This window comes from Amphiura filiformis, chromosome 6 (assembly GCF_039555335.1).
Source record: "Amphiura filiformis chromosome 6, Afil_fr2py, whole genome shotgun sequence".
In the NCBI taxonomy this organism is placed as follows: domain Eukaryota; kingdom Metazoa; phylum Echinodermata; class Ophiuroidea; order Amphilepidida; family Amphiuridae; genus Amphiura; species Amphiura filiformis.
Window position 1 is genome coordinate 12055078 of NC_092633.1, and position 144179 is coordinate 12199256.

General features: G+C 37.5%; 3 protein-coding genes across 4 annotated transcripts in view; 1 reads left to right on the forward strand and 2 right to left on the reverse strand.

The window, feature by feature from the left end:
* Positions 1-908: 908 nt before the first annotated feature.
* Positions 909-119232, reverse strand: LOC140154977 (presequence protease, mitochondrial-like). Of its 2 annotated transcripts, XM_072177639.1 has the most exons (27): positions 119139-119232; positions 112537-112666; positions 110682-110788; positions 62063-62214; positions 55188-55302; positions 54021-54117; positions 52906-53066; positions 52252-52378; positions 51796-51884; positions 51271-51399; positions 50213-50326; positions 47963-48059; positions 44731-44847; positions 43070-43226; positions 41790-41906; positions 41091-41220; positions 40090-40210; positions 38164-38240; positions 37198-37363; positions 36543-36643; positions 35848-35962; positions 35247-35359; positions 34182-34235; positions 32727-32798; positions 25261-25375; positions 6862-6995; positions 910-5592 (listed from the first exon to the last, which is right to left on the reverse strand). In XM_072177639.1, exons 1-27 carry the CDS (start codon positions 119192-119194, stop codon positions 5484-5486), a joined length of 3072 nt encoding a protein of 1023 aa, XP_072033740.1. In that variant the 5' UTR covers positions 119195-119232; the 3' UTR covers positions 910-5483. The 2 variants fall into 2 exon arrangements, with proteins under 2 accessions (XP_072033741.1, XP_072033740.1); XM_072177640.1 differs by lacking the exons at positions 110682-110788; positions 112537-112666; positions 119139-119232 and adding an exon at positions 77533-77664 and having other exon boundaries at positions 909-5592.
* Positions 18459-19871, forward strand: LOC140154077 (uncharacterized). Its single transcript, XM_072176688.1, has one exon. The coding sequence runs from the start codon at positions 18459-18461 to the stop codon at positions 19869-19871; it is 1413 nt and encodes a 470-aa protein (XP_072032789.1).
* A 13666-nt stretch (positions 119233-132898) lies between the features above and the next one.
* The window catches only part of LOC140154978 (aqualysin-1-like), a 13414-nt gene continuing 2133 nt past the window's right edge, over positions 132899-144179 (reverse strand). Inside the window, exons 2-8 of the mRNA XM_072177641.1 lie at positions 142670-142820; positions 141626-141766; positions 140682-140811; positions 138858-138964; positions 135993-136134; positions 135236-135420; positions 132899-133622 (exon numbers count right to left, since the gene is read on the reverse strand). Coding sequence (XP_072033742.1) covers positions 133302-133622; positions 135236-135420; positions 135993-136134; positions 138858-138964; positions 140682-140811; positions 141626-141766; positions 142670-142789 — 1146 coding nt within the window. The 5' untranslated portion in view covers positions 142790-142820 and the 3' untranslated portion in view covers positions 132899-133301. The remainder of the gene's footprint in view (positions 133623-135235; positions 135421-135992; positions 136135-138857; positions 138965-140681; positions 140812-141625; positions 141767-142669; positions 142821-144179) is intronic.

Below are 144179 nucleotides of genomic sequence, written 5' to 3' on the forward strand. Positions count from 1 at the left end.
TTTGACTCAGATGCACAAGCCCAAGCCTGGGCACAAGAAGTACATGTCATGATGTGGCTGGTGGAAATGCTCACACCAGTCAGTCACATTGCAATGTAGTTCTTCATGTGTGCAGCTTGTAGAGGAGTGTATTTGGATGGGGAATAATCAAAATGATTAATAAAAGCTATAATAATGATATTTTAACATGATAACTTGAAATTCACCACAAAAAGAGAGTATCTCAAATGTTTTCCCAGTTTGCTGGGTTTTTTTTTCTGTATTGATCAGTCATTGTGTGAATGAGACATGTAGCATACATGTAGAGGTGTGTGCACAGGCTCTTACATGATGGACAATGATGGACAATGGACTTTTCCACCATGCCAAGTTTGAAGCATGTAAAAAAAAGGTGGATCCTTTAGCCAGATCGACAGGCAATCATACATGTACATTGTACACACATACATTATATTTATATTTTAAGTTATTATAAAGATGCTGAGAGATAGTAAGCCCACTTTGTAAAATATAAGAATCACAATACACTGAGATGTGTGGAAGAAAACGTGCAGGTATTATTAGAAATATTAAGGTATAATTTATTTTTTCGAGTCATTTTTAAAAAGTCGATTCAGCCACAGTGACTTCGAGTCACAAGCCTCGAGTCATCGAGTCGAGTCATTAAATTTCGAGTCGAGTCGAGTCATCGATTCATCAACCCTCGAGTCGAGTCGAGTCGTCGAGTCACCTTGCCTCGAGTCGAGTCATCGAGTCACCAAAACTCGAGTCGAGTCGAGTCGAGTCGAGTCGAGTCATTTCGAGTCGAGTCACTACAAGTCTGCCAATTAGCAAAAATAACATATAATATTAAAATTATGAGCTAACTCATACTCAAGATATTGAATGCTTAGACTTGTGCCAAGTCTTTCAATTTTGTGTGTACAATTGTAAGAAACCATGCAAAATTGCATTTTTTTGGACCATTTTCCCTCCAATTGCAAAAATATTAAAATTTGAATTTTATTGCCAGTTAGGACTAACTAAAGGATTAGGATTTAGCTATGTTTCATTTGGCAAAACAGGATATTTTTTTAATCCAAAAAAATTAGTTATGTATTTTTCTGGAATGGGGAGTAGACACTGCATTATTCATGTCAGGAGAGACCAATCTTAATTCTGTTATTGCCAGTTAGGACTAACTAAAGGATTAGGATTTAGCTATGTTTCATTTGGCAAAACAGGATATTTTTTTAATCCAAAAAAATTAGTTATGTATTTTTCTGGAATGGGGAGTAGACACTGCATTATTCATATCAGGAGAGACCAATCTTAATTCTTCATCCCTGGGCATAAAGAATTCTGCACAAATTCAATATGGGAAGTGATCTCACATACAGATGTACCCTTTCAGTTTTCTTCAAATTTTATTGATATTTCTGAAAAAATAATTCAAGAGTATTTCCCTGATTTATCAAACATTTGTAAGTGACTTTAGAAAATTGATCTTAAAGTCTTTAAAGTGTTAATCACTATCTGTAGCATCAACTTCTTGCATTTGTATTTCAACCATGCTTTCTGACTTTGACATTCTCACTTGTGCAAGAATTAATGTATGCAAGCACTATACCTTCATGTTCTAAACTGGCCTCAAAAAGAAACTTATAATTTTTCACAAGGTCATATCTTAAAATCCTGTTCATCAACATGAACCAAAATTACACACATGTTTTTTTCAATACTCTACTCTAAACACATGTCAGTAACCAACCAGTTATCCAACTGACACAACAGCAAAATGCACTGATATGGAACAGCTTCCTGGACCAAATTCACAGTCCAATAATTGGCACCCAGCAAAAGAAATCTGTGAGAATGAGTACAAGATCCGTACACATGTGATAATTCCCAAAGAGTATGGTGGAATAGTGTGGAACAAGACATGTTTCTTGATGAAAGTGTGTGAAAAGAAAAAAGAAGCACCGTTTCATCATCTGTGCCAGGATCTTGTATGCATACTCACAGATTTTTTGTGCTGGGTGCCAAATGTTGGGCTGTGAAAGTGGTCCAGGAAACTGTTCCGTGTCGGTGCTTTTTGCTGTTGTGTCAGTTGGACAACTGCTTGGTTACTGACATGTGTATTGAGTAGACTATTGAAGTAATCCTGGGTGTAATTTTGGTTCATTTTGATTGACAGGATTTTAAGATATGACCTTGTGATTCACAAGTTGTGAATAATTAGAAGTTTCTTTTTGAGCTCAGCTTATGTCAGATTTGTCTTTCTAAAGCTGAATATACACTAGATCATTGAATTTGTTGATTTTGATCATGGCGATTGCCATAACAGATGACAATTAAAATGTTCAAAAAGCCATAAAATTTTTAGAACAGCCATTGCTGTCAATAACAATTTTCAATTAATTCATCTCTGTTAATAATCAAGAAAAGTTAATCATTATTAGTAAAATAATAGATCTTGGTAGGAAATAATTGGTTGATGCATTCACATGACAAGCAGGAGTTGAGATTTTTTGAACTCGCAAAATAAACATTGTTTTTGCAAAAGTGATGGCCTGACTGTCACTTTGAAAAAAGACGTAAACACAGAGCATAGTTGAGAATTGCTTTTTTGCAAAGGCGTTTAAGTATAAATTCATCTTAAGACTGCTTTCACATCTGTCATTTACAAAGTTTATCAGCATGTCTATGTTTGATCCAAAAATGTCAAAACCAGAATTTTGACAAATGCTGTATATAGCTCAGCAATTCTATGGTTGTCCCTTTTTAAAGACAAATCATTTATAGAGAAACATTGCATTCTTGGTTCTGTTTAATAAGTTGAGGTATAAAGCAAACAAACAAGATTCTCCAAGTTGATGACTCTTAATTGTTAAGATGGCTGTACCAATCAGTGATGTAGGATAAGTCCTCAACTCCAGACTTTAGTCCTTTTTTTTTTTGAGGACTCAGACCTGTAGGAATCAGTCTCCAAATTGGGCAGCTGGGACTTGGTTCATATATTATTATATATGTCAATTATTTCTTTGGAGCTCAAATTATTCTTCAAATATCAGCCATGCTAAAGTTTGTTCGGTTTATATAAGGCAGAAAAAATAAGACTCATACCACTGTATATTGATATAGAATGGCATGCACGCATTTGGGCGCAATGCTAACGCTAGTTGTGCATTGCGTAATTTTCGTGACTGGCGCACGCTTATATGAATTTATGCGAATGTGAGTTGGGACTTTATTGATGCGCGCAGTAACAAAAGCCGAATAATTTCCGCCTTTTATAAACTTTAGTGCTAACGTAGCAAGTGGCTAATATACACATATATTATTGACAGTAGATTAACAATATTATTACCAAAAGAGGCTAATGTTTTTCATTAAAACTTCTGGTGAAGCAAATTTAAGACCTACAATTTCCAACTCTAAGGTTGACTAAATACTGAACAAAATTTGCGCTTGGACTTGACAGTCAAGGATTCGGATTTGGACTTGGGTACCAACAGTGTTCTAAATCGGTAAGTAAAATAAACCTCTGGTATTTTACCAGGTAATTTTCGGTAAAATACTGTTGTTTACTGTTAAATTCAGTAAAATGACAGACACCAAAGGAAAAGATATTTTTGAAATGTCTAAAAACATTATGCATTTTAAGACATTTTTTACTTTTGTCTGTTTTTCTGGGAATACATATTATACTGAGGTTCATCGCTACTAGGTCTCAAAAACATGAGTGGTTTGCCCAAGTAAAGTTATTTATATTAGACACTTCACTTGGAAAACCACTTTCATCTTTCACACAATGCTGAACTACTTGGAATACATATTATACCAAATGATATAAATTGCTACTAGTATTCGGAATATCTTAATATCCTTGTGTTTTAATCAAAATTAATAGTTTGCATTGCAATGTGGGAGGCCAATTGTTCTGAAAAACAAACAAAGGTCTTAAAAACACGATTCATGGTTAGAAAATCAAAAGATTTCCTTCAGGAAAAGATCTTTCAATGTAGTACTTTTATCACCATGTTATTACAACAAGAGCATTTAAGTGCATTTTACATAAAACACAGGTAACACCAAAAAAAGTATTATGAAAAACCTCAGAGGTTAAAAATGATGCAACAAATCGGGCAAGTTTAGAGTTGTGCAAAAATAATATAACATTTGGTAATGACATGCATGATACCAGATGTATAATTATTTTTAAAATGCTTATTCTCAAACAGATGCTTTGAATAATAGGCTACATGTACAGCCTGCTGGCTCTGCAAAAGCAAAAAGTTCTTTTGGTCTGCAAGTAAAAATGTTCAAAAGTTCTTGTACAAGGTATTACAATGCACATCCTACAATTAGCATATCAAATTGCAATTTATCCTAATCATAACTCCAGCTACAAAATCCAGCACTTTGGCCCTTTCGAAAGATACATTTATATTTTTTTGCATGAATCAATGATAACTTGACGCAAGTAGGGTACACTTTCAGGAATATTTCTAGGAGAATTAAGAAAGTGTGTTTGAAGACATAATATTGCCACACTCATCTGTCAATCTAATTTGAATATTTGCATAACTAATTAGTAAACATATTACTATCCAAATGTGTAAATTAGCATAATTGTAACACTAAATACATCCTAAAAGATAAATAGGAATACTTAAATTGCTTTCAACAATTTATTGGCAAACAAATAATAAATTTTGTATCAAATTAGCTTTCGTGATCCACAGCCTCATCCCCCCACTTTTCTCAAAAAAAGTTGAGATTTTTATACCACTGGATACCTCTGGCTACATAATGTTTATGTACCAAATATCTCTTGCAGATTAATTTGTTTAGCAAAAATATCGCCAAATTTGAATTTTGTTCTGGTATACCAGAACAAAATTATAACATGTGCCAGGTGCCTATGGAGCAGTATAATACACATAATCGTGCTTAACTCGCCAACGCAAAATCGGAATCAGCTGAAATTTTGGGATTACTTTTTTTACTGAAAAATATCATAAAAAGAGGATGCTAGGATCACGAAATACTCCTTTAACCATTGATAACTTGAAAATTATAATAATTATCAGTACAAGTAAAATTGCAACATAAAATTAAACTCTGTACTATTAACTGACAATAAAGGGAAAGAGTGATATACATGTAGCTGTTAAATATGTCAACAATCAATCAGAACACAAGATATTGTAACACATGAAAGAATAACATAAAGTGAATTTTGTACAATTATGAAATTTGAGAATTTAAGTCTAGAAACACTTATTTTACCTATTTTTCAGTAAGTAAAATAAAATTTGGTGAATTACCAGGTAATTACCAATGTAAAATACCGGTAATTTACCAATTTAGAACACTGGGTACCAAGGACTCGGGTCTGACGTGTGAACTTGATGGTTTTATGTGTGGATTTCTGATTCATGACATGATTTCTAGTAGGCGCTTTTAAACACTAGTGGTGTAGATTTGATATTAGCTCATCACATGGCTTCCTTGTGGATTTTCCAGCCTCCTGCTTTGTCTTGACTCATTGTGTTTTCTGGTCCAAGAAATGCTTCTGCTGTAACCTGTGCATTTGGAGTAAGGTACCTGTGAATGTAGAAATCAAGATAATCAGAAGTCAATCGTTATTCAGTATACTTGTAATGTACAATGTAATTACATTTCAATATTTCCATAGTTATTCAGTATACTTGTAATGTACAATGTAATTACATTTCAATATTTCCATAGTTATTCAGTATACTTGTAATGTACAATGTAATTACATTTCAATATTTCCATAGTTATTCAGTATACTTGTAATGTACAATGTAATTACATTTCAATATTTCCATAGTTATTCAGTATACTTGTAATGTACAATGTAATTACATTTCAATATTTCCATAGTTATTCAGTATACTTGTAATGTACAATGTAATTACATTTCAATATTTCCATAGTTATTCAGTATACTTGTAATGTACAATGTAATTACATTTCAATATTTTCATAGTTATTCAGTATACTTGTAATGTACAATGTAATTACATTTCGATATTTCCATAGTTATTCAGTATACTTGTAATGTACAATGTCATTACATTTCAATATTTCCATAATTTCAATTAAATATGATACCTATGTGTTAATGTGACTCTCAGTTTATTTTTATCCGATCATCATAAAAAAACCATACTAATAAGCATTCTTAAACACTTGGGAATGTTCATATTTCTCAATGAAGATATTTCTTAAGCAACTGTTTGAATTTAGTTGTTCCAAAGAAATATGCATTGAACTTTGAAGGGGTGATGGCAGCGGCAGTAGTAGTAAAGTGCCATGGAGAGGTTCATAGCAAACTTTGAGTTGACTTTGCTATGAACCTATCCATGGCAAAAACTGAACTATATGGATCCTATGATCCCTGATGCCAAAATGATGAATGCAGTTAATGTTCGGGAAGCACGGTGGCCCAATGGTTAGGGCGCGAGCTTCATAATCGAAAGGTGTGGTATTCAAGCCCCACCACGGCCAGCGTGTTGCATCCTTGAGCTAAATTAACATTAAGATTGTTGCAGACTTGGTGAAGTGGAAATGATTCTGATATATCCTAATGGCAGCGGAATAATTGTTGAAGTGTGCTGATAACAGGTCATGCCTAGCTGAAGTGCACATTAAATCACCAACATTTTAGTTTGATAGAATTCTCAGAGAGGATCATGAATTTTTCCACACTGAATTAAGTGAAACTATTTCAGATGCTCATTAGTACATATGGATAAATATAATATATAATGTTAAAAACTGAACTTTGACCAAAATTGAGGGAGTTATGAAATCACAGAGCCCCTTTATAGGCCTATCAATACACACCTTTGTGCTACATCAATAAGGCTTTGTTTATTGGCTGCAAACAGCCCTTCTCTCTGTTGTTGCCTCATATCATCTGATATTCCTGAGAGGAAGAATGTCATAGCCTTGTCTGAAGGTGCTACTGGTCCATCAACCTGCAAAACAAAAATACATTCGAGTAATATATTTGAGATTGTACACCATGCTGGACAATGCTATCTGGTTACGTGGAAACCAAAGTCCCATCAGGTTAAAAAATGGCAGGCTGCTGGTGAATCTAGGAAAGCAATTTCAACTCTTTTGTTTAAAATTTTTCCAAATAAGGTATTTTGAAAGATTACTACCAAATAGTCAGGTTCAATGTTATGATCTCAAATTATTTTTTTCTGAAATGAAAATGTAACATTCTGAGTTACTATAATCACATTATTACATGGCTATCACAAATGTTGCATTCTCTATTTGGCTGTTATACCTGTTTTGTGTTATTTTTGTGACAATATATTTGACCTACTTATATTTGTGAACAATCCACAATTGTTAACAATGACCCATACATGACTTTTGGTGCCAAAGTCATGAGAACCTCAGTGGAACTCTCACCCAAGGTTCACTCCATTGAAATTGCATCAAAGTCCATCACATTTTTAGGAAACAGTATTTTGAGAAATTTTGGAAAAGGATACGATATGATATGTTTAGTTTAGTTGGAAGAAGACTATCTATCTTGTCCCTGTTTATAAAAAGGGGGACCGCTCAAATGTTGCCAATTACAGGCCCATCGCTCTGACTAGTATTGTCTGTAAAATGCTTGAAAGCATCGTGGCTGACAACCTTCGTGTCCATCTAGGTAACAACAATCTCTTATCATTAAGTCAACATGGCTTTAAGCCTGGTTTATCATGCTGTACACTATTACTTGATAAAACAAATGAACTCTTGGAATTAATGGACAGTAAATCTACTCAAGTTGACCTCATTTCTCTAGACTACAGCAAAGCATTTGACTGTATATCACATAACATTCTAATTTCTAAACTTGAAAAAACTTATGGTATCAGAGGTCAACTGCTTGCCTGGATCAGTTCCTTTGTCTTAGGTCGTGTTCAGAGGGTTACTTTTAGAGGGCAGAGTGCTGATTGGGTCTCGGTCCTTTCTGGAATTCCTCAGGGCTCTGTTCTTGGCCCCCTGCTCTTCACCATTTATGCCAATGATCTAGGCCAGCACTTGACCTCTGGTATCGGGCAATCATTTGCTGATGATACATTTCTTTATCGTGCTATTTACAATGCTAATGATGTAAGGGATTTACAAATGGATCTTGACAAGCTTTCAGTATGGTCGTCTCATAATTCACTTCAATTGAATCCTACCAAATGTAAATTTATATCTATCACTCGTAAACGTACTTCATATCCATCAGTGTATAGTATTAACAACATCAATCTTGATCAGGTAAATAATCTTCCCCTCTAGATCTTGGGTGTCATCATCTCAGATAAGCTTAATTGGGATGCTCATGTTAAGGATGTTATAGCAAGAAGCAACAAACTTCTTGGTTTTATTCGCCATGTGGCGGGGAATCTCCCCAGAGGTTCTCCTCCAATTATATTGGACCATGGTCTTGCCCATCCTCGATTATTGCTCCCCTGTCTGGATGCCCCACACAAAGCGTCTCAAAAATGCTCTTGAACGCGTTCAAAGGACAGCAACCAGGTACAATGTTAGTTTGGACGCGTCTTGACCTCAGTTATTTGTCCCAAAGACGTGAATACATGTCCATTTCACTTGTTTCCAAATGCCTCCTCAATGTTGACTGCTGCAATGCTATGCCTGCTTTAAATAAAATCCGTCCAAATAGTAGGCATCCCGATCACCTTATTTTTCACCATCTCAAAGCCAAAACTGATGCTTTTCTTTATCATTCCATCCAACGCTTCCCCAAAAATGGTCTGACCTCCCCCGTCACATCACTGATATTTATTTGTGCAATAGCTTTAACTGCTTCAAATCCCACTTGAGAGACTACTTTCAGTCCATTCAAGAAATTTAATCCTTGGTGCCATCTATGTTTTGTTGTGGTGATAGGGTGGGAGGGGCGGGCATTATCTCATTATGTTGTGGTGTGTTTTTTCCTGCTTGGCTAAGTGCAATATATTGTGTCTCTTGTATCTTGGGGCTTCATGCTTCTAGTTTTAACATATAGTGCTGTTTTGAAAAAATGTTTGTACTTTTAATGTGTTAATAATCTTTGTAATTTTTATGTGTATTTATAGTGCAATACTTTGCTTATTTTCATGACCAGCTTGCAAGGGTGGGGTCCACTCATCTTTTAGATGTCAGTGCTTTATTTGCCACTTTTGTTGGGCCCTGGCAGCCCTTGCTTGCTGGCCTAATTTTGCTGTATATTTTTGTTGAAATGCCTAATGAATAATAATAATAATAATAATAATAATAATATCATGTACCCTCGGAAATCAACTTCTAATCGATGTCTTCAGATCATATGAAATGCATGGAAATGATAAGCTTGTTAAAAAATACAAAAATTGTCCCTAGGGGTAAACAGGGGTCAAATTTCATACAACAGGGTTCAAATTTCAAAATTGCTCTGGGTATAACAATTCAGGTAAGGTATAATTTGACCTATTTGCAACATACTGTTCTTGAGTTATAAGTAGAAAGGTTAAAATTGGTCAAAAGTGCAAACTTTTCATAAATTTGACTTCATTTTACATGACGAACAATTTAAGACCATTTTCATTGAAATCCCACCCACCCCCAATTTTGTCCTTTCTGCTTATAACTCTAGAATGGAGTTTTTCTGAATCGTTATGAACAGAGAAATACTTTGGTGTGGTTTTTGACAACATCTAAGTAATTTTGAAATTTGAACCTTGTTGACCCCTAGGGACATTTTTTGAATTTTGTAACATAGCTTATCATGTTCTACTTATTTTTTTTGATCTACAAATGTCAATTAGAAGTTGATTTCTAAGGGTGCACAATAGCCACTTCTTCCAACTAACCTAAAATGCCCTGTTACCTTTGACCTACAAGACCACTGACAAAATACCTGTTGATCATCCCCGCCCGCTTCCTTTATTAGGGATTCTGGAATTATTTCAAGCATAATCAATCAATTTTGGAAATCCTGCCTCTTATTTCAGGCGCACCACTGCTCAGCAGTGTAAACCTATCTATATCACCATTTCACAACATTACATGAACACAACTAATCTACTACCATATACTGTACACACAACTACTAACTGGCCTGGGACCTAGGGAGGGTGCAGGTAACAAGCCCGGGGATGATCCCTCTACTCTTTTCGATAAAGCCTGCAACTTTTTACGTGCTCAGGTTTGAACCGTCTGACACACAGAACCACCATTTTACGTGACCCTTCGAACCACAAGACGCCGGGAACCAGGGTTCCCGTTAAGGTTTTAAAAATGTGCGTCCGTAATGACGCAAGTTTGCTGACGAGGTTGCAAAAACTTGCGTCCAGACAGATTTGTGTGCGTCCATCTGAAATTCACGATTATGACGATACACACGTACCCCGGGTCTACACCTCATCAAATGTTGATTGTTAAAAACAAATGAAAGTGCATTTTCGCCGTGATATTCCATCTCCATTCGCTATGGTAATTTTTCTCATTTCTGTGTCAGTTTCGGACCGAAACGTGGGCAAAAACAGGTGCAAAAACATGAGCAAAGTCTGTCAATCTGGAACAAATTTTCGTTCGAATTTTACTTCCGCATTTCTTTTTTTAAATTAATGCGTTGTTGATGCTACAAAGCTAAAACTAGCGTGCTGTCACAAATAATACGAAAAAGGGTTATCATTTTATCATTTGAATTTTGTCTTTAAAATTGCTTTTATTCATCGTAACAATAATACTAATAAAGGAAACCTAGATTATTTATGAGAAAATAAACTTAAAATATTAAAAATTGAATATTGTCAGGTTGTGATAAATAATTAAATAAACATTAACCGCACGTTAGCGGCACATGTTCAGTTGCAAACAAATCAATCAGGACTTCCCCAGGCCATCAAACGGCGATCGTTCGGAAAGCATGCAAAAAGTGCACGATTTTCTGACGTTGCATTTACAAATATTGCAGAATTTACTTCAATTCTTAGCAGGTGGGTTAAAATTTTGGGGCTTTTATTATCATAAAAATATAAAAGAATAAAAATTTCTTATTTTTATCATCAATTAATGATAAAATTTTGAAGTTTTGCCTGCGTCCACATGCATGTGACATGGACGCAAAATACTTGATTAGCCATGTGAACTTGCGTCCAAATTTGTAAAATACGCGTCTGGACGCAATGACGCACACTAACGGGAAGCCTGCCGGGAACCCACTGTGTATACCTGCACGAGGAGAAATATCACAATTATATTCTACTAGATTGAAAGGGAGATTGTGAAATTTCTGACCTATTGGAACTATTTAGAGTGAGCAACAAGGACCGGGTAGCATGGGGTTTCGAACCACGGACCCCTCGCTCAACTCTCCCTATTGGTCCAGCGCCTTAGACCACTAGGCCACCTCGCCCCCGATAATGTTTTTGTAAAAATGTTTCAAAAGTTAATATATTGACATTAGATTTGCGTCTGTCAAATGAGCACTTTAAAGTTTGTTTTGTTTTAATGAACCACTCCAGAACCATGAAATAAGAAGATTTCACATTGATTATGCATTGTAAAAAAAATAAAATTAACAAATAAAAAGGCCCTCCTCCTTCCCTTTTTGAAAAAAAAGATCTGGACAATCAACTGGCTTTTTTTTTTAAATGGCCCAATATAGCTTAGTTGTGGAAGCCTTAAACTTTGGGAAATGCTTGGGGGCAATTTTAGAAACCTTAATCATACTTTTTACATTCATGGGCCTGTGACTCAAAAAATCAGGTGACATAAAAATAAAGGGGCATTATGATGGTCGTCAATAACAATGGATATTGTGCAATATGAGAAACTATACAGGTTGAATGGCATTTCCATGTGAATCATTATTGACAAGTTCAGATGCAAAATTTGATAATCATAGGCTGCCTTATGTAATAATTTGTATCAATATTGCCACCTTATGTTAAGTGATTTGTAAGCGATACCTACCATGAATATGAAGGTGGATTAATTAAGGTGGACTTTATAATAGTTTATAATAGCTCATTTAAATTGGACTATTCCAGTTCAAATTCATACACACCGTATTGAACAAATGGCCTTAATCTTTCACACAGGGTGTAGAATTCAAATGGGGTTATCTGAATGGATGAGGATGACTCCATTTGAAATTTACATCCCCTGTGTGGGAGATTAAGATGATGTCTATCATAGGGGTGTATGGATTTCTAATGGAACGCTTGCCCATTAATACACTTAGATACAGAATAACACATTAACAAAAAGGCAGCCCATGGTATATTTTGTATAATTAGTACCTGAACATATCACTTCACTTGTGCATCCATGTGACGAACTGAAAAGAATGGTTGGGGAATTCCAGGTCATATCTATTTATTTCACTATTCACAATTATTGTTATATGTGGGTTGTGGGTGCAAGCTGTGAATGATTACACGGGCGATGAACCTTGACAATTTTCACCTGATTTGATGCCAAATCATAATTGTCTTGACATTAAAAGTACACCACACAAACATATTGGGGTTCAAAAGGAAAAGACATTCTTGCAACTGAGCCATAGTTTGATTTGATGACTTGCCTGGTAGCATATCATAAGTGTAACCTGGCATTGATTTGACATCTAGCTGTACATTGAATTTCGTTATGTACACTATTATATGACAGCACGTTGATTTTTTATAGTATCTTCTTGAATCTTTATTTGTGATCGTGAGATATCAACTTGACCATTTAAAGGTAAGGCCACCTTAATTAAATCCAGTCTCAAAGCTTGTGAGATATTGAAAAACTAATGCGGAATGCTGCTTTAAAAAAAATATTATTATTATTATTATTTTCTTTGTTTGTGTCAGTACAGTTTTGGGACAAGCATTTTGTGCAAAAATTATCGAATGTCTGTGGCGAATGTTGGAATAACAGACAAATAAAGTCACTGCTACAAAATAATTCTTCTCTGTGTTGAAAACTTCAAAACTTGTTGAAAACTTGAAATCAGATTTTTGAGTTTTGAGTTTTAATATCGCCTTTTTGTTTAAAAAAAAACATAAACAAATTAAATTCTTGACTTTCAAAGAGGACTGCGCACACAATTTTACCACCCGCGCGTGACAGTTTTGAGACTCGGGATTTAATTAAGATGGCCTAATAAAAAAGTAAAAAAGTGTGATTTTTGTGTGACTAATATTTGTGTTACAACATACAATTTCAAATTTGCACTTGTTTATTAAAATTGGGCAATAAAACCAGAGATCCCTTGTTTTATAACAAAAACTCTAATTTAAATGTAATTAAAGCACTTCAGGCTTAGTCTTTCATATGGTATTTCAGTACACCATTGGACATTACAATCATGCAAAAAGTAGAAATTCAAGAAAAATTGAGGGCATCACTGTGGAGCAAATCACACAATTATAGCTTTAATTTCAATCAGCCAATTTGGTTGTGTTTGTAGGACCAATAGACAACAATTTTGATCAATTACAACATTAAATCCCTTATAGAGCTTCACCACCCGATATAAAATTGCTCCGATTTTGATCAAGAAAAGTTTTTGACTAGTGATGAATTTACAATTTAAATATATAGTTTGCAATACCAGAAATGTTGCAATACCTAGGTAACACAGCAAAACAGGTCAATACCCATTTAGTTTGATTATGATCTATTTTGCTGTAGGTAACAAAATGTCATACATAGTACATACATCTTTTTAAGACTGCCAAAATAATGTGAGACTAATTTCATCAAAATTGTGCAGAGGCTTTTCATTAATAACTACAGACTGATAAGTTGTAGACAGGTAAAGGTTCAAACTGTATATTTTTTTCTGATTCCTTATGACTAGTAGAGCAATACCAGGGGGCTGACACTCACCTCATTTGCATGGCAAAATTACCCGTCTCCTCTGCAGCCAATTTGTTTTCGCTCCATCGAAATCAAGCTGGTCACGGAGGAGACTACCTTCCTTTGTGTTTGTTCATTTGTGTATGGAGAGCCCTTCTTGGAGTCCGTTTGGACTTAGGCTACGCTCTCAGCTAGAGTCCGACGCTGTATTGTACTAGAAACACCTTCTCTTTGAATTCGCTAGAGCAAGGAAAATAAAAACTGGTTTCATTACTATCTGTTTTTGAGCTTTTTTGCATGTCTGCGACCATGGTGTTACCACAACTGTCTTTGCGTCATTAACATGTGCTGGAGTCTAGCACATGTCAACCAAAGTCCCGGATTTTGCCGTCAACATGACATCGATCTGATCACATGCGGACACATGATGCGATCGGTGAGAAACGGCCACTGATGAGAATTTAATTTTCTCATTCTTCTTTTGGATGACAAAATAATAATGTTTATTTTGAGCTCAGCGGGGCTTAGCAATTCTCACCAGTTTTAATAAGACAATAATGATTGACACACACACCAGGAAGTTTCTCATCCAAAAGAATGAGACAATTTAAATTCTCACCATTTTGGCCGTTTCTCATCAAAATGTCCGCTTTCTCATCCAAAACTTCCTGTAGCAGGTCAGTTTATTAAGTTAGCTTAGGCCTATTGATCCTAAATTTGCTGGTAGGGTAAAACCTCGTTTTAGGGGTGTTTAAAAAGTCATGCGTTTAGGCCTACACTATCATACTTGAGTGCCCCCCCACCCCGGTGAAATTTGGGACTCATTTGGTCACCGTCCTAAGCGCCCTTGCCCACACGAGTCGCCCAGGAGTAGGCCCTACCCGGCATTATTAATTATTAGTGGTTAGCCCCTAAATACAGTCGCAGATCGTGGTTGTCAATTATCGTTACTTGTGTCCATGGATATGACCCTATGTATAAGTAGTCTTCATAGAATTCACACAGTCTATGCCATGTCATTTACGGATACAAAGAGGATAATAATGTTGAGGGCGCCCACAAAATCTTACACCGTCTTACACAATGTTCCAAGGCAAAGTTCAGTTTAATATTTACTCATCTATCGTACAAGTACAGTCGTTTTATTATGTTATGATGTTGTCTGGATGGGTGGACAGTTGTCACACTGTGGAAAAACAACAACCGGGAATCCGCATTCATTTACAAATAGCATTAAATTAGTATCACATAGTGGCCTCCGTGCAGTGGAAAACCTTAATTCTTTCATCAAAAAGAAATGAAAATGACCAAAAACCGGATCCACCTGTACGCCTATAAAATGGGCACAGAAATTTGTCTCAAATATGAATGAATTTTAAGAAACATACGGGATATGATGAACCAATGACCTGACGCCATGATAGCAGGATCTATTAGTTGTTTTATATACAATGCATATACCGTGTTGTCATAATACCAATATTTGGCATAATATATAACGACTAATATTTAGTATTGTAAATATGCAGTTCATATGCACAAACGAACACTGATCTTTATGATATTCAGGTTGTTGTACATCTCATATAACATGTCATATAGGAGGTCATATGTGTTGACCTTCTCCTATTGTATTTGTTCATCTGTGTATGGAGAGGATTAGCGCCATTAAACGCCATTAAAACTCCATCAGTATTAGGGCGTAGTTCAGTGAACTCACCAGATTGCTATTCCAAGTACTTTGATAAATACAGATAATATGTATTGATGGGTCGAGCGATTGCATTGAGAACCTAATACATTATTCATAACAGTTACGTAATCAATCGATAGTGCGGACACTTTTCATTTGCAAACCACCAAAATTAAGTGATCTTTTAGCGTTGGAAAAGAAACCACGTGAATAGAGTGCCCTCTCAAGAATATCAACTCTCTGGCAATACTTTGGAATTGGTCAAACAAAATGCGAGGAATTTATAATTTTGACCCCTGTATGAATTTTTTGATTGAGTTAATTGTTTTGTTTGTTTTTGTTTGCTTTTGATTCTTTACCTTTATGTCTCTGATCCCTCAATCACCCATGCAACCATCAATCATTCAGTACAAAACAATGATTGATTCATTGAAATGAATTTTGACATGAATGCCAGTTTGTTGTAAGTTGCACTCTAAATCTTTGCAACTGTTTCAGCCTACCATTTGAACATGAATATACTAAAATCTATATACGATGCATTTAGGGGAAGGGTAAAGACCACTTTTTACATCAAAGCCAACTTTCACGCAAAACCAGGTCTACATTAATTAATCCAAATGCCTAGATGCCATTAATTATCGCTGCCCACCCAGTAAATTATTTTCCCTAATTTGAGGCCAAAATAAATTAAATTGCCCACCCAGTATATTATCCTTATTTACCTCTCTGTTTTGAAGCTGATTTTTATTACACATGTTAGTCTTAAACCACCCTAGTTTAATACTAAATTCTCTTGATTCATGTATACTTCTTGTTTTGTGTCCATGACAGCTTTCAGATGGAGGTAGTCATATCATATCACTGCCTTGTTTTGTTTTTGATTGGGATGATCTGCATGGAAGTCACAATATCTGAGGTAACCCATGATACTATCAGATGTCAACAGCAGGACTTCATTCTCAGGCAGAATGATACAATTACAATACAAGCTTATAAAAATGAAACTTGTAACTTTTCTGTATCCTCATCAAATCACCAAGGAATTATGGTGAATATTCTACATTTGTCCGCATGGTCTATTTATGACTACTTCACTCTACAGTCAGAAGGAAATGAATGCTTCAATCAATCTTTTGGCTGGATTGGATCTCCTGGGGAGCCATGCATGATAGTTCTTAATTGTAGCACCATTTATATCAACATGAGAGCTTCTTATATAGTGGAAATACAGGAGAGTAGTTTGCTTTCAACATCAAATGGACATGTATTGCCTGATCCAGCTGATCTCCATGAATCCCAAAATATTAAGTTCTATCAGTGTAAGAATGTCCAGATCTTTGATGACATTTTCCACATTCCACATAATCCATTTCCATATTTGGACTTAGAAGACCTCAATCCATCTTTGAAGATAACTTTAACAGGTGATAAATACTTTAGTGGAACCCCACACCTTCCTCCACCAGACTGATGTTATCATTTTGTTGCTGAGCCAGAATAAAATTAGCAACATTGAACCAGATATTTTTCATGGTTTACGAAACATTCATACACTGGATTTGTCCTTTAACCAAATCTCAAGTATAGAAGTAGGCTCATTCTCCAATTTGTATACATTAAAACGGTTACTCTTGAATGTTAATAAGTTAACTTTTATTTCACAGAATTGGTTAACTGGTTTAGTCAATGTACAAGTACTGTATTTAGGTAGTAACACTTTCAATGAAGTAGAATCAGGCATATTTGCTGACATGGAAAGTTTACAAATCTTGTCAATAACTGATTCTAATTTATCCCTGATGCAAAAACTCCCAGGTAAGCTGCTTTTGATTGACCTGTCTTCAAACATTTTTGCAAATTTCCCTACAGATCTTCCACAGAATTTGACTCATATATCATTTGATAATAATCAACTTTCTTTCCTGAACCACACAATATTTGAAAATACTTCCCCAATGGTATCACTAGTCCTATCAAACAATAAAATAGTGTCTATTCCAAATGATCCGTTCAGTCATCTTTATCATTTGAAAAGCTTAAATTTACATTCTAACACACTCAACGATATACATATAGACCTTTTAAATAATTTAACTAAGTTGGAAACATTAGATATAAGTAATAACAACATTGATTCTTTGCAATTACATGCATTCAAAGATCTATATTCATTGAAAGAGCTTGTTCTAACTAACAACAAACTGAAGATGATTCAAATTGACCCTTTCTATGGGTTGTCAAAATTACAGCTATTATATCTGAGTAGCAACAACATTGAATCATTACCTTCAGGCATTTTCAAAGATATGCCAAAATTGCAAAAGCTTTGGCTGAATAACAACAAATTGAAGATAATTCAAATTGACCTTTTCTATGGGTTGTCGAAATTACAGATATTATACCTGAGTAACAACAACATTAAATCATTACCATCAGGTGTATTCCGAGATTATTAGTTATTAGGTGAAGCGGAGGTATGGTACGGAAATTATCGTGCTGAAGTGTCATACTGGGTGAAGCCGAAGGCTGAACCCAGTATGACACTGAGCGCACGATAATTTCCCGCACTATACCGACGCTGAACCTAATAACTAATTTATCATACCACTAAGTCATTCTAAATATTGACATAATTACGTTTTTAAACATTTTAATTCCTGCTAAATAGGAAAAATATTACAAAAATAGATGACTGTTCCGCAGATTACAGGTTATGCGTGCATTTTACGCTACCGGTTTACGCTGTGATTCGCCTTTATACGCTGTACCTCGCCGTACACGCCAGATCGGCCTTGCGAAATACGCCTCACTGACTAGATATAAACCGTAAAATACGCACTCACTGACTAGATACGAAAATATATCAGGTTAGCGGTGTTCTTTGATGTTTACCTTAGTGGTATGATAAATGCAATTATTAGAAGGGCTTGCATTGACTAACAACAAACTGAAGACAATTCAAATTGACCTTTTCTATGGGTTGTCAAAGTTAGAAGGATTAGATATAAGTAACAATAGTATTGAATCATTACCATCAGGTGTATTCAGAGATCTTCATCTACTACAAAGGCTTGGGCTATACCAAAATAAACTAAGTGTGATACAAACTGAACTTTTCTATGGGTTAACAAAGTTACAGGTATTAGGTCTGCGCAACAATACCATTAAATCATTACCAATGGGTGTATTCAGAGATCTGCAGTTACTGAAAGAGCTTGATCTAAATAACAACAAACTGAAGATAATTAAAATTGACCAATTCTATGGGTTGTCGAAGTTACAGATATTATATCTGAGCAACAATGACATTGAATCATTACCATCAGGTGTTTTCCAAGATGTGCCAATATTGCAAGAGCTTCGGTTGAATAACAATAAACTGAAGATGATTCAAATTGACCATTTCCATGGGTTGACAAAGTTAGAGATATTAACTTTGGGTTACAATAACATTGAATCATTACCATCACATGTATTCAGAGATCTGCAATTATTGCAAGAGGTTGGGCTGAATAACAACCAATTTAAGAGGATTGAAATGGACCTTTTCCATTGGTTGACAAAGTTAGAGATATTAACTTTGGCTTACAATATCATTGAATCGTTACCATCACATGTATTCAGAGATCTGCAATTATTGCAAGGTCTTGCATTGAATAACAACCAACTTAAAGGGACTGAAATTGACCTTTTCTATGGGTTGACAGAGTTAAAGACATTATATCTGACAAATAATAGTATTGAATCATTACTATCAGGTGTATTCAAAGATCTTCAATTATTGCAAGAGCTTGATATAAGTTGCAACAAACTAAAGATAATTCAACTTGACCTTTTTTACAATTTGACAAAGTTGCAAATATTAGATCTCAGTAACAATAGCATTAAATCATTACCATCAGGTGCATTCAGAGATCTTCACCTATTGCAAGAGCTTTGGCTGTTTGACAACAAACTCAAGATGATTCAAATTGACCTTTTTTATGGGTTGACAAAGTTAGAAGCATTAGATCTGAGTAACAATAGTATTGAATCATTACCATCTGGTGTATTTCAAGATCAACAATCCTTGCAATGGCTTGTTCTCGGTGACAACAACTTGAAAAAGATTCAAATTGACCTTTTTTATGGGTTGACACAGTTAGAAACATTGGATCTAAGTAACAATAGTATTGAAGCATTACCATCAGGTCACACATTGGACAATATATCACATCTAATCTTCAATTATAATACGCTTAACACATTCACTCCTTCTCTGTTTAAAGACCTCACACACTTAAGAGAACTACCGGGTGTCCCAAAAAAAGGTTACATGTAGATTTTTGAAAACAATATATGTTAATGTTAACAAATTTGAAATTTCTTTTTATGACATAATCTATGTACCCTCTACTAGTATCCCCGTGAATGTCATGTTCACAACTGACGTAGTTATCCCGCATTCCACCCATGATTCCTGAGCAAGCTGTTTACGTGACATAATGCAACACGAGGTTCATTACTACCGTCACAACCCCAAGCGCATTTGGAGGGCATTTGAGTAGGCCCAGCTATAGCATGGCAGATTGCAGTATTTTATTCTGATGAACAGAGAATCAAACTTCAAGAGTTCAGTCAGAAATGTACAATGATTTTGCACAGCATAACACAGCAGAGCAGCGATTTAAGATTATTAGAAGTTTCACTATCATAACTATGTTGATGACATGGAGATGACAGAGCGTGCAAAAACGCCGTCACCAAAAACACGTTTTTCTCTAATGACCACCTTCCTTTATTTGTTATCAACAAGAGCCAGAAGCCAGAAGCGCTTAAACTGATTTATTTTGAGTGTACAATATTTAACTTGTCAATATGTTTCTTTTGTGCAATAAATTCAACCATTAACAAATAAGGGGAAAATAAAGGTATCAAAGAAAAAAGGAAAACAACTCGTGCTTGTGTTCAACTTTCGATGTGCGATATTTTGATGGTTATAGCCACTCTTGACACCCCTGCCATCTCGCACGCATAAGTTAAGTTACTTTTAGGATACATAGTTGAAACTTTGCACACAAGTGCAAGAAGGATGCGTAAAGAATATCTGAAAATTTGACATTGTTTTGTTGTACCATTACAAAATGCGGTTCATTTTCTACATGTAACCTTTTTATGGGACACCTTGTATATCTTAGTATCAACAGGTTGACTGAAATACCAGAAGATCTCTTCCACCAATCTCATAGAATGCCATTAGAACTATTATCACTTTATGCAAACCAAATTAACAAACTTTATCCATATCAGTTTGTAAATTTGCCTGATTTGAAAGTTCTGGACCTTCAAGATAATAAATTGAATCAAATCCACAGTAGATCCCTGTTTGGTTTGACCAAACTTAAACATCTAGCCCTCGATTATAATGATTTAACAAGGGTAACTAAATCCTCTTTCACAGGAATGACTCTGCAGAATGGCTATCTTAGTGTGGACAACCCTGCCACATGTTGCTTTCTTGAACCATCAAATCAGTCTCAATGTGTTCCAAGAAATGAAAAAACTCCTTACTTGACATGTAAGCAACTTCTTCCCTCTACTGGAGTTAAGTTCTGTATGTGGATTTTTGGCTTTTGTGCTTTGCTTGCAAACACATTAGTTTTTATTTGGGGTTGTCAAACAATAATGTCTAAATCAGCAGATCAAAAAGAAGTGAAGCAAATTGTTTTTATCACAAATTTAGCTGTGGCAGACTTACTTATGGGTCTGTATTTGTTAGTAATTGCATCGGTTGATCAATATTATAATGAGTACTTTCCTACATTTGCTACACTATGGAGAAACAGTATGCTTTCCAAAGTAACTGGATTTCTATCAGTCTTATCAAGTGAAGCATCCCTTCTTTTTTTAACCATTATAGCTGTGGATAGACTTTGGGCATTTAGACAAATCTTTATAACACACAAGCTTTTTGGCAAAAAGACACAAGTATTGCTGGCAACATTTGCTTGGGTTACTGCTCTTGTATTAAGCATAGTACCTGCAATTTTCAATGATGATAAATTATATCAATTTTCTGATGTATGCATTGGGTTACCATTAGTAAGAAGTAAAATATACAGAAGAGAGTACGACAGCATTACCATACATTACAACTTCAATAGACAAGATGATCATTTGCATTTGCAAACATTTACACAAACTGGTTCACAAATAGGAAACTATTTTTCAATTGGTCTCTTTCTTGGGTTTAATTTCCTGTTATGTTTAATGATCGCAATATGTTACATAATCTTATTCATATACATCTGGAAATCAGGATTTGCTTTGCTTACAACTGATATCAAAATGGCTCTAAAGATGGGTGCTATCGCATTGACTGACCTCACATGTTGGTTTCCTATTGTCCTCTTGGGTATTCTAGCACAGACAGGAGTTGCGGAACTCCCCTCTGAATGGATCCCCTGGATTACAGCATTTGCTTTACCGATCAACTCTGTACTCAATCCATTTTTGTATGCTACTATAGATCGTGTGTCAAACCATTACGTACATCGAATACACCGAAATATTCACAATGAAATGGAGACAATATTGTAGACTTGTACATTTCATTTCATTTTATCAATTCCTTTCCTGCTGCCCTTTATAAGGTTAAATACCACTAATTATGTATTACACAGGTTTCAATGGGAAAGGGGCTAATTTCAGGTGGAATTTTCTCATATTCAGAACTCTCAAAGTTAAATGCAACTAATATCAAGTGAAACTATATGATTTAGATGCCAAATGATCAAAAACTCAACATAGGTTGACTTGAGAATTTTCTCGTTTTAACGCACTGAACCGTAAACACCTTAAAATGGCAGTGCGTCCTGAAAGCTGAAACTTACAATATGATAGGGCGAATATTTACTAAAAACTGAAGCAGTGCGTATGAATTTTGGTACTTTTACAAGAAAAATGTCATATAATGAGAGAAAATATACCATTTTGAAGCATAAAACCCTAAAAAGTACTTTTTTGGCTATATAACTTTATCAATTTCAGCGATTTTAATACAGTCTTTTCAAATGCCATGCAAATAAATAGTTACTCCTTGTATTTCCTTGTATCACCCAGGCCATTAGTGGTATGTAACCTATACCTGCCCTTAAGAATCCGTATCGGATAGCAACAGTATTTATTGTGGGACATGAGAGCACACCAGACACACCAAATTGCATTCTGCAAAATATTTTGCAAAAATATCCTGATGATATCAAACAATTTTCATTTTTTGAAGGAAAAGCTGACTATGATTTGAATATTTTGACCTTTTGCATTGAAGATATACATTTTTCCCAAAAAGACCTACAAATGTTAGGTCTTCTTGGTGTGTCTGATGTGCTCCCAGGTTCTATAAAAAATACTGTGCAAACATTGCTATCCAATTCCTTAGGGAACAAACCAAAAGATCGATGACATCCTATAAACGTAACTAGTTTCGTTTCTCAGCCAACCCCTCCCTCCCTACCAGAAACGTAATAATGAAATGTTGAAAATTTTGACATAATAATAATAAAGACACATTCTTCTGACCGATGTTTTTGTACAAACGTAATCAAGTATTTTTACCCCCTCCCCCTTAAACGAAACTTTCGTTTATAGGACGTCATCGATCTTTTGGTTTGTTCCCTTAAATATTGCTATATTTTATTACAATGTACATTCAACCTAAAAGTTTTGTAAATATAAAGAATGAAATTACTGACAATTTGCGTATCAGATGTAAATCCTTGAAAAAATCAGACCCACTATTTAATTATTAACTTATAATGTGCTACATGTATATATGTCCATAATGCATTGTAAATGAACTATTTCAGACTCTTTTTGAAATTCACACTCCCTGCGTTGAAGATTAAGATAATGTCTTCCATAGGGGGTGTATGGATTTCAAAACGAATGGCCAAACTCTTGATGTGATAAGGTTACTCAGCAATTAAGCCAATTATGCTTCTTGAGAATTATTTGCCACAGCTCAGAAAATTATCTTTAGTCACCTCTCAAGCAGGGGTAGCACGAGCACAAAAAATCAAGGGGTCCAATTTAATTTTTCTGGACCCTTTGGTACCTGCAAAACCAACATTTATGGGGTCCGGTGAGAATTTAAGGAGTCCATCTGTCCGAAATTCTAAACTTCTGAACTTGTCAAATATTCCAGTAAAATAATTAGTGTTGTTGGCCTTTGGTGATTCAAAAGATTTACTGATCTTTTTATTTTTTTATTTTTAATTGATGATTTATGCCTCCGTGCATCGTGAAATTAAGGAGTCCATATAGTTTTTATCGGACCCTTTGGTCACTTTCAACTTGAGATTTAAGGAGTCTAAAATGGGTAAAATCAAAAAATAAGGAGTCCCTGGACGCGCAAATTCCTTAAATGCGACCCCTGCTCTCAAGGCACTACAGCCCATGATGTTTTCTGTAGACATTACATAACAATGAGACCTATCACCAACACAATCAAGATTTAGTTTTGAGCTGATTTTCTAAGATATTAGATCTTAGAAGCAAAATCATGTATCACAATTGCCCATATAACACCATGGGGGATAAGGCTATCACTTCTTTGTTCTTACATCAAAAGGAAACATTCCTTAGGTGTAAAGTTTACTGGGGTTATAAGAAAAAATTGAGCTTTCTTTAGATGCCAAAATGGGAGGGGGGTTTAAGTAGGGGATGAAGTTGGGTCACCGACACTTACCGTGGCTGTGTACGCTAAGCGTTGTTTCTTTTGAGGAATTGAGCTTTATTGATACGTATGTAATGTTTTTCCTGAACCATGAAATGGTATCAGCCTATATGAGTGTATCTTACTTCCTTACTTCCTTTAGATATCTCGAAATGCCAAGAAGGTGTGACCCTCTGAGTGGTGTCAAATGATAGACAAAAAAGTAAAAAATATAATTAAAATAATTTCCCAAACAGGGGTGACACTCCTCAAAAGACATGAGTCAATAATTGTGGGTTCTTTTTATATATCTTGAACTGCCAAGAAAGTATGACCCCCCTGAGTGGTGTCAAATCAAAGAGAAAAAAGTACAGAATATAAAAAAAATTTCCCCACCAGGGGTGACACTTTGTTATAAGACTTAGGTCAATATTCCTTCTTTGGGTCCTCTTCACATATGCAAAGAAGGTATGAACCCCCGCGTGACAAATGGTATAACACAATATACTGCCGAAGTACCGTGGTTCAGCTTTGGTGTGGTAACCGCTCTAGTTTATAAACACAAGCAAAGAAAATCCAGATTTGTAAACACCAACTGCATATAATTTGCCTATTTAAAAGGAAAGAATCTCTTTGTTGAATTAGTGGGGTACACTTGAGCAACAATGCCTCGTGTAGCTTAGTTGTGCAATAACACACAGATACGCTACAAGTTGAATGTCTCCATTGATGTAACTTCTACTCATATGTGTCCATGAGTAATGTGTTCATGAGTAAAGATGAATAATAGGTCTATATGGATTTTGATGCAATTTCAGCTGAGTTATCCTTGGGTAAGTTTTCCCTCAGAGGCCATCAGAACTGGCATAGGTAACAATCTAGTCAAATATCTTTATACATTGGTTTTGGTAAATTACCAAAATACATCACATCAAAACATTCTGATAGTAACATTTCCCTGGTATGCAACAAAATGTACATTATGTGTACAAATACAATATTTATGATCACTTACTGCTGAAAATATGGATAGTTTGGCCTCATCAATGTCTTGTTGTGTGTAGTCTCCTTTGATTGCCCACTCAACAGAATGACTGAATGATTCCAAGGTATTGATGGAATTGGGATCCCTGAAAAATAACATGAAAGTATATTCATAAGCATTTTATTTTATGTACAAGTCAAAAGGAAACTTGTGTGAAAATCACTTATTGTGTATAAATTCAGCTTAAGGGGTCTCATAGCGACCATTTCCAGGTTAGCCCCTGTTTGTGTTGAAAAGTACCCATGACCTACATCAACTATCATGTGTGAGAAATGCCATGGGTCAGTACATGTTATATATGCTATTTGGAATTAAGGTTGGTCTGAATCATGGCTTGTTTTAAAAATGCCGAATTCCAGTTTTTAAAAATTCTATATTCATTAGTCTGTGTACTTAAAATTTGAACTGAAAAATTTTGGCTTTTAAAATTTTTAACAAACTTCTATCAATTTTTAATTATGATGTTTCACCCTTTTCCATCTGAAATCGTCCACATGGTCAATGGGGGGAAATCTTGCTAATCTTGTTGCCAACGAGCGCATATTTTTGCCTCGCGCCCGACGCAAAAAACGCAGCAAGCCGCATGCGTTTCCCAGCGCGATTCACCCTGACAGTGTATCTCGCGCGGTGCTGCCAACAAAACATGATCGAAAACATGGCCGGCCGGGAATTTCATACGGCTTAACAAACAATTATTCCTCTTTTTTATGGAAAATATTCCTTGGATTTTCGGAAAACGTGCATGGAAGGTGTATCTTAATTATGACTACAAGCTGCGCAAATTGCAGGAATCAAGATGATCTCATTTGAAAACATGGGTTGTTTGATTGCTGTCTACTGCCACTTTTGATACAAAACGGCGATTTAAAACGTGTTCATTTTCGTGCATGTTTTCAATTTTTCGTTCAAGCTAACAGATTCATTATAGAATCCTCTTAGAGCCGTTTTTTCATTTTTTTAAATTTCCGTCAAAAAACAAAAATATACACCAGTATTGCCTAAATTAGCCTGAAACTGTCAAATTTCAACCATTTGTATCAAATATCTATAATAAATTACTGAGTTTTTCGAATTGGTAAGGCTAAAACTTCTACGTTTTTACATTATTTCGAAAACGGATTTTTGCGCTATGTAGAGTAAAGTTGTCCGCACCCCAATAAAACGTCAAATTTTGTTTTTGTTTACGTTAAGGGTGTCAAATTATGTTAATTAGTTTCAAAGGTACTGGTAGCGCACTGCATGCTCAAACTTTTCACGCCAACACAATACACTAATGTTGACATAGCCTGAAATAGCCTGAAATTGGCCTTCTGTTTTGGCATTGGTGTGAAGATACTATGCCTGTAGTCTGGATGGTCATTGAATTACCTATTATACAATCACACAGTATTATATAATACCAGGGACTGTGTATGAACACCTAATTAGTCACACATCAATAAAGTCAACATTTACTCAAAAGGATGAAATGTCCTTTTTGGAAGATTGTCAACATCTCATAATGTCCTTTTTGTAGGTCAAGATTGCCATCATGAACATCTCATACCTATAAGGGATGCACCATTTGATACTCGGGGGGTAGGAAGTAATAAAAAATCAATTTTGGATTTATAAAAAATCCAAAATTTATTTAAAGAAAGAAAGGAAGTTGGGGTCGGGGAAAGAAATTTTTAAGTATGCCTGTAGTCTCAACTATTACATGACACAGTAGAAGCAACTATTACATGACACAGTAGAAACTCAATTAACATCTATTGTTTATTCAACTAATTTGTCAGCATTAGCATGTATTCTGTGTTCAACCATGGAAAAAGTAGTTATCTACTATTTCCATGGTTCAACAGAGTCTGTTTTTATGGAACAGTAGAGTGTTTGTTTATTGAATTAGTTTGTAAGCAATTATAATTATTGTGCTAATTATAACATGGTCCAATTGCCTATTTGCCTTTCAAACCACTGAATTTTATTTACCATGAATAGGCCTACTCTGCTCTTTGTGGTAATGCTATGTTATCAGCATTGTATTATCATAACTTTATATGAAACAGAGTGTAAGGAAATGTGAATAAAATTGTTTCATCTGCACAGTGGTGCAGCCAGGACTTTGTCAGGGGGGGGGGGAATTGTCACAAATGGGCTAAAAAGTAAAAAGTACAACAAATTTATCCAAAATGGGCTAACAAATAAAAAGTACAACAAGTAGGTGCATACAAATCTTAAATATCAGGTCAGCCAGCATACCACAGGGGGCCAAGAGGGAAGTGAATAAAAGTATCTGCTCAGTGATGTAGCCAGGACTTTTGCAGGGGGAAGCAAGGTTCATTTCAAGGTGGGGAGGGGCAAGCTTGGATGACAATGGTAAAAAGTGGGCTAAAAGGTACAACAAAAATTGTTCAAAATGGGCTAAAAAGTACTGTAAATGCATAAAAATCTTAAATATCAGGGCGGCCAGCATTAAACAGGGGCAAGACTTCTCACAGTGGATATGATATGGTGGCAAGAAGACGGTTCATGATCTATTGCAATTTCAAGCCATTGATTTACATGGAAAGGATACTAAATATTATATTTCTAAAAGATAATCTCCTCTCATACCATTAATCACATTAAATAAAACATTTACATGTACACAAAATATACAAAATTTACAAACCGCGAAAGACTCTGACCGCGAAAGACGGGTGATCGCTAGTTTCTAAAAGATGGTAAAAATTTTAAAAAAATACAAAAACGGATCCTAGATTTTCATACCTAGTTTTTAAAAATCAATCAGAATTAAATTTGTACTAAATAAATAATTAGTTACGGTTAACATAAATTTTGATGATTTTCTCCAAAATTGAGCATTTTTAAATTAATCTGATGTCACCACTGGATTCGTAAGGTAATTTCAGGCTGTTTGTCAGATAGGCAAAAACATGTTTTGAAAAAGTCCCAATATGCACCCCTAAATATCATTCAATATATCTACAACTTGGCCAATCAGCTGACAGGAAGTCCCCCTCTGTTAAAGCTGAGTTTATTCTTTCAACTACCCATAATTTTTCGTCCACAGCTAGCTAAAGTGAAATCTACAGGTTATTTGTATAAAAGAGTGATTTTACTGTAAATTTTCTCCAAATTCCAAGATATATTAGGTGAGTAAACTTTTTGTAAACTATACTATATATATTTATCTAATTACATGTGCAATTTCATAAAATTTCATTACTATTTAGGGGTGCATATTGGATGATGAAATTTAGACCCTCTTTAATCGGATTCAGAATTATGCAGTACCATGCACAATGTACTCTGCAATGACCATGGTAATATCTTAATATTGCACATGAAATTGGTTCAATATTATTATTATAATATACAAAACTTGACTCATCCAATATAACTTGGAATTTAGAGAAAATTTGCAGTAAAATCAAATTTTGATGCAGATATACTGTAGATTTCACTTCAGCTAACGGTCATTAACAGTCACATAGTTCATATGTCTAACACTCAATGAGAAACTGAGCGCATGGATGAGTCTCATGTGTAAAAAATGTATCACCAAATTTTGACAACTTGTTCTTTAATCTTATTCATTTTGCTACTTCTTAAACATGTGTCTCCAGAGTGTAGACTAATTTTATATACCGGTAGTTTGCTGGTCAAGCTTACGGTATTTTATTGATTGTGTAACTTGTATATTATTTAATGTTTTAGTATATTAAGGTGTGTATAATGAGTTTTATCATATGCTTATTTTTCATGTGTACTATTTTGTTCAGCATGTAGGCCCTAGTTGATTTTGTATTAGTGTATGTAGTTTTAAGATTCTGTGCAGCGCCTTGAGGCTGTTTTTACATCATAGGGCGCTTTATAAATCCCATGTATTATTATTATTATTATTATTTCAGTAAACAAACATGTAATTAAGTTGATCTGTAGTGACGCATTTTTATGCAAGGTTTCCGAATTTTGCACTTTTTTGGACTGATAATTTTTGGGCCTTGGATGCAAAATTCGGAAACCTCCCACAAAAAAATCATCACTACAAATGCAACTTTATTACATGTTTTGTGACTTAAATAACAAGTTGTCAAAATTTGGTGATACATTTTATTGGTCAAATTTGTTCATAATTTTTCTTTCATGACTGCCATCTAACATTTGTACAAAGAAATATAGAACAAAAAGGCAATTTCATAAGACCAGATCTCCGAATGCATTTATGAAAATGTATTTGTATAAATCATGTAATCCATTTTCGAGGATTACTGAAAAGGTGTTTTTTGAAAATACTGAATTTGAAACTGGAAATTATTCAATGTTGTGCCATTTTTCCTTGGTGTCCATAATCTGTCCAAACTGCCTATTCAAAACACGCATATAAAATTGGCTATTACTTCAGAACCATTTATCCTATTGAGGTTATTCAAAGACTGAAATGCTCCATTTAATGAGCTCTTTAATATAAGGTATGATTCTACAATACAGGAGAAACTTAAAATTTTCATGGTCATCCCTACTAATACACAAGTGTTTGAGAGGAGATATAGATACAAATGAGGTTTATTAATGTACTTCATGTATAGTACTTTCAACAATACAATGTCCCTCTGAAACAAAGATGGCCAAATGGTAAGAGATTGGATGGTACAAGATAAAATGGCAAGTCGTGATGCAATTGGGTTTTACCAGATGGCTGTAAGACAATGTTGAATGTTGTTGGATATAAATGTCAAATTGGTAAAGCACATTCCTATTGCTATTTTATAAATAATGAATGAATGTCTTTATTTTACTTGAAATTAGTTCTGTGCATTATGCATAGCATTTTAGCTACACATAAGTCGGTATATATAATATTATAGTCAATCAAAACAGCTGAAATAGTGCTCGTAGTGCATGTAATAAAATACACAAACCACATAATGTTATTACAGCATGATTTTATTACTCTGGAGTTCCACACCCCAAAGATGATCATTAGAAAAAATTGCTGCTGAATTCTGAACTGCAAGAAGAACTCCAAAACAAATTACTCAGCATGGAAAGTGCACATGCTTTCGCTAAAAGCAACAACACACAGGTTTATTATATATGAGGAGTTTGGCTGCAAATGCAGATAAACAGAATTTTCAAACTTTTTGAGTTAAGGCCAACCGTCACGACATTGGCCCTATAACGGACTATTCTGTTTAAAATCCACACACCCACTGTGGAAGATTTCACAGCCATCTAAATTCCTGTTGTACTTTCCAGCTGAACGTTTTTACATTTTTGTATTAAATTCAAGCTGAAATTGATTAAATCCATTTTTATTCAAATCATGAAATGTCAAAAATGTGACTTGTTCCTGGTCTTGTCAGAGCAGGTCACAAATTAGCCTAAAATTGGACAAAATTCCAAAATCTTCCACACCTTTATCACTCATTATGGATGAAATTGGTTGGATCTAGAATCATTCAATTTTTTTAATTTGGTTGCAATTCAAAAATCCTTCACAAGGGGGTAGGGGTTTCAAACAGAATAGCCTAATGCTTGCTTTAAACTGACATCCTGTTTTAAGAATTCCACAGTAAATTATTGTTAACTATGGTCAAAAGTAGTGCATATATTAACTTGTCAGTTTCTTGAAATTTGACCAGTTATCTTTGCCTTGATCTCAATTGATATTTATATTGGTTTTGCATCTCAACTCGGTATTTTCTGTTGTGCCAGATATTTACATGTATTTTGTAAGCAAAGTGCAAGACCATTGTAAGTGCAGTGGAATGTAATAGCTGCCTTGTGTAAAGCACCTATTATTTGCAGCACCACCCCCATTGTTAATGGTTAATGGTCTGTATTACTTTTCCTGATGGCCTCTAAGCTAACCCAAGATATTGCCTTTACATGTAGTTAGCATTCTTCATGTGTTACTGATCCAAAGTAAGTACATTTTATTGCAAATGGCAGCTATTACATTCTACTTCACTTACTAAAGTCTAGCACTCCACCCACGATGTTGTCTTTGTGAGATTATTTATAAATGTTTGTGAAGTCTAGACAGTCAATTGAAAGTTACAGGTAGAAACAAGACTATCGTATTTGACCTAAATATTTCCCCTCCCCTATAATAAGCGCCTCCTTGGGACAACTGTCTAAGAGCCCCTATTTCAATATTCCTGTACAACTTAATTCCAAAATAAAATAACCATCTAAATTTTCCAGCTAAGATATTGATGATTTTGCCTTCAGATGCACTGTATTGTTATTGATTATGTGTGTCAATTCACAATGTTGACTTGTATTTCATCATTTTAATATAAAGCGCCCCCATAATTAACTGACTTAAGCTCAAAGAGCACCAATTAGGTTGAATATGGTCCATCTATCACTTTATTCTAGGATATCTGGTAGAGGTCATTCAGCAAATGGCTCTTTTCAGAGCCACCAAAAACTTTATATTAGCAGATAGGCGAGATCTGCTAGTTCTCTGTAGACAAGGGGCAGTCTTCAGCAAACGGCTCTTTTCAGAGCCACCAAAACCTTTATATTAGCAGATAGGCGAGATCTGCTAGTTCTCTGTAGACAAGGGGCAGTCTTCAGTGAATGGCTCTTTTCAGAGCCACCAAAACCTTTATATTAGCAGATAGGCGAGATCTCCTTGTTCTCTGTTGACAAGGGCAGTCTTCAGTGAACGACTCTTTTCAGAGTCATAAGTAGACAAGGGGCGGTCTACATGTCTCATTCTTAGGTACTTTGTCCTGAAGAAGTCAGAGCTACTCCTGACGAAAGCTTGACAGTTCTAAACTTGTCAGATGGCGAACCGCTAAAAACCCACTAATTGTTATGAATTCCCGTCGTAAAAGCCTATCCCACAACAAGTTTTTAAAGTATATGATTTATAGAATGAAATTTTGCAAAACTTTCAAAGTGTTATTTTTCAGTAACATTTATAGGTTAATAAATGCGTTATCACTTGTCGGGAGTGAAATTGTACAAAATAATGCATGAGCCCCAAGGGGAAGTGCATTAGACGATCAACATCTCAGTACAAGTGATATGCATTTATTAATCTATTTCATACAAGAGGAAAAAAAATGATTTTTGCTATCTTATAACAAAATTGACACTAAAAATGTTGGAAAATACAAGCAAATATAAATACATCAACCCACAAGAAAAATGAATGTGTCCAAAAGCACTGCGCATAGTATGCGGAGGGCGCGCCCGTGCTTATATCCATAATGCATGCTTTGCATTTTCTAACATTTCCTCCGATTGGTTCTCGCTATCTAAGTGTGTATAGCTAATGAAAATAAATTTTTGGCTGCTTCGGCCAATAATACCAAGTCAACCCTTAAGGTCAGCCTTCCAGGAACTTTTTCCTCCTTGAAAGTACATCCTCTATGAATGCTGTAATTACTACCTGCATCATATTAAGTGTGATATGGTTTGATATTACTCACCTATATGAATAGAATTTAAATACACCATCTGTGCCCATACTAGCTCCACTTCCATATGCACCACCTTTCTCCCTATATATGAAGGTAAACAAAGATAAGAATGATTAAATATTAGTGGTGCTAAGGTTATTAAAATTAATTAATTAAAAATGTTGCCTCTTGAACTACATGCATATTATATTGTTATTTTTTATATTTAGGAGCAATTTTACATGACCTTAATCAGCCGCTCACACAGGGAATGTGAATTTCAAATGGGGTTACCTGAATGGGTGGGTCCATTTGAAATCTACACCCCCTGTGTGAGAGATTAAGGTCACATATTCTATCGAAGGTGCATGATTTCACCTGGAACTGTCCAAACAGAGTGCTGGATTCAAATTCCTTGTTTGTTTGTTTGTTTTATTTCTTCTTTTGCCTGGGTTACTCATTCAGTGGATGTTTTAAGGTATCCTCTGTTCTTCCATGTATAAAATATACATTAAAATACATCAAAATAATGAAACAAAATAGTTAAATACATAGGATACATAAATATATAAGCATACACAATCATGAATTTAAAATGGGGAAACTAACCCATATTTTACATATTATAAAATACATATTATAAAATACATAACCAACACAGCACATCAAATTTAACTACAAATTGTTTTTATCAAATATAAAATTAAGAATTCAGAATTTTTTCAAGAAAGATACTTAAGATTTCAGATTTCCATTATACTTGCCAAAATACAGCATAAAAGACATGTTTTGGAAACTAAATAATTTACATAGTTTAAGATTTATGACACAATAGAATTTACATAACAAGAAAATTCATCATTTAGTATTTGAATTAAATAAACATATTTCTCAAATTATAAAACAATCAAAGATTTTTAACACACTAAAAATTGATACAGTAAGAAATTTCATCAGCATTTCAATTATATATACACATTTGAAATTCCTTCCTCAAGGGTGCTCTTGGAAGAACAGTGGGTGTAACAAAGTGGGCGATACATCACAACTCTCTCAGGACATCTGCAACCAAACAGGCTTGACTTGCCACACATAATATACCATTATTTTGTACATGAAATATAACAGAACGAGACATGTGAAAAATTGCCTATTACTTGCAGATCTCTATCTGTCAATTTTTAAAAGTGATTGCCCATGAATTTTAAATGCAGCAGAATATTAAAGCAAATTAGTTGAGGGTAAAAATTAAGGATTTTAAATACAAACAATATTCAAGTCTAATTTTAGAAGCAAGAGGAAAACCGAAAAAAAAAAAAAAAGGCTGTGAGGACAAGCATGGATCGGCAACCAAACTCATATGTGGCAGCGCAGGGAATTGAACCCAGGCCGCAGCAGTGAAAAACAATTGAGAAGACCACTACCACTACACTACCCCGTTCTCCCAATAATGCCCAGACTGGAATATTGAGAAGATGTACATACCTGATTTCCCTATGTAAAAACTTTGCTGACATCAAACGAGCAAGGATTCTCAACCTGTAAAAGAAATGGAAGTCTCTATTTAGTTTTTAATTTTAGCAGTTGTAGACCATTCCTATAATTGGCACTTTCCTGCAGTTGATGGGGGTGAACATTGATATCACATTGATATTTCAAGTGATATCGATTAAAATAATTGAAACTGTGGCAGCCCATTCCTCACCGGTGTATTGGTAAGAGATTTGATTTGAAATACAGCAGTCCCTGGTTTGCTTCCCAGGCCTATATCCTATATATCTAATATAGAGAAAACGGAAGTCCGAGAATAGGCATGGAACAATCCGTTTATATCAAGCTACTGACTCCTAAAAGTAACCAACTAGTGACATATCAACATATATAATGTAGCATTTGATTCTCTTAACACTGTTCGCATTTGCACGGATCTACCATCTTGCTACGAAAATGAGGTTCTCCCTGCAAACACATGCGCAAAAAGTGCATTTTTATTTCTCACGCTTTTCTAGCAATGCGCCGGGTGCTTTTGCAAAGCGTCATGCAGTAATTAAAGCATGCGTGTGACCGGCGATGCACACACACACCACTCACTTTGCGGTAGAACCTCGCTTTGAGATGACCGTGCAAAGGGACAATACAATTATTAATAATGGTTCAGAAGACTGACAATTTTATAAGGTTATCTCAGCAATTAGTTGGTATCATGCCTTCACTTTTTTTAGACTTTAAGAATGTGTCCTATGATTGACAAAAGATATCCATGGGCGTATCCGGAACTGGGAGCCTCAGACTGCATGACTGCTATACACCACAAAAGGCTGGTTTTGCATAAACTTTCAAATATTTTTGTATAAACACCTGCTGGGCACTTCCTGAAACAGGCCTGGATGTGCCACTGTTATCTTTTAAAAAGTGATGATTTCCACATTTCATTTAAAGTGACACATTTTTTTTAATCGTTACAACCATGCACTGAGCATAATCAAAAGGTTAAAAAATATCCAGCCTCATTCACCCCTCAGAAGTAACATTTGTATCTTGGTTTCTTACGTTGGGAAATCTGGATGTGTATATGGCACAGCTTGAATACCTCTGCTCATATAATTGACAGGGAATGGAAGCTCATAGTGATTCCTCTCTTGGGATGGTACAAAACCACATGCCTGAAAGCAAATTGGAAACAAAGTATTTCACTGATAATGGTTGAGTCTGACACATCAAAATTCAACAGAAGATCCAAATAATTTGTAGATTAATTGCCATAAAAAGTCATAAACTATACATTCTTAACATCTCAAGAGTATCTAACGTTACATTGGATGAGGCAGGCTTTTCAGTAAATATCAAAATTGATGGGTATCAATCAATTTGATATACAGCCTGTATTAAACACAATGATTCCCATGCTAAACTTCCTACATCCCTGTGTGTGGTACAAATGAATAGCTATGGGTCTCCTTTATCTCTGTACAAAATATTTTTCTAAACTGCTGTATCACATGATCAGGAGTGTAAATGTTTAAATCAACATGTATTACTTGACATCAAAGATGTTAATCAAGAAAACTTGATCTAAATTCTGACTCATGAACAATGTTGACATCAGTTAAAATATAACTTTTGAAACTACCATTATTGAAAATTGGCTTACCTGCTTGACAAACATTGCTTCATTATTTCCAGCTTGGCCTGGTAATGTTTCTAGAAATGATTCAAGTTCTGATAAGGCAGAACTCATAAATTCTGGACTGGAATTTATTGCACACCTGTTAAAAAAAACACACAAAAGTTTACAGAAACAAATTAAAAAATTTGACTTGCCTAGTTAGTCACATTGGGTATTCCAGTTGAAATCCTGTGAAAGTCATGACCTTAATCTAAATGATGGCTATCCCATGCAAATGTTATAAGTGTTATAACAAAACCACCATGAAATCACTATTAAACAACTCTTCCTATATCTTTGTACAGGAGCCAACTGTTGTTAGTCAGTGATGAATCCACACTTGTACAGTAGTGTATACACGAACGCAATATAACGGAAGCTCGCATATGCATTATACACATTACACATAAAATTCTTCATGCCTGGAACATGTGTGCGTATGTTGAATTGATTATTTTTGAGGAAGCGACTTAACATTGACATTTCATTATGTGGTTTTATTCTTTTAAATACTCATCTTTAGCTTGTTTTCCTTGTTGAAAGGGATGCAATCATGTTTCACCGTTGTTCAGAGCTGCCCTCACACAGTAAACCATCATGTGGATCCATGTTAAACGGTGATGAACAACGGTGAAACATGATTAAACCCCTGAATATAAAAACTGCATGGTTTGTGTTACCTCATATTTTCTTTATTAAGAAGATGGCTTGCCACTTGTTTAAGCTTTGTCATGGTTTCCATCATATCCTCACATTCAGCAATGCCTTTCATGAAAGTGACCTGATAAAAAAGAATTCAAAATGTAGTAATGTGACAAATTAAAGGGAGTATATCAATTTATAATGAAAGATGCAGGCACTTGTATTACAAGAGAGAGGTTAAAGCAATAGAGAGCTCAATGGATTAGATATGACAAAAGAGATGTCAATGAACCGACACTACCAGATTCCTATGACAGCCGCCTGCAAAGGTACACCGTTGCCTCTGTACTTGGCTGGTACTGAGCAGTACCAGGGGAGTACTAGTGCAGTACCAGTACTGCAGTACCACTGCACTGTGTCATTAATTTGAGTCTTTATAGAGGTCACACTTCCCCATACACCTGCCTCCCTAGCTAGGCAAGACATTTTAAACAGTTCCTTATTGAACTATTCCATTTGATATCCACACACTCCCCAGTGGAAGATTTAGCTAGTCTTCTGCAGAGGGAGTATGAGTTACGAATAGAATAGACTTCCATTTGAAATACTCACTCCAGTTGTGGAAGATTTAGCTAAAGCAATTATACAGGGAGAGTATGGGTTTCAAAATAATTAACCCTTTAACATTTTTACCTGTGTCATACCACCCATGAGTTGCTTGAGTCTAGCCACAGGAGTTAGTGAACTACTGGCACCCTTCATGGCGTAGGCATGTCCACTGTTAGCCAATGACATGGCAAGATCTGATGCGCTCATACGCACTAATGTTGACAGACGATCATTGTCACTCATTGTGGGTCTACAACAAAACAAAAACAACAAAATTGATATTTAATCATTTAAACTTATGATCTCAATACAAAATGAAGACCTTTGTACTAGAGCCCAAAACTTTAACATACACTCTTGGTAACTTGTATCGGCCCCAATCTTGAGTTACCAGACTCCTGATGAAGGTCAAATTTGTGCCTGAAAATTTGAGGTTCATTTTGATTTTGTGTTGAGATCATTGGTCATGGTCAAGATTGAAGACATTAACCCTTACCGGAGGCTTTTTGGCAAAGACGAAGGAAAGAAGGAAGAAAGAAAGAAAATGAAGAGAAAAGCACTGCCCACAAAATTGATCACTATTTAAGTAAATGAAGGCATATAGCACAGCCTTCACCATAATCTCAAAATGTCAAACTAAATTGGTTTAATTTGTTGTGGCAGGGTAAAGTACTGTCAATTTATGGCATTATAATAAGAAACAGGAAAAATTAAGGAAAATAACATACCATATACCATGAGCTTAATTGTCATAGGACACAAATGGCCTTTTCTGGTGCCTTCCTCTTTACCTGTTATTTTCACCCAATGATTATTTAAACAAACAACTTATATTTAAAGACCAGTTGATATCCAATATGAGATATATGTGACCCGTTCTGACAAATTCTGACGGAACTGGGCACCTACAAACACGTTACTGGTTACAGAGTTTTTGCCTCCCTCAAACAAAAGCATCAAAAACATGGGTCCTTCTCAAATTCTTTGATTCATGACCAATCAAAATATCAGATTGAATTTACATAAGTAATGAGTCACATATATACTTACCTGTTGAATATTTCTGTCCAAAGTGAAAACATTTCAGGTAGATTCCTATCCAGACTGGAAGAAGACAAAGTCACACCCTGCAAGTAAACCACACACAAGGAATCAATTGAGACATTAAAGCAAACTTATCAGGTAGATTCCTATCCAGACTGGAAGAAGACAAAGTCACACCCTGAAAGTAAACCACACACAAGGAATCAATTGAGACATTAAAGCAAACTTATCAGGTAGATTCCTATCCAGACTGGAAGAAGACAAAGTCACACCCTGAAAGTAAACCAAACACAAGGAATCAAGTAGTCATTCAACAAACTTATCAGTTTCTGCATGTGACCCGTTCTGACAAAACCAGGAACAAGTCGCATTTTTAACATTTCATTATTTGAATAAAAATGTAAGCACTAGACAATGTTTTAAAATGATACAAAAGTTATATACATAGCATCAATACCTTTAAAGATAGGGATAAATTTTGTAAATGATACCTTGATATTTTTGTCAAATTTCTATTCTGAGTAATGGGATAATTAGTTTCCTGCCTTACACAGGATTGAATAGGGATTGTCATAGTTTAATATTTAAGTATTGATTAAATAAACTTTGTTTTAATAAGTACTTTCAAGGATTTGAAAGTCCACTTAGTCCCACAGTCAAATACCCTGAAATTAAGAATTCTACAATTTGATTATCTTTATGGGAATATCATCTTTAAAGGCCTATAACTCAAAAACATGCCTGGCGACTTGTTCCGGGTTTTGTTGGAGCTGGTCACATATTCAACCAGTTGCTATGATTAGCTGAATTGTTGATTTCCTGAAGCAAGAAACTCAAGTAGACCATCCCTTACCCAGGACTTGAAGCATTTGACCTTCAAACTGCAATGCGATAGGATATTGAGAACTTTTGTGGTTCAGAAAGCCACTCAAAATAAGCAAGTAAGCAAGCTATGATTCACAATTTGCCTGCTAGCGAGTATATCTTGTAAGTATGTGTGTAAATATTCACATATTCCTCATTGTGTGCTCTACATGCATGTCAAAAGTTGCTTAAACAAATTGCACTATATTTACGTTATTATAACATGCTTAAATGCGATGGCTGAACCCTTCCCTTACATCCCAATTTTCCTCTATTACACCATTCAACAATCTGCATGTTTCTACTGGGAAACGGTTGGCGGGTAATGTGGTTTAGTTTAGAGTGGTACCGGTTAATGTGGAAACAGATCGGTTCAGAGTGATGCGGTGTGGACACCCTGCAACCGTGATCCACCTCATGAGGTATTTCTGTCAGTGGAAACACAACGGTTAACGGTTGCTGGGTGTTGAACTTCTTTAATGTACATTTTATGTATCACTTTGTGACCTTAAAAGCAGCGTGGGGTCAGGAAAATATTTTCATTACTTCCGGTACACACCACAACCCTTATTTTAAGCATCAGTAGAAACGTGCTGGTTGTTGCCTGAATCAGATTGTGGGTTACCAGGTAATACCGGGTAAAAATACAGAGTGCTCAGTGTAAACACGCAGAATGAGTAATATTGCAGGATTCATCGTTGATCAGGGGAACAGGGGTCTCATATACTTTTTTCTTTAAAGTGTCGCAACACTTTTGACAACTTGTATATGGCATCACCTGTATGGCATCGCCCAGTATGGCATCTGACTAGGTTGTTTTCTTTGGTTGATGATGCAGAAAGGTCAACAAAAGCACTCCCGGTCAAAATAGTGTAGATATTTCAATAACAACAAAAAAATCAACATCATTCTATGACCTCATCCTGCCAATCATATGATAACATTATCAGAAAGGACTGTCCTGATTGTAGACAAGATAGTATCACAGCATCACCACATGCTGAATATGCTACTTGATCTAGCAAAAACATTCAAGGTGAGCGAAAAATAAACTCTTACTGTACTGACCTGTTCATAAGACATGACATCACTATGATACTGAACTAAGTGTGTTCCCATACCCAATCCACCAGTCTTGAGTTCTTCTCTCTGGGCCAACTCTTGGAAACTCATATCCCCAGCACCTAGTCTGTAAATTAAAAACACAATAAGGATTAAAAACATACCAGTGCTTTGTTTTCATTTTTCTTTGTTACAAATATTTGATGGACTTATTCAGTTTAAATAAAATTGAAAATTCATTTGACTTTACTCTGCATGAGCACATTTTTTAATTCAAGGTTTTCGTAGTTACTTTCACAATAAAAGCCCACAAAAATATTGATGACCCAAAATAATATTATACCGTTGTTTGATTCTGTAATTAAGTCAATCACAAACCTATTCATAGCTGTCACAAAATAATTAAGTAGCTCCAAAACATCTCATTGGTTTATTTATTTATTTTTTATTTGGTAGAATTGACAACAGTACAAGAACAATTATGGAATGTGATCTCGAGCACAGCATGTGGTCTACCAATTTATTGAATAGGAATAATGTTGTGGTAATTAGTGTTTTTGTTGATAAATATTTTGTCCGTAAGTAAATATTTTGTTTTGATGATATTGTGCACATGAATGTTGAATATTCAATAAATCTGCTATGCACAAATTTCTATTGAAATTGCTGCCACAGATACTATTCTAATTCAAAATGACTAAGACTTGAAAAGCGAAGTCAACGCCAGGGTCACAGATAAGGCTGGAGGCTACACTCAAATTGATACGCATTGGTCACAAAAGCAGAAATATAGGAGAAAAAACAATAAAAAACATAAGAAAATAGACATATAAAAGGTTCATAACTTTGCCACCAAGTATTTAAGAGACCTGGGGATTCAACATCAGTATTAATTGTGTGTACTGAGCAAGTTAGGAATGGTACAAACTCAATCTTCAAAATTCTGTCAATATTTATGAAAAGTTACTTCTGCTAGACTCTCTTTGACACTACTTATGCTTCCCTACCTTGTGATAACCCCACAAAATAGTGGGACATATGGTAGTAATTCATCTGGCAAGGTTTTCATAGATGATAACCCTCTGAAATAGGTGATACCATTGGTAGGCTGCTGACAGCATTGCACTTGTACACCACCTATGAAAGCAAGATTCATGCATAACTCTGTGTTATACTGCCAACTGTAAATCAATGCAACAATCCGAAATTCTATCTCTTTTCATCTTGAGCAATTAGTAAAAAACTTATGAAGATTTCACACCTTCAAATAGTATTATATGCTCATCCAGACGATGGTAAAAATCATCAAAATTCAGATTTTGGTACCTTTGTCATTGTCATAAATATGTAAACATAGCCTGCTAGTGGTTCAGTCGAAAGCTGTGTATTTTAAAAGACAAAAAATAAGGAATTTACATGAATCTGTAATTTAGATACTGACAGTATCTGAATTAGCTACATGGATTCGAAAGGGGCTTCAACTTCGTTAATACTGTTGTTTTCTTTGTTTTTTGCCAAATTTTTCATTTCAAAAATACCAATTGACAATTTGAATGATTTATCTTCTCAAAGTTCATTTTTTGCTTATATGTGTTCATATCAGATTTTGTACAGGTGACCTTAGCTTGTTTGCTCACAACATTAGGTTGGATACACAGTTTACCCATTCCTGTGAATATTTGCAAAAGGCTTAAGGTTACACTCACCTATATTAGTGAGGTCAAAATGAGTTCTGACAAGCTGAGGACTGATATCACTCACTCTGAGTGTTGGCAAACTAGACAAATCTTCTTCCTTGTTCTGCTCCTCTGCTAATGCAAGTCCTAAAAGTAAAATACAAACAAATAAGCATACTTAATAAACTGGTTTATGTTATGCAAAATATCTGAAAGAAAAAGATGTAAAAGCATGCAAGTTTTTAGAAAATTAACATTTGAGCCTAATTTTATTAATCAAAGGAACACATAAATTTGTTAGCATTGTTGCAAATTTTCAACAAAAATTATTAACACGCAAAGATTTTGTTGGGTGAACAAAAAATATTAACACACAGATTTTGTTGGGTGAACAAAAAATATTAACACACAAAGATTTTGTTGGATGAACAAGGATAAACAATGTGAGGGTTAACACTCCTCATATAGTGTTTTCATTTTTGAGCAAACCTCTGGGATAGTGTTATGATATCTCTAAAATTATTATAAATAAAAACATACATTTGCATCCCATATGTTTTGTGTTACAATCAGGGACAAAAAAATAACAACCGGGACACACACATTATTTGTCCACATAACCGGGGACATTTTGAGCACACACGTTATACTTCTTGCTATCCAAATGGGTACTGATCCCAGTTTTTGTTGCAATTTCAACTTTACTATGGGTGCAGATATAGTGTCTACCCTAGTCCATGTGGTACATGTTAGATGTCCCCTCTTGTCTGTTATAGATCAGAAAATGTCCCTAATTGGCAGTTTTACCAGCCAAGACATAAAAATACAAATAAAATCTGTTTCACATTAAGTTTCTTTCATGCAAAGCCTTTTGGTTACAGGCCAATAGTCCAAAGGGTCCTTAGTCCAAAAACTAAAACCCAAATAAGGGTCATTATAAACTATAATCTTTTCCATAACCTTCATCCTAACCCTAACCTACAACCTAAGCCTTAATTCCTAACCCTAAACATAACCCTTACCCTATTCCTAAACATAACCCTGACCCTAATCCTAAAACTGACCCCAACCCTCACCTAACCCTATCCCGAATCCCAGCCTAAAATGCCCTAAACCCTAGGCCTAACTTCAACCCTTTTTGGACTATAGTCTGTATATCTTCCTCCAGTCAGTAATTTAGATATTGTTTTTATTGTATCTCTAAATCTAATGATGAGAAGTGTATAAAAGTATACATTAACAGTTTCAATTTCATTTTCATTTACTGAATCAAGGAAGGCTGGACAAATGGCATGTTCCCATAATTTTACCTGTTTGGAACACCTTCTCTTTGTCTTGGGTAGATAACCTGGCAACCATCTCAGATAGTTTCTGCTGTTCAGCCTCTTCTGTCTGTTTCTTGAAATCCTCCTTAGGAGTCATTACTAAAACCATCTTGTGACTATTCTCTTTAAAGTACTGTCTCACCTGACAGAGACAATAAGAAGCAAATATTCTCATTATTATGACACAACATATATTTTCTGTTGTGAATTTTGAACAATTCCTACCAAAAACAAAGGTTATTTACTCACATTTTAGTGATGTTTCACCACTACGCTAGTGGCTTCATCAGACTGGCAACTCATCACATCAGACTGTTTCCTTTTATTGGTAACAGGAAGCACCATAGAGGGCGTGATGAGTTGGTCAAAGATGTTGTTGAGTGCGTAGACCCCCTCGTCCTTATTTACTCATCACACCCTCTATGGTGCTTCCTGTTACCCATAAAAGGAAACAGTCTGATGTGATGAGTTGCCAGTCTGATGAAGCCACTAGCGTAGTGGTGAAACATCACTAAAATGTGAGTAAATCACCTTCGTTTTTAGTAGGAATTGGTCAAAATCAACAAAATTCAGTAGAAATCAACATTCCTAATACATTTATTCAAAGATACATTTTCTATATTAACCCTATCAAAATAGAGATTTTGGCACCTGTGGAAAGCTGATATTTTTCTTTTAAACCAAAGATATGTTTCTTTTGTTCCCTGTGGTGGTATACCACCCATACTGTTCTATTTTGCTTCCAATATCCAATCTACTAGAGCAATTCAACTCAAAACATGGAATCAGATTGTTTTGATGATATGCCTCAATTAGGCAAAAACAAATTGTTGCATTACCTTGCCCTAAAATGGGGCCCAAGCCTAGACTTTTTGCCTTATGTAAGGTACGAAAACATCATTAAAAAACAACCTAGACCACCCACCTAGAAATTAATAATTGATTGCAATTCATTGTCAATGCTTTGACGGACGTAATTTTCCGGGAATTTCTTACTTAAAGTATAATTGAAATCATATTTGAATTCACAATTTTCATGGAAATAGAGTAACAATAACAGCTGTCACAATTTTTCACTGATAAAACAAGAAGTGGCTTTAAATATTAACTTGAATCATATTCAAACAGTATAAAAAAACAAGCGTGGTGATTATGCAGATATAAACCCACAAGTATCGGCAGTTTTTAGGAATTTCCTGCCACTATGCCCAGGATACACCATGTAAACCATTTACCAACAATCAGGGACTTGCAGCTGAGAAGCACACACCCTTGCATACCACAATAAACCATTGTAACCAGGATCAGATCCATGAGCCCTGATTTCTTGTATGGGTAACTGACACAATCAGGTAGTTTAGTTCCTTGCACAGGGGAATTACAAGATAGCCAATTCATTTATGAGAACAAACAGACTGCGCTGGGCTCAAACTCACACCATCAAACATAATCATCCAATATAATGCCTTACCAATTGAGCTATAAACTTGACTGCTTAACACCAGTCACCAGGTAAGCAGGTGCGCTCAGTCTCAAATGATGACATTTCCTTATCCAAGTAACATATTCATGTTGGTAAAACATTGCTTATATTTTAACACAATAATCCCACAATGTGCATATCTTTGAACCTCTGTAACATTTACCTTTTCTTGTAAGAATTTAGGGTTGTCTTTCAAAGACTGCTTGAATTGGTTGACATGTTTATTGACTTGAAGACATGTGACTGGATCTGCATCATGGTTCCAGCTGGACATCAGGCTCTGTTATCGATCAAAATATACATCACAATTTGTTTTTATATTATTTTTTATGTCAAGGTTAATCTAGGCATTAGCAGCAGGAATCTACTTGGGTAACCCTGGGGGGTTGGTGCAAATATAGCTATTAACCTCCGCTTGAAGCTTTGTAAATTCTGATTTGAAGCTACATTGTACACAGGCCCGTAACCAGGATTTAATAAGCCAGTTCGCAATTCCAGAACAGAGTGCAATGTGGGTAATATCCATGAAAAAAAATTGGAGATAAACATGGCGATTCGTGCAATGTTATTTCAACGGGAGTGAACTTCGCACTTTAAAAAAAATGCAACCTACTTGTATTTTTCACATTCTTTGGTCCAGATGTCTTCTCAATACTTGCATATACTAGCAAAGTATTGATTGTGATTGTTTAAAATGGGTAATATTGTAACAGACACAAAAAATCACGGGGGATTCCATTTGAGTCACAGTTCATTCACACGGCCGTCAATGGGGGAGATTGGTTTTGTTTATCTCTCATCGAAGAACTGTCACATGACCACAATGCGCACTCCAGTTGAGGAAGATAGAGGTAAAGCCAACAACAGGAGGAGTATAGGTTTCAAAATAATTAACCCTAGTGAATTCTATTTGAAAAGTATCTGTCGGTCAGCATAAGATTACTTGCGATCAGTGGATTGTTTCATCCCATTGGTTATTTTTGCTAGGATTCCGCTGTTCCATCTTGCACCCTCAGACACAAAGTGGACACTTACTGTTGCATTCAATGGGGGAAATCACAAAACATTTCATAGAGTAAATACCTCTTTTTGAAACAATTCCAAAAGTTTGATTCATTATCAGGATAATAAACTCCCAATAATTACAAAAGTAAAGGCAAATTGGTATTTTCTATGCTGAGAAAATTGACTGGAACTAAAGGCTCTGTACTATAACCAATAGAGATTTTGCAAGGGTGTCCTTTGACAAACATGAGAAATGGGCAAGTGTAATAAATGGAACAACCCCGACCAAAAGAATACTCCCACTGTGGAAGAATTTTCTTAAATCTTCCACAGGGGTATGGCAGATTTTGAATGGATTATTCTTTAACAGCTTTTAGCTTGATAAGTAAAGCTCAAGGAATCCCAAAATGCACTGTCCTTTCTTTGTCCTTTCAGGGCCAAGCCAAGTACATCACTAAAAACATTCATACACTGTAGCATGTCTAGCACAATCATGATGCCAGAGATAATAGAAGAATGATGCACTGTTACTCATGATTCACCAGCGGCAGCGAAATTACATCATCATCATCATCGTCATCATCATTATTGTTATTATTGTGAGCATGGTGGGATAGACCACAAACATACTGTGCTTAATCATGCAAGCTCAAATAATATATTCAACAACTTTGTTGCAAACAAATTTGACACTGTGAAATTTAATACTTGAAATGGACTGCATTACGTTTTTCTCACTGTACACCTCCTTTAAGAGAATGAATATAGTAATTGTCAGGAGTGTTGCAAATAACGTAAGGTGTACCCTCCAACACCCTGTGCACTGAGGCTAATTAAGGTCATCAATATCTTTGACGTCATGAGTAGTTTAATAATGTGGCTATAAATATAATATTGTCTATTTTAGTCTAATTAACAATGTTGAGTCTAATTAACATGATTAGTACCCTGTTTATTATTGCAAGCATGTGTCTGCAAGGGGGGGATAATGACAGTATAACTCATTAACAATATACATATTATAGTCATATAATGTTTTCCAAGGTTCCTTTGACAGCTTAACCACGTATATGTGCGCGACGTCAAGCGTGTGCATTGGACATTGTGCAAAATAATACGCGCTGGACAGCTAGCAGTACGCTTAATTTGTAAAAAGAAATCTGAATATTACTTTACATTTGTGGTTTTATAGGTTGGAATCCATACAATGTACAATTAAGATATCATATGGTGATTTAACATGGATGTTTTTTTCAATCCTGTGCATGAAATATGAACAAGTGCCTCCACAAATATTAATGCCTTGTCTTTTAAAATATTTAGGGGTGCTAAAATCACACTCATCAAGACATTTAGGAGTGCTACTATAGGAGTGCTGCAAAATGCACTCCTCAACACATTAAGGAGTGCTTACTGAATGTGGATTGAATTGCACTGCCACTACCGGGGATAGCAACGTAGTATAATTAGTTGTTGGTGATTACTTTCTAAAGCTAGTCTGGCTGCCAGTGGGTATGGCATTGTTTTGGTGTCCATAGTTTTGTTTTTGATGGATATTGCTTCTTAAGACCACCAACCTCAAAAATAAGTTTAAGGGACCTCTGTCAGCATTGAGCATTTTGAGATATGGTGGGTCAAAGTTCATACAAAGGTCACAATTCAAACTGCTCAAAGGCTGTTGAAAAGTTCTCCAAATTATTCCTCTTGTCATGGTGATTTTTTATTTTTTAGGAGTGTGATTAATCACACTCCTTGGGTCATTTAAGGAGTGCAGAGGAGTGCAATCACACTCACATTCCTCAAAAGATAAGGCCTGAACATTCAGTCCACTTGATTGTAGTTTGAAACGTTTCTGGAATAGGACAAATATGGAGGAATTGTGATTGTGCATGCAGTGACAGTGCACAGGGTTCGATTTACTTTAAAATTTGCATTGTTTCTCTGCTACACCAGGGAAATTGAACGCTTACAGCAGGGGTCTTGTGAACTAATCAACAATGCACTCACTAATTTTAGTGCATTTGACAAAGTACTTTGCTAAAGTACTTTGCTAAAGTACTTTGATAAAGTACTTTGATAAAGTACTTTGATAAAGTACTTTGATAAAATACTTTGATAAAGTACTTTTGTACGAAATGTCAGGATATAATTTTATGTCATGATTAAAACATTTGAACATCAGGATATCATTCAATCTATTTTATACACTTACCATTTTGCCTTTCATTATCAGCTTTCTACAGAAAAGCCTCTTAACTTTAATTAATGAAGAGGCATACGTGTGAAAACACATGTAGTCTCTTGGTTGTTCTGTATTTCTTAGTAATTGAATTCATTGAAGATCAGGTAAACTCTTTGAAAGCTAACATGTCAGATTGGAAATGACTCACCGATATGATTCCTAACCCAAACATTGTAGTTTGATGTTTTTGGCTCAGCTCTATCATATGTAGGATAGCTTCTATTCTCTCAGACTCAAATCCAGTCCTAAAAAAAAACCAATAATACAAACTGGACATTAATATATTTAATTGGTACATTACAGCTTAATTTTAATTTCTATATCTGTTTTCATGCTACATACCTCTACATCTGACATGGTGTACACTTTTTCAAATACCATGTTTCTATAACTCTCTCCACGCAGGTGTCGACTGCGGACGACAAGTTTCAAATTTTATTTGAATTTTTCAAAAATTTCAGAATTGTAAATTTTCATGACCATATTTGAAATCAGCATGAAAAATGCATTAAAATGAGTACAAACAATTAAGCCTAGTATTGGCCGGGGCACTCAATTTTTTTTGGGTAGGGTGTGCCACCGTCAGTTTCGAACTTGAGGTCTAAGGAACTGATCGGCAGGTCAAAAGGGGGGGTCTAGGGAACTGATCGGCCAGTCAAAAAGGGGGTCTTGGGAACTGTTTGACCGGCCAAAAGGGGGATCTTGGGAACTGATCAGCCGCCAAAATCTGAAAAATCTCGGCAACTAAACCATGCATGCCAAACCAGGCCATTACCAGGGTTCAATTTTGTTGCGTTTTTGCCACAGATTTTTGAAGGAATCAATTTCACTTTGAATTGTGCATTAAATTATTAAATCAGGAAAACCATTAATGCAAAATAGGTCTGTTTTGGCATATTACGATGAAAATCTCAGCAAAGCAAAACAGCATTCGAATCAAATTACTAGACCCTGCAGACCTACAATCTATGCTATTAGCCTACTGATAATTATAGCAGCAGCTAGCAGCATTACATAAAAGTCCACCATAAAAACAAACCCACAAAAATATTTTTTTAGTGCCGAAAAGAAAAACATTGACTACATTGAACTGCATGAGATGATTGAGTGAAGTGTGCAGAATTTGACACCATTCCACTAGACCAGTAGATCGTAAATTACCTTTTAATTCACTGTTATGGCCAGCTGCAAGGATGTGCACACAATTATTTGAGGTACTTTTCCTCATATTTGGCAATTTTATTCCCAAAAGAGATCTCAAAATCATTTATATCTAGCAAAATGTTCATCAGCTGAAGGCATCGGCATCGCGGCAGGCACTCGACAGTGCAGTGCTGTTTAACAACAAACCAGTGTTGCCACAAAAGGAGCCCAAAAGTTCACCTTACTCCTAATACAATGTGTTTCAATGGGGAAGAAATTTATGGAAAATTCCCTTTGAAGTTTTTGAGCTCGCAAAAGTAGCTTTTGGGCTTGAAATAGTAGGACAGACAACACGCCTGTCAAGATGCCAATGAGAGCGGAAATCGATGATCTGAGGGTCTATGGAACGGCTAGAAAATTTTCGGGGCTTCAGAGCGGGCAATCAATGAATTCAGAGGGTCTAAGGAACGGCTAGCGGCTCTGAAAAAGGGGTCGTCGCCGCTGCACATACCCGTATAGCTGGGAAATGTGAGTGCCCCCAGAGTATTGGTTCAGTGGTTTTAAGATGGCTCTTGATATTTTGAGAACATTTTTCAAAACTTGGTCTTTTTATGTTGAAGCTTATGACTATACATAGAGCATTAAACACTTCATCCCTAAACAAGATATATTTGTTAACACACCTGTCCTTCACCTGCTTTGAAGATATTTATTTCATTCTTATTTAACCTGGAATGACCTTTCAATGCACTAGCATTGTTCTCCCGAAGTGCCCATACATGTATGTGGGGGTGTGTGAGGGTGGTGTTTAATACTGAGAATACACACTGCTGTGATAAAATTGTGGTTTCAAATGTGTCAAGTACAATATTGTAATTTTGATTGTGTCAGAAATATTTGATGTGTTTTTAGATTGTAATTTTTCATGCAATTCAGACTATGAGATAAATAAACATTTTTCGTGACATAAACAAGGACCTACCTGCAATGGGGGAGGGGGCACTTTCCTTGCTTTTTTACATCTGTAATTGGACTGTAAATAACTTATAAAAGCTTTTGACACTGTATCCGCTTCCCCATATTTCACAATGTTCTTGAGACTGGACTATTTTAACCATAATCTGAAGAATAGCTGTATTCATTTACATCATCTCCTTTCTAAAATATATACTTTCAAAGACATGTCTTGTTAATTCAAAAATCTGGCAAAAATATCAACAACGATAAAACTCACACCAAATTATGCACAACTTACTGAATGACTTCATCAAATGTCTGTTCTATGAGCTGTTTGACTTTATCCAAATCCTCTTTTTTGATTCCTTGAAGACCGATGGAAAAGCTTGCATCCTTGGTGCTTCCATTGTATCTATATTGTAAAAAAATACAAAGTAAAAATTTGTAAACAGTCCTGGCAAGTTGGAATCTGGCTTTCATGGTTCATGAAAAAAAAATTCTACTAAAAAAGAAGAAAAGTAAATTTGATGAAGGTACAAGCCTCAGCGTGCCGCCATTTTAAAACAATACAGTCACGCATTATGTAATGTGCAACTAGCGTAAGTGATGTGCCCAACTGCTTGCACGCCATTTTATATCAATACACAATATTATGAGTCTTATTTTTTTCACCAATAAGCCAAACAACCAAACAAACTATTATATCCAGCATTTATCAGTAAATGCCTAAAATGGAATGACAAACTTAATGGCTTCTTTCAGCTTGGCAATTACAAATGTTTGTGTATAGTGCTTTTAAAGTGCATATAATAGCCACAAGACATTAGGCATTAAATTTAAAATCCCTGCTCCCCCTGTGGAAGATTTAGCTAAAGTCTTTCCCAGATGGATTGTAAGTTTCAAATAGAATAGACAGTTGGGTAAATTTGAAATCCATTTGAAATACACCAGTTGTGAAAGATATTGAGATGTGATCAAGCAAAATGAGCCGGATGTTAGGAATATCGATTTTGAGATATAGCCAATAGCATTCAACTTCTTTTATATTTTATTGTTCAGAACAACACTAAATGGCCAAGATCTAAGAATGGCTCATGTAAACACTAGAAAACTGATTGTTGATTTTGATCAACATCAGCATGTAGCTTGATCACATCACATAAACAAAAAGCCATATATAGTGTCATCAGTATGGGTTTCAGTCCCTATTCTATTTGAATACTATACTCCCTCAGTGAAAGACTTTTCTTACATTTTCCACAAAGGTACAACAGATTTCAAATGACATAACCTAGAACAAGCATGCACTTTAAATCTGATCTAGTTTGTGAGTGTTGCTTCACTTTATGAACTTACCCTGTGTAAGCAGAATAATCACTGCCTATATTGGCTGTTATAAGACTCTTGTAAAACGGAGCAGGTGGACCGTGTACCAGTAGTGATGATATGAAACTCATCAAAAAAGACTCATATTGGTCTGTTATACTGCAAAACAGAGACATCAATGTGAGAACTTTTAATGCTTAAATACATATCTACCCAGTGGGATAAAATAACATTTATTTCCCTTCTTTCAAGTGATAAAAAACCCATATATTTATATATTGCACTTACAGAAAATCACTAACCACTATCATGGACCAAGACTTTATTAATCACCATTCAGGGAGAACCCTAATCAAACTACATTTATAATAACCATCGCAGCCAGCATTACCTTCACAAGTGCATCAGCATGACGTCAAATGACAACATCTCAGGTCTACTCGCAATGGCTTATGGGATTTATCAAAAAGGTCAGCTACATGGACTGCTATTTTGATAATTTCAAGTGGTTAATGGTCAAAATATTTGACCATGTTTTAGAGTTAGCATACTTACGTTCCAAGCAAGTAATTGACACTGATAGTAGTTTGTTTCTCTGGGTCTGCAGCCATGGGATCTGGTGCACAATGTACATGGAACTCTCTCTAAAATATCAGGAGTAGAAATAAAGAAATTTTATCAAACATCATAAAATTTCAACAGCGAAATCCAACATGGCGTAACTCTCAACTTGAGATGAGACAGACAGATAAAACATCAGGGACTTTGCCATGGACTTTGCAGGAGATAAGCATTAAATAGCTCTTCTGAAGCCTTCAAGGAGAGCTGTTTAGAGCATTAACAAAAGAATGTAACGATAGAATGGTCTACTAAGGAGAGCTAAAAATCACTCTCCTATATCAGATTTAAGGAGAGCTGTAGAGGGTGATTGCTCTTGCTCTCCTCAAAAGGCAGTCCCTGAAACACACTGGCTAGGCATCACTAAATTAAGTCATGAAAATCATTACTTACTGGTTCATCCCACCTGGTTTCATTTGGCACTTCTGTTTTTGGTTCAATTTTGTCAAATTTCTGCAACACCAATTTGTCTATAAGTTCTAGGTTCCTTTCCATGGGTAAATTACCATATGAGTAAAACCTGATGAACATACATATATACAGAACAGGGTTAGAATGTGGCACTTGAGTTGTTAATATGCCAGGCAAGTTGTTACACATCTATTACTACTCTTACCAGAAAAATACAGCATTCATTTTTTGGAATTATAAGAATATTATCCTGTTTTAACAAATGAAACACAGCTCAATCCTAATCCTTTAATTAGTTGGAACTAACTGTCAATAAAAGTCAAATGCTTATATTTAGAATATTTAGGGGGAAAAGGGGCACAAAAATTTAATTCTGCATGGTTTCTTACAATTACAGAATCAATTGCAAAATTTGATGTTACACAAGTGTATCCATTCAGAATTTTGGCCCTGTTTTTTGCCCTTATGTCAAAAAATGGCTAAATATCCAGCATCTTTCAGCGCACATGTGTTTGAGCAAACGCTAGAAGTTTGAGGCTGCGCCCAATGAAATGCACACTGACGTCACTGCCACATCAGGGTGAAAAATGTTATAGTTTAATTTGTTTCAGTCAGCTGTACACTTTGTTATCATACCTTGCATTGCTGGGATGATAGTGTGTAGCATGAAACTCTCTCAGTTGTTGCCAGGTTAAGTCTGGGATATTCAATGGTTCTCCTCCACTATTGTGTGAGTATGTATTGCTTGGCATTAGCTTATTTTGTAGGTGAATACCAAACAGTTGCTCTGGACTGGTCTGTAAATGGAGACACATGGGAAAATTGATTTAGGCATTTGGAATATAGACACCTAACATTAATGGCCTGTTCTTTTTGAAATCTGCTATAATCTTGTAGAAGATTTAATAAAAGTTTTCCACAGAGGGAGTAAGTTTTCAAATGGAATTAGCTAGAGTTCATTATTTTGAAACCAATCCCCTGTGTAATGGCTTTAACTATGTCTTTCACAACTAGGTTGAGTATTTCAAATGGAAGTTACCCAATTGTGTATTCTATTTGAAACTTGTACTCCCTCTGTGGAAGGCTTTAGCTAAATCTTTCACAGGGGGAGAGTAGATTTCAAATGAAATAGCCAAATGTCTTACTCCACTTTCATGACCTACTCTATGATGTGTTTAACCCATGATACTCTGATCAGCTCGTAATAAGCGGAACTCATAACATTGTGGATTGATATCGTCGTCGTCGTCGTGGTGGTCCTATGGGTCATGACTGATGACCCTTTGTGACCCTGTTGATGATGGTATTCCAGCAGCTTCTGTCTTGAGCCAGACGGTGGGCTGCGACGAGAGAAAGGCCTGTTAATTGTTTAATTCCATCAGTCCATCTAAGCTTCTGTCTACCTCTTCTACAACTGCCTTCTATGTGACCTTGCATAATTATCTTCTCAATGCTGTCACCATCTCTTCTAGAAATGTGGCCAAAATACGCCAGTTTAAAACGATCTATTTTTTGGCACATGGAAGCATGGTCTCCAATTTGGTTTCTTACAAATTCGTTGGTCTTATGTTCTTTCCACGATATTGATATAGAATGGCGTATATCGGATATAGGATTGATATAGGATTGATATAGAATGATGTATATCGGATCAGCTATTGGCTGATATTATAGAATCAATATCACTTCAGCCTTACTTACCAATATTATTATTGCCGATACTGAATCAATATCACTTCAGCCTTACTTACCAATGCTCCTTTCATTTCATTGAAGACAACTCCTTTGAAGATAATCGGCGAGTTGCAGTCTTGATTGTTTTCATGTTCTAAACGCCAACCTTCTTGCCTATGTTAAAAAAGGAATAGCAAAGTATTACATGATGGCCAAAAATCATGAATGGGGGGTATGAAAAAGATGATAAAAGCATGTGATTTTTCTAATTTTGAACATGTAACAAATTTTACCCCCAATTCTTGTAGCATGGCCATATAGAAATAGATATTTTCAAATTAACATTGGAAGCTCAGGAAACCAGGTCACATGCAACAGGTACTTACAGCAAAATAAAGGGATGTAAATGGGCAAGATATCCATTTCCTGAAAATCCATCTGGTCCTTGGACAGATGGCTGAGGGTTTGCGCCCAGTATTGGACATTTAGGGGATTTTTCCTGGGGATAGCCTGTAGGGTATCACTCCCTCCTAAAAAAAGCTTTTTTGGCTCTTTTTCCAATTTTTATGCTGAATTATGATCATGCAATTCCAGGAATGCAACAAAAAAATACATTTCCAGATTATTTATATTTATTGACAAAATTTCCAGAATTCCAGTAAATTCTAGATGATTTACATCCCTGATAATAAAGTGCACACAAGCATGTTTATGTTATTGCACACACATTTGGTATGATAAAAGACCATCTCAAAACAGGTATTAATGCTTAGATCATCATTACAGACATTTTGCAACAGATTGAGAAAATATTTGAATTTGTTTTACTAAAATGAAAAGGAATTTGCAATTTTTGTAATCACTAGAAACATAAATTTCCATTATTTACTACATCCACTACCCCTACAACTTAGAAAAACGGCTGATTATGATCAGGGGATGTCAGACATTTTGAGAGTTTCAATTTTGATTAATATCATCTCAATTTTAGATAAATGAATTTTTTATGAATTTTTGGTCAAATTGAAAAGGTGATGCGGGCGGGGGACGGGAAAATTAAGTATCAATTTTCATTAGCCTAATGTTGATTGTAATGGTTACTTTTTATGCAGACTTACAAAATTTATTAGCCCCTTATAATATTACATGTGCTAAGATAGGTAGGATATTCTACATAAAATAATGTGTCAAAATAAAAAACAAAATGGATTGAAAGAACTTAACACTGCTTGTAAAATTCTTACCTAAAATCCAATTCTCTGAGTCTGGGAAAGAATGCAGCATCTAGGTACACAGACAGGAGATTCTCAAAGTCTTGCGGATTCATTGTTGAGAATGGGTACATTGTGTAATCACTGGCTGTAAACAAATGACAAAGACAAAGATCAAGTATAGGCTTCATATAAATAATATCAAATGGAATATTTGCTGTAGAAGTAGTGATGTAACAGGATTAATTACCATAACAATGGGTTTAGACTATTTGTGACTGTACGCCATGAATGAGCCATAAAGTCGGCAAATTGTATTCTTTCTGAGTTACAGTGTAAAATGTGCATGAAGGTCGTATTCATAGGTACCTCAAGTTGGTGCTACATGTATCTCATTTTGATAGTGCCAGTCAAACACCTTTTAAACCAATCAATAATCGTTGAAGAGGATAATAAGCTTCTGCCTATGTCTACAGAATTCTTAAATAGCTCTATTCTTTGTTTGCTATGGCTAAATCCTGTTCAAGTGGTGGGTTACATTTACAAAGCATTGTATTTTGTCTAGGTATGTAAACTATAACCAACAATTAACAATGAGAGGACATTCCTGAACCTCATTGACTTGGGGATGATTTGAAATGACCGCCAATTATGACTGTTTGATATTTATTACCAGCAATGTGGAAAAAGAGACACATGTACAACCAAAATAAGGTACCATTTTGTTGCAGGGGCAAAGTTCAACAAACCATAACCCCACTTCTGGATATCGTTTGAAGTCAAATGATATACTAATTTGCTTATGATATATATTTTCTAAATACAAAATAAAACAAAATTGACCGGGGACCAACTTTACAGCTGGTTTGTGGTGGACGGCCACATCTTTTAATGAACTGCCCTGCACTAGACGTTAAGGTGTTCACTCATAGATATAGATAATAACTACATGACGGGCACCCCTTTGATTTGGACGAGCTAGCTGGAGGAATGGCGCCTATATGCATTTTTATATGGAAAATATTATGACACAAAACTTTTTAATAGGAATTGTTTGGCATGTCTGCATGCAGTTACAAGTTCATTTCGCTTGTTTAAAGTTGACATAATGGTTTGCATATTATGAAATACTTTTCCCAAAGACATAGGTTGCACCTATTGAGGCGGGGTTATATGCTGTGGCACGTTTCAAAGTTTTCCAAGTGATAGAGCAATTAACATTGTTCTCTTTCATAAATTATGAAATTACTAGGCAGTTACCTGTATTTCGCGGTTATTGGCTTTTGCAGATCTCAAAATCAGGGTGTGTCCTTTGGCTGGGATTCACAGCTAAGCTTAATTGCAGCTTTTGCAATTTGACCTGAATTTCGCCCTCAATTTGAAATTTGACCCAACCTTTGACCATGGATGACCTAACGAACGCAAACCCGAGCTTCCTTGGCCAAAGTTATACCCACCCACCAAGTTTGAACTCCATATGAGCAATTTGACATTTTTACCTTTTTTGACCTATGACCTCTTAACCGTAGGTCTGACAAAAAGGTCACAGTGGAAACTTTTGTTTGTTAGTCCAAGGTCCACCCACCCACCAAGTTTGAGCTCCATATGGGCAATTAAAATTTTTTCCTTTGTTGACCTATGACATCTTAACCGTAGGTCTGACGAAAAGGTCACAGTGAAAACTTTTGTTTGTTAGTCCAAGGTCCACCCCCCCACCCACCAAATTTGAGCTCCACAGGGGTAATTTGAAATTATTACCTTTGTTGACCTATGACCTCTTAACCGTAGGTCTGACAAAAAGGTCACGATAGAAACTTTTATTTGTTAGTCCAAGGTCAACACACCCACCAAGTTTGAGCTCCATAGGAGCAATTTGAAATTTTTACCTTACGTTATGAAATTATGTTATGAAATTGTGAAATTTTCTTACATAAATTATGTTAGGTAAAAGGAAAGGAGAGCATTATGTGTTTGCATGGACTTATACAGTCCACTTTTCTTTGTTGAATTACCATTTACTTGCTTGTATGCTGTTTTATATTGTTTGCATTTTGGTAATTCAAATAAATATTATTACTGTTTTATGGTGCTTCCCCATGATATATTCTGATCAATTGTTTTGGCGGTGTCTGAAAACCGGAGGGGTAATGATGCATGGCACAAGCTAAACTGCCTTGGTTCCTCTGTATTGTACATACAGGCTGAGTCAAAAAGAAGTAAACTCATGTTTGAGGGGCTGTAACTAGAGATCTGTAAAGAATCTGCTAAAAATGAAAACATCATCAAAAAGAGCAAATTCTACAGGTTTAAATGAAAAAAGAATTGCTGCAATGGCTCTCAGCAAACTCAAGTTATACTCATTTGAATACAACCACCCAATTTTGTAGCTGCACACGGTTTCATTTCACAAGTACATATTGTATTAATGGGTAAGGCGCGATATTTAAATGCAAATAAAGTTACGAGGCAGGTGTGGTTTCGATAAATAATTCCTACATGTTAAAGGGTTCTTTTAAATTTGAATTTTGCCTATATTATAATGAAATGGACCAAATGACAACATGGCACCACAATTTACGCATGCGGAGCGCACGTTTCTGTCGATCGAAATATCATGAAACTCAGCGTCTTTTTGTCTCCAATTTCCCACAGCTAATCGGATAAGGAGCAGTATATAAGAATGTGAAGTTGTGAACAAGCTCAATGTGCATGGGCCACTAAGGAACAAACAACCGGAAGCTTCAGGCAGATCACAAACTGCTAGATCACAAGTGAACATTGATAGAGACATGTGTTACAGCAAGATCCTGAGATCAGCTCAAGACGGCAAGACGCAATCCTTTACCCAACATTCCCAATCAAGTTTCTGCCGGATCCTTCAGATTGGTATCTCTACAAACTACGGTACCGTCATGGACTTCATCCTGGGGACGCTGTTTGTAATTAATTAAAAAGCAAAAGTTATCAATTCAACAATACTTTGTTGATTCGAAATTGAAGTGGATGAAAATCAATCAGCCGTGTGCAGCTATAAAAATGGGTGGTAATATTCAAATGAGTATAACTTTAGTTTGCTGTAAGCAATTGCAACAATTCCTTTTTTTATTTAGATGTCTAACATTTGCTCTTTCCAATGATATTTTAATTTTTAGTAGATTCCTTACAGATCTCTAGTTATAGCCCCTCAAACATGAGTTTACTTCTTTTTGACTCAGCCTGTACATGTAGATTATCAAAGAACATATATGACCAGCTCAAACAAAACCCGGAACAAGTCGCCAGGCATGTTTTTGAGTTATAGGCCTTTAAAGATGACATTCCCATAAAAAATACTAGTATAATAGAACATGATGTTTTTCATTCAATGTACTTGATAAGTAGATTTTGTTGAATATGAGTTTGTTTCTGGGAAAACGGTGTACCCGAAGTTGAATTTGACTGTGTTCAGGGGAGGCTAATGCAGCATGTTATCTTCTTGCATTATATATTTTGATAAGTAGATTTCATTGAATATGAGTTTGCTTCTGGGAAAACAGTGTACCGGTAGTTGAATTTGACTGTGTTCATGGGAGGCTAATGCAGCATATTATATCTTCTTGCATTATATATTTTGATAAGTAGATTTCATTGAATATGAGTTTGTTTCTGGGAAAACAGTGTACCGGTAGTTGAATTTGACTGTGTTCAGGGGAGGCTAATGCAACATGTTATCTTCTTGCATTATATATTTTGATAAGTAGATTTCATTGAATATGAGTTTGTTTCTGGGAAAACGGTGTACCCGAAGTTGAATTTGACTGTGTTCAGGGGAGGCTAATGCAGCATATTATCTTCTTGCATTATATATTTTTGGCACACTTTGAGCTTTTTGCTTTATAATACTTGGTGCTCACATTTAATTTTGTTGAGTATCCATTGAATTCATGTAGGTCAGTTCCATTTATTTTGTATTTATTTTTATACCAAATCTTAAGATTCTTGTCATCTGTTTGCATGGTTTGGTGAAAAGCATCGATTTTGGGAAGAGAGAAATTAATAGTTTCAATGCGAACGGCACAGATTACAATCTGCGATTAATGCGTAATTATAGCGCGCGAAAACATTAACTTGTGCGTAATGTCATTTTACGCTGGGAACAAAGCATACGCAGAACTATGCCTGGGAATAGTTACTTTTGCAGGCATAGTCAAAACTATGCCCGCGCTTTTAAGGGGGTACTACACCCCTGGCCAATTTTGTGCCTATTTTTGCATTTTTCTTAAAAATTATAGCACATTGGTGACAAGTAAGATATGTATATTATAGGGGCAAGGACTACAACTACTGTACTGAAAATTCAGCAACTCAAAGCAAGTAGTTATTCATTATTGGTTTTCCCTCATTTTTGACTGTAACTCCACAACTGTTGTCTGTGATGAAATAAAATTTCCAGTGCAGCAGTTGTAGTCCTTGCCCCTATCATATACATATCTTATTTGTCCCCAATGCACTATAATTTTTGAGAAAAATGCAAAAATAGGCACAAAATTGGGCAGGGGTGCAGTACCCCCTTAACCAATCAGATGGCAGGAATCTTTAGACGAGGTATATAATTGATATTATAGAAGACACTTTTCTGTACAAAGTAAAGCAAATAAAAATGAAAATCTAAATAGTTTTTGAATATATGGCTACATTAGATTTTGACCCCCCCCCCCAAAAAAAACACCCCAAATTATCAGATGTGCACATGATCTTAACATTCATAAACATTAAAAAGGTCAATTTTGTCAAAGAGCATTATTTCAGGGGGTCATACTTGCATTTTAGCAAATGACTTGCATGATATTGCACTAATTATTTAGGGATGCGACAATTCCAAGTACAAGTGAGCAACCCATTTTGTTTTTTCATTTTCATGAAACTGTTGACTACCAAATTGTTTTTTAAGGTCATTTCCAAGTGTCTAGCTAATATAATATACGCAAATAGAGCCCTTTAAAATTTGATGTCAGATTTGATAATACAAACTAGACCCCCAGCCAATATTTGATCGGCCATCACCAGGAAACGGGTCTTGGGTTTACTAGAAAATCAAATTGTTTTCTTCATTTATAGCTGTTTTACTTGGAATGCATATTACACTAAATAAGATTAATTGCTACTAGTACTAGTATTCAAAATATCTTAATTTAGTATCTTTTGTTTTGATCAAAATTATACATTGATTTTGAGAAATAGCCAAACAAAGGTAATATTTCCTTTTGTTTCCTATCGTTTTGGAAACTCTTTAATTGCTCGTATCTTTGGAACTAGTTGGTCAATTTCAAAGGGTTTTCTGCACAATGCAGCTTTGTAAATGCTTTTTACTATCTTATAAGAAAATCAAAATTTAATATTTCAGAGTTCCGACTGATTTTGCTTGATCGCATCACATATTTGCAAACGCATTGCAACATGATTTTCAAACACATGAGAGTTAAAACTTGACAATACCAACCCCAAAGGTTTAGAGCAGGGGTTCTCAAGTAAAGTATCTAAAGCTCCAGTTTAAAAAAATTGAATTGGTCAAGCTCCTCTAACCTAGCAAGAGATCGTTATGAGCAAAGCGTCACAGCGTGGAGTCCAGGAGGCCCACATATAAAAGGCCCTGGTGGTCAAACTTAAGCATGCTATCACTGAATCGTATTTTGCGTATTTTTTAATTTAATTGTTTTTTAATTTGTTTAAATTTTTTGTTTAAATTTGTTAATTTTTTCAAGCATCACTTGGACAGCGACGATGTGCCACAAGTGGCACGCGCGCCGCCAGTTGAGAATCCCTGGTTTAGAGTTATGGAAACTCACATAAACACCTACAAATATAGTTTCTTCCCCAGGACAATCAAATTCAAAGAATGGAATTGTATATAGCCAAATCAGCTGACTGCTTCAAGAGTTGTATTAACCCTAACACCATGCAGTAAAAACCACAAAATACCACGATGAAAAATTCATAACATGCATGCATCCCAGGGTCTGCGATGACGCAATCACCCGAAGTGTGATATGCTCACGGAATTGCTGGCCGGGCAGCAATAACCCGAGCAGCTACCGGTCCGCGATCGTTAAGCTTGGCATGCGAGGGGTCAAAGGTTCAATCCAAAAGCCAAGTCAAAATTCTTCTTCTTCTTGAAAAATTCGGATCTTCTCTGACTTCCGATACCAAAAAGCATGGGTCAGTGTTAGGGTTAGTGATATGTTATACAGGTCATTTTTTTGTTCTTCTCAGTTTTGTATAGCCATGTTGATTTCAACTGGCCACTTTAATGACCTCAGCCAAAATAAGATATTGCTTTCAGATGAAGTGCAACCCATTACAAGCATGTTTTGGTTTGGTGCACACTTTCAAACTGTCAGGCCAACAAAAAGAAATTATTTGATTGTCCTCATCCGACAAACCCTAATCTGGAAAACAAAAAGTTTTTGTTTTACTGTACAAAAGAATATCGACACTAATTTTGGAAAAATGTTTGGCATCCAGACAGGTTTTTAAATAGTTTCTTCCCACTTCTAAACTGTTTTAAAACATGAATGAAGTGGTATACGGTAGAGAAATATCCCAATTCACAACTATTTGGGCTATTTATTAAGCATTTAAGGTTTGCAAATTGTGATCCAAAAAATTTGGCATGTGCAAGGGGGGGGGGGGCAAAGATTTTCTGGCTGGCTGAGAGGGGGGGCAAGCAATTTTGGCGAGCCGTTTGGAAATTTTACCCCCCGGGGCTCATAATTATTGCACAGCCCCTTATGATGCTGCCTTGATGCACAACATAATGTGAGTAATCCACTTAGATTGGGAATGGAATTTTTGTAGTCAGCCAGTATTAAATTTTAAGAATTCCTGGCCCATATCTTGCTAGTATCATGGAAAAATATTGTGATACAGACCTGTCCAAGCATTCATGAATGTAGAGAGTGACCTATTCAACATCTTAAAGAATGGATCTCGGCAAGGGTACTTTTGGGATCCACACAGTGTGGTGTGTTCCAGGATATGAGGTACTCCAGTGCTATCCATGGGAGTGGTACGGAAACCAACACTGTATGATAAGAATGCAAAAACAAAGATATACACACAGTAATTAGATGTCATATTGCCCTGAGGGGGTCACTCCCATTGTGGCCTGTACACCATCCGCAATAATCAAATTTTGAAAAGCACCCTAAACAAGGATTTAACCCTTGGCTAAAACAATACCCTAAACAGGTATTTTCACACCCTAAACAGGGATTTCATACCCTAAATTTCATTTTCGCCTATTAGCAATTGCAATTTTGCTACCCTTTTTCCAATATTTCATGTTTTTGACACCCTAAACGCATTACGCAGCAGATCGTGCTTACCCACGAAAAACTACCCTTTTACTGCGTTTTCATTATCATGGATGGTGTACAGGCCACAATGGGAGTGACCCCCGGCATATTGCAGATTCATACATAGTAATAAAATGAGAGTAATTTAAAAATAGACTTCAACACTACTTGTTTATTTAGCCATTTCCAAGAAACATCAGAGCTAAATTTTTTTTTTGCAAACAATATCAGCTGATGAGGAGGAATTTCCATGAAAAGTACTCCCGCTAAGGGAAATAAACCATGAGGGCCGGTCTGCATAGGCACTGTGCACACTTATTGCCCAGCCAATTACTCGATCGATATGATCAGTATACTAGCCAGCGAGCTTCCAATTGCCACAGCGCATGCGCGAGTGTTGTCAGCGGTATCAAAAAATACATTGTGTCAAAAATGCTGTAGAAGCTAGAATGGGAGACTGTAATAGCCTGACACAGAAGCAACAGACTGATCATGATGTTCAAAATCATTAACAACCTATCCCCATTCCAGAAAAATACAGCACTAAATTTTTGAGATTAAAAAATTATTATCCTGTTTTTGGTCAAATACATGATTTTTGGTCGAAAATGTGTCAAAAATCACATTTTTGGTAAAAAAAAAAAATTTTTGTTCAAAAATATGCTGTTTGGTCAGTAAATGTGATATTTGGTCAAAATGTGATTTTTGGTCAAAATGTCCCATCACAGTTATACATGGCAACTTGTGTACATAAAGTATATGAAATATGCATTCTATGAAGAGGTTACAGATATGAAGAGACCGATACACAAATTTATCGGGCAGCTATGTTATGTACATAAGGTATAGGATGCAAGATTCTGAAGACATAATAATGAAGTTGATCGGTCATTGTGATTAAGCTGCAGAGTGGATTAATGAAAATGTAGTAGAGAGGCAACATCGGTCTATCTGCTCTAGTTAAGGTTTCCGTTTCACATTTTTGGACAAAGGTGCCAGCCGAGTTAAAATTAACCATAAGAGTCTCATCTTTCTGATTAACTGGCTGGCATTTCTGAACAAGGCGGTTCTTGAACCACAAGTCTCGTCTGCTTTTGTGACCGCTTGCTTTTATGCGATTACTTTTGGTAGAGGTAAATGATTTGGTGGTTCTCGGCTGGGCACGATTATCTGGCTGATGGTAACTGTACCCACAAAGTTTCATGCCCATCCAACAGTTTTACTAATTTGACCTCAGATGACCCCTGGTGATCCTAAAATGACCTTCCAAAAATTTGGATCACAAATTTGGGGTCAAATGTCATTAAGGGGTCACTTCCGGTATAAAATGATATACCTTCAAATTTTTTATTAGCTAAGGAAAACATAGGACAGTAACGGTATGTTCACATGAGTTGCAGTTACCCAGTGTATATGTGGGTTTTTTAAATTTGGGGTCAAAGGTCATTAAGGGGTCACTTCCGGTATAAAACGAAATACCTTTAAAATGCATCTTCTCCCACAAATTACATAGGACAGTGACGCACTTGCACACATGTATTGTTATTACCCAGTGTTATTGTGGTGTACACAAATTTGGGGTCAAACGTCATTAAGGGGTCACTTCCGGTATAAATCGAAATATCTTCAAAAATTTTTATTAGCTAAGAAAAACATAGGAGAGTGATGGTATGTTCACACACGAATTGTGTTTACCCAATGTATATGTGGTAATTTTTAATTTGGGGTTAAAGGTTATTAAGAGGTCACTTCCGGTATAAAACGAAATACCTTCAAAAAATTTTATCAGCTAAGAAAAACATAGCACAGTAAGGGTATGTTCACACACACAGTGTATATGTGGTATTTTTTCATTTGGGGTAAAAGGTCATGAAGGGGTCACTTAAGTGTTCAAGTGCAAGGAAATAAATATGGCTTCTTTAGAACAAAAAAATTACGGGAGATATTCATCATTTTCTACCCCGGTATCCAAAGATTTATCACCTGAATATCAAATCATGCATAGCACATTCACATGTATCGATCCCGTGTATTCATTTTAGTGTCTCTGCTGTACAATGTAATTATTAACCAGGCGTTGTCGGTGTGCGATAGCTCTAAAATCTATTATTGTCAGATTGTTTTTTATATACTGTGCACTGTGTGTCAGACAGCTGCCCACTCAACTTCAACAACAATAAAAAAACATCAAGTGATTGTAATAGCTGTGACTCCCTGCCCTATTAATACCTATTCTTGGATTTTCATCTTAATTAGAGATTGTTCATGCTGCCAACTTCAAATACAAATTCAAATGAATGCCTTACCTTGATTTGATTGCTCAGTGCAGGAACTGCTTAAGTGCAATAGCTGCCATTTGTAGATGCCATGTGTCAGATGAATACAATATTATATACTGCATGTAAGTTGCCAAATATTCACAGGGCAGCCATTGCACTTTCCCACTTCTTGTACTGAGCAATCGAATTACTCGCTATTGTTCTATCTCTGGAATTGGCTATTCCACTTGAAATCCATACACCCCTATGGAAGACAGCCATCTCCCATTTCAAATGGGAATCACCAAATCAGGCAATCCCATCAAGCCACCTTCTGTATAGTGGGTGTAATGATTTCAACTGGAATAGCCCAATAACATTTTAACCCATCAATGAAAAATCATGTGTAGGTGATTGAGCTTTGGGTTCCTACACCACGCATGTGTAGTGTACACGGCTATCAAATTCTGAGTAATGTACCTGGTAATCATTGTAATAAGAAACTTCTCTGAAAAGAGCTCAGAAATATTGGCGAGTTGGAGATTGATGTTAAATTGCTTGAATGCCTAGTAGGATGTCATCATCTGAAATATGCTTCCAAACAATTTTATAAACAACACAGTTCTGGCAATGTGCAAAGATGGGAGCATACAGAATCATCTTTCTCATCTATGATATCTTACTTTTGACCTGGGGTGTTGTCAGTAATGCCACAGTACTGTTGACATACACAAGAATATCTGGATTGAAGTCACCTACAGTAATCTTGGCATTAACCCTTGCCCTAAGTGATATTGCAACGTGTCTACTTGCTGCTTCCTTGGATGTAACTTCTGTTTTCTATTCTACATGTACACCATTAAACTCTAGCAATGACACAAACCTTCAATCTTTGGATGCTCACTTGTTATGTCAATCATCACAAGGTATTTGGTCTTTCTCCCAGTATTTCACACTTTTTCTTCATAGTCTGAATGCTTTTAATCAGTACTGTACAGTGGACAGAACTCTCTCAAGAAGATTGACCAAACACCGTGTATTATTACTTGTGACAGTCACCTTTTTCATAAGCTTTGTCTTTGGTGTTATCAGTGGTACAGCAAGTGATTTTAGCCCAAGCAGCATCATTGGACCATGGAAGAAAGAGATAAGAAGGAACCACAACGAACGCATTCACTTTGTACACTCCCTTTACCGACATTTAATTGACATTGTTATTCATGAGGATTTACTTTGATCAATACCCCGCGTTAAATAGGTGATTGGTATTGTACTCCATGTATTTGCATGTCTTCTGGAGCGTGTCTGAAGGATGATTTGAACTAATGACCTTCCGTGCAAGCACTCTATAGGATTTTCTCTGGTGACGTGATCATCGGTCATTGATGGCCTACATCTTTTTCTTCCATTTCGCCCAATTTTCCCGAACTTTGATGACTTTTTTCTCAGAGTTGGCAGTCTTTGGCACTGAAACGAAGTTAGCTAGTTACGATTATACACATATAAACTATTAAATTAAACAGGTTTCATGTACGGACTCAACCGAACATTGTACATTATTTAAGAATATTTTGCATCTATTTTTCATCGAAAAAGTCACCAAAATCTTACCTTATTTGCTAAAGATGAAACTCAGCAAAAAAACGGCCGATTTTGATGACCTTTTCGATGTTTTAAAGGACATTTTCTACATAACACGATCAAGAAAACAGTTTGACTGTAGATCCCAAAACAAAGCTACTATTCAAGTTCAGAGCATCAGTGAAATTCCATAATCTTACTTCTGGGTAGCGTTTGTTTGTTCTTGGATGGGTTTGTTATAGTTTTTTTCCAGTAATTATTTCGCCAAGCATCGATCGCGGTAAATGGATCATACATGAAAGTAAGTACCATTGATAGCTTTTCTTTTCATGCGTCAATATATATGCGGATTAAAACTTGGCCGATCGAAGTCGTTGTGGTTCCTTCTCATCTCTTTCTTCCATGATTGGACCCTGTGAAATACAACACTTTAAAGTTACTCTGCTCATCTTTTGGATCACATCTGTTCTATCCACTTTTTCATTAATTGTTGGCCTCAATATCAAAATGGTGCTGAAAGTTCGCAAACAATGCAAAGTGGAAGATTTTCATGAGGAACAATTTCCAACAACACCAAATTCAATCCCAGTCATGCCAAAAGCACAGAGTCAGCAGGACAATTCTAACCACACAACACCACTTTTTTTCAGGAGAGTAGCTGCATCTGGGCTTACACTTCCATCCAACAGTCCTGTAAAACTTAGCACAGCAACTTCCATCAATATACATAATCCTGAGTCTTCTGTGGTGTCTCAAAACAATCTGAGCCCTTCAACACCAGGAACATCAAGCTCTTCATGTAGCATCTGTTCACCAATCTGGCAAAGCACACCACAAAGTATTAAGCAAAATTCTAACAGCACCAAAAATATTTTGCTTAGGAGAGCAGCCAAAGCTGGGCTTACACTTCCATCCAACGGCTCTGTGAAAGTAGAAACACCAACCTCAATAAATATACACAGCCCTGCTCCTTCTTTGCTGTCTCCAAACAATGCATCTGTATTCAGCCCTCCAGTACAAGGAACATCACAAGAGACCAGCTCTAGCTTCTTTCCATCAACCTGGCTAAGCATACCTACAGCAAAAAGTGAACAGCAAAATGATAACTATAGGAAGCCCACTTTGCTCAAGAGACCAGCTACATATGGGCTCACACTTCCATCCAATAGAAGTTCTTTAAAACTAGAGATACCAAATTATATTAACACGCACAGCACAAATGGTCGACGCAGTTCTAATTCTTCACCTTATTTGTCTTCAAACAGTGTACCAGTGTTCAATGTGACCCCTTCAACACCAGAATTATCAGAAAGGAGCAGCCCTTCATGTAGCACCATTTCACCAACATGGATAAGTACAACATCATCAGCGTCTCAAACTGGTTCCTCTAATTACTTCTTTACTGAAGGATGGCAAAACTCTTTGATTGGATATCGGCAGGAGACTGAACCCATGTCTCCATTTACAATTACTAGCACTGGAAGTTCTGGCATCTCAAAAATAGCCACAATCACTTCATTTCTTTCAGCAGCGGCAGAACAGGAAATTGCCAAGAATTTTCTTCAGGTGACACTGAGCCGCATGACAAAATTACTTTTCTTAAGAACCATTATTTTTGCTCTATTGTGGATTCCAGGGCTTGTTGTATTCAGTATTCCATATGATATGATGGTAAGTCTCTATGAAAACAACCATCATCTCTTTGCTTTTGTGATATTTGTAGGCAAACTTCCAAGATTGAATCATGCTATCAACCCTGTGGTGTACAGCTTCATGACATCAAAATTTAAACAAAAGTTTACCACACTTTTTAAGAGGAATAAGGTTTAAAATGAAGTATATAATGCTATAAAATCATTCTGAAACCACTGTTGTCCCATTTAAAGTCCACATGCCCCTGTGGAAGATTTGCAAAAATCTTCCACAGGAGAGTATGAATTTCAAATGTAATTATATATCAATTTAAAGTCTGAATATATATGATTTTGGTCAAATTTGAATTTGAATATGTTATAATGTATTATATAGTGAAGCCGCCTAATTTGCATATTTGCATAATTAATTAGCTAATTTGCAGAAATTCTAATTAATTATGCAAATTAGGGCAGCTAGCTCATTAATTATGCATAAATTATCTGGAAGTCATTAGGAACACTTTGACCAAGTTTGAAACCAATAGGAGTCAAATATTTTGTTCGACAAGATTTTTAAACTAGTAACTATATACTATAACATTAACAATAGATCTATTACGTAACAACACAATTTCGTAACACATTAATCTTTTATATGACTCTCGCAATTTGCCAACAGTCACACATACCTTTGACTACATTTGCCGACAGTCACATGGTATTGACGACAAGTCATTTTTTGCCGTCAAAATTTTGTATTGTGGGGTGTCACACCCCCATACCCCCCCCCCCCCCAATCTAGCGGCGGCTCTGTCTCTGCCCTATTCAATTAGTATGTTTAAAATATGAATAGAGCACTTCTAAAATGCCTTCAATAGCACCTTTTATTATAAGAGGTCAACGATACATGCACCGTAACCACTCGGGTATAAGCCCACCTTCGGCTTAGTTCTTAAATCATACCAATGCTTTTCTTTCACATTTAGGAACAAATATCAAATATTTAAAAAAATATCAGTTAAAAATTAACATTCCATACTTATAAATTGATATAGATGATAGAAATTGCTGGTACATTTGGCATATTTGAATGGGGCAGATTGTTCTTATTTTTAAATTCAATTACTAGCCCCTCCCTGGTTATAAGCCCACCCCCATTTTTGAAGTGAAATTGCCCATCTCAAGTAGAAAGCTATGCCATGTTGGATCTCCTGGTGGCAGATTCAATTGGTACGTTTACGCGATTGCGTCACCAGTGTACCAAAAATCTCCTTACCACACCCCATAGGATTAGGTTAGTGTGTGCAATTTCCCATCATGCTCTTGTTAGTTGAACGTAACATGGCATAATAAACGAACAGGTATTGTGAAATAGTCTTCCTACTGATGATAAATGTAATTTTAATTCCATGAGTATTTCTCAATTTAAGCAGTTGTTTTTGGTAAAAACTGTGTAATATATATCTTTTTAATCTGAATTTTAGTACATATTATTCCTTTTGTTCACAATTTCATGTACCATTTATAATATATTTGTATTTTATGATATCTTACTGTATTATTGCTTCTTGTACTCAATGTATCATTGTAAATGCAGGGCCTCCATGGAAATCAGTGTTTTTACATTGAAGGAGTTACCCTGGGTAAAAAAAATTCAAATAAATAAATAAAGTTTGTCTGTTTACAGTAATCTATGTTACAGCATCCAAGTGACTTTGTTAGCTATATTGCATGCACCAATGCATTAAGGACCGACTGGACCATCAATGTCGAGAATTTAAAAAAAATCAATATATTGGCCACTCAATATCGATAAAAATCAATAAATCGATTTTCCTCCCAATTTTACTCATATTAGGGGTCACATCTCACATGTACTATCAACTAGGGCTCAACCAATATGGCATTCGTCTACTGATCCAATATCCCATATCGATTTTATAATATCGGCCGTTATCCGATCCAATCCGATATTGGTAAAAAAAATCAATTAAAAAAAAAAAGTTTTCAGCGACTTTATAATAAGCTTGAATATAATGTTCTTTTTGATGTGGGGTATAAGATAAAAAACAAAATGTTCACACAAAGTTCAGAAAATTTTCCCTTCTTCCCTTCTACTTGCAATATCTCCCTAACCATTAACCCCCCATACAAAACAATGTCATTTTTGGATTTCTTGGGGAATTTCCTCCCAGAAAATGTATATTTTTCCTGTGGTAACATACACAGTTACTGAAATAATTAATTTCAAACGTAAATTGGTGCATTTCTCGGAACAGAAAAGGTGTCACACGAAATTTACCAGTTCAAAACATGTGGCCACAAGTGAAAACTTTGAAAAGACCCTGATATTTACTTTTTCACCCATTCAACCATAATCCCATGTCTGTAATCTATCTTAGGCCAAAAAAGAAATGCGATTTCTTTTTTAAATTTTTTTATTCCTGACTTTTTTTCATGGTATTTTGAGAAAAAAGTCTGATTTTCGCCGATTTTCCCAACATACAGCATCGGGACGGAAGCACGGACATTGCAAAAATATTATGCCTGTTGTAATAGTTGTGACTTCCTGCCCAATTAATGTCTATTCTTAAAATTTCAGTTCATGCTGACAACAATAAACTAAAATGAATCTCTTACCTTGATTTGACTGCTCAGTGCAGGAAGTGCTTTTAAGGTGCAATAGCTGCCATGTGTAGATGCCATGTGTCAAGTGTCAATATACTGCATGTAAGTTGCCAAATGTTCACAGGGTAGCTACATGTATTACACTTAGCCACTTCTTGCACTGAGCAGTTGAATTACTCTCTATTGTTCTACCTCTGAAATTGGCTATTCCACTTGAAATCCACCCAACAGCGGAGCAGGTTTTAAATGGTCGTCGCCAATTCAGGCGGGCAATGTAGTGCAATAGATTTTCTAATTTACATGCACGTGCAAATTATGTTAAAGTTGTCATATTTGACACATGAGTAGTACTTATAGTGCTATTTAACCTAGGATATGGAGGCATTTTAACAGTACCCTCATTTTAGTAGTAAAAGGTCATTGAACTTTGCACAGAAGGTCAAGTTCAAAATTACTCAGACCTGTTCAAAACTCACACCATCATGATCCTCTGGTAATACGGATTCAGAAAAAGTATACTTTGACCTATCTATGATATACGGTTATGGAGTTGGGCAAAAGAGTAACATTGTGATGTCAAAGGTCCAATTTTTCCCCCAATGCGAGCGAAAATTAAACTTGCTCTGATTTTGATGAAACTGGTCTCAAATTATTTCTCTTGTTGCAAGAAATCAAAAAGAATAGTTTTAACTATCCTGGGAGCTCTCTTATCCAGGTAACATAATAAGGTTGATTAGATTCAATGCAACTCAATGGGTATTGTAGATTTTGATATGTTACTGAGGTAACGAAACATCATATACATAGCACAAACTATTATTTTTTACTATGATTTATCATGGAAAGACCAATAATTTGGGACCATTTTCAACAAGATCAGAACATTTTTCAATTTTGCTCCATGTAGTGCCAAAATTAGACCTATGACGTCACTATACTTTTTCTGAATCCTTATGACTAGAGGAACAAATTGAGCGTGTTTTTAACCAAGAGCAATGTTTAACTTGACCTCTGTGTAAAAGTTCAACAACCTTTTCCCACCAAATAAGTCTGCTGTTGAAATGCCTCCATAGCCTCCTTGAATAAGTTCATCAGGACTGTTAGATATCAATTATTGGTAAATTATGCTTTACAAATCCACTTGATTACTCACGTTTTTAGACATTTCATTTTCTGTCGGAAGACTTCATCAGTAATGTGATGAACCAGCAACACACCTACTCTCATCTCCAGAGGGTGAAGTTCTTTGTAATAGCTGGTCATATACATGATTGAGTGAGTATGTCCCTTCATCGTGGTTGATAACGTTGGCCCCCATTTTCTGATCCACATTGCTTCTCTAATCTGGTTTGGTTGCATGAGTCTTTGTCGATTACTTTAGCTCCCTCACAATCAATGACATGGTTTTGCTGTGATACATGGTCTGTGATGGCGGACTTGATAATTTCATCGACCGACTCCTTTCGAACAGCGCGCATGAATTTCCTCCCTGTTAGCTTTTCAGATTCTTTTAAATGTTCTTTCAGTCTTACCCCGAAGGGTCTGCCGTTTTCCCCAATGTACGACTTCTTGCAGTTTTTGCATGGTATTTCATAAACACAATCGCAAGTTTTGGTGGCTTCTATTTTGTCTTTGGGGTGCACGAGGTTTTGTTTTAGCATATTGTGTGGTCTCACCGCTGTCTGGATGTTATGCTTTTTAAACACTCGTTGCAGTCTTTCAGACACACCTTGGACATATGGTATCACTATCATGCCCTTACTACTTTCTGTGTTCTTGTCCTTTGCTTTCTTCTTCTCTTTGGTCTTATCTCCGATCTGATGTTTTACTTTTTCAATCGTCCAGTTAGGATATCCACATTGATTTAGCGCATGTTTGATGTGTTCCTCCTCCTGTTGTTTATTCTCCTATTCTGTTACAATCGCATCTTTCCGATCTAGCAATGTTTTGACTACTCCCAATTTCTGGCGCAAGGAATGTTGCGAAGCAAAATTTAAATATTGTTCGGTGTGCATTTTCTTTCTGTACACTTGTCTTCACCGAACCGTCTTCTTTCCGATTAATCAGCATATCGAGGAAAGGTATTTTTCCTTCTGCTTCCTCCTCGTGAGTGAAATTAATGTTGTTGGTTGAATCTGCTTTGTTGAGGTGATCTGTCAGTTCTTGCGTAGTGCCCTTTGGTATAATCTCTAGGATATCGTCAACATATCTTTTCCATAATTTTGGACAACAGGCAATGGGTGCATTGGCTATAGCTTTTTGTTCCCACCATTCCATAAAATGTTTGCGATAATCGCGCTCACCAGGCTTCCCATGGCCGCTCCAAATTTCTGCATGTAAATTTCTCCCCTGAATGAAAAATATGTCGTCGTCAAGACAAACTCAAGTAATTCAATAATGTCCTCAGTGTTGAGTAATGTTCTTTGTTTCAGCGTGGTGTCCTTGTCCAGATAATCTCTCACTATCTCCATTGATAGGTGTATTCGTGAACAGTGACACAACATCATTTGAATTGAAAATGTCCTCGTCGTCAATTCTGTCCATAGCTAGTTCTTCCGCTAATCCTCGCGAGTTAGTGGGAAGTCTTCCGACGAAAGATGAAACATCTAAAAATGTGAGTAATCAAGTGGATTTGTAAAGCACAATTTACCAATAAGCCTCCATAGCCTATTATGATTAGCACTATATGTACTATTATCTCTGCCAAATACAGGAAATTTAACATGATTTGCATGATTGTTACAGGAATTTATTGGACTAATATGCCATCAATCTATCTTCTTTTGTGGGTGTAATGATTTCAACAGGAATAGCCCAATAACATTTTAAGCCATCAATGAAAAAAAATTTTAATGAAAAATTATAGTAAAATCTTGCATGTAGGTGATTGAGTTCAGGTCCTACACCACGCATGTGTAGTGTACACGCCTATCAAATTCTGAGAGGTGTACCTTTTAATAAGAAACTTTTCTCTGAAATATTGGTCAGTACAGTTTGAAGATTGATGTTAAATTGCGTGAATGCCTGAATTGTCAATATCTGAAATACATCTATAAGCTTCCAAACAATCTTTTTAAACAATACAGTTCTGGCAATGTGCAAAGATGGGAGCATACGGAATCATCTTTCTCATCTATGATATTTTACTTTTGACCTGGGGTGTCGTCAGTAATGTCACTGTACTGTTGATATACACAAGAATATCTGTATTGAAGTCACCTACAGTAATCTTGGCATTAACCCTTGCCCTAAGTGATATTGCAACATGTCTACTTGCTGCTTCCTTGGATGTAACTTCTGTTTTCTATTCTACACCATTAAACTCTAGCAATGACACAAACCTTCAATCTCTGGATGCTCACTTGTTATGTCAATCATCACAAGGTATTTGGTCTTTCTCCCAGTATTTTACACTTTTTCTTCATAGCCTGAATGCTTTTAATCAGTACTGTACAGTGCACAGAACTCTCTCAAGAAGATTGACCAAACGCCGTGTACTATTACTTGTGACAGTCACCTTTTTCATAAGCTTTGTCTTTGGTGTTATCAGTGGTACAGCAAGTGGTTATAGCCCAAGCAGCATAATTGGACCCTGTGAAATACAACACTTTAAAGTTACTCTGCTCATCTTTTGGATCACATCTGTTCTGTCCACTTTTTCAGTAATTATTGGCCTCAATATCAAAATGCTGCTGAAAGTTCGCAAACAATGCCAAGTGGGAGATTTTCCTCTTCATGAACATTGTGATCAGGAACAAGCTCCACCAACACCAAATTCAATCCCAGCAATGCCAAAAGCACAGAGTCTGCAGGAAGATTCTAACCTCACAAAATCACCTTTGTTCAGGAGAGTAGCTGCACCTGGGCTTATATTTCCATCCCAAAGGTCTGTGAAAGTAGAAACATCAACCTCTATGAATATATGCAGACCTGGTCCTTCTTTGCTGTCTCCAAACAGTGCAATTGTATTGAGCCCTCCAACACAAGGAACATCGAAAGGGGACAGCGCTAGCTTCTTTCCACCAACCTGGCTAAACATACCTACACCAAAAAGTGGAGAGCAAAATGCTAACTACAGAAAGCCTACTTTGCTCAGAGACCAGTAAAACTAGACATACCAATCTCTATTAACACACACAGCATAAATGGTCCATCCAGTATTAATGCTTCACCTTCTTTGTCGTCAAACAGTGTACCAGTGTTCAATGTGACCCCTTCAACACCAGGAGCATCAGATATGAGCAGCCCTTCATGTAGCACAGTTTCACCAAAAAGCACAACATCATCAGCCTCTCAAACTGATTTCTCTTCCTTCTTTCCTCAAGGATGGCAAAACTCTGTTACCGGATCTCAACAGGAGAATGAACCCGACACTTCATATCCAAATACTAGTACTGAACCCGACACTTCATTTCCAAATACTAGTACTGGAAGTTCTGGCCTCTCAAAAATAGACACAATCAGTTCATTTGTTCAGCAGCGACAGAACAGAAAATTGCCAAGAATTTTCTTCATGTGACACTGAGCCGCATGACAAAGTTACTTTTCTTAAGAACTATTATCTTTACTCTATTGTGGATTCCAGGGCTTGTTGTATTCAGTATTCCATATGATATGATGGTAAGTCTCTATGAAAACAACCATCATCTCTTTGCTCTTGTGATATTTGTAGGCAAACTTCCAAGATTGAATCACGCTATCAACCCTGTGGTGTACAGCTTCATGACATCAAAATTTAAACAAGAGTTCACCAAACTTATCAAGAGGAATAAGGTTTAAAACGAAGTATATAAATAGGCATATCGCCTCAAAAATAAGCACATCAGTAACAAGTTCTTTAATGTTTCTACATGAATGATCTATTTGAAATTATCCAAAATAAAAAAACAGAATTGAAATCAGACAGTGCATAATTGTGATGTAGTGTCAATATTAAGATGCTCGTAAATGTGAAAACCTGCCACAAATACTTTTTGTAGACTATTATGTCAAAATTGGCACATTTCGAGATTTTGAAGGCTTATTTGGACATTTCCTTGACAAAATCAGCATTAATTTAATTACCACAGGTTATTTTGACTCCCTGAAAATCACTTACCCCCCACGAAAAAAATCCTGGTGCCGCCACTGATTATCACCATATGTGATGCGATCAAGCAAAATCAGTCGGAACTCGGAAATATTGATTTTGAGATATAGCCAAACAAAGGAACTATTTCCGTTTGTTTCCTGTTGTCTTGGAAACTTTTTAATTGCTCATATCTTTGGAACTGCTTATTCAATTTTAATGGGGTTTTCTGCAAAATCCAGCTTTGTAAATGGTTTTTACTATCCTATAAGAAACTGAAAATTAATATCTCCCGAGTTCCGACTGATTTTGCTTGATCGCGTCACATATTGTCCAGTTTTATGGCTAGCTAGTACACATTTTTCCAATAATTCTTGTGTTGTATTATTAATATTTATATAAAACAATTTAGTATTTATATGTCTTAAATGCTATGAAAGTGCTACATGTATGAAATCTGTAATTCATTATATTAATTATATTATATATGTCTTAATGGATATAAAATTGTTGAATGGTTATAAATAGCTTATTAAATGGTTCTCATGATCGTGAGGGCAATACTGAGTCTATTCCTTGCTGCCTTTGTTGTGTTTTGTTGTGTTTGCCTGATGTCTCGAGACAATTGAACAGTTTTTTGGTCAGATCATATATATTAAATTAACAGTTATTTGTCTAACCGTTTAAACAGTCCACAATCTGGTCGGTTAAGGGATCAGGAATGAGCGTTTTAAGCATTTCGACAGTATTTTTTTGTGGGACATGAGAGCACATCAGACATATCGAATTGCATTCTGAATACGCAGAATGTCTTTCTGATATCAAATAATTTTCATTTTTTGAAATTCACGATAAAATACAAATTTTAAGACAAATTATTAAAATTTGATATTTTTCACATTTTTGATATATAACAGTCCTCGAAGTAAATTTTATAAATCCAATGATATATTCTTAAAGTGTATGTAGCTGGGAGGAAAAGCCGACAATCAATTGAAAATTTTGACCTTTCATATTGAAGATATGGATTTTTTCCCAAAAGACCCAATTTTTTTTGGTGTTTTGGGAAAAAATCCATATCTTCGATACGAAAGGTCCAAATTTTCAATTGATCGTCGGCTTTTCATCCCACCTACATACACTTCAAGTATAAATCATCAGATTTATAAAGCTTACTTCGAGTACTGTTAAATATCAAAAATATCAATTTTTAATGATTTGCCATGTGTATTACATTGCGAATTTTAAAAAATCAAAATTATTTGATATCATCAGGACATTCTTCGTATTCAGAATGCAATTCGATATGTCTGATGTGCCCTAATGTCCCACAATAAATACTGTCCAAACGTTCATACCCCATCCCTTAACCGTAACGTATGTAAAAAAAAAGGAAATTTTTTTTTTATATAGTTTTTTCAATTTTTAAGTTAGTTATAGAGCCTAAATTTCTTGTTATTCAAGGTTTTTTTAACATGCCCCCCCCCCATAAAAAAAATCTGGATTTTTAATTCAAAAATCACAAATTTACGGCCAGAAATTAGCAGATTTTTGGTAGGAAAACAGTCGGCAACCCGAGATTTGAAATATACTGCGATGGTTTGCAAATGCGTGTATCCTCAGTATTCTATTGTATTGTGTTTTAAACAGCCGGGAACCAGTGGAACCAAAACAATATGGCGGCGTGCGATTGGTGTTATTCAGTGGTGAGAACCCGGGTGAGAATTGCTTATTTCTTACCTAGCTAGCCTTGTCAGATAGAAAATCCTGAATCAAAACTAATTCCAATATATGTCAATAATGTCTATTCTTGAAATTTCAGTAGAGATTGTCCAGGCTGCCAACTTCAACAACAAACTAAAATAAATCTCTTACCTTGATTAGACGAAGATGGGTTGATGGCATCATTGCCTGAATTGTAAACTCCCATTTAAAACCTGCACCCCGTGTGGGAGATTACAGTTGTGTCTTCCATAGGGGTGTAATAGCCAATTTCAGAGGTAGAACAATAGAGAGTAATTCAACTGCTCAGTGCAAGAAGTGGGTAAGTGCAATAGCTGCCATGTTAGATGAGTACAATATACTGCATTTAAGTTGCCAAATGTTCACAGGGCAGCCATTGCACTTACCCACTTCTGGCACTGGGCAGTCAAATTACTCTCCATTGTTCTACCTCTGACATTGGCTATTCCACGCATGTGTAGTATACACAGCTATCAAATTATGAGAGGTGCTAGACCTATGTTCCTAGTAATAAGAATCTTTTCTCTGAAAAGAGCATAGAAATATTGGTGAGTTCAGTTTGAAGATTGATGTTAAATTGCTTAAGGTTATTAATTATTTTAAACTGTTGTGATTTGGTAGTTCACAGCATCTTACGAATGGTAGTGAGCTTTGGCAAAAACTGCATTGTTCAATTCATAGCGAGTGTGTAGAAGAATTAAAATATCACAGATATACTTTTATAGGTGCTGTGGTTCTTGAGTTACTTTGTAAAGAGGGCTGAAACAACAACACTTTTGTAAAACGTACATAACTCATTAACAACAATACATTGTAAATTAAGCAAGTTTGCAAAGTATACGATTTGTAGAATGAACTTCTACAAAACATTAAGGTGTTAGTTATCAATAATATATTGATCTAGATAATGAAAATCGATTTTTAGGTTGCTTCGACCAACAATACCTCGTCTACCCTTAAATGCCTGGAAATATGCTTTCAACAGGAATAGCCCAATTAACATTTTATCAATGAAAAATTATGCTAAATCTTGTATATGTAGGTGATTGAGCTTTGGGTTCCTACACCACGCATGTGTAGTGTACACGGCTATCAAATTTTGAGTGGTGTATCTGGTAACCATGGTAACAAGAAACTTTTCTCTGAAAAGAGCTTAGAAATATTGGTGAGTACAGTTTGAAGATTGATTTTAATTGCTTGAATGCCTTAAATGTCATCATCTGAATAATATGCTTCCAAACAATTTTTTTTAACAACACAGTTCTGGCAATGTGCAAAGATGGGAGCATACGGAATCATCTTTCTCATCTATGATATTTACTTTTGACCTGGGGTGTCGTCAGTAATGCCACAGTACTGTTGACATACACAAGCATATCTGTATTGAAGTCACCTACAGTAATCTTGGCCTTAACTCTTGCCCTAAGTGATATTGCAACGTGTCTACTTGCTGCTTCCTTGGATGTAACTTCTGTTTTCTATTCTACACCATTAAACTCTAGCAATGACACAAACTTTCAATCTCTGGATGCTCACTTGTTATGTCAATCATCACAAGGTATTTGGTCTTTCTCTCAGTATTTTACACTTTTTCTACATAGCCTGAATGCTTTTAATCAGTACTGCACAGTGGACAGAACTCTCTCAAGAAGATTGACCAAACGCTGTGTACTATTACTTGTGACAGTCACCTTTTTCATAAGCTTTGTCTTTGGTGTTATCAGTGGTACAGCAAGTGATTTTAGCCCAAGCAGCATCATTGGACCATGTGAAATACAACACTTCAAAGTTACTCTGCTGATCTTTTGGATCACATCTGTTTTATCCACTTTTTCAGTAATTGTTGGCCTCAATATCAAAATGGTGCTGAAAGTTCGCAAACAATGCAAAGTGGGAGATTTTCCTCTTCATGAACATAGTTCTCGGGAACAATCTCCAACAACACCAAATTCAATCCCAGTCATGCCAACACTTCCATCCAGCAGTCCTGTAAAGCTTAGCACAGCAATTTCCATCAATAAACATAATCCTGAATCTTCTGTGGTGTCTCAAAACAGTTCAGCAGTGTTCAATCTGAGCTCTTCAACACCAGGAACATCACAAACAGGAGGCTCTTCATGTACATGTAGCACCTGTTCACCAATCAGCCAAAGCACACCACAAAGTAAGCAGCAAAATTCTCACTACACAAAAAAACATATGCTCAAGAGAGCAGCCAAAGCTGGACTTACACTTCTATCCAACAGGTCTGTAAATGTAGAAGCACCAACCTCTATAAATATACACAGTCCTGATCCTTTGATATCTCCAAACAATGAATCTGTATTGAGCCCTCCAACACAAGGAACATCACAAGAGACCAGCTCTAGCTTCTTTCCATCAACCTGGCTAAGCATACCTACACCAAAAAGTGAACAGCAAAATGCTAACTATAGGAAGCCCACTTTTCTCAAGAGACCAGCTACAGATGGGCTTACACTCCCATCCAATAGAAGTTCTGTCAAACTAGACATACCAAACTATATTAACACACACAGCATAAATGGTTCATGCAGTTCTAATGCTTCACCTTCTTTGTCTTTAAACAGTGTACCAGTGTTCAATGTGACCCCTTCAACACCAGAATTATCAGAAAGGAGCTGCTCTTCATGTAGCAGCTCTTCACCAACATGGATAAGCACAACATCATCAGCCTCTCAAAATGGTTCCTCTAATTACTTCTTTCCTCAAGGATGGCAAAACTCTTTGATTGGATATCGGCAGGAGAATGAACCCGACACTTCATTTCCAAATACTAGTACTGGAAGTTCTGGCATGTCAAAAATAGACACAATCAGTTCATTTGTTCAGCAGCGACAGAACAGAAAATTGCCAAGAATTTTCTTCAGGCGACACTGAGGCGCATGACAAAGTCACTTTTCTTAAGAACAATTATCTTTACTCTATTGTGGATTCCAGGGCTTGTTGTATTCAGTATTCCATATGATATGATGGTAAGTCTCTATGAAAACAACCATCATCTCTTTGCTTTTGTGATATTTGTAGGCAAACTTCCAAGATTGAATCATGCTATTAACCCTGTGGTGTACAGCTTCATGACATCAAAATTTAAACAAGAGTTTACCAAACTTATCAAGAAGGATTAGGTTTAAAATATGTATATATTAATGCTATAAAATCATGTTGAAACCACTGTTGTCCCATTTAAAGTCCACAAGATCCCTGTGGAAGATTTTGCAAATATCTTCCACAGGAGAGTATGAATTTCAAATGAAATTATACATTAATTTAAAGCATTAATACATGATTTTGGTCAAATTTTAATTTGGTCATTCTTTGCCAAATATAATATTGAATGGCTTTGAGTGTGATACAAGAATATATAGAAAAATATTGCACAAGTCGAAGATGAGTGCAATATTCTTTTATCAAGTGCAATATATTTTTGTATCACACCAAAAATCCACCATTCAATATTATTATTATTATTTATATCAGACTGACTTGGTAATTAAATTAACTTTGCCTAACTCAGTGCGAGTGTATTGCCAATAAGAGGAATGTACACGCTGCACATGCAATATGTTTTAAATATTGTAGTCGTCCGGCTCTTTTGAAGACTGTGATACACAGATTTATTGTTCCACTCAGAGGTCTGATATAAATAATAATATAAAATATTATTAGTAACAACTAGTTTCCTGGTAAAACCTAATGAGGTAAAATGAAAGAAAACTCACTTACTAACTTAGCCGCTTAACTGTGGTATTCACCTAGGTTTCATTATCATTGAGGTATAGGACTTTTCATTTTTTCGGAGAAGAGCAGATAGGGCAACTACTTGATTATATTTCTACATGTTCATACTACATACTCTTAAAATCACATTTTTGTTCCTGAAATGGGGGTTATAGCGCCCTCAATGGGCACTCTCTCCATAGGGCTACATGTAAAGACCAGTTATAGACAAATGGCCCTAAAATAAAACAGACTCGTGCAAATATCCTCAAATTTTGCATATGATGTAGATTTAACATCTGGAATGTAATGCAAGTGATGTCGTTGCTGCTCTTCTAAATTCATTTTTAAAATGTCCGCCCCAGACCAAGGTGTATTTAATAAAGTCATGATTATGACTCTGTTGTCCCTAAACACAATAAATCTGGCTGAATCCAATTATGGCTAAAAATTGGATTTGAAAAAAAAATCGTTTTGAAAAGTCAAAAATTCCGGCGCCGGAATTGTCTAGAGCAATGATGTCCCAATAATACAATGAGGGATTATTTTGTGCTCATTTATCGTCAGCCTTCAATGTATTATTGGGACATCATTGCTCTAGACAATTTCAGTGCGGGAATTTTGAATATAGCGTGTTGAGAGTCGGCTGTTTTTATTCATTTTTATGGTCAATATGAGTTTGTTTTAAATAAAACCATGTAATTCGTGCTTGATAATTATTTTTCGAACATATAAGACATAATGTTGTGATTGCTGCACACTTCCTTTAACAGTCCGCTAAGTAAAATTTATAAATCTAATGATATTTACTTAAAGTGTAAATATGGCAGCTGGGAGGAAAAGCCGACGATCATTTGAAAATTTTGACTTTTCGAATATACATTTTTTTCCAAAAAAAGACCTAACAAATTTAGGTTTTTTGGGGAAAAAATGTATATCTTCAAAACGAAAGGTCAAGATTTTCAAATGATCATAGGCTTTTCCTCCAATTGATAAATTTTTCTTTGAGGACTGTAAAATATGAAACATAAAAAAATATGAATTTGTAATAATTTGCCATAAAATGTGTTTTACATCAAAAATTTCAAAAAATCTAAATTACTTGATATCAAGACATTCCTTGTATTCAGAATGCTATTTGATATGTCTGATGTGCTCTCATGTCCCACAAAAAATACTGTGCAAATGTTGCTATCCGATTCCTTAAGCAGTTGTTATTAGTAAAATTCTGAATTTTAGTACATGTTATTCCTTTTGTTCCCGATTTCATGTACCATTTATAACATATTTGTATTTCATGATATTTTACTGTATATATTTATGATGTATCAATGTATCATTGTAAATGCAGGGCCTCCTTGGAAATCGAAATCAGTGTTTTTACACTGAAGGAGTTACCCTGAGTAAAAAAATTCAATTCAAATAAATAAAGTTTGTCTGTTTGCAGTAATCTATGTTACAACATCCAAGTGACTTTGTTAGCTATATTGCACCAATGCATTTAACCCTAACACTGACCCAGGTTTTTTGCTATCGGAAGTCACAGAAGATCCGAAAAAATTGAAGAAGAAGAAGAATTTTTGACTTGGCACCTCCGGGATTCGAACCTTTGACCCCCCGCATGCCAACCACACGATCGCAGACCGGGAGCTACATGGGTTATTGCTGCCCGGCCAGCAATTCCGTGACCATTTGACACTTAGGGTGATTGCGTCATCGCAGACCCTGGGATGCATGCATGCGCAGAATTGTTCATCGTGGTATTCTGTGGTATTTATGGGTGTAAGGGTTAACATAGGCTCTAATCTGGAAAAATACATCTTAACTAACCCTAACACTGACCCAGGTTTTTGCTATCGGAAGTCACAGAAGATCCGAAAAAGTGAAGAAGAAGAAGAATTTTGACTTAACTTACCAAACATTCTGGTTAATTTAGCCTGAATCTAAACAGAAATTATTCTAAGACCAATAAATTAACCAGAATATCAATTTATGGTTAACAAATTAACCAGAATATCAATTCTGGTTATTAAATAAACAGAAATCATAACATGAATCAAATTTCAGGCTAAAGTGGTATTAAAACTTGAAAAGTTTTCTGGCTAACTTGAAAAGTTTTCTGGCTAAGATATTTAGCCAGTTTTTGTATTCTGCTGAAAACATTAACTAGAATAAAAAATATGGCTATATATTAGCCAGATTTGGTATTCTGGCTAAATATTTTTCAGGCTAATTATGGTCACATGGTAGGTCATAGGTCACTAACTGAAGGAAACAGACTACTGTAGGCTTCTCAGAAACTGCCACAAATTTTGAAAAATTAACAGTTTAAAGGGTATTTTAGGGTCTTTTAACACTGTCTAGTTGATGGGGGAACATACCAACTAGGTCTGTGGAAGGAAGATCAGCTGTTCGTAAGTTTCAAAGGCTGTATTTTGTCATTGATTTTCCCCAGGAAACATTGCTTATAGGTTGTTGAATTCAGCAGACATACATGCATTATGCACATGATGCATGTATCATTTATAAGAATTTTTGTGGGTATGCTGCAGGTTGATGCTGGCTGACCCAGGTGAAATGTGTTTACTGAATGTTGTTGGGGTGTTATGCTGATGTATTGGGGAGGTTGAACTTTGAAGTGGGGAGGGTTATTTAGAGAGTTCAAATATGGTGAGTTGTCATATATTGGGAGAGTTCAAATAAGGTTGTCACATCATAGTAGTACGTTTGTATTGGTTTTAAAGCTGGGATGATTTGGTGGGCAATGTTGATGTACTGGGGATGTTTCTACTTTGAAGTGGGGGAGGGCCATTGGAGAGTTTAAATGTGGTGAGTTTTTACCTTCACCAAATTTGAAGTGTTATGTGTGGTAAACTTGGGGTGTGGTTTGTTCGGTTGATGCATAAATTGGGAGTGTTTGTATATACTTTGAAGTGGGAGGAGGGTCATTTGGAGCTTTTGGAGAGTTCAATGGCACCAGGATGCGCACTAAGTTATAACCTACACTACACCAAATTGAAATCCGGGACTTAAATTTTGTAAAGGTTGCAATGTGGTATGTCATGTTGATGTCTTGGGGATGTTTGTACTTTAAAGTGGGGGAGGGTTATTTGGAGAGTTCAAATATGGTGAGTTGTCACTTGGAGAGTTACAATATGGCAAGTTGTCAATTGGGGAGTTCAACTATGGTGAGTTGTCATTTGGAGAGTTCCAAAGTGGCGATTTGTCACCTTGAGCATATTGGAAAAGTTTGTCAAGTTGGGATGTGGTGCAGTGGCGTGCGCAGCACATTGAAAGGGGGGGCAGGTTGTTCAGTTCCCCTGAATAGAGTCTGATTAGGAGCAAACTTGGATGTTTTTAACGTTTTCCCCTGAATCCCCCGAATTTGCACACGCCACTGATGTGGTGTGCTGTGTCAATGTAATTGGAAGGTTTCTATTTTGAAGTGGGGAGGGTAATTTAGAGAGTTCAAAAATGTAGAGCTACCTTTAGCATATTGGAAGAGTTTATGTTTGCAAACCACATCCTAATGTTACTCCCAATATGCAGTAGGTGACAACTCACCATATTTTAACTCTCCAAATAACCCTTCCCCACTTCATAACACCCCAAGAACATCAGTAACACTTTTCATCCAGTGGCGTAGCATGGGTCATCCGATTGGGGGGCACTGACCATGATTGGGGGCACCGGGTCTGATTGGGGGGCACAAGCCCTTTTTTGGCAATTTTCCTATGGGATTTTCTCAATTTTGCAATCGATTGGGGGGGCATGTGCCAGCAGCCTCCCCCGTGCCCCTGCGCTATATGCCACTGGTGCATTCCGATCATGGCAATTGGGGGAAATTTCACTCTATACATATGTGTATGAGGCTAAAGTTGCTCAAGTCTGGTTAAACTGGCTAATATTCTGTTTAATATAATTCTAGCTAAAAGCTGCTAAAATTCTGGCTAATTCATTCCGGCTAAAATTGCAGGCCTGACATTAAAATTTCTGGCTTATCTCATTTAAATATTTCGGCACTTTTTCAGGTTAGTATCAGGCCTGATTTCATTTCTGGTTAATATTTCTGGCTAATATTCTGTTTAATAATTCTAGCTAAAATTCTGGCTAATTTTTTCTGGTTAAATTTTTCTGGCTAAAATTTTAGGCCTGACATTAACATTTCTGGCTTACATGTATCTCATTTAAATATTTCGCCCCTTTTTCAGGTTAGTATCAGGCCTGATTTCATTCATTATTTCAGGCTTGATTTCTAGCTGAATTCAGGTTTAATTCAGGCCTGACACTTAGGTAAAATTAATTGGCACCCCCGGGATTCGAACCTTTGACCCCCCACATGCCAACCACACAATCGCGGACCGGGAGCTACACGGGTTATTGCTGCCCGGCCAGCAATTCCGTGAGCATTTGACACTTAGGGTGATTGCGTCATCGCAGACCCTGGGATGCATGCATGCGCAGAATTTTTCATCGTGGTATTCTGTGGTATTTATGGGTGTAAGGGTTAAGGACCGACTGGACTGTCGATGTCGGGAATTTAAAAAAAATCAATATATTGGCCACTCAATATCGATAAAAATTAATAAATCGATTTTCCTCCCAATTTTACTCATCAGGGTCACATCTCACATGTACTTTCAACTGCATTCTTGCAGGACACTGTGCATCCATACCTTTATGCACTTTGTTATGTTATTTCAAAAAAGTTTATAATTCCATTTCCTGCCTATAGGACTTCACTTCTGGCATTTGTTGTCAGCATAAAAATTGTTTCCAGAAGAAAGTCCGTATGTTCCTTTTATCCCGGGGGTGCCACTCCTAACCAGTCCAAAGTTATGATAAAATTAAGGTTTCAAGTCAACTAATTTCATGTTTTTGCAAAATACATTATTGGGAGTAAGTTATCATTTTAAAGCTTGAAATATTATCTTTAATCAGAAAACCGGGGGGCCACTGTAGTGGTGAAGGGGGTATCAGGCGCGTCCGTAAATTCACGTAAAAAGGGTATTTTTTCAGATTGGGGCACGTTACGTGCGAACGTGAATAGGGTATCAAATTCATGTAAAACTTGTAAAAGGGTATGTTTTTGGAGCTCTTACGTAGGCTACTTAGGGTAGTTTTGCCAAGTTTGGGATTTTGTGCTTTCTCCCCTTTCTCCTTCATTCTTGAAAAGTGAAAGAAAAGTCTGCGGTCTTCTGCCTACTTCAATGCTACACCCCAAAAGCCATCCTTCAGCTGTCCGCGATGACAGATCCCTACTGGCCCAGCTAGCATACTAAACACGGGGTCCCCGGACAAGGTCACAACCTGGCCAGAACATACAACCAATCAGCATGCGTTATGCCTTTTTTTTAACTGTGGAGTCAATATGAGGAAAAATATAAGAGACTTTCCGATTGGCTGAACCTCTTTAAACTCATCAATATTCATGATAGTCTTGATAGCTTCCAGCCCAACATTATAAACAAGCTGTGTGAACGAACTTTTGACATGTGTGAAATTTTACCGCGGTATTTACAAACACGCCGATTGAATAATTTGGAACTATTTGCTGGCTTTCCTTTAATATAAATCAATGAGTTTCAGGATATTGGTTGGATTTATCACTAAATCCAGCATGATAATTAATGCTCTATGATGTTTTTTAAATGGAGACGAAATTAGGAAATAGACCAAGCGAGACTGGCCGTGTTTGTCTTCCAACTTCATAATGTGTGGTTTGCAATCGCCATGGTCGTCATTTGCGTTGGACTTGCAGTTCAAAATTCTCTTGGAAATGTGGAGAATTGGGTACATCCCAATCCCAAAAAATAAATTCTAATATTTCAATCCAAAGGGTTGGACCTGTGATACAAAAAGGGGAATTTATTGGCACAAAAATATTGGACATACTGCATGTCCTGTGAGGTAAGCTTTAATAACATGTTTCTTGAACCAGACTCTGGCTATGCAGAGCCGCCAGCATATTTTTTTTACTACGACACACCATAGATCATCGAAAAAAAAGCAGCAACTTCTTATTTAGGGTTAAAATCACTTGTTTCTGTGTGTTTACTTGTTTAGGGGTAATAATTGCATAAATTACTTGTTTAGGGTTGGGGGAAAGACAACTACTTGTTTAGGGTAGCAAATTGTGCTACTTATACTTGTTTAGGGGTGAAAATTTCTGTCTCAGAAATACGTGTTTAGGGTGCTTTTTGAGAGTCCACGGACGCGCCTGATACCCCCCTTCACCACTACAGTGGCCCCCCCGGGTCAGAAAAGGCCTATGCATCTTCCTTTGCCATGATTTTAGGATAAAATTATCATTATTTTAGCATTGCAATCAATTTTTTCACACATGAAGAGCTCAAATTTGTCCCAGTAATGGTATATCCTTCTTAAAGTTCTTTTATTGATGCCTCCCCCCACCAACTCAAAGAAAACAATTCCTTGTTCTTAGTTCTGTTTCGGTTAACACCTTAATTTGGGTATAAAATAGTGTAAAATTGCACATTTTTGCGCACTTCCGACACAAAGTGAACCCAATGTGTATCATCTTTCACTTGAAAATTTTCTCGCGCTACGCACGCATGTATGCCAGCAATATATGCCAGCTCACTGGACAAAAACTCCAGGCACGCCACTAGAAATGATGAACTGCAAACTGCTTCAATTGGGCCTTATATTGAACATTTTACACAATGATAGTGTAAAAAGTGCCCACCAAATGCCTTCATTTGGCGCTCATTTTGTAAAATTTTCTAACGACTGAAGCACCTCAGACACCCTCTACAAATAACCATTTTTTTAAATATATGCACTCCCACTAGCAACTTTCGATGAACAGTGATAAATTAATAATTAATACATGTACTAGCAGTTTGTGTTTCCTTCATAATGTACTTGTTAAGGTTCAATATTTTATCATCACATAAGATTCAAGTTTGTTATAATAAAAATTTGTATAATTTATGGAATTCAGTTCAAATCTTCAACTTCATTCACATGATGATAATAGCATGATAGCTATCATGGTATTCTTAAAGAATAGCTTAAGCAGCGGAGCAGGCAAATGATATGTGGGAGTTAATGTGGACGACAAACTGGCAACTGGTACTGTGCAAATATTACAGCTGTTTCTGTCAATAATAAATTGTTGCAACTTCCGCTAATGATCAAATGTGATTACACTAGAGGTCATGAAAATGTGAAAAGTGAAACTAAAACGGGGCAGAAGCACATACGCTTCTCGCCCAAAAATAAAAGTGGACCGCAAATTTTTGAGCAGTCAGGGAATAGAGACCTGTGCCACCTTTTGAAAACATGTGGATGCCACTGCCTTAGGACGACAATACATCAGGAATTATTATCAGGAATAATTAGGGAGTATTTACAAATTATTATTTAATTTCAGTATTACTTTATTGTCAGATTGATTATAGGCAGACCCAACTTCAACAACCATTAAATTAAAACAAAGTGATTGGAATAGTTGTGACTCCCTGCTCTATTAATAATGCCTATTCTTGAAATCCGGACGGAAGCACGGACCTTGAAAAAACAGCATGCCTGTTGTAATAGTTGTGACTTCCTACCCAATTAATAATGTCTATTCTTCAAATTTCAGAACAGATTGTTCATGCTGCCAACTTCAACAACAAACTTAAACGAATCCCTAGTATCTTACCAGTGGCGTACCGATACCGTGGCCGCCCCCACCCCAGGGGGCTGAAGAAAATTCAATTTTGCCGCCCCTTCCTCAACAGCCCGAAAAGGTTGACCCAATTTTTTTCTTGGTCGTGTGAAAAAGTGAAGAGCAAAAAAAAAAAAAAAGGTTTCAGGCGCTAGCACCCTAAAAGCAGCACATTTTGATGTATAGTACCATTTTTTCAAAAATTTTTATGCTTTATCAAATTTTTCTGCCCTTTTTTATTTACTAATTCTTTTTGCCACCCCTGTTTTTGTCGCCCTTCTTCTTCCGCCGCCCTTCATTTTGGCCACCCCTGCTTTTACCCCAGGGGCTGCCGCCTCAAAGCCCCCCTGCTTTTACCCCAGGGGCTGCCGCCTCAAAGCCCCCCAAAAAAATATGCGATGCTTTACCTTGCTTTGACTGCTCAGTGCCAGAAGTGCTGAAGTGCAATAGCTGTCATGTGTAGTTGCCATGTGTCAGATGAATACAATATACTGCATGTAACTTGCTAAATGTTCACAGGGCAGCTATTGCACTTACCCACTCCTTGCACTGAGCAATCAAATTACTCTCTATTGTTCTACCTCTGAAATTGGCTAGTCCACTTGAAATCCATACACCCCTATAGAAAACAGCCATCTCCCACACAGGGGTGCAGGTTTCAAATGGGAATCACCAATTTTAGACAATCCCATCAAGTCATCTTCTGTAGTGGGTGTAATGATTTCAACAGGAATAGCCCAATAAGAAGGAGTCACCAATTCAGGCAATGTAGTGCAATAGATTTTCCAATTTACATGCACTACAATCCTGCAGATCTTGTCATATATTTGAGTAGTACTTATAGTGCTAATTAATCTAGACCATGGAGGCATTTCAATAGTACCCTCATTTTAGTAGTAAAAGGTCATTGAACTTTGCACAGATGGTCAAGTTCAAAATTACTCACACCATCGTACACCAAAAGTATACTTTGACCTATCTATGATGTATGGTTATAGAGTTATGGGCAAAAGAGTAACATCGTGGCATCAAAGGTCCAATTTTTCGCCATGTGGGGCGCAAATTAAATTTGCTCTGATTTTGATGAAACTGGTCTCAAATTATTTCTCTTGTTGCAAGAAATCAGAAAAAGAATAGTTTTAACTATCCTGGGTGCTTTCTTATCGAGGTAACACAACAAGGTCGATTAGATTCAATAGAACTCAATGCTACTCAATGGGTATTGGCGATTTTGATGTGTTACTGAGGTAATAGGAAACATCATTCATAGCACAAACTATTATTTTCTGATTTATCATGGAAAGAACAATAATTTGGCACCATTTTCAACAAAATCTGAGCATTGTTCAATTTTACTCCCTATGGTGCCAAAATTAGACCTATAGATAGGCCCCGGCAAAAAACGCAATTTTTTGAAGTAAAAAACGAGATCCAAAATTTTAAAAAGCGAGAAAAGCGAGATTTTCCCCCGAAAAATGGCATAAGAAGCTTTAAAAACGCCCGAAAATACGAAAATCAAAAAAAAAAAAAATAAATAAATAAATGTTGCCTGCCCTCTATTGTTCAGATTAGGTCAGTGATGTAAACAGAACTGCCGATGCCGGCGTGAATTGAAGAAAAAGTGACAAAAATTTGACCTTGATTTATGTTTTATAGTCAAAATATGCCAGTAATTCAATAAATATAATGATATTTGGCCTAAACTTGAACTCATTTGCAATGAAATGTCATTTTTTATCAAGTAAAGCCATGGCTTTTGCACTTGCAATGTGGTTGCAATGCTGTTGAATTCTGCACACTTTTCCGATGGAGAAGTTCATTTCGTGGAATTCGGTGAACTTTTATGGCATAAAGCAACATTTTTATTGTAAGTATACTGCTTGGGAACTTTCTTAAAAGCGAGATAATTGGTTAATAGCGAGAATCGCGGCGTGAAAAGCGAGATCTCGTTTTTTGCCGGGCCTTACCTATAGATGATGTCACAATGTTACCTTTTGCTCCATACTGGTACATCGTTGATGGGTCAATCTATACTTTTTCTGAATCCTTATGACAAGAGGAACACATTGTGTGTGTTCTTAACCAAGTCCAAGCAATGTTGAGCTTGACCTCTGTGTAAATGTTCAATGACCTTTTCCCACCAAATAAGTCTGCTGTTGAAAATCATAATAGGCTATGGAGGCATTATGCCTCCATAGCCTATTATGATCAGCACTATATGTACTCTTATCTCTGCCAAATACAGGAAATTTAACATGATTTGCATGATTGTTACAGGAATTTATTGGACTAATATGCCATCAAGCCACCATCTTCATCAAGCCATCTTCTATAAAATGTACCTGGTGTAATGATTTCAACAGGAATAGCCCAATAACATTTTTTTTTTTTTTAAAATTTCATTGATGGCTTAAAAGCCATCAATGAAAAAAAAAAATTTTAATGAAAAATTATAGTAAAATCTTGTATGTAGGTGATTGAGTTCAGGTCCTACACCACGCATGTGTAGTGTACACGCCTATCAAATTCTGAGAGGTGTACCTTTTAATAAGAAACTTTTCTCTGAAATATTGGTCAGTACATACAGTTTGAAGATTGATGTAAAATTCCTTGAATGCCTGAAATGTCAATATCGGAAATACATCTATGCTTCCAAACAATTTTTTTAAACAACACAGTTCTGGCAATGTGCAAAGATGGGAGCATACGGAATCATCTTTCTCATCTATGATATCTTACTTTTGACCTGGGGTGTCGTCAGTAATGCCACTGTACTGTTGACATACACAAGAATATCTGTATTGAAGTCACCTACAGTAATCTTGGCATTAACCCTTGCCCTAAGTGATATTGCAACATGTCTACTTGCTGCTTCCTTGGATGTAACTTCTGTTTTCTATTCTACACCATTAAACTCTAGCAATGACACAAACCTTCAATCTTTGGATGCTCACTTGTTATGTCAATCATCACAAGGTATTTGGTCTTTCTCCCAGTATTTTACACTTTTTCTACATAGCCTGAATGCTTTTAATCAGTACTGCACAGTGGACAGAACTCTCTCAAGAAGATTGACCAAACGCCGCGTACTATTACTTGTGACAGTCACCTTTTTCATAAGCTTTGTCTTTGGTGTTATCAGTGGTACAGCAAGTGATTCTAGCCTAAGCAGCATCATTGGACCCTGTGAAATACAGCACTTTAAAGTTACTCTGCTCATCTTTTGGATCACATCTGTTCTATCCACTTTTTCAGTAATTATTGGCCTCAATATCAAAATGCTGCTGAAAGTTCGCAAACAATGCAAAGTGGGAGATTTTCCTCTTCATGAACATAGTTATCAGGAACAATCCCCAACAACACCAAATTCAATCCCAGTCATACCAAAAGCACAGAGTCTGCAGGAAGATTCTAACCTCACAAAATCACCTTTGTTCAGGAGAGTAGCTGCACCTGGGCTTACATTTCCATCCCAAAGGTCTGTAAAAGTAGAAACATCAACCTCTATGAATATATACAGACCTGGTTCTTCTTTGCTGTCCCCAAACAGTGCAATTGTATTGAGCCCTCCAACACAAGAAACTTCAAAAGGGGACAGCGCTAGCTTCTTTCCACCAACCTGGCTAAGCATACCTACACCAAAAAGTGGAGAGCAAAATGCTAACTACAGAAAGCCTACTTTGCTCAAGAGACCAGTAAAACTAGACATACCAATCTCTATTAACACACACAGCATAAATGGTCCATCCAGTATTAATGCTTCACCTTCTTTGTCGTCAAACAGTGTACCAGTGTTCAATGTGACCCCTTCAACACCAGGAGCATCAGAAATGAGCAGCCCTCCATGTAGCACAGTTTCACCAAAAAGCACAAGATCATCAGCCTCTCAAACTGATTTCTCTTCCTTCTTTCCTCAAGGATGGCAAAACTCTGCTACCGGATCTCAGCAGGAGAATGAACCTGACACTTCATTTCCAAATAGTAGTACTGAAACCGACACTTCATTTCCAAATACTAGTACTGGAAGTTCTGGCATCTCAAAAATAGCCACAATCAGTTCATTTGTTCAGCAGCGACAGAACAGAAAATTGCCGAAGAATTTTCTTCATGTGACACTGAGGCGCATGACAAAGTTGCTTTTCTTAAGAACTATTATCTTTACTCTATTGTGGATTCCAGGACTTGTTGTATTCAGTATTCCATATGATATGATGGTAAGTCTCTATGAAAACAACCATCATCTCTTTGCTTTTGTGATATTTGTAGGCAAACTTCCAAGATTGAATCATGCTATCAACCCTGTGGTGTACAGCTTCATGACATCAAAATTTAAACAAGAGTTCACCAAACTTATCAAGAGGAATAAGGTTTAAAATGAAGTATATAAATAGGCATATCACCTCAAAAATAAGCACATCAGTAACATGTTCTTTAATGTTTCTACATGAATGATCTATTTGAAAGTATCCAAAATCAAAAAACAGAATTGAAATCAGACAGTGCATAATTGTGATGTAGTGTCAATATTAAGATGCTCGTAAATGATGTGAAAACCTGCCACAAATACTTTTTGTAGCTATTTTGTCAAAATTGGCACATTTCGAGATTTTGAAAGCTTATTTGGACATTTCCTTGACAAAAACAGCATTAATTTAATTACCACAGGTTAAATGTCTATCTTTCCTAACTTCGTTAAAGAAAACAAATTTTAAAATCTCTTATTGAATAATTATAATCAAACAAACATACTATTTTTGCAATTTCGGCCAATCTGCAGGTAAATACAAGCTGAAAAAATGACTAAGTCCAACTAATAAATATGCAGGATTGATGCCAATTATAGTAAACCGTACATGATATAAGGGTGCCGTTCATTTTGCACACATATGTATACAAAGTTCTTTCATTTGATAACCAAAAAGTATACAAAACTTATTTAATTATGCAAATTAGCTAATTACAAGTAATTATGTATTCATGCTATTATTATGTAAATTGGGCATGTGTGATTTTGGGCATTTTCAATATTAATGAATGTTTTATTCATACATCGTAAATTAGTCAAATATGATGTTGAATAAAGAAACTGCAGTGAATACTTAAATACAATAAACAAAATATAAAGTTTGACATTTTTACGATGTCTGGAATAGAATTTTTAATTTGTTCTGTAAACATGGTATGTAATTCATTGCCGATACAAAAAAAGAACCAATTATGACACAGAAAACCTAAGAAATCTTCCGAATAGAGCATTCAAAAATCATGAAAATAATCGGTCAATACAATGACAATGTGCAATAGCAATAACATCAACCTTACCAAGTTACCACGTCATATTCCTGGTTGCGCATGCGGACCCCTTAGTTTCTCATCACTGGACCCCTTCAGATTTGGGTTTTGCAGGGCTTTAAGGGTCCGGAAAAAAATCAACTTGACCCTTAACATTTTTGAGCTCGTGCTACCCCTGCTATCTGCAATAATCATGATAATCGTGACATGTACTCTCCGATACTTATTACCCACAATGCATAGCTTCTAATATATAATGGTTTTTAAGTTTTAAGTGGTTTTAAACCCCATTAAAATTTGCCAAGGGAAAGGGATTTTATAAAATATTTTATATTGGCATTTTCAGGAAACTTGGAAGACTGGTGAGCTCTTATAAAGATCAAAATCATTCAATAACATGAGTTTTAATTGCAAGTAATGAACATGTTTATCTATGAATGTATATTTGCCATTGACACAGTGTATTATCATAAAAAAAAAAATCATCACAATCAGATCGCATCAACTAGGTTGCTGCCGAACGGCGCACACCTATCCACATTTAGATTGTAACATCCATCAATTATCTGTGCAGCTCCCCAAATTCCATTGGGTGAAGGAAGTTTTTGATAACCAAACAACTAATCACCGATTTTTGCAATACAGGAGGAAACCGGAGATCCCGGAGAAAACCTACGAGAGCGAGCATGGAATCGGGATAAACCAAGTGCACATGAGTCCTTGGGCCGTGCCGGGGCTTGAACCCGGGACCTCAGTGGTGCAAACCGAGGGAACTACTGCTGCGCTAACTCGCCAACCAGTGGAGGCCCCCATTTAAAACTACCCCCACCCTATAAAAAAAAAAAAAAATTCCTTTATTTTGACCCTGAAAATCACTTACCCCTATGAAAAAAATCCTGGTGCCGCCACTGATTATCACCTTATATGTGATGCGATCAAGCAAAATCAGTCGGATCTCGGAAATATTGATTTTGAGATATAGCCAAACAAAGGAACTATTTCCGTTTGTTTTGGAAACTCTTTAATTGCTCATATCTTTGGAACTGCTTGTTCAATTTTAATGGGGTTTTCTGCAAAATCCAGCTTTGTAAATGGTTTTTACTATCCTATAAGAAACTGAAAATTAATATCTCCGAGTTGCGACTGATTTTGCTTGATCGCGTCACATATTGTCCAGTCTGTATGGCTAGCCTGTACACATTTTTCCAATAATTCTTGTATTGTATTTATTAATATTTATTGGAAGATAAACAATTTAGTATTTATATGTCTTAAATGCTATGAAAGTGCTACATGTATGAAATCTGTAATTCATTATATTAATTATATTATATATGTCTTAATGGATATAAATTGTTGAATGGTTATAAATAGCTTATTAAATGGTTCTCATGATCGTGAGGGCAATACTGAGTCTATTCCTTGCTGCCTTTGTTGTGTTTTGTTGTGTTTTCCTGATGTCTCGAGACAATTCAACAGTTTTTTGATCATATCATAAAAAGGGGTGTAAATTAACGGTTATTTGTCTAACCGTTTAAACAGTCCACAATCCGGTCGGTTAAGGGATCAGGAATGAGCGTTTTAAGCGTTTCGACAGTATTTTTTTGTGGGACATGAGAGCACATCAGACATATCGAATTGCATTCTGAATACGCAGAATGTCTTTCTGATATCAAATAATTTTCATTTTTTGAAATTCACGATATAATACAAATTTTAAGACAAATTATTAAAATTTGATATTTTTCACATTTTTGATATATAACAGTCCTCAAAGTAAATTTTATAAATCTAATGATATATTCTTAAAGTGTATGTAGCTAGGAGGAAAAGCCGACGATCAATTGAAAATTTTGACCTTTCATATTGAAGATATGGATTTTTTTCCAAAAAGACCTAATTTTTTTTGGTGTTTTGGGAAAAAAATCCATATCTTCAATACGAAAGGTCAAAATTTTCAATTGATCGTCGGATTTTCATCCCACCTACATACACTTCAAGTCTAAATCATCAGAAGTTTACTTGAGTACTAGCTGTTAAATATCAAAAATATCAATTTTAATGATTTGCCTTAAAATGTGTATTACATTGCAAATTACAAAAAATCAAAATTATTTGATATCAGAAGGACATTCTTTGTATTCAGAATGAAATTTGATATGTCTGATGTGCCCTAATGTCCCACAATAAATACTGTCCAAACGCTCATACCCCATCCCTTAACCTTGTAACGTATGTAAAAAAAAAAACATTTTTTTTAAATAGTTTTTTCAATTTTTTAAGTTAGTTATAGACCCTAAATTTCTTGTTATTCAAGGTTTTTTTAACATGCCCCCCATAAAAAAATCTGGATTTTTAATTCAAAAATCACAAATTTACGGCCAGAAATGAGCCGGAATTTTGTATTTCAAATCGCATTTAGCGATTTGCAATCATGATAATTAGCGGATTTTTGGTAGGAAAACAGTCGGCAACCCGAGATTTGAAATATACCGCGATGGTTTGCAAATGCGTGTATCCTCAGTATTCTATCGTATTGTGTTTTAAACAGCCAGGAACCAGTGGAACCAAAACAATATGGCGGCGCGCGATTGGTGTTATTCAGTGGTGAGAACCCGGGTGAAAATTGCTTATTTCTCACCTAGCTAGCCTTGTCAGATAGGAAATCCTGAATCAAAACTAATTCTATTTGGTTTCAAGTTTGAGATAGTTTCATTCAGAATTAGGGTTAGGGTTAGGATTAGGGTTATGATTAGGATTAGGCTTAGGGTTAGGATTAGGGTTAGGGTTAGGATTAGCTTACACGAAATAATTACATGTAGGATCGACCAGAAATTGGTGCTCCGAATGGGCTTCTGAGCATTGCTGAGTGCCTTCAAACTGCTAAGGTGGATGGCCCTAGACCACCGGCCGCTATTGCGCCGCTCACTACGCTAGATCTCGGTGCTAGGAATTTTAAACGTGAAACGTGTAAACGTAGACACCCTTAATCATAAATCCGAAATACACTAATTTGGAACTCCTAATTTCAATATATGTCAATAATGTCTATTCTTGAAATTTCAGTAGAGATTGTCCAGGCTGCCAACTTCAACAACAAACTAAAATGAATCTCTTACCTTGATTAGACAAAGATGGCTTGATGGCATTGCCTGAATTGCTGACTCCCAACCTGCACCTCTGTGTGAGAGATTACAGTTGTGTCTTCCATAGGGGTGTATGGAACAGCCAAATTCAGAGGTAGAACAATAGAGAGTAATTCAACTGCTTAGTGCAAGAAGTGGGTAAGTGCAATAGCTGCCATGTCAGATGAGTACAATATACTGCATGTAAGTTGCCAATGTTCACAGGGCAGCTATTGCACTTACCCACTTCTGGCACTGGGCAGTCAAATTATTCTCTATTGTTCCACCTCTGACATTGGCTATTCCACTTGAAATCCATACACCCCTATGGAAGACACAACCTTAATCTCCCAAATTTCCCAGGTTTCAAATGGGAATCACCAATTCAGGCAATCCAAATCAAGCCATCTTCTGCTGTGGGTGTAATGATTTTAACAGGAATAGCCCAATAACATTTTAAGCCATCAATCAAAAAAATTTTAATGAAAAATTATGGTAAAATCTTGTGTGGTGATTGAGCTTTGGGGTCCTACACGCATGTGTAGTGTACTCGGCTATCAAATTATGAGAGGTGCTAGACCTATGTTCCTAGTAATGAGAATCTTTTCTGTGAAAAGAGCATAGAAATATTGGTGAGTTCAGTTTGAAGATTGTTGTTAAATTGCTTAAATGCCTAGAAATATGCTTTCAACAGGAATAGCCCAATTAACATGTTATCAATGAAAAATTATGCTAAATCTTGTATATGTAGGTGATTGAGCTTTGGGTTCCTACACCACGCATGTGTAGTGTACACGGCTATCAAATTTTGAGTGGTGTATCTGGTAACCATGGTAACAAGAAACTTTTCTCTGGAAAGAGCTTAGAAATATTGGTGAGTTCAGTTTGAAGATTGATTTTAAATTGCTTGAATGCCTTAAATGTCATCATCTGAATAATATGCTTCCAAACAATTTTTTTAAACAACACAGTTCTGGCAATGTGCAAAGATGGGAGCATACGGAATCATCTTTCTCATCTATGATATCTTACTTTTGACCTGGGGTGTTGTCAGTAATGCCACAGTACTGTTGACATACACAAGAATATCTGGATTGAAGTCACCTACAGTAATCTTGGCATTAACCCTTGCCCTAAGTGATATTGCAACGTGTCTACTTGCTGCTTCCTTGGATGTAACTTCTGTTTTCTATTCTACACCATTAAACTCTAGCAATGACACAAACCTTCAATCTTTGGATGCTCACTTGTTATGTCAATCATCACAAGGTATTTGGTCTTTCTCCCAGCATTTTACACTTTTTCTACATAGCCTGAATGCTTTTAATCAGTACTGCACAGTGGACAGAACTCTCTCAAGAAGATTGACCAAACGCCGCGTACTATTACTTGTGACAGTCACCTTTTTCATAAGCTTTGTCTTTGGTGTTATCAGTGGTACAGCAAGTGATTTTAGCCCAAGCAGCATCATTGGACCCTGCGAAATACAACACTTTAAAGTTACTCTGCTGATCTTTTGGATCACATCTGTTTTATCCACTTTATCATTAATTGTTGGCCTCAATATCAAAATGGTGCTGAAAGTTCGCAAACAATGCGAAGTGGGAGATTTTCCTCTTCATGAACATAGTTCTCGGGAACAATCTCCAACAACACCAAATTCAATCCCAGTCATGCCAAAAGCACAGAGTCAACAGGAAGATTCTAACCTCACAGTAGCTGCACCTGGGCTTACACTTCCATCCAACAGTCCTATAAAGCTTAGCACAGCAACTTCCATCAATAAACATAATCCTGAATCTTCTGTGGTGTCTCAAAACAGTTCAGCAGTGTTCAATCTGAGCTCTTCAACACCAGGAACATCACAAACAGGAAGCTCTTCATGTACATGTAGCACCTGTTCACCAATCAGCCAAAGCACACCACAAAGTAAGCAGCAAAATTCTCACTACACAAAAAAACATATGCTCAAGAGAGCAGCCAAAGCTGGACTTACACTTCTATCCAACAGGTCTGTAAATGTAGAAGCACCAACCTCTATAAATATACACAGTCCTGATCCTTTGATATCTCCAAACAATGAATCTGTATTGAGCCCTCCAATACAAAGAACATCACAAGGGACCAGCTATAGCTTCTTTCCATCAACCTGGCTAAGCATACCTACACCAAAAAGTGAACAGCAAAATGCTAACTATAGGAAGCCCACTTTTCTCAAGAGACCAGCTACAGATGGGCTTACACTCCCATCCAATAGAAGTTCTGTCAAACTAGACATACCAAACTATATTAACACACCCAGCATAAATGGTTCATGCAGTTCTAATGCTTCACCTTCTTTGTCTTTAAACAGTGTACCAGTGTTCAATGTGACCCCTTCAACACCAGAATTATCAGAAAGGAGCTGCTCTTCATGTAGCAGCTCTTCACCAACCTGGAAAAGCACAACATCATCAGCCTCTCAAAATGGTTCCTCTAATTACTTCTTTCCTCAAGGATGGCAAAACTCTTTGATTGGATATCGGCAGGAGAATGAACCCGACACTTCATTTCCAAATACTAGTACTGGAAGTTCTGGAATGTCAAAAATAGACACAATCAGTTCATTTGTTCAGCAGCGACAGAACAGAAAATTGCCGAAGAATTTTCTTCAGGCGACACTGAGGCGCATGACAAAGTCGCTTTTCTTAAGAACAATTATCTTTACTCTATTGTGGATTCCAGGGCTTGTTGTATTCAGTATTCCATATGATATGATGGTAAGTCTCTATGAAAACAACCATCATCTCTTTGCTTTTGTGATATTTGTAGGCAAACTTCCAAGATTGAATCATGCTATTAACCCTGTGGTGTACAGCTTCATGACATCAAAATTTAAACAAGAGTTTACCAAACTTATCAAGAGGGATTAGGTTTAAAATATGTATATATTAATGCTATAAAATCATGTTGAAACCAATGTTGTCCCATTTAAAGTCCACAAGCTCCCTGTGGAAGATTTTGCAAATATCTTCCACAGGAGAGTATGAATTTCAAATGAAATTATACATTAATTTAAAGCATTAATACATGATTTTGGTCAAATTTTAATTTGGTCATTCTTTGCCAAATATAATATTGAATGGCTTTGAGTGTGATACAAGAATATATAGAAAAATATTGCACACGTCGAAGATGAGTGCAATATTCTTTTATCAAGTGCAATATATTTTGTATCACACCAAAATCCACCATTCAATATTATTATTATTATTTATATCAGACTGACTTGGTAATTAAATTAACTTTGCCTAACTCAGTGCGAGTGTATTGCCAATAAGAGGAATGTACACGCTGCACATGCAATATTTTTTAAATATTGTCGTCGTCCGGCTCGCTTGAAGACTGTGATACACAGATTTATTGTTCCACTCAGAGGTCTGATATAAATAATAATATAAAATATTATTAGTAACAACTAGTTTCCTGGTAAAACCTAATGAGGTAAATTGAAAGAAAACTCACTTAGGCCTACTAAGTGAGTTTTCTTAAAACTGTGGTATTTAATAAAGTCATGATTATAACTTGAATTCAAAATTGCTCTGTTCTCACTAAACACAATGTATCTGGCTGAATCCAATTATTATGGCTAAAAATTGGATTTGAAAAAAAATTGTTTTGAACAGTCAAAAATTCCGGCGCCGGAATTGTCTAGAGCAAAGACATCCCAATAATACAATGAGGGATTATTTTGTGCTCATTTGTCATCAGCCTTCATTGTATTATTGGGACGTCATTGCTCTAGACAATTTCAGTGCGGAAATTTTGAATATAGCGTGTTGAGAGTCGGCTGTTTTTATTCATTTTTATGGTCAATATGAGTTTGTTTTAAATAAAACCATGTGATTCGTGTTTGATAATTATATTTCTAACATATAAGACATAATAGTCCCAAACAAAAATGTTTGGTAGACTCATAACCGGTGCGATCTTACCTTTCCGATGTTGATTAAGATACTTCTTGCATCGATCCCGAGATGCGGAAAAAACCAATAGTCATTTTGTCCCACATAAATGAATAAATAACAAAAAAACCCCGATCCCCCGAGTGGACTCACCCATTCGGTGACGTCACACACGATAATCATCCCTTATCCGACTTGGGCAGCCCCTACTCGGCCAAACTTGTAGGGGGCGGCCGGGGTCCGGGATAATCAACATCGGAAAGGTAAGATCGCACCGGTTATGAGTCTACCAAACATTTTTGTTTGGGACTAGACTCAGTACACGGTCGATCTTACCGCTTCCGATGTTGATTAAGATACTTCTTGCATCAACATCTGAAAGATCGATCTAGCAAGTAACCGACGGATGGAGGTACAAGATTGGCCAGCATCTGATAAGGATCGGGAGAGTGGGTAGCATGGTAATCGCGAGGTCAAACTATTTCCCCCCCTCACGGCCGGAAACAGAAAGACTACGTGAACAGACAAAACCCTGAACTGAAAGTTCAGTGGTTAAGAATAGAAACACTGGTTCTTACCATGTTGGAATTCTGATTGTCCGCAAAACACCTGATACCCAACCACCATATTATCTCCGCAGAATAGCCCTGGAGAACTTATCACCTGGTCGTTGGTTTACGTTTTTGTAGTAAACCGTGGAAAAGGACGACGGGTTCTTCCAAGACACAGCCTGACAAATCTCTTCTATGGGGACCCCCCTATGGTAGGCCCACGAAGATGAGATAGATCTGGTTGAGTGGGCCTTGGGGCGGCGTCTTTTGCCGCCCCGAGTCCACTAACACCTGGACCAGCCACCGTGCCAGAGTCTGTTTAGCGGCTGGACCGTGCGGTTCTGCGTGAGTGATAAATAAGCGGTCATGAGCCCCTCTTAAGGTTTGTGTTCGCCAAGGTAGTGCTGTAGCGCCTCACCGGGCACCACAACCTGTCTTCGGCTATTGACGAACCCTGCCCAATACTGGGGAGGAAGAGGGCGAGTGTCGGAATGTACTTCGCTCATTTTTTTTTTTTTTTTTTTTGCGAAGAAACAGCGTCGCTCCGTTGTTATTATATACGGAGGCTGACTTCGAGACTGCGTGCAACTCTGAGCAGCGCCGTCCCGAAGCCAACGCCAGAAGAAAGGCCGCCTTAAGAGTGACGTATTTAAGGGGCGCTTTTGACAGGGGCTCAAAGGGGACCCTTAATATACTCCAAGACTGTGTTGAGGTCCCATGGAGGGACCACCTTCCTTTCGGGCGGCGCTCGTTGAACATACCGTCGAGAAGAAGACTTAGGGACCCATCTGAATTGATAGTCGACCGTCTTCAAATCCCGATGAATCGAGAGAATGGCTGACTTATAGTTGGCTATCGCTGCCTGCTGAAGTCCTGACCTGAACTTTTCTGTCAGAAAATCTGCCACCAGAGGCACAGGGGCTCTAGTGGGAGATGTATTTCTCTCATCGCACCATGCGTAGTAGGGAGCCAAACGCTGACTATACGTGCGGAGGGTAGACTCGCCTACCCCGGCGATGAGAGAAGCAGCTTCTGATGAAAAGCCTCCCTCCGCCGCGACGTTCCCTGATAAGGGCCATGCAGCTAACTGCAGGTGCTCTAGTGGTAGACTTGGTACCTCTCCTCCGGCATCCGGAGTAGATTTGGTAACTGGGAGTACTCGCGGCTGAGCCGCTAGTAGATCCACCATCGGTCGAAACCACAGGTGTTTCGCCAGAACGGTGCTATCAGAATGACGTTGCAATCCTCCCTCCCGATCTTGGTCACCACCCTTGCGAGCAGTGAGATCGGGGAAAGCGTAAGCAGTCATTCCTCCCAGTCTCACGGACAGAGCGTCCACGGCGAATGCCTGTGGGTCTGCGACCCTTGAGCAATACACCGGCAGCTGATGATTTCGATGAGATGCGAACAAATCTATCGAGGGTGGTACATCACCTCGAAGATCGTCTGGGCGACCTGCGGAGCAAGGGACCATTCTGTAGGTCCCGACACCTTTCCTCGTGACAGATCGTCCGCGAGGATGTTGGTGACTCCCGCTATGTGCATCGCTCTCAACGTAATCTGCCTGGCCTTGCACCACCCTATAAGGCGTAGTGCTTGCAGGCATAACCGTGGTGACCTGGTGCCCCCTTGTCTGTTGAGGTAGGCCACCACGGTTGTGTTGTCTGTTTGGACAACGATATGAGATCCACGATCACCTTCTCGAAATGCTGGAGAGTTCTCTCCACTGCCCAAAGTTCGAGAAGGTTGATATGGAACTCCGTCTCCGTGGCCGACCATAGGCCCGAGACTGAGTCCCCGTGGATGTGGCCCCCCCGGCCCAGCTTTGACGCGTCGGTCGTCACTACGTGACGCACCGCTGGTGCAGGAAACCTGACACCTTGAGTCAAATTGGGCTGATGGGTCCACCACCAGAGTTCTCTCGCGCGATCTCCGACATCGAACCGCGAGGGATATTGGGTGACGACTGGGCCTGTAAAAGGCTAGAAGGTGTAGTTGTATAGGCCTCATGTGAAAGCGGCAGCACGGCACGAGGTCTACCATACTGGCCATAAGGCCCAAAACCTTCATCCATGCCACAGCGGTGCCCCTCTGACTCGGCCAAGAGTCGGGCACACCTCGCCATGTTCGCCACCCTCTCGGTGAGGGCACCGCGATCCCTCCTTGAGGTTGATCTGGGCCCCTAAGAATAGTGGTGTCTGCGTCGGGACCAAATTGGATTTCTTGACGTTGATCAGAAATCCCAGGTCCAAGCACCGCACGGACTACTAACTCCACGAGACACTGTGTCTCCAGCGGGTGTGCGTCCGTAAATGAACCAATCGTCCAGGTAGCAACACATGTTGACTCCCTGCGCTTCAGGTACGCTGCCACCGCTTCTGACCAGGAGTGTAAACACTCTGGGGAGGTGGACAAGCCGAATGGCAGGCATCGAAACTGGTAAGTTTGACCCTGTACCTTGAAGCGTAGAAACCTCTGATCTTGAGGTGCGATCGAACATGCAGATATGCGTCCGAGAGATCTAGCGATGCCGCCCACATACCCTTGATGGGGCAGGCTAGCACCGGCGAGAGTCTCCATTCTGAACCTCTTGGGCCTGATGAACTCGCTCAACGGCTTGAGGTTCAGAATGGGCCTCAGTCGCCGGGTCTTCTTTGGAGCCAGAAAAACGCGTGCTCCAAAACCCCTTGGTGAAAGGGGGTAGACCGGGACAATCGCTTGCTTCGTGAGAAGCTGAGTGACCTCTGACAGTAGTGCCCGACGCTGGGGGCCGTCTGGCGGCACTACTGTGGACCTCTGAATCGTGCAGGCGCACGAGGGGTGGCTGGTAAATTCCAGCCTGTAATCCCCCACTGACCACTGACAATACCCAGGCGCCCGGTGAGATGGCATGCCATCTCTGGGCGTAATGCACAGCGGCCGCCCACAGGGGAATCCCTGTGGGAAGTCCAAACCTGCCGGCATGGACTGTCGACCGCCGTGCCCTCAGGACCGATCTGGTTTGCCACCCTTAGAAGAACGGCTCTTCTTAGGGGCTTGCCATCTGGTCCAGCACTACTCTTGCGCTTCCCAGTTTTCTTGGGAGGTGCTGGAGTAGCCTCGGCTCGGGTGTAGTCTGTGGTGCGCGTCCTGCTGAAGCCGGAGCTGGCGCTGAAGAACGCTTAGAAGACTTCTTCTTCGTGTGCTTCTTCTTCGCCTTACTGCCCCTCCCCTTGGTCAGGGCAGCCTCCGACTTCTTCAGAGTGCTCTCATTGGTGGCCTTCTTTGCCCGGTCCTCAACCGTAGCGCAAAAGGCCTGTCCAAAGAGTAGCCCCTGTCCCACCGAGTCTGACTTCTTCATTGCATCAGCAAAGTCGGAGCCGTAAGTTGACTGGAGGGACAGACAGGCATTCTCCGGCGGCGAGATGACATCCTCTGGGCGAGGCCCATAGAACTCTCGTTGAGGTTAGCTGTTAGCACCGCTAACAGATTAACCTCGCGGAAGAGTTCCGCGTTGCCCGTGGTCGTTCGCTACCTTCCTACCGAGGTGCTGCGGCAAGCGTGGTAGCGACGCTAGAGACTCTGATACGCGAGCGGGCTCGCTTATCGATGAGCTTTACCTCCTCCTCCCACTGGGGGGCGAACGACCCGTGCGCCTTGGCCGCTAGCGGCAGGCGCTTGGCAACGCCTGGATCCATGTCAGGGACCCTGAGGTAGGTTTCGTAGTCCTCCTGCGAAACACGCAGTGGAAGCGTGCAAGCACGCGGCGTCGAAGCTCCAGCGAGCCTGACAGCCCTACGAAACCTACCCTTGAGGTCCGCCGGGAATGCAAGTGCGGGCGACCCTTGTGTGGACGCGCTAGCTGGGCATCCTACTGAAAAGATGCCCTGGTCCTCCTGAACGGACTCCTCCTGAGAGAAAGCCAGGCCCAAACCTTGGGCCACACGGCTCATCACCTCAGCGGTGTCCGCAGGCAGACCATTGCTAGCGAGTTCCTCACGGGAAGCGGGGAAGGATACCTGAAGCTAGCTGCACAGTCTCATCAGACTGTGAGTCGCTACTGGTTTCATCTTCCGACTCCTTTCCTCGCCTTCAGACTCTGACTCACTCTCTGATGAGGAAGAGATCTGACGACGGGCATCTGAAGGTGGACAGGGCGGTGTCGCCACCGTGTGGCTAGCCAACTGAACACCAGCAGAAGAGGGAGTACTCCCGCTAGACCCCGAGATGCTAGCTATAGCACCCGGGATCCGCGACGCTCTCGCTGCTGTCGCCTAGCCATAGCAGTGTGCGGCCTACCCTGAGCTGTATCAGGGTTAGCCACTCGCCGCCGGGTTGGGTAACAACTGGTGGTACTGCTTGCCCAACGCTAGGCGGCACTTGCCACGGTGGTAGACCGTGGAAGAAACCACCCTGCGGCGGATACCACGGGGCATACCCTGTTGGTAGCTGACCCTGAAAGGATCCGCCACCAGGGACACCCCATGGAACGGCAGTACCAGTACCGCCTCCCCTGTTGCCACAGAGACTGTGGTAACCAGGACGAGTACTGCGGTACCTGCGTGGTTGTAGCGTAGGTGCCCGGTAGGGCTCCGGCTGCGTACCACTGTACCCATGCCTCACAGCGTTCCCCCGCTAGAGGATCAAGCCGTGGTATGGGTACCCGCTATACTGGCTGTCCCTTGGCTAAAAGGAGCTTGCCTAGTATCACGGGTAGCTGAGCGTATACCTCGATCAGTCACCTCGCTACCTGAATAGGCAGTATCAATCAATGGAGCCATGCTCCGCTGAATAGATAGTGATCGATCATAAGAGGGTAATTGACCCATTGACTGTAATGGATCACCCACGCTCTGCTGGCTCTCGAGGACATAAGTGGGTTGTTGATCAGCCAGGCTGTTCAAACTACCTACCCTAACCTCTTGAGCCTCGCCCAAGGTCGCTGTGTGTGGCGGACCACTCACGGCAGCTATGGGCGCGTGCATAGTGGCTACCACTGAAGTCAAGCCGTAGCTCGCCTCGGTAGCTGCCACTGTTTGCACTTGGGTCGCTGTCCCGTGAGAGACTGCGAGCCCAACCCCGGTATAGCCGCTAGCCAGTCCCGGAGGACAGCCGGCAGCCATTCCAAGGCCCAGGGAATCACTCGGCGGTCCCACCATGGAACGCTGCCGTGTGACAACCCCAGTTGGTTCTGCTAAGACTACACCTGAAGCGTTAGCCCGGTATCGTCTCTGCTAAACCCATGCACGCCATTCGACCCTTGCGGGAACGAAAGGCGTGCTGCGTGCGTGGATCAACCCAGGCAAGCCCGGGTTCCACTGGCACGCTGCGTGCTACAGACCGCCGAGGCAAGTCCGCTGCACGCTGTATGCTAGGATTCAACCCAGGCAAGCCCGGGTACCCTTGGCATACTGTCCGTCGCCGCTACTTCGCATGGTGCTAGACCCGCTGCGTTAAAGCCAGCAATAGACGGGTGTCCACCTGCAAGAAGCTCGCTAGAGATCTCACTGGTAGACTGGTACTCGCCTGTTAGGGCAAGTACCGCCCTGCTGCCTGCTACTAGCTTAGACGTTAAGTCAGTGCTTTCGCTGGCTGCCAGGACTGCGCACGCGCTAGCAGTCCCCGGAGCGTCCGACTGCTTGCCCGGGACCGGAGCCCCAGAGGTTACCTTAGCGTGGCCCTTGCCGCCGCGCTAGTACCTACCATATCAATCTTACCTGTAGGCTTCTGTTTCTTAGTCTTCGCCTTCTGTCTGTGTCGAAGACCTAAACGAGCGCTACTTTCTAAATCCGCGAAGTGGATGTCCGATAAGCCTATGCAAAAGGAAGCACACTTATTTGATTTAGAGCAATCCCTGTGGGTGTAGCAGAGTGGATGCGGGTCCCACTCTGCCACAAGGGAAGGGCATGATTGACAAGGCCTAGACATTGTAGTAATCGGGAGCGTACAGCACTACCCCCGAACACAAGCTCAAGCCCAATAAACAGACCCACACGCACAGTGGCTGACGCTGATGTAGTGGTATGATATAAAAATATATATACAAAGGGATGAAAACTGAAAACCTTTTGGGGAAGATTTGTCAGGCTGGTCCTTCGAAACCCACCGAACTCTTAGCAGTAACTCGTCATCAGACGCGCATACTGAAAGATATAACGATAGAGCACACCATAAACATAGCGATAATCACTCACCATACATGTATACACAGTACTGTACAAACATCTATTGTAACTTACTAGTCTGCTATAGTTGTTTTACGTGAGAACAAAAATAAAATGGCGCCCTAAGGGCGCTATTTTGAAAACGTGTGTCCCGTGATATGAACGGAAACACACATACAAGCTAAGTTTTTGGATCGTTTTTGTCACTTTTCTAGCCGAAAAATGTCGTCAAAACTATCTCCCTAGCGACTATACTGGTTGGTTTTTACCTCAGTGTAACAAACAAACTGTATATGTCGTCCTTTGGATCGTAATGATACTTAGCGTTGGTAAAGAAAAATCCACACGCCTATCTCATCTAGAAACCAAGGAGGATAAGGGATGATTATCGTGTGACGCACCGAATGGGTGAGTCCACTCGGGATCGGGGGTTTTTGTTATTTATTCATTTATGTGGGACAAAATGACTATTGGTTTTTCCGCATCTCGGGATCGATGCAAGAAGTATCTTAATCAACATCGAAACGGTAAGATCGACCGGTGTACTGAGTCTGTTGTGATTGCTGCACACTTCTTTTAACAGTCCGCTAAGTAAAATTTATAAATCTAATGATATTTACTTAAAGTGTAAATATGGCAGCTGGGAGGAAAAGCCAATGATCATTTGAAAATTTTGACTTTCCGAATATACATTTTTTTCCAAAAAAAGACCTAACAAATTTAGGGTTTTTTTGGGAAAAAATGTATATCTTCAAAACGAAAGGTCAAAATTTTCAAATGATCATAGGCTTTTCCTCCAATTGATAAATTTTTCTTTGAGGACTGTTAAATATGAAACATAAAAAAAATATAAATTTGTAATAATTTGCCATAAAATGTGTTTTATATCAAAAATTTCAAAAAATCAAAATTACGTGATATCAGGACATTCCTTGTATTCAGAATGCTATTTGATATGTCTGATGTGCTCTCATGTCCCACAAAAAATACTGTGCAAATGTTGCTATCCGATTCCTTAAGCAATTGTAAGTCTTTTTAATCTAAATTTTAGTACATGTTATTCCTTTTGTTCCCAATTTCATGTACCATTTATAATTTTATGATATTTTACTGTATATATTTATGATTCTTGTACTCAATGTATCATTGTAAATGCAGGGCCTCCTTGGAAATCGAAATCAGGGTTTTGACACTGAAGGAGCTACCCTGGGTAAAAAAATTCAAATAAATAAATAAAGTTTGTCTGTTTGCAGTAATCTATGTTACAACATCCAAGTGACTTTGTTAGCTGTATTGCACCAATGCATTAAGGACTGTCGATGTCGGGAATTAAAAAAATCAATATATTGGCCACTCAATTTTGTCCCAATTTTCCTCATATCTTCTACCTTCATCCATACATGATTAGCATCTAAATATGCGACATGATCTGGTCCATGGGGGCCAAAGGCGGCAAATTTGAAACTGAGACAAAGGCAAAAATGTGGACTAAAAAACAATAAAATACCTAAGAAAATACACATTATATCACAAAACCTCATAACTTTAGAACCATGTATGCTAGACCTTTGGTGTTTTCAGTATATTATAATAATTATAGGAACTCAATTTTCAAGAATACCTCCTTTGGCCCCCATGGAGCAGATCGTGTCACATAATTGCTGTCATGGAAAGCCTTTCTCCTTGGAACCCCAGTAGTACGATATCATCACATAACCATAAAAATCGCTTTTTCCTGATTTTTCGATACTTTTTTTCCAGGCATGAGTAGTGGCGTGCGCAAAGGGGGGGCAGGGGCCACGGCCCCCACTTTTGTTGGTCATTCGGGGGAAATCAGTCATTTCCCCCAAAATGACTGTTTTCGCCCGCACCTTACACTCCTAATCAGACTCCATTCGGAGGATCCAACAACCTGCCCCCCCACTTTCAATGTGGCGACGCCACTGGGCATGAGAATGATCATGATGATCATCCATGAAAAAACCTGAAGTGTTTGTAAAAAGCCTGAAAAATGTGTGAAATTGAAAAACTGGCTGAAATTAAAAGAAAGGGTGGAAATTTGGACAGCAACAATTTCATTACCAGCAACTTCGATATAGTGGTTTTCTTCAGAAAGTGATATTGGTGATATCGATATTATTGGATAGTCAATTTATTGTTTATTGTCAATATATCGACTGTCCTTACAATGCATTAAGTACACTACATTGTGCCCATGAGACGATTTTGAGGTGACTATGCTGCCAACAGATCACTGATCAGTCACAATCTCCAGATCCATGACTTCAGGGAATGCAACAATTATAGTACATGTACATGTACGCATATAATAGGCTACAAGCATTTATCACAAGGAACTTTGAACCAAAAACACTTAAATTTTAATGTGAAATTGTCATTTGCAACAGCCAGTGGCATCACAGCTTTTAAAAAGTGGGGGGGGGGTTGCACGGGTCTCGATTCCCCAACTGTTCAAACATTTTCATACTTATTGGTAAACCCAAAAATTTCCACGGACTTGGTGCATTTCCCCGACTGAGTGCACTGACTCACAAAAGTGCCCCCTCCCCCTTTGCGTATGCTACTAGCAATAGCCTACTCCCGTTTAAAAAAAAATAGGGTAATAATTTTCTGCAATTAAAAAAAATATCCCATTTTGCAAAATTAAACATAAATTAGTGGTCAAATTTTAATATCTGGCCACTAAATATGTACCAAAATAATTTTTAAGCACAAGATTTTTCAGCTGCTCTATTCAGCCAAATTACTGAATGGCACTTGAACTTATTACATTTAGAACTTCTACACACCTGAAAACATTGTTGGAGTCATCCCTTGCAATGTGAAGATACTGTGCCCCAGTTCTGTCATGGTTCAGCTTCACTGCAGTCAGGTACAACTCAGGAATTGGCACAACCTGTGCATGCAATCAATAATATAGACACAGAATATACTACATGCTACTGTAAAAGGGGATATTTTTGCGAGCAGTTATTTTCGCAATTTAGAGTAAAAGAGACATTTTTGCCAATGTTATTTTTGCAATTGCTAAGTCCTGCTTATACTTGTAATACATTGTTGCATATATTCGCGAGGTGTTATTTTTGCGGTTGGAGCTCCAATCACAAAATTCACGAAAATTAAACCCCCAGCGAAAATTTCCCCTTTTACAGTACTAACCACAAACAGTCAAAGTCTCAGCATCACCCAATAATGAGGACCAATCGTTTCAAGAAGTGCGACAGACCAAACTGGTATGCACAATACCGCATAGTTTTTACTGTCTTTCACCTTAATGCAAAGTTATGCAATGCTCTATCGCATATTACACAAAGTCACACAAATCCTGCAATGTCCAATGATTGTTAGACATTCATAGTCAAACGATCAGCCCTCATGAATATGCAAGAATTAACAGCATACAAAGCACAGGGACTTTGACTGTTTGTTTGTGAATATAAGCAATATCATGCACATATTTTGGGGGGCTTTGGGGGCGCCAGCCCCCCGGGGGCAAAGACGGGGGTGGCAAAAAAGGGGCGGCGGAAGAAGAAGGGGGTGGCAAAAACAATTAGTAAAGTAAAAGGGTGGACAAATTTGAAAAAGCCTAAAAAAATTGTGAAAAAATTGAACTATACATTACTTTTAGGGCGCTAGCACCTGAAATCCTTTTTTTTTTTTTTTTGCTCTTCCCTTTTTTCAAACCACTGAAAAAAAAGATTGGGTCAACCTTTTCGGGCTGTTGAAGAAGGGGCGGCAAAATTAAATTTTCTTCAGCCCCCCGGGGAAGGAGCGGCCACGGTACGCCACTGAATATAGGCACAGACAACTACAGACCATTTGCAACCAGTCAAAGTCCCTGTGTTTTGTATGCTGTGAATTCTTGCATATTCATGAGGGCCTATAGTTCTATCGTGCCGTGTCTAACAATCATGCCAGCATTATGTGCCTGCCTTTATGTATGCAGGATAGAGCTAGCTTCCTGTTTTTCAATCTCCCGCAACATCACAATTTAGGCTATTGAACAGTGTAGTGGTTGCAATGGGTTCACTCAAGCATACCGATATACCAGTCCCTTGCCTTTGTTGATAAACATTGAGGTCAACTCATCTATAAATTGTGTGAATATCGCTATTCGTTGTTCATCTTGTATACATCCCAGCTGCATGATGCTCTGTGCAATAATACATGTATATGATTGGCGAGCTAATATACGCATTGTAGGTGCTGGAATGAAATAGCAATTTCCTTCCTCATTTGTTTGGCTTGAAATTAAAAGGGGATAATGAACTAACATTTATATAGGAATCTATTCTTTATGCAAATCACACATTACTGCTTTTAGATATGAGTCTCAGTGTCAGTATGGATCAGTGCGTCAGACTAGACTTGAAACTGACCATTTGTGAAGAAAGAGGCAAATGCTTTTTAAAAAAGATGAAAATAGTGCAAAATCAAGCTAAAAAAGCTAAAATTGGGCTGAAAACAACAAATAATGCCTACATTTCAGGAAATAAAAAAAGAGGAAATTAGCTAAAAAGAGGAAAAGTTTCAGGTCTGTAGACTCAGCCTTAAGCTTCACCTGCATGTACGCATGTCATGTACATCATGTAGTAATATTTCCCTTGTATACCTCTGTATTTCCTTGTATGCCTTCATACATACCTGTTCAATTGTAAATCCATTAAGATGATCCCCCGGTTTATAGTCTTCAACTTTGGTCAAAACACTTGCTGCTTGTGAAGACAGTCTGCAGGCATGAATTTGTCCTCTTCTGGTTGGTACACCAAATGACCTAATATATATGCAATTCAAAAACATCTAATGATTTGTGTGTTTTCTTTGCCCTTCTACCTTGTCCCCTATACCATCAGTATGCTCTGTTCCACACTGCCTCTTCTGAACATAATTTCTTCAGTCCAAATGTGTGTGTCCATAGGATACTAATTAGGTTGAATATGTGACCCAATCTGATCCACTCAGGCCAAAGTCGGAAATTTTGAAAATTGAGTTAATACCATAACTTGCTCAGGTCTCTTGAATACTTGGCTGCAAAGTTTTTTTCTGAACCTTTTTTCTGTCCATTTTCTTATGTTTTTTATTGGTTTTTTTCTACTCACTTTTGCCTATACCTCACTTTCATAATTGCAGACTTTTCCTGATTGGACCAGATCACATACAATGTACAAGTTCTGAGGGCTTGTTGGTTGTTGTACATAACAAAAAATTGTCAGTGATAAACCACACAAATCTAACAAAATTTTCAAACATCTTTAGTTTTATAGCATATACATTGCTAAGCAGGGATCAAAGAAAGGTTGGTAACATCTGTGATATGATATCACACAGAATTTTGGTTTTTGAGAAAGAAAACTTCAGCCTAAATATTGTGTTTGATACTTATATCTGAGCTCCTGCTTGTTAAATGTTAATATTGCATGAATTTCCAAACAACGGTTCCAATGCTCATGATTATTAAACTTTTGATATCAAATTTGGTATCAACCTTCAAAGTAAAGAAAATTATTATATAAATTATTTTGCTATAAACTCATCAGACTCTGAGTAAATGGGGATAGAACTAGTGGCGACTTTTAAATTTGGCTGTGTTTATATGAGCTCCATATGTAGCATATTATGGGCCCCAGTTTCACTATTTACATATTGGGAGACTTTTTAGACTTTCTTTATTTTAAATGGTACGAGAGTGCAACCTACAGTAAAGCTTGTGAATTGGACTTTCAGTTTTTCCACATTTTTCGCCCAATTGGGCATGCGGGTGACTTTTTACAATTTCTTTATTTTAAGTGCTACCTGAGACGAAATACTTCCGTCTTAAGTGCTACGAGGGTGCAACCTACATTAAATTAAAGCTTGTGACTTGGACTTTCACTTTTTATACATTTTCCGCCCAGTTGGGCAACTTTTTACAATTTCTTTATTAGTCCCTGGGGGCGGCACTGTACGTTATGTGCTCATGAAAAGACCCTGGTATTTTTGGCAAATCCTGGTACTCCTAGCATATACATAATTTCGTGACACCTTACATGGAGGTAGCACCCAAATCCTACACCCAATAACCTTGTTTTTTTCAGTAGCCAACACTGAATGACCCCCTTTGTGGAACAATTAGTCCTCAAAATTGGGGGGGGGGGGATGAAGTTGGAAAAAATTTCTTGAAATATAGTGAATCAAGCACCTTTTAGCGACAGTATAAGTCAATGGTACAAATGTGCCTAAAATTTGCCATATTGAAACTATTGATGAAATATGGTGCAAAAGTGGAATAAATTCGCGCAAAGCACGGAAAAAATTTGCGCTTTGGGGGCTAAAATGGCCAAATATGAGGTTAATTTGGTCTGAAACCCACATTCAGGCGTCAACATTGGGGGATGATTGTATGGACCATTCCCCTGGCAAAATATTGGGGGAATTTATCCCCCATCCCCCCGGGATCTACGCCTATGAGGTGAATTATGTGTTTGAAGACATAATATTGCTATCACTCGATCTGTCAATTAATTTGAAAAATATATCTAGGCCTATACTATGCAAATGTGAAGTTAACATAATTGGTAAACTAAATACATCCTAAAAAAGAAAAAAATGGAAATACTATTACTTTTCTACAAATTATTGGCAAACAATAAATTTTCTCTCAAATTAAAGGGGTACTACACCCCTGGCCAATTTTGTGCCTATTTTTGCATTTTTCTCAAAAATTATAGCGCATTGGTGACAGGTAAGATATGTATATTATAGGGGCAAGGACTACAACTACTGCACTGAAAATTCAGCAACTCAAGGCAAGTAGTTATTGATTTATTGGTCAAATATTGGTTTTCCCTCATTTTTGACTGTAACTCCACAACTGTTGTCTGTGCTGAAATAAAATTTCCAGTGCAGTAGTTGTAGTCCTTGCCCCTATAATATACATCTTACTTGTCACCAATGCGCTATAATTTTTGAGAAAAATGCAAAAATATGCACAAAATTGGGCAGGGGAGTAGTACCCCCTTAACTCATTAACCATTGACAACTTGAAAATTTAAATCATTATCAGTAAATGTAGAACAGTAAAAAAAACTAAAACTCTGTACTATTATCTGGCAATATACTTCTAGTGCCCATTTCTATGCATCATTATGCATTCTTTTCCCGTGTGTTATATTTTATGAAGTACCCTTCATAGCCCATATTTTATAAACCATGCACGTTAAACAATGTATTATCTGAAACCTGCACGCTAAACAATAGATTTTGGATAATACCTACACTGGATACTTGAAGGGGGAATTTTGACAATTCCAAGATTCTGGTGCAGCAACAGTCTCATCATGCTCATGACAGAGCAGCTTTTATGTGGAACTGCTTTCAAAATCCCTCTAAAATTCCATGTGCGATTATCTCATCACAAAAATAAATCATATATTTTGGTCAAGTGAAGTATAGACAACATATTTATGTAGGTTTCCTTGAAAAATCTGTTCTTTTAATTTTCTATGATTTTGTTGGGCCCCGCTTTGGGCCAATTTGGCTGACTAGCAAAAAACTTACTCGAGAACTCTAGCTTAGAATTTGCATACGATAGTTACGCATTCGATGCTTTGCTATTGTTTTTCGGTCCCTGGACAGCGGTGCAAGTTTTTTCATCGGAGGTTATTGATTCTGTTTAATGTTGAAATTTGGATGAAAGTTATTTCAATGAGTCAACTGTAATTACTGTATCTTTTGAGCAAGATTTGCCTATTTTGGACAGTCTAAAATTTTGCTGAAGTGTAATTTTAGTAACTTTTTTGATGCAATCGCCTGTCTTGATCGGCTGTGTTTACTTCTGAACTTCCATTGCTTTACATGGTGTGATTGGTGTCATCAGGGTGCGTGCAGCCACCTCTATTTCAAATTCAAGGACTTTTCAAGGACTTTTAAGTACCCAAAAATTAATTTTCAAGTACCTTTGAACGGAACGACCCAGAGATAGGTGTGTGTAAAAAAGTAGAAAAATACCCAGTGGTCTAGTCGCAGCAGCCCAGTGCATACCTGCCAACTTTTGAAAACTTGAAATAGGGACACTTGCGAAGCAGAGTGAGCGTAGCGCTCACGACTATGGCCGGGGGTCCAGGGGCGAAGCCCTGGTGGGGGTTGAGGGGACGAAGCCCCCCGAAGCCAAAGTCAGAGGGTAAAAAGAACATTTCAAAGCTCCTGGCTTGTTCTACACTTTTAATAAAAAGTGCTTCCTTCTTCCAGAAAACATGCTTTAAAGTTTCGAGTTTCCTATACTTTTATGCACAAGAGACACTCTTAAAAAAATGTTTTTTGGCTTTATTACATGACCAATATGGCTTACGTTGATATATGTGAAGCAGAAAAATAAAACAATAATTAACCATTTGTGCTTGCATCCACTGCCTCCCCACCCCCACCAACTGGCACCCCATCCTGGGCCTTGATGGTCAGTGTGCTTTTGGTTAAAATTTCAGGACGACTAACATTTTAGCAGATTTAGCACCCCAAAAGAGACCATTTTTGACATAAAAACCTGTTTTGGACTTTTTTTGAAAAATGCTTCCTTCATCCTAAAAAAGTGGTTTTAAATATTCACTTTCCTATACTTTTGTACATGAGAGACATTCTTCAAAGTGTTTTCTTGGCCTAATAATATGGCCTACATGATTAAAATTGATATATATAATGCACAATATAAAAACAATGATTCATCAAATTTTGACCCCCACCCCTCTTCGGGTATGTGGGAGGGGCCCACATGAGGGGGGGGTACTAATGAATGTGCCTGAAGAATACATTTTATGATAAGAGTAATTTGTAAAATTCGGTATGTTAAACATACAGAGTGATGTCACTACAAATTGGAACTAAAATAGTAGGCCTATCCCAAAGGAAATACATAGGCCTACACACACTCACCCCCACCCAACCTCCCCCCACCCCCACCCCACCCCCATGTTCACAACGACGGCTACACAAAGCCAAAGGATACAGCTAAAAGGTTCATATCAAACCTTTGACCGAAGTTTGTTTCCATTTACACTTAAACATGACTTGATATTAGAGTATACATATAGGCCTATACATCATCAGTCCAGCATCATCTCAAATGTCATCGTTCCTTAATGCACATGACATACTTCTTACTTGGGTAATATTCATTGAGGAAAAAGAGATGAGTTTTTGAACGCAAAACCGACACAATCATATAACATGCTGGTCCGATAATGGACAAAATTCATCAATTTTGGGCATGAAAAGGTGTTCTCAATAAGATAAAAATTTGACAACATGCATGCTAAATGGGTACCTTTATCTAGTCGAGTCATCCAGTCAGGGTTCTAAGGAATTTTCATTTTAAAATTGGAAATATATGAGTCCAAAAGAGTTTTAAAATGTGTATAGACGACAAAATGAAAAATATATAAGCCTACAAGACAGATTTATTTCCAAACTTCTCTTCTTATTTATTTGTAACATAATTTTTTATTGTTTCAGCACATTTTTTCTTTAAGGACTTTCCATAAATTTCAAGGACTTTTCAACAAAATTCCAGGACTTTCAAGGCCTTGAAAAGGCATTTTGATTTTCAAGTACTTTCAAGCACTTTTTTGGCTTTTCAAGGTTCTGCACGCACCCTGTGTCATGCTTCAGCAAATCCGACTAGATTTTGAATGCAATGGTCTCTAGCCTAGAATGTGAAGCTGTCGGTGAGCAAATTCTTGGCTAGACTTCCCGAGCAAGCAAGTTAACTGACGTTTGCCTTTCATACTACGTCCTAGTCCGAGGTGCTCTGACGATAACACTCCGATTGCAAGGCAATCTACATTTATAGTAGTGTAGTAGGCCAGTGGGACAACGGAACCGCTACGTGAACGAGCTACACTATAGGTACGCCAGGTGAATTCAAATTTGCCATCAAACTGCATCATTTATCAAATTAAAGCCCTTGAGTAAAGAAAGCCAACACTGAAAACCTTTTTGTCATAGCACTTATGTCATGTGTCCGTAGCAAAGTTACATCTAGTCAAAGATTGACTTTCATCAAAAAGATTCTGCTAGCAAAATTCCCCAAAACAGCATTACGGGGGTGTTTCTAGATCGTAGTCTCATGACGGTAGCAGCTTTTTTTTAATGGAACTGCTATCAAAATCCTCAGCATTTTGTATTTATTTATTTTAATACATTTTTCTGCATTTATTATTTATTTATACTTATTATCAATTTTAATGTTTATTTTTATTTCTTTATGCTAGGCCTATTCTGTTCATATAACTCGTTTATTTATTTTTTAAAGTGATGTTGTGGTGAGAAAAGCACTCATTGTTATTAATATTCATGAGAAGTGATATAACAACAATAGACGTATCGGCAGGCTTGATTCGCTCAGTGTTATATTTGGGTCAAGTGAAGTATAGACAACATATTTATGAAGGTTTCCTTGAGCAAGCGGTTCTTTTAAATTTCAATGTAAATTTGTATTGCCGGTTTAGCCTTAGGCCATTTTGGCTGACTAGCAAATGTGTTAACTGAGGTTTCCCTGTCATATCATACCTATACACGTAACACTAGCACTGACTAGCATGCCATGATGACTAGACTCGCTGAGTCTCATGGACGCCGTCCCGTTCCTATGTCCATCAGACTCGTATTTCCCATTTTGGATGTCAATGGGAAATACACACTTAACGCTTTGCGCCGGTTAAAAACTTGAAAAAAAATCTTTAAAATTTTATCAATGTATATAAAAGTGGTACCAACCGTATTGTGCTTGCTAATTTAAGACTCGGTTGAAACAAAATTAAGGATCGAAAGCATTTTAGTGTCCAAAAGGCAAAATTATCGTCAAAGTTCTGCGAAATCGGCACCCTTGCGAAGGGTTCAGAATTCGAATCGAACGAAAATATCCGATCTTTGCGATCAAAAACACAAAATTACAACTTTAAACATACTATTGGCAAAAGACATTATTACCAAACAATACAGAATAGAAAATTTGACATCATTTTCTCAAAATATTGAAAAAATTTGCTCACTAGACATCGAAAAAGTAGGCAATCCAATTCCCGTTCAAACGCGTGGGAAATTGAAAAAATTGTGCGATAATCGTGACTACATGATGACTAGTGTACTGTCATGACTGTCACTGGTCTGCCTCTGTGCTAGTGGAAGTAAAAACGGATACTATGGCCAGAGTTCTAGGGCTACCTCTGATCTGTGCTGACATGAAAGCAACTCAATTTCAGATTATTTCTTCTTACCTGAGACTCCACTTTGATAAAAGTTGAGTACCACGTACAATCGGTGCCCTCAACATTTCTAAAATGTGATGTTAACCACAAGCTAATCTTTGTTTAGTGCCGTACTATTACGCTGACTTTCGTATTCGGCGAGGAGGACGATTTCGACCTCCTGGTTTGTTTACAAACAGAGAGGTAGACAAAAGACCGTTCCGCTTGTCCAAACACTCAAGTATCAGAAGGATGGTCCACAATAGCGTGATTCACGTAACATGAATAGGGATTAAAAAACTGTCACGTAGAACCATGTGCTTCTATTGTCCAATTTGCCATCAAGATTTCATATGGAAACAGTTCAGACCCAGTACACGATCATGTCAGAAATTAATATTTTGTTCTGGGTCTGATTATTCGGACTAATCTTTGTTATAGTGTTGCTGCATACATACGCAATTTTCGCTATGCATTTACATACACGGCAAATAGATTGCACGACTTCTACTGTACGCTGACATCGGATTGTGTTCCTTGTCGAAGTGGAGCACCACGAGAAGTTGATTCCTTTTCCCAAGTAGCACCAGAGGATATTTTCTGCCCTTCAATTTGAAATGGATATAGGTGTAGGGCTGGCACTTTTGCACTAAGGGACATTCGGTGAGAGCAAAATGTAAAAAATATGGGGTCATTGGGTGAGGACATGACCTTTTTATAAATGGAATCTTTGGGTGAGAACCACAGAATTCTCTAATTGGTGAGAACCGAAACAGCGCCACAGAAACGGGCACAGAAACCTCGAAATCGAATTTTGTTTTTTCAAAATAAGTAACGAAATCAGTGTTAAATGGTTGCTGTTCAAATTGAACTTGTAAGGGTCTTTGGGTCAAGTGACAGATCAAATGGAAAATCTTCGGGTGACAGAGCATGTGTTCGTAAAAAAATATATGGGGTCTTTGGGTGACAGCGATGCTGAAAAAGCAGGTCTTAACAGCCCTACATAGGGCCTACGAGCCCGGTCCCCGCACTCCGTGCATCCGCGGGTATTCATGCTCGTCGAAAATTTCGCGAAATAAGGTGTGTTTTCAGATGAAGAAACGCGATTCGCGAAACACCCAAAAAAAGGGGTGTTTTTTCAAACCACGTGTTCGCGAAATTGAAAAAAAAAGGTATTTTCATCGAGCAGCCTACGCGTTTCTGCCAGAAAAGGGTATATTAGAAATATCGTTCGCGTTTTAGCGAAAATAGGGGTATTGTCGAAGGGCAAATAATTCGCGAAATCGCTAAAAAAGGGTGTTTTTCCCTAAAAACTTCGCGAAATGAGATGCAAAAGGGGGTGTTTTTAAAGTTCACCGACAAGCATGAATACCCGCGGATGCACGGAGTGCGGGGACCGGGCCTACGAGTCACCTTGAAGTTGGAGTGCCCCCCCCCCCCTCGGATTTTCTGCTGATTCACTGCCAGGGCCAGTGCCGCCGGCCGACAAGGGGGCCCGGGGTCTTATGAGGCCCGTAAAAAGTGAAGAAAACATACTTTACTATGGGGCAGTAGCCTATATAAAAGCAAAGAAAAGGGACCTCAGGGGCCCGTAAAAGGTAAAGAAAAGATAGCCTACCATGTAATTAAGGCATATTTTCTTTGCTTTACTATACCGGCCAACAAAGGTCTTTTTTCTTGTCCATTAGCCCTAAGGTATCTCTTTTTTGCTTTTTACGGGCCCTCCGAGGCCTCTTTTTTCCTTTTATGGGCCCATTAAGGTATCTTTTCTTTGCTTAGGGGTGGTGCAATAGCCTAATTAGGCCTATGTGTAGGCCTACCCCCGGGGTGGTGAAGTTCTCAAAAAGGTCTGCCAAAAATCGCTTCCTCCCCCCCCCCCTTCGGCGTGCCAAAAAACCTTTCGCCCCCCTCCCCAATCCCATGCAAGATTTTGGGGAACCTGAATTTAAAACTTGATTGTCTTATCATAGGCCTAGGAAATTTTGCATATTTGAACGTGTTCCTATTGTTTTCCTATGCCTTAGGGCGTAATAGAAACGGTGCCCAAAATATCTGTGACAAAAATTGCTTGCCCCCCCTTTCGACCTGCCAAAAAATGCTTGCCCCCCCTTTTGGCCTGCCAAAAATCTTTGCCCCTCCCCTATAATTCACCACCCTGGGGTACACATAATTATTGCACCACCCCTTATTAAGCTTTTTACATACTCACTAAGGTCTCTTCCTATGGTATCGTTTCTTTGCTTTTTACGGCCCCCGTTACGGCCCACTACCATGACTATACGGTCTTTTTTTCTTTGCCTTTATGGGTCCATTATAAGGTCTGTTTTCTTTGCTCTTTTACGGCCCATAAACATGATAAAAAGTAGACCCTTCCTCGGGTCCATGGAGAACGACTGGTTATGTAGATTACATAGCATTAAAAATCAGCGTTCAATATAGGAGGTGTGATCAGTGTAGTGGCATCAATTTGAGCTAATTTGTGTAGAGAGAGGAATTGGTTTTGGGCTGTGTATTTAGAATCGGGGGGGGTGAAGGACTATGGCATATTTTGGTAGGCTATTATGTAATTATGTATCGTTCCATTATCCAGGCCGGACCGAACCGAGACTGTGGGACAGTCTAGATAAAAGCAAACAAAAGTAGCGGGCCCGGCGCCCGTAAAAAAACAAAGAAAAGAGACGTGCATTAAAAAAAAACCAAGATAGGCCTAGTCTTTGAAGCACACACTCTAATAAATATTTCACTTGAATTTACTGTTTGCTTTTGCCAAAATGAGTATCCTCGATAAAATGAAATCTTCGAGAAATTTTGCATAGTTGAAATTTTGCATATTTGAACGTGTTCCTATTGTTTTCCTATGCCTTAGGGCGTAATAGAAACGGTGCCCAAAATATCTGTGACAAAAATTGCTTGCCCCCCCCTTTCGACCTGCCAAAAATGCTTGCCCCCCCTTTGGCCTGCCAAAAATCTTTGCCCCTCCCCTATAATTCACCACCCCGGGGGTACACATAATTATTGCACCACCCCTTATTAAGCTTTTTACATACTCACTAAGGTCTCTTCCTATGGTATCGTTTCTTTGCTTTTTACGGCCCCCGTTACGGCCCACTACCATGACTACGGTCTTTTTTTCTTTGCCTTTATGGGTCCATTATAAGGTCTGTTTTCTTTGCTCTTTTACGGCCCATAAACATGATAAAAAGTAGACCCTCCCTCGGGTCCATGGAGAACGACTGGTTATGTAGATTACATAGCATTAAAAATCAGCGTTCAATATAGGAGGTGTGATCAGTGTAGTGGCATCAATTTGAGCTAATTTGTGTAGAGAGAGGAATTGGTTTTGGGCTGTGTATTTAGAATCGGGGGGGGGGTGAAGGACTATGGCATATTTTGGTAGGCTATTATGTAATTATGTATCGTTCCATTATCCAGGCCGGACCGAACCGAGACTGTGGGACAGTCTAGATAAAAAGCAAACAAAAGTAGCGGGCCCGGCGCCCGTAAAAAAACAAAGAAAAGAGACGTGCATTAAAAAAACAACAAGATAGTCTTTGAAGCACACACTCTAATAAATATTTCACTTGAATTTACTGTTTGCTTTTGCCAAAATGAGTATCCTCGATAAAATGAAATCTTCGAGAAATCAGGGGAGTGCAGCTTAATCATGGGAACACAAATTGCAAATTTTCGCTCGCATTGTGCCCTTCAGTTTATTATTTGGTCATTTACCTTAAAATTGGCAATTTTCCGCGCTTCGCACGGAGTTTGTTTCAATAAGTCCAATCTGGGAGCAACTAAAAGTCGCTTATAAGGCGAATTGCAAATTTTTGTTCGCGCGCATTTGTTCGATTCAACGGTTCATACTTGGATCAATTTAGCTTCAAACATACTGCAGTTACTGTCCGTTTTCCTATACACAATACACAGTGCTCTCACCATTGACGCGTGACCCCTACAAATGATGTATGTTGGAAGAATGGGCACTTGACTAGTTAACATCACTGTGTGAAAAATAACCAGCCAATATTTAATTTATTCTCCAAAACTTCTAGCAAATATATTTCTCTAACATGACCTAAAATTACAGCTAGGTTAGATGTTCAGAAATGGTCGCACTTTTGTAAAATATGAGTGAGGGCAAGGCATAGCTAGCCAACTCCCCGTGTTAATTGAATGGAGATTTGACCGAAAATATTGGTATCGGACCGCTCACTTCTGAAGGATGCCACAAAAAACGGTAAAAGCTACATTTTAATTATTCTCTGGCAAACCTTCATGATGAGTTTCTTATATAGTATGCCGAAATTGGGTACTGTAGGTGATTGACAAAGGGTCGCACTTTTCTGATAAATAAGTGACAGTGAACATGAAATATCAGCGCCCATAAACCCAAGTTAGTAGCTAGTTAGTGGGCTTTTGTCTAACACACGCGTCGCGTCACGTTGATATCTTCTTAAAAGTTACAAACAAGTCATACGGATTCAGTTCACGATTTCGTTTAGTTTTTCCCGGGGTGTTTCCGCATCGAACCCGTCATTATCCCAGGCCCACAGTGAAATGGTTATCGGCGTGGCGATTGCTGACGGCCGCACACCACCAAATAAGCCCCATCGAAATGCACGTAAAAGGGCAAACAGATTCGCGATTTTACCTTCCATGAATTTCCAGACACGATCATTTATTAAAAAATGACTTTTTTCTATGGCAAAATATTTACTTGTATTTGTATGAAAAAATATTCCTTTATTTGACCTTTGGCCCCTCAACGGTAGATTGCACATCGTGTCACTGTGGAAACGTTTTGGTAACATTTATTGTTGACCTCTGTTTTCAGGTCAAAAGTCATACGTGGGTCAAGGTCATTCAACATGTCAGGTCAAGGTCAAGGTTAATTAATTCAGACTAGGTTTGGATCAAATCCATTGAGTCTGGAGTGAGATCAAACTTTTAACACAAATGACCCCTCAATGACCTTTGACCTTGAAGCCATATAGGAAACTTAGTAGCCACTTACCCACTTGAATTGTGCTTCCCACAAGGTTTGTGGCATGTGAAAAAAATGTCGTGAAATCACATTTTGGCCATATCAAGTAGGTCAAAGGTCAAATTAGGGTCATGGTCACACAACATTAATGGGGGTGGTCAGTGATTATTGTGACCAAGCCTGGTCAAAATCCGATGTAGTATACGGGTGCTAGACTCATTTTGAAATGTTGCCAGAAAGAAGAAAAATGACCTTTGACCCCTTATTTGTGTACATCCTATATGAAGCATGGGTAGGGGATTCTTCTAAAATATTTTGGTGGAAATCGGCTTAATCGTCTAGAAGCCTTAGTATTTTTGTGTGAAAAAAATCACATTTTCAACTATATAATCAAGGTCAAAGGTCAAATTGGGGTACAAACCATAAATGGGAGTGGTCAGTGGTCATTCTGACCAAGTTTGGTTAAAATCCAACTTAGTATGTGGATGTTAGAGCGATTTGAAATGTTGCCAGAAGAAAGAAATGCGGGTGAAAGAAAGCATTTGGCAACATTTGTTGCCAAATGCAAAAAGGGAGCAAAAGACAACCGAGACGAGAGCAAATATCCCCTACTGCGAATTATATGACCAGCTATTTACACCGCCATCAAAGAAGACCAAATAATACCGCATCATATACCTCACAGATTCTGCAAAATGGCTAACGTGTTTTATAAGTCTGAAACACGCGAATGAGGTAGCTTATTTTGTTTTGATAGGCCATTTTCACGTGTGTTTCAGTGGGAGCATTATTATAGTGGTGTGCGCACTGTACGTAGCCTCCGTCGCAGGCTACTCGTGTTTTTATCACACTCATAGTTTGAGAAAAGCGAAAACGCACCGCCTGCAAAAGAGGCTACACTAAACTAGGATACGGGCTGTGGTTTAAAAGTAGTTCCAGCAATCCCGATTATTTTATGGGCGCACACCACCAATACAGCGTCCCATTGAAACACACGTGAAAACACACCTTTTCCGTGCGCGATTTTAGGCCTTTTCGGCAACAAATTGACTATAAAAATACTACCAATCGATTGCAAATCGATGAAAATTTAATATATGTTTCAATGTACGGGTAGTCTTGTGATTAATTTTCGAGATATGGGCGCTTAAACAGCACCATGGCCATTTTCGACACCTTCTATATCCTGAAAACCCGTTTCTGGCCATTTTTCAATCCGCGGGCCTACTTTATTCAAAAAGTGTGTTTTGCACCTTTTGGGGCGATCCAAGTTCATGTATAGGTCTCAATGTTTTATTTAAGCTATAACATGCTTCTTCTTTACCTTACAAGTCCACAGAAAGACCCAAAGTACCTCTAAAAAGATTTCGATTTTACCGGAACTCATCCACATTACATCGCTCGCGGAGTGATTTGGTGGTGTGCGCCCTTATAAAAGACATAGTTTCAAAATCGGTTCTTTTTTTCATAGATTTAGAAACTTTCTTAACTTTTGAGTTGAATCCTCAAGTTTTATTACTCTAGGACATATAGATTTACAAAAAATGACCTTTGTAGGCATGCGTCCAATACAGAAAATATACAGTTTTTGTGATTTTGACCATTCTAGCAGGGATGACCATTTTCTTCAAAACGTCACTCGCATCAGCGTCTTTTGAGTGGTATATTTGCATTTTTATTTCTTTAAACGTAATAAAAGTAAGTTTATACATTTTCTACACATTCGTATTTTGATAATAAGTTTCATTTTGCCCCCCCGCCGAAAACAACTGACATTTGACTAGTTTTAAGGACACGTGCTCAAATTTAAACATGATATTAAATTAATCAAAACTCACTAAAAACCGAATTTGTTAACTTTTTAGCTCTTTTTTCATCACTTTCATGAACTTTAACAATCCGAATTAAGAAAATTAAATCATACTTTCACTTTAAAGAGCTTTAAAATCATTAAGTGATTTCTTAAGAATTAATTCAGACCATAAAATCGGAATTTTACACATATCTACCCTGTTTTTGACCTGATTTCTATGACAGGCCTAATTCCGGCCAATATGCCTTATAAGGGCGCACACCACCAATACAGCGTCCCATTGAAACACACGTGAAAACACACCTTTTCCGTGCGCGATTTTAGGCCTTTTCGGCAACAAATTGACTATAAAAATACTACCAATCGATTGCAAATCGATGAAAATTTAATATATGTTTCAATGTACGGGTAGTCTTGTGATTAATTTTCGAGATATTTAAACAGCACCATGGCCATTTTCGACACCTTCTATATCCTGAAAACCCGTTTCTGGCCATTTTTCAATCCGCGGGCCTACTTTATTCAAAAATTGTGTTTTGCACCTTTTGGGGCGATCCAAGTTCATGTATAGGTCTCAATGTTTTATTTAAGCTATAACATGCTTCTTCTTTACCTTACAAGTCCACAGAAAGACCCAAAGTACCTCTAAAAAGATTTCGATTTTACCGGAACTCATCCACATTACATCGCTCGCGGAGTGATTTGGTGGTGTGCGCCCTTATTCATTGAAGCTTTGCTGTGCTTTGCGGCATTGATGAAAAGCTGGAATTCCATGGACTATTTCACGGACTATTTATCACGTAGGGAGATAAGGGTAATTGTGGAGTTAATATTATTATGAACTTTTGATAACATTTCAACGTGACGCGACGTGACGTGACGTGACGCGACGTGACGTGACGTGACGTGACGCGACGCGTGTGTTAGACAAAAGCCAGTTAGTGGATGCCGTCACGGGACTGATTATTGATTATTGAAGTGCCTTATTAATAGATACGCACGATTTAGGGCAAGAAAAACAAAGCGGGACACTTTTGGAGACATCATCATCATCATCATCATCATCATCATCATTCATTCATTCATTCATTCTTTCATTTATTATTTTTCACTCATCAAATTACAAAAAGCTAGAATACATACAAAATCATAATATAAGTGAGAGTGAAGGAATCACAGGAAAGGCCAAGGAGAGGCCTGAAAATCTGTGATCCCTTGATTGGTTAATTCATCATTTGACATGGCAGCAGACTGTCACTTCAATGAAGTAACAGTAAGCTGTCGATGTCATATCTTGATATGAATTAACCTAAATACATGAAAAAATAACAGTTAACAATAGTAAATAAGAAAATAAGAAAATGCACAACACAAATAAGTAATATACAATATAAATATCCAATGTGGTCATATAAACCAGATACAATAAGAGTTAATAGTAACTTTGCATAAGATGTTTTTTAAATACATGGCGGAATTGATTAATCGATGATGAACTTTTAATGCTGTTATCAACATTATTCCATAACTTAGTAGCTGCATATTTGATGGATTTTTCACAGAAAGCTCTTTTGATAAAAGGAAGCCTCAGACGATCTTTATTTCTGGTGTTTAAGTCATGGATTTTAGACTGTTTTACAAACAAATCATCAAAAACACTTGGTAAAAATCCATTTTCATGCTTGTACATAAATAAACCAAGTTCAAATGTATACATATCCCTGACACTTAAAGTATTATACCTAATCAGTAAGGGATTAGTGCTACTTCTATAATCACTTGCACTTATAATACGAAGTGCCCTCTTTTGAATTTTAAAAAGATCATTTATGTATGATGAACATGCACATCCCCAAGCTAAAATACCATAGTTGATATACGGTAATATCAACGAACAATACAATGTATGTAACGCCTCATGTGGGAGGAAGTTTTTAATTTATTAATGATACCTACATTTCTTGAACATGTTTTTACAATATTATCAATATGTTCTCTCCAAGTGATATTCTGGTCAATTTGTAGACCTAGAAACTTAGTGCTTGGCACTCTTTCAAGCGGTGTTCTTGCTGTAGAGTGCCTGTCAGAATCAAGAAAGAGTAACAAGTTGTACTCGGGTTTTGTGTTCTTCTTGGTACCGAGTAACATATAATTAGTTTTTTTAGCATTGACAAATAATTTATTTACCTGGAACCATCTATTCACATTAATAAGCTCTTTGTTGAAAACCTCCTCAACAACATTAAACTGATTGTGAGAGTAAAATAAATTGGTGTCATCAGCAAATGAAATCACATCAAGTGAATCAGTAATTAAGTGAATATCGTTAACGTAAATGATGAAAAGCAGTGGACCCAGTATTGAACCCTGTGGCACACCGCAAGTAAGATTTTGCTGTTGAGATGAAACACCATTATAATAAACATATTGTTTTCTATTACTCAAATAATCCTCAAACCATTTGTGTGTAATACCTCTAAAACCATAGTGATAGAGTTTATCAAGCAATATTGTATGGTCTATAGTATCAAATGCTTTTGATAAATCTAAAAAGACACCTGCTGTAAAATAGTCATTGTCAACAGCTTCAGTAATTTTGTTAACCAAGTCAATCACTGCCATATATGTGCTGTGGTTTTCCTAAAACCATACTGACGTTTGTATAAAATGCGATGATGATCTAAGTATGACATGCACCTGTTAAAGACAAGTCGTTCCAGAATCTTTGAGAAAATTGGTAAAACAGATACTGGTCGATAATTCGAAAACAAGTCATTATCATCCTTCTTATATAGTGGAATTACCTTCGCTACTTTAAAACTGTCAGGTATTTTACCAGTACAAATAGACTCGTTAAAAATTATCTGAAGTGGTTTTACTATCACTGGAGCAACTTTTTTTTATTATAAATGAACCAAGTCCATCATGCCCTGGACTTTTGTCATCATCATCATCGACATCATCATCATCATCACTTTCTACATTTTTTCTAAACAACATAGGGCCTACCGTTTTAATGAAATAAAACATCACGATTTTCATCACAAAACAAATATAATGCATAAGAAATCGTTTGTTTTAGAGCGTGATGATGAAATAAAACATCACGATTTTCATCCCGAAACAAAGTAATACATAAGAAATCAATTTTTCGTGAGTGATGAAATAAAACATCAAAATTGTCATCACGAAACAAAGTAATAGGCCTACATGAGATATCGTTTGTTTTAAAGCGTGATGAAATAAAACATCACGATTTTCATCACAAAACAAAGTAATAGGCCTACAAAAGAAATACATTTTTCGAGAGTGATTAAATAAAACATCACGATTTTCATCACGGAACAAAGTAATACATAAGACATCGTTTGTTTGATTGCAATCAACCGCGACAGTTCGTCTCACACACATAACAATGCACTGCGATCAAATAGGTTGATGACAACATTTGATTGAATGGACTGCACTGCGCCATGATTACGTGCACCGGTTCAAATCCTTTGTTTGGAGCCAATCAATAATTTCACGTACAGCCTCTATGCAAATTAGAGTTTACACGCTGCAGCTGGGGTAATCGACCGAAGCTGGTTGCCGTTAGTGATCGAATGCATGAGCTTATTTGCTTTACTGAATCGATTTACTGGATTAATTTCCTGTTAACTGGGTTTAATGCCACAAGGTCGAATCGCCTTTGCCATGGACCATGACTGCATCATGATTGGCTTAAAACTGGCATATTTTTTGCACTTCTCGTGCATGGAAGTTGTTAATTTGTGCGCGCTTGGCAGCTAAACTTGCAATTTTCGCTCCGCTGCAACATATGTTCAAGGATTTTACACCAACCTCCATCCCCCATGTCATAAAGAAATTTACGCCACTGCTTGCCCCCCCCCCCCACCACCCAGGGCCATTCCTGGGGATTTTGCCGCCCTAGGCAAAACCTCTCGCTGCCGCCCCATCAAAGCATACCAAAAGGTGTTAAGGGGTTACCCTTGAAAACTCACCAGTTTTGACCTATTTGTATACGACCATTTACGACCGTTTTCCTCAGTGGCGCATAGCATAGATTTCTTTTTGACATTGAGGGATGGGGTTGGAAAAAATCCTTGAAGTATAGTGAATCTGTTGGTGACATAATAAATGATACAAATGCGCGCGAAGCGTGCGAAAATTTTTGGCATTTTGAAGCTAAACTGTTGAAATGTGGTGCCAAAATAGAATAAATTCGCGTGAAGCGCGAAAAAAATTGCACTCTTGGGACTAAAATGAGGTTAATTTGACTAAATTAACTCTGAGGTTAATTTGTCAGAAACCCACAGACAAGCGTCGACATTGGGGGGAGGGGGATGATTTTATTGACCATCCCGCTGGCAAAATATTTACACCCCTCCCCATCCCCCCCGGGATCTACGCCTTTTCTTTTCTGTATTTTTTATCCAACTTTTTGTTCTTCTTTGACACTTAGTGTTTTCTGTTTCTTTTCTCCCCTCTTCTAGTTTTCCTTCTGTTTTTCTTTTTTCCTTCCGTTTTTCACCGCCCATTTTCATCTTCCTTTTCTCCGCCCGTTTCTTCTTTCTTTTTCTCCACCCGTTTCATCTTTCTTTTTCTCCGCCCCGTGTCTTCTTTCCATTTTTCTCCCCGTTTCTTTTCTTTTTCTCAGGTCCCTCCTTTTCCTTTTCCGCCTTGTTTTCTGTTTCTCTTTTTGCCCCCTTTGTATTTTTCCTCCCATTTTTTTCTTTTTATCCGCCCTCATTTTTTCTCCCCTTTTCTTTCTCCATTCCCGTTTTTCCTTTTTTCGCCTTTTTTTTGCGCCCCTCTGCGTTTGGCGCCCTAGGCGACCGCCTCTGGCCTAATGGTCGGAACAGCCCTGCCCCCACCCACACACTTATGAAGTCCTGTACCGTCATCACTGATCAAAGGGGCCCGTGCGTTCACATTTCCCCGGCCCGTAATGGCTCTCGGCGGCACTGCAAATGGCCATTTAATTTTGTGATCCACACCCGTTGATCCCATTGTGGACTGGCCGCGATAATCAACTTTTGAAAAGCCACCTAAAGGATTTAACCCTTGCTTGGCCAAAACGATTCCATATTACAGGTAACACGCGCCGCCTGTTTTCACATCCTTAAACAGAGATTTTATTCCTAGACTATGCCATAGTCGAATTTTATTAAAAATATGTTATTATTAGTCATGATGAACCCATTTCGTTGAACTCAAAATTATACTGATGTTTAAATTAAAGTATTCAATAGTAAAATGGTCATAAATAGTTAAAAATATCAGACGATTAGTGACAATAAAAGTAATTGAATGCAACATTATCTTGCATAATTATAACGGCTCACTTTAATACTGAACAATTCTGATTTTGGAATCTACCAGGTTATTGATAGCGAACCCCGGAAGCTAACAAACAGAGGGAGTAGGGTGACTGATCAGATGTGAAAATCTATCAATTGTGCACACATTAATTAAATCAGAGTTTTAAGCTTAAATACAATATCCAGAGTATGCACAATGGGCAAGTGGACTACGAGGTAGTCTATTTTATTCCTTGCATCAAATTTCATACCCTAAATTTCATTTCCGAGTATTAGCAACAGTGCAATTTTGCTACCCTTTTTTTTCCTTCAATTTTTCATGTTTTTGATACCCTAAGCACCATGGTGATCGGGTGACATCCCCGGGGGTGACATCCCGCTATCTCTAAGGTCCGCTATCTCTAAGGTTCGCTATCTCTATAAAGTTCGCTATAACCAGTGGCGTAGCCAGGATTTTGGAACCGAGGGGGCACAACTTGTAAATGTACCGACGGAAATATTTTTTACCGACGGAAGTTGTGATTTGTTGACCCAAATTTTTTTAGCATGGTTTGAAAAAGTGAAGAGCAAAAAAAAAAAAAAAAAAAAAAAAAGGATAATAGGCGCTACTAACATAAAAACACATACTTTTTATGTGCAATTGTCAATTTTTCATCATTTTCGTTACAATTCTCCTAATTTTTCTGTCCCCCTGGATGGAAAATAGTATATTGTTAACCCAATTTTTTTTTCAACAACGCCTTCCGCCTACCGACGGCCTTACATGAACCGACGCCCATGACGAGCGGGGGCACCGGCCCCCTGCCCCCCCCCCCACTGGCTACGCCACTGGCTATAACTAACGTGTAAAGTCTATGGAGATCAGAATCCCGCTATCTCTAAATAGAGAAAAGGGTTCGCTATACCTAAAAAAAGGTCCGCTACTTCTAAGGTTCGATATCACTAATTTAGAATAAGGTTCGCTAGTTCTAAGGTTCGATATCACTAATTATAAATAAGGTTTGCTATCGCTAATTTAAAATAAGGTTCGCCACTAATTTTGAATAAGGTCCGCTATCACTAATTTATTGAAGGTTCGCTATCACTAAGGTTCGTTATCACTAAAAAGGTCCGCTATACCTAAGGTTCGCTATCACTAATTTTGTTTCAGGTTCGATATCCCTAATTAATTAAGGTTCGCTATCTCTAAGGTTCGTTATCACTAATTTCGGTTAAGGCTCGCTATACCTAAGGTTCGTTATCACTAATCTTAAATAAGGTCCACTATCTCTAATTTTAAATAAGGTCCGCTATCTCTAATTTCGAATAAGGTCCGCTATCTCTAATTTTAAATAAGGATCGCTATAGCGAACCTTATTTAAAATTAGAGATAGCGAACCTTAGGGATACCGGGATTGTTATCGATGGAGTAGTGGGGTTATTGAGGGAGACACAATATCCCCTCACCATTTTTTTAGATTCCTGAGCGCCATCCTGGCTTGAAAAAAATGGGTCCAACCTTTTCGGGCTGTTGCTGAGGGACGGCAAAATTTGTCTTTTCTGTAGCCCCCGGGGTAGGAGCGGTCACGGTACGCCACTGGTATAGGTATTATACTATATAATATAGTACATTAAATGACACATGCACAAAATAATATACAAGACACATATCGATCCAAGTCATGCTCGACATTTATATTATTATTATTATTCAAGTGGATATTCATTTTCATTATCTAAATCAATATATTAATGAAAAATAACACTTTGATGTTTGCACAAGTTCATTCTACAACTTGAATCATATATTTTGAAAACTGGCTTGATTTATTGTTGTTAATGAGTTATGTACGTTTTACAAAGGTGCAGTGGTTTCAGCCCTCTTTACAACATAATTTAAGAACCACAGGCCCTATAAAGTATCATATGTGATATTTAAATAATAACAATATTATCATGGTACCTAAGTTGCAAATGAAGGCAAGGATATTTGCACAATTTATTTTGTATTTTTGCAATATTAAAAATTAGTGTCATATTTTTTATTTATGAGCTTTTAAGCCAACAATAAAATGTCATTTATATCTGTAACTTCATGCTTTGTTTGAAAATAGCAATAGATTTGGTGAGAAGACACCCCTGTCGAACACCCTTCCATATGTTGCATCCTCCAGTATGGCGGCCTCTACTTCCTCTGGACTCCATTCTGGGTGGTTTTCAAGATATAGGGCTGCTACTCCTGTCACATGAGGGCACGCCATTGATGTTCCGCTGATAGTGTTTGTTGCATCATCGTCGGGTCTATGCCACGCGCTCTTGATATTTACGCCAGGTGCGAAAAGATCGACACAGACGCCATAGTTGGAGAAAGAAGCACGGGTATCGGTGATATCGGTTGCTCCGACAGAAATCACCTATTATAAAACATAATGAAGTTCATTTTAAGGAATAATTATTGTAGACAAAGTATTTATTTTATAATCATAACCTTATTATTAACCTCGCCCACCCCACCTAGGCTATACCCGGTTCACCAAAAACGGTGTTCTAAGCCAGTAAGACTGACTTTTAATGATGACTGAACAGTTCTTATTGATTACTGTTTCCCATTTGCTCTCAAGTTTGACTCAAAAAACTTTTCATTTAAAGGTCATATAATTTGCTCGGACAACATCATATATGATATGCAAGCTAATATTATGAAGACAATGAAAATGCCAGACTCCTTTTTTTTGAGAAAATAAGACGTTTAAAATTGATATTCCGCAAAAAAAACCAACTTAAGCGGTGAGTTCCATCGAACGAAACAGATTGACCTAGAAAAAAGTTGACGTCATGAAATGAGATGTGCCTACTTTGAGAGAAGGGACTGGAAACGCTCTCAATGCACAGAACGTATACTGTTGTTGTTACACATGACTGAATGTCAAAAGAGCTCATATCCAGGGCTCATGTGTATGTAACATGAGTCTTCATTTACTGTGACGTCACCAGTCTCCTGCCATGGAAATCAATTTTGCTTCTAACGGGGGGAGGGAAGGACCGTACATTTGTGTACGAGGCAGCATTTTACAAACTCAATTTCTCTTTTTTCAGGAGAAATACGAATAAAAAAATTGCAACGAGTGTCAACTTGTTATGTAATAATTATTCTCTTCGAATGGAGTTAAACTTGTTTTTGCAATAGATATGCACTTTAATCAAAAATCAGTCAGTGAGCCTTAAAAAGTGTCATTGGTCAGATCATTCCAAAATGTTTGCGGATCACGAGTATTTTCCTTTAATCCCGAATTATATGGCTGCCCCACATTGCACGAACAAACACATAGAGGTCTATGCAGTGGTTGCCTTAGCCAGGAATTTCCAAGGGAAGAGAGGAGGTGAAGTTTAAGGGACAGTATCTCACAAGGGGAGACACTCACATCTCACACCTTTCCCCTCGGCCAGTTACATATAGCCAAGGAGGAGGCCAAGGGGAGAAGTGAGAAGTCCCCTGGGATGTTGGCCGCCTTGATACTTGCGGTTGTTAGGCCTTTTGTACTATCTAGCCCACTTTTGACAAATTTCGTCCAATTTTTGCCCCTCCCCTGAAAGTTGCCTTGCCCCCTTCCCCTGAAAATCCTGGCCACGCCACTATGAAACTTATACATACATAGACACATACAACGGCTTTTATATAGCGTAATTTCAAAGAAATTATCATTGCACTCTTTAGAAAACTTACGCTACAACTAAAAACTACAAGAAAACTAAAATATGCAAAAGAAACAACATTAGCAATGGTTCAAAAGATGGGATTTCAGGCTACGTTTGGGAGATGACCCTAACGCCTATCAGTCTGTTGGTCTTAGGAATGACAAGGCGCGTATGATAAGATCTTGATTTGCACGAAGGCCTTCCCTAGTTGGAGCACGGATGGCCAGACAATCAGAAAGATAGGGTGTTGCCAGATCGTTCATTGTCTTGTAAATGTAGAGTAGCACTTTGAAGCAAATTCTCTTTTCTATTGGAAGCCAGTGTAACTTACATAAGGTGATCCTGCAGGTGAGTAGAGGCATGCATCTGCGTTACTGTTTCCAGCAGCTACAGAGACGGTGACGCCAGCATTGGCAAGTCTCATAGCAGCAAGATCAACCGTGTAAGATTTAGATCCACCCAGAGACATGGAAGCTACAGCTGGTCTGGAACCATTGAGAGCAACAGCGTCCATACCTATAACGTAAAATTATTATTAAAATAATGATCATGAGTTAAAATATATTCATGACGACTTCGTCCCAAGATGCTTAATGCTTGATAGCGATATCATATGATACATGCAACATGTTTTAGAGCAAAATTCTATTGCGTGTACAGGGTGACCCAATACAAATTTAACCCTGAAACATTCGCCTTTTTTTCATGTATTAAAACTAAATTAAAACTGAGCGTGGTTTTTTTTCAAATACTGAAAAGTTCATGATAACAGCACATGGGTTGCTGAAAAATGTATAATATCTATTATAAAATCTATAATATAGCACAACTCGTCAATAGAAGTGTATTGCTTTGTCTTGGAAGTATAAGAGTTTCAAAGAGTAATCATTTGGCGGAATTTAGATGATTGAACCCGAGACCTCCAATAATTGCAGTTGGATGTATGGGGATGTATTTGTATTGACCATCTTTGCAAAAAGGTGAGACAAAGGGCACTATTATTTTTATTAAGCATGTTAAATGAAATATGATATCTGTATAATTGAAGACAGAATTAAAAAGACTAGTTTGGGTGGAAAGTTTATTACCTTCGACCACACCTGTCCATGATCCTGATCCCATACAGCTGAGGACACGAACACCATAAAGGGCCACATTTTTCGCTACACCGTAAGATATACCTCCTGCAGTACCAGCGCAGTGGGTACCGTGGCCATTGCAGTCAATTCCCTGGAAAAAAACACCATGAAATTAAGAACTCTTTAAACGATTAACGGATGTATGCGCAACACTTGAATTTGATTTTTTAACGGGTCCTTCCCGCGCTTTCGCGACGGCAAAAATTGCAGTGATTATTCAAAGCGAATGTGTAGAAGAATTCAAATATCACAGATATCCTTTTGTAGGTCATGTAGTTCTTGAGTTATGGTGTAAAGAGGTCTGAAACAACAACACTTTTGTAAAACGTTCAATAACTCAACGTACAACAATAAATCAAGCAAGTTTTCAAAGTATATAATTTGTAGAATGAACTTGTGCAAAACGTCAAAGTGTTATTTTTCAATAATATATTGATTTAGATAATGAAAATAGAATTTTTTTGGCTGCTTCGACCTACAATACATCGCGTACCCTTTAAAGCTGAATTTATACTCGATCGCTTTTGCAGAAAAGCGATTTTCACGCATGCTCAATGTTTACTTACATTTCCAGAGCGTCAAGCCGATCAATCGATTCAAATCGCGGAGGCAAAAACGACGTCGCTTTTGCAAGTTGAAGAAATCTCAACTTCCCAGCGATATCGCTTGACACGTGAATACGTCAACCAATCATATACAACCAACTGGATCTATTATTTTGTTAATTAATTTACCTTTCTCGATTTTTAACTTTTGGTGATGAATTAATTCAAAGCAATAATTATTGACAGCAACTGATGTTTTAAAAATGTATTTTGTGGCATTTAGAATATTTTAATTGTCGTCTGCAATCGCTATCGCCTATGGCTGGCCGTAACCGCCACAACGTGGAGCTGCTACGCGTAGCTTACTTTTCGCTTCGCGGAGCTAAATTGACCAATCATGTTAGATCTTTTCATTACGCGGAGCCAGTGGATGCATCCTCGTTCCAGAGAGAAAACTCTTGCCAAAATTAATGTTTACTATGGGGATTTTAAATGAATCGATTGTAAATAAACCACGACCAGTTGTACAGGATCAATACCATTGTTTGATTAGTGTATAGTCAATGTTACCTTGCATGCATGTGTCATGTGTGTGGCGTGTTTGTTTGTTTGTTTGTCTACTGTCAGGCCAGGATCACTGACACCCACGGTACTGATACTCTCATACTATCACGGTGATCATATTGTTGAATGTTGTTGACTTTAAAATAATCATGATGCAGTCATGTCTACAGTAGAACTCACCACGACCTTTGAAGGACTTAAACCCTATTAAAAGCTATTAAACCAAGATAACACTCAATGAAAACGGCTCAACTATGTTACATCAGATCTTCTCTGGTTAAATACACACTGCACTTGTGTCTGTTTTACCTGTGCAATGAGCAATGAGCTGGTATTATAGTTTCAGTTGGGTGAACGATTATAAAGCGAACGCAAGGTAACAATACTGTGGGCTTTTGTTTACGAAATGAGACAATAGTCTGCTTATTGTTAACCAGCGTTCTTGAAAATGAGAAGCTTAATGACTTAACACGGTTTAGAAATAATTTCTTCATATTTTTTGGTACAAAAGTACCAATATTTCCAAACACCTAAATTAGCTAAAAATTTAGGACATGTTACAAAACTATATTTTCTAGAATTTCAGAGAATACTTTAAATATTGGCCTGTTATTTTTTACACAGTAGTGACGTCAACTAGGCAATGGCCTATACTTCTAACATACACTAGTGTAGAGGTCACGCGTCAATGGTGAGCGCACTGAGTATTGTGTATAGGAAAACGGACAGTAACTACAGTATGTATGGCCTACTACTAGTATATAAAGTAAATCCGAACTGGTTTGCAGTTTGCTGAAGGTCGAATTCCGCAGGGACACCTCGCAAGTTATACAAATTAGCTCCCGGCGATACACTGCAGATCGCAGAACTGTGTGCATAGTTTACCACCACTCTGCCTAGCTATATAGTTATGTACAATACTGTATGAGTTTCTTATGAGTGCATGTCCATCTTAATAATAAGTCAGTTCGTACTTTTCATAAACTACTTTTTGAATCATAACTTTCGTGACCGAGGATATCTTGCAACTACGTGACGCTCGTCTGGCAAATTCTTAATGAATAAATTCGCTTCACGTAATGAGTAAGTCGTACTTAATTAGTCAGTTTTACCTCCGAGTAATGAAAAACTCTAACATGATCATGATTGGTCAATTTGGCTCCACGGAGCAAAAAGTCAGCTACGCGTAGCAGCTCCACGTTGTGGCGGTTGCGGCCTACCATAATCGCCGTGATAAGTATAAATGCAAAAGCGGCGATCGAGTATAAATTCAGCTTAAGGCCTCGTATCCATAGGCTGTTCCCTTGTGGCGTTTGCTCTTGTTCCGTGTTTACTTTTTCCCATGTGACCTGCCACACAGACAACGCACCGTAGCGGCCACTAAGCAAAAAAAGGTTCGTTGTCTGTGTGGCAGGTCACATGGGAAAAAGTAAACACGGAACAAGGGCACACGCCACAAGGGAACAGCCTATGGATACGAGGCCTTAAGGAAATAAAACATTACTATTATTACAGGTATTCCATGTTTTTTGTTTGTCCTTCTTGATGCGCACTGCACAATAACAAAGTCCCTCTGATAATCTAGCCATTACTTATTTTAATATAAGAAGAAATATTATGCCGTAGTTCAATACTTTTGGACAAAAATCCGAATGTATATATTTTTGGATATTCTGTAGAAGGTGTTTGTAGTAATTCTACTTACGTCTCCTCCGAGTGAATCGTAGAAAACACTTGCATGGTCACTGAAGTCATTGTGTGTTGGTATTATACCAGTATCAATAACGTAGACGTGTACTCCGGTACCATCACCTAAAATAAGATAGCCATAATTGGTAAAACTTTGAGACATGAAGAAAATGAAATGTTATTGCAAATGCTATTGTTGGTTAGCTAATTTTGAAAATACAAAAGACAACGAGTGAACAGGAAAATAGGCTTGCTACTTTTAAGCAGTGTCGTTACAGTCCGGGCAAATGACACCGGTAAATGGCGCCAAACCGAGACAAAAGACCAAAAATATTGCACATTGCGGTGTGAATCTGCTTTCAGACCCGTTTTACCAAAATCATGTGCAGAATATACACACACTGGTCAAAAGTACAGCAACATCGCTGAAAAAATAAACAGACTGTAAATTGAACATTCATCCAAAATAATGTCGATTTCTCATTAAAAATGTTCTTTGATATAACTATATCAGACTGATGAATGGGAAACGATGCCTGTCACATTATGCGCATATTCCAGTGCTTACATTGGTGGAATTGTGAAGACCATTTGAACGCAGAGACAACATGGACAAAGAATCTTTAGTTCAAAATATGCCACGATTCCTTTCGAATGGTTGCCAAATGCTTTAATTGGACAAAACAAATAACAACCAAAGATGGCTGACGTCTTCAAAGGTTCGGGACACTGTAGTTCGGGACTCATGAATTTCAATTGCTATGATAAAGTCCCGTGGGTAATCCATAAAGGACAAATGACATTTCAAACACGTATAATAAGAAGACAATTGTTGTGATTCAAGGTCATGCGGCGACATGCACTTGTACCCTATATTTGGATCTTCTGAATCCCATAGACCTTGAAGGACATACTTTGATAAGGCTGGTCATTTCTTCCACGTCCATGTATCATTCTCCCACCATTATTTTCCAGGATACCATGCCAAAACCAACAGACATCTGGACTTCCGGATCGTAAAGTTTCTTCGTCTCTGCATTCAAATTGATTTACGAACTTCCCCCATTGTAAGCACTGACACACATTTCATCCTATCGATTAGCCTGGTCTTACTTATTATAAGTTATGCAAAGAACATTACGATCTAGCAGATACATAGTGAAATCGACAGGATATTGGATGAATGCCCAACTTACAGTTTGCCGAATGCTTCTTTTTTCAGCCATGTTGCAAAACTAGCAAACACAAAACGTTTTTGACATTATTCGCAAAAGGTTGCTAGAAAACTAGAAAACTTTAAATGTTGGGTTATATAAAGGGCATAAAACGTTTTCCTAACATTCGAAAACATTTCTTGAAAACTTACTGCCACATATTCTAACATAATGTTATTTTTACCTAATATGTATATACATTTTTATATACATTTTTACCTAATATGTACATTTTTGCCTAATATTTTGTCAACACTTAAAACTGTGAACGAAATATTAGACACAAATGTTAGCAAACAATATTTGACAACATTTTGACATCATCTTAAAATGTTGTTGTATGGTATTTTCATACAAAGCGTTTTCAAAACGTTTTAAAAACCAGACATTAATGTTATTAAATCTTTTTTACCAAACCTAAATATAACCCGCTTAAAACGTTTTAAAACGTTTTATGTTTGCTGCAGAGGTGTGTATTATGTGTTCATGAAAATAATACACACCTATCCTATGTCACCATCATATGAAGTACTTATAAAGAAAGGGCAAAGGGCAACTTACTGGTGGGATCTGCTACATTACATACCGTAGGCATATTGTCTATAAAATGAAAAGTTTGATCTTACCATTGGGGTTGAACACGTCGTCCAAAGGCAAGTCAATCTGATCGATTCTATCTAGTCCCCATGATTCAACGGCTTGGGTTTGTACAAGGCCATCTTCCTCAACAAACAGAACACCTTCAAAGCCACGTACCTACGTGATTCAAGTCAAAAATTGAAGATATTATTATAACACTATAAAGCGTAACACACACTTTACAGAGGTACTGATGATGTGCCTAAAGACATGAAAGATCCGTTTATGATTTCTTTTAAATATCAGGGACCACCTGGATGACAGTGTGTCTTATACTCATCTGATAATCCCTCCCGGGAATCCACTACCGGTATTATTTTATCGTCACCGCATCATACAATGAGCAGTGGCGTAGCGACGAGGGGCGGGACAAGGGGCACGGGGGAACATGCCCTGGGGGTCACTCTTAGGGGGCACCGAAGTGACAAAATCAGCATCGATTCTGCGCCCCCTTCAAGCGATGAAAGTCAAAATTTTCTTGCACAAAATCATTTGAAAGATCAATTTAAGACCCATATTCAACTTCATTATAATCAAAATTAATAAGCCTTTTTGAAGTATGGCGGGCACAAAAGGAGAGGGCGTACTTTGGTTTGAGTAAACTGTTGTCAGCTGAGAAAACATACAAAGGTTTACTCAAACCAATGTACGCCCTCTCCTTTTGTGCCCGCCATACTTCAAACAGGCTTATTAGTGGTAGGCTCTATCTGTGCAAATTTACGGGGCAATTGTTTCAACAAGGGGAGGGGGGAGGTTATGAGTGCCAAAACATATAACGCGATGACATGCTCTCTGTTTGAAACATCTCATAAAACCAACAACTTTCAGAGTATTGTTTCAATAAATTCTGTACTATGAAGTCATACCAATATTAACAGATTATATTTATTTCGGAAAGACAACGAAACAAAGGAAATACGACCATACACACCAAATTAAGAACTCTTTCATCAATTGTGTCAATTGCTAGAATGTTCAGACCACTTAGTCTCTTCAACACGTGGCCCTTGAATCGGTTTACGCGGATCATGGATTCCAGCTTGTCTCCGATGTGTTCTGCTTTGTATCCATCCTGTTAACATAAAAAATTACAACAATAATTTATAACTGAAAATGTTAAAACAAGTTTTCGAAGACAAAAATATTAAAACATGTTGCAAAAATATAACGTCAACCTTAGTCCTACTACGCTAATTGCGTATAAGTCATTTCTTTTCTTTTCTTTTTGTTTTGAGTAATTTTGAGAACAAAGTACAAAGTATTGTTCAACCAAGCCCTGGGGTTCAAGCATGCATCAGTTACGTATACTAATTATTTTGAATTATTCCCTACAATTTGTCTCATTATCATTTGTTCTTGGGCTAAGATAGGTGAATAAATATGTTTAAATGCATGCTTGAATCATGTTTTTGTACTTTGTTCTCAAAATTACACAAAATGAGTTAGACAATTAGCGTATAGTTGGCTGACGATAAGTAATACGTATATTGCTTTGTAAATAGTGGTAAAAGTACAATAAATCAAGGGGTTAGAGCCAGAACTAGCCATGTCCATTTATGTTCTCAATTACATGTTACTCATTTCGGTACCAAATGGACGGTTAATTATGCCGCCATAATAAATGCAAGTGACTTTGGGGTATATGCATGGTCACTGGCGTCTATAACTAACTGTTCAAGTCATGCATATACCCCAAAGTCACTTGCATTTATTATGGAGGGCATAATTAACCGTACATTTGTTGCCGAAATGAGAAACATGCAATTGAGAAAATAAATGGACATGGCTAGTTCTTGCTCTAAGCCCTCGTTTTATGATTGAACATAATTTGATTCAAACACATTACTCGCTCACGTGTTATTAAGAGTGCACTGGCCAAAACTGCATATATGCTCTAGATACAGCATCATGACTACACATATTAAGCATAGACATAGACAGCTATAGAGACAGACATAGACACGGTAACACCTACCTCTAAAGCCACGAGATACTTAGCGTGTATCTTATCCTTGACTTGGTAGAGTGGAGCCAAAGCTGAGTTTGCAGTGGCAACGGCCAATAAGACCAACCCGCACACAATTAGAAAACGCATTTTGAGGAACAATTCCGAGACACGGGTACGACTAGTCGAATTTTGAAAGAGAAAGAGAAGGGAGGGAAGAGAAAAGAGTTGTAAATTATGCTATCATTTATTGTATTGACTTCGCAGGAAAGATTTAATTCTGCTCTTGTTTACCAGCCTAAAATAATTCCGAGTACTTCAATCAATAATCAATCAATCAATCAATCAATAACCAATCAATCAACCAATTAATCAATCAGTCAGTCAGTCAGTCAGTCAGTCAGTCAGTCAGTCAGTCAGTCAGTCAGTCAGTCAGTCAGTCAGTCAATCAATCAATCAATCAATCATTGTCATTTATATAACTAAACCAAACACTTTGCACTATATACGGCGCTTAGGGACACAAGAAATTATGTTCATAAGGAAATTCAAAGAGAAGACATTTCAAAAGTCTTATAAAAATGAATCTGCGTCTTAGCCTTAAATCACAGAATTACACTGTTTTACTAGATTACATGTCTATTTGCAAGGGTCACTAATCGTCCCAGTTTTTGATGTAATGTAACTCGATCAAACTGCCGTACGCTTTTGTACATTCTCTCCCGCATTCTCTATTTGCAAATTTAATAGAAACAGACTTTTAATAATGAAATTGGTCAGTTCGACCGGAAAAATCACGGCCATGCATTTTCTTTGAAAACGTGGGCTACGCGTATTGATATACTATTGAGATCCTTAAAGATAAGCTCTTAACCCACACCAAAACCTAAATCTATAGCCTATATCTGAAGAGATCGAAACGTCAGGGTAATGGCATATTTCATCAAATAGGGACAAAGTCTAGTTAACAAAAGCACAAATTTGCGGATACGGCTCCTTCTATTGTAGTGATCAGCATTTGAATACATCGAAAATCTGGAAACCGTAAAAAAGGTGGCAAAGGTCATTCAAATACACAAGAATGAAGTCATTAGATTGCGTTAAAATCATACTATTGTGATGTTCCCTGAGTAATTTAATTTGATTATTTATCTTTGTTTACAATATAAGTCTATTTCTACAAGATGTGGGAACTCCTTTTGCAAGAGTTGGTGTGCATCATGAGCTGCTATTAGCTATATAGCTGGGTAAATTCCAGTTACCACTTTAGAATAATTTTATAAGAGAGAGAAGAGACATTTCTCTTGGCAATTTTCATAAAGAGAGTTTGTACGCTCTCTAGTAAATGTGCTTCAAAAAGAGGTACCACTGTGAGCCAGTCAATTTACATAGCCAATAATGTGCTATTATCCCAGCAATATAATCCAAAGAGATTTCGAGTGCAACAAAGTGCTTTTACCTTCCCAAAAGGGGAATACATTCTACTATCGACTTGCTGAAGTCTGGTTGTAAGAATCAACACATCTATCAATAAAGTGTA

What these genes read in the sequence shown, in the direction of transcription:
- LOC140154977 (XM_072177639.1), bottom strand. Translation starts at nt 119,194, where the DNA reads ATGTTGAGGGCACCGATTGTACGTGGTACTCAACTTTTATCAAAGTGG. An exon ending in TTATCAAAGTGGAGTCTCAG is followed by an intron (nt 112,667 to 119,138) that starts GTAAGAAGAAAT and finishes CATATATATTAG; the next exon opens with GTCATTTGGTGTACCAACCA. An exon ending in TTGGGTTAGGAATCATATCG is followed by an intron (nt 44,848 to 47,962) that starts GTGAGTCATTTC and finishes GATCGATAACAG; the next exon opens with AGCCTGATGTCCAGCTGGAA.
- LOC140154077 (XM_072176688.1), top strand. Translation starts at nt 18,459, where the DNA reads ATGCAATTATTAGAAGGGCTTGCATTGACTAACAACAAACTGAAGACA.